At 42.1% G+C, this 108409-nt stretch overlaps 3 protein-coding genes across 4 annotated transcripts; all 3 read right to left on the bottom strand.

The window, feature by feature from the left end:
* Nucleotides 1-1246: 1246 nt before the first annotated feature.
* On the bottom strand, nucleotides 1247-49580 carry MAP2K7 (mitogen-activated protein kinase kinase 7). 2 transcript variants are annotated; one of them, XM_054976188.1, is made up of 12 exons: nucleotides 49442-49580; nucleotides 38148-38195; nucleotides 20804-20948; nucleotides 19239-19305; nucleotides 18748-18861; nucleotides 18154-18273; nucleotides 17934-18041; nucleotides 14941-15120; nucleotides 14398-14478; nucleotides 11518-11660; nucleotides 10399-10444; nucleotides 1247-10028 (listed from the first exon to the last, which is right to left on the bottom strand). In XM_054976188.1, exons 1-12 carry the CDS (start codon nucleotides 49563-49565, stop codon nucleotides 9891-9893), a joined length of 1314 nt encoding a protein of 437 aa, XP_054832163.1. In that variant the 5' UTR covers nucleotides 49566-49580; the 3' UTR covers nucleotides 1247-9890. The 2 variants fall into 2 exon arrangements, with proteins under 2 accessions (XP_054832163.1, XP_054832164.1); XM_054976189.1 differs by lacking the exon at nucleotides 38148-38195 and having other exon boundaries at nucleotides 49442-49572.
* A 2879-nt stretch (nucleotides 49581-52459) lies between these two features.
* Nucleotides 52460-53605, bottom strand: LOC129327584 (volume-regulated anion channel subunit LRRC8D-like). Its single transcript, XM_054976337.1, has one exon. The coding sequence runs from the start codon at nucleotides 53603-53605 to the stop codon at nucleotides 52460-52462; it is 1146 nt and encodes a 381-aa protein (XP_054832312.1).
* A 9797-nt stretch (nucleotides 53606-63402) lies between these two features.
* LRRC8E (leucine rich repeat containing 8 VRAC subunit E) lies at nucleotides 63403-76275 on the bottom strand. The gene is made up of 3 exons (XM_054978423.1): nucleotides 76045-76275; nucleotides 69439-69581; nucleotides 63403-67206 (listed from the first exon to the last, which is right to left on the bottom strand). Exons 2-3 carry the CDS (start codon nucleotides 69574-69576, stop codon nucleotides 64954-64956), a joined length of 2391 nt encoding a protein of 796 aa, XP_054834398.1. The 5' UTR covers nucleotides 69577-69581; nucleotides 76045-76275; the 3' UTR covers nucleotides 63403-64953.
* Between the last annotated feature and the right edge of the window lie 32134 nt (nucleotides 76276-108409).

The raw sequence follows: 108409 nt of genomic DNA, 5'->3' as shown, positions 1-108409 counted from the left end.
TGTGGGCAAGGAAAGGCCAGTCACACAATACACCAAGTACACTCCTGCCATGAAGCGGTAAATAGTAGCAGTTTGGTAAGGAAAGCTGAGCACATTTACGTGCCTGACCACAAAACCTGCTAGTTGCAAGACTGAAGTCTAAGAACATATTGCACACTTGCTAGGATTACAAACCCATTCACAGCAGATCAAACCATTACTCAGAGCATTTAAAATAAACCCTGCTCAAGGTTACCAATGCTCAGCAGCTGTCAGAATGGGGTGGGGGGGAGATAACTTTGTTCTCTAGAAATCTGATAACACTGTTGTCAGAACACCAACCACATTCCCAGCACTGTTTGATAATGGAAGAGTGGGCGAGGTGCATGTAGAAGGCAGGGGTCATTTGATCATCCCAACACACACTTTTATTACGTAGGATTAGACAAAGTAGATTACTGAAAGACCCGAGGGGGGTGCATTTGGCACTTACACGTGCGTTAGGTTCAATGCTGCTGGTATCACTTTTGAGCTGAATTTCAGAGAACATATACCACTTCCTCCTCTCCCCCTTTGTCCCCCCCTTATGGGCTCTAAACACAAACTGCCGTTATTCCATCAAATTAAAGCAGGAGTCAAAAACTGAAGGTCAGATTATAAGAAAGTCAGTAAAACAACCAAATGATCATCCATCTTTAAATACCGAGAGATATTTGAAATCCTTTGAAGCTGCTTCTTACGTAAGGATTTTGGTGTATATATCACACATGCTAAAGAACAAGGAAACAGGCCCCAGTTTCAAGAGCCACTGCATGTGACAATGTCTTCGTCTCTGTTTGTTGTAGTAAGCCTCTTTCAATATGTAAGAAGAGAATTCTTTACTATAATTCAGTCTAGAAGTGGTTGCGTATTATAATATATATATTATATATATATATATATATATATATATATATATATATATATATATATATATATATATATATATATATATATATATATATATATATATATAATATATTAACAGTATAATACTTTGGGGCTTCTAGTAAACCATAAAACAGGACACAGTTTTACCAGTCAGATAACCTGACGCAGCTCAGAAACCATCACCTGTAAGTCATGCCTGCACAATCTTTTGAGATATTACCATTATAATTCTGTTGCTGATTCCAAGTTCAAAGTGCTTCACTGCTTAGAATTGTTTTGAAGCCTCTTGGAAAGGATGAGGGTGTAGAAATGTGCATTAAATTTACAAAGACAGACATTTAGGGAAAGAGTTTTATTTTTAAGCTTCTATGAGGGTTTTACAAACAGAGTAAAAAAAAGCTTTTCAAAATTAATCAAGAATGTTGTTTTTTTATTACTATTTAGGTGTGTTTTAAAATCCAAAAGTTCCACTGAAATTGACCTCACTGATGGGAAGTAAACAGCTACTTCTAACAAGCTGTTCGGACTACTGGTGGTGGTGGGGCCCCAGAAAAGGGAAACCCTTGTTCTGGGGACTAGCCTACATCAAGAAATGAAATAGGGGTAAGGCCAATGAAGTTAAGGATAGTGAGACCCCAGAGGGAGGACTCAAGCAAACCATAAAAGGAAGGAAGGAAGGGAGCATGAACTGAACTATCCAATGTGGCTGGATTCCCCCTACAAGGCTGTTAACCCTGCACAGTCCAGACAGGAGTGTTTAGCACAGATCCTTGGAGAGAGTCAAGCAGGCGCTATTCTTCAATTATTGTTAAAAGCCCTAAGTACAATTAATCAAATGGAAGGGTCATCTGCTTGTTTTCATGTTTCTCGGCTTGTGGAAAAGGCAGGAGCCAATGTGTTGAACCACCAAACACACATACAGGAACTACTCCCAAGCCTAGGGCAATATATGCTATCCAAATTTGAAATCAATTATATGAAGACCACAAATGAGAACATTTCCCTTCTCAGACAAACCACATTATTCATTATACTGCTGGGTGTTCTTCAATGCTATTTTCTCTGAAAAAGGAAGCTTACATACAGTAACTCTCCTCACCCCACTCTAACATCTACCATGGCTTGCCATACAGATCCTTGAATTGCAGGGAGTTTCCATGTCTCTTCCAGGGACACCTGGTGTTGGTGGGGAAACTCTCCAACACAATCAGGGGGATCTATATAAATCTGCTGTACTAAATATTACAGAAGAGTACAGAGAACCATTACATAAATGCAGTTTACTACAGCAATGAAGTACCATGCAGATTGGCCCTGATGAGTATGAGATGAGTGTTGGTGGGGGGAGGGGGGAGATACTAAGTTTCCCACCATTGTATTCTTCCAAACAAACCACTGAAGTACTTTGGCACATGTATCAATCATATTTTTGTTTGGTTTTTAGCACCAACATAGAACTACAGCGGAGGGCACTAGAGCCACTAGTACAAAATGCACGTTTTTAAAAAAAAATTAAAATAAGCCAGCCTCAAGAAGCGTAAGTGACACAGTGCCTCTCCTCAGATGTGATCATAGGGTTAATCCTTTTCCAAGAATTTTACCGGATCTTGCAATCCTCCCAAAACTGCAGTGTTCTGGGAGTAAGAAAACAAATCAAAGTATCAGAATAGAGTAGCTGCTAGTGGGTCAGATGAAGATCTGGAAGACCCAGGTTCAAATCCCTGCTCTGCACTGGAACTTGCTGCATGACCCTGGACCAGTCACTCTCTCGCTCAGCCCAACTACTGCACAGGGATGTTGTGAGAATAAGATGGAGGCAGGGAGAACGAAATACGCCACCGCGTGCTCCCTGGAGGAGTGGTAGGATAAAAATGTACCAAATAATACGATTCATTCCCAGAAATAATGGGAACCATCACTCAAGGTGAAGATCACCTCTCCCTCTACATCTCAACACGTCTATATGTTGTACACCAGTGTCAGAAGATGCCTTCTGTGATTTGGGGTGAAAGGCGCCAAACATGATGGAAGCTATAGAAGACGCTTCTTGGGAATAAAGTTCCGTATCAAACTGCTGCCCCCCCCCCCCCCGTGCAGATTATTTTCCTCTCACTTACAAGGCTATACATTCTCACAAACCCCCATGATTCAGGGGTTTGAAAGAACTTAAAATAGTTCATCCACCTTAGAAAAAAAAATCTTAAATAGTTTGTGCCAAAAGACTACAGTGTTGGTGTTCAACTCGAAGTCTGAAACCAGAAGGCAAGCAAAAATATTCCACGTTACTTTAAATCAAGATTTTTCAAGTAAACGTTTTTCAACAGAATGTGGCCAGTGAGCAGATCCTGATGCTTCCAATTCCTAGCCTCGGTCCTTCTCCCGATACACATCTCAAATATGCATCTCATGAGTATTTCATCAGTCCTGTCAACTCTAGGGCACAGCGGAGTGTTTGGAAGAGTAAACCAAAACCTCGTACCCCGTACTAGTCATTTACTCTCTTCTGGACCCTTTGAACAGCATGAAAGTGTGACACTGAACTTGAGGCACCTGGCTCTGAAATCTCTCATGCACAACGGGAAAGTCACCCAAACTATAATTCAGTGCAGATCTCTTCGACAAGCATCCGGTGTTGCTATTTGTTTAGATAACAGTGAAAAAAAAAATCTGTCTGGCATCAAATATTTGCTATGCTCCACCCCTCCATTTTGATCCAACAGCCTAACCAAATACAACTGATGGAAAAACACATTCCCGTAATTAAGGGAAAGTTTAAAAAAATAAGTTACACACACACACACACACACACAAACACGCAAGCACAGTCTCCTCTGGGGGCAATAAATAAATATGCACAAGTATCGCTTTGATCTCACGGAAGTAACAAATGGAGAAGTTGGTTAAACAAGCAAATGTAAACCACTAGCCACCTGAAAGCCTTCTGCCTGCTTCTAGGAGTACAGCATTGTCCAGGGGATGTCAGCGGCACAAAGCCTTCAAAGTGTGTATATGATGTAGACATCAATTTGACAGGCCAGCAGCAATGGAAGATACAGCATTTGGGAAGATACTAATTGGCTATTAGTTCCATGCTGGCAGCAACTCGAGACAATTTTGCTGCTGCTGTTTAATTGGCTTTGCTTTTAAACCTCTCTAGGAAACTTTGAACAAACCATGCCCTTTTTAATTAAAAGGCGAAACAAAAGTTTGCTGGCTACCCCTCCCCCCCAAAAGGATACAAAAACAAATCAAGCAGCCCCTAAAGCTTAAGGTGTTCAGGCAACCCTGAATCGAGACAAGTGACCAAATTTACAAGTACTCCAAAGGTAAATTCCCTTTTCATACAAGATAAAAGTTACTTCTATTTACTTTAACATGCAAATTTATAATATATGATATATAGAGAATATAGTGAAATGCTAATGCCTAGAATATAACCATCTACCCAGCTAGTCTCTGCCTTACCTTTGGCATGTTTTTTTTTTACAGTTTTGTTTTAAAATCCCCACTTGAATGGCAGGCACCACCCGCTGCACACATGTGCCCCACCCACCCCCAAGTATCCCCACACACTTTAAGAGCAGATGTCAGGCAGGCGATTGTAAACATTTAGCCACCCAGATTAAAAATAACATTAAAACAAAGATTTGTTCTAAATCAATACATTAAAAAAATAATTATAAAAATGCAATAAAACTGCATTCTCCTCAATTTTTCCCTTGAAAAGACATCCCGTGTTTTTGAACATTTGAAAAAGCCTTTAAACCCTTATCAAACTGAACTTCAGCACCTTTTTAAAGCAATTTTTAATTTTTAATCTTGCTTTAAGAATGGTTTACAAGTGAGACAATCTCCTTGTTATTCTTAAGGTTATTCTTGCTTTCTCTTGAAGTTAAAGGAATGGAGAACTACACTCTTTGAGAAGGTAACATTTTTAGAATGGTTTGCATGCAGTATTTAGAAGCTTCAAATCCCAAAAGAAACCAAATAGCAGAAGCCAAATTATCTTCTTGCCAAACACATAAGGAGTATTTCTCTTGCATAATCTCTTCTAACAAATCCAAGAGCTTTCTTTTTAAAACTCCAGTATCAACCAAGTCACGAACCTCCAACTACAACAGACTTTTTTTGGTAAATTTAACCCACTTATTTTGAAACACTCTTGCCATTTTCTCCATCTTCCTTTCTTAAATCTATAACCAAACATATTGTCAATTCTGAGATAAAAATTTCTAGGCCAGAACTTTAACATTCACTTACACTTGCAAAAGTTTCATGCAAAAATTCTCTTTTCTGGGCACCAAACCACTGCATTACAGTCTATCTAACAGATACTTAATACTCAAATAGATGTTTTAGTCCCGCTATCATTGTATTAAAATAGTCTAATTCCTGTGAATTTCCTGTTCTCAGAAAAACAGCAGGATTTGAGTCCAGTGGCATCTTAGACCAACAAGATTTTGAGAGTATAAATTTCTGTGAGTCAAAGTTCCCTTCTTCAGATAGCTAATACCATGAAAATCTTGTCGATCTCTAAGGCGCCACTAGACTCAAATCCTGCTGTTCTACTGCAGACCAACATGGCTACCCAACTGAAATTGTTCTCAATAATATTCAGCTTGGAAAGACAGGATGATAAATTTGGGTGACTGGCAAAACATCTTGGTATCTGGCTCTGCTCTGCTCCATCTTGTTACCGTTCATAAAATATATAGCAGAAATCTCACAGGCCATGCTACCAAGTACTTGGGCTAATTAATTCAACAATACTAAAAAGGAGAAGCACATCGAAAGTCTGGAAACTTACAGCGCTAGAGGGTTAAAAGCGAAACAACGGGCAGTATAAGCTACCAGATGGAAGGTTTAATTATTCAGCACTGAAAATGAACGCTCAGTGTGGCTGTTTCTTTTAAGCAGCTTTTCAGTAATGGGGTTATTTCTTAAATCAAAAGCATTCAACAGGCACTACTGAGGCATTATTCAATTTTTTAAAAATCAGCTGACAACATTGTTTTAAAGTGAAGGCACACTTACTCACAGATGCTGGTGGTCCTCTACTTGCTGGAATCCTAGACCAGCACTCTTTGAGTGCAGAGGCAAAACTCATGCCAACACATTCTCATACATCAGAAGATACAATCCTAAAGCCCTAAACAGGAAGATTTCATATTTGCGAGGCCAATTAAATGATGAGTGAAATGTGCTTTCCTTTACATTCTAGATCAGGTTACCTAACAACATTCCTGTACAACCAGCTATTTGGTAACGACTTCCATGGTCTAGCCAACTCCTAGTAATCATCAGTGGGCTTTGCGAGTTTAACCAGTTCATTACAACAGCAGCTAATAACACTGTTTTGAGGGGGTTTCTGCTCTGAACATCAAGCCATTTCATTTCTGCTGGAAGGAAGACTCTTTCCTAGCTCTGCTATTAAGATCCCCTGGCAATTTTGGAGGAGTAGCAATGCCAGCTGTCATACCATGTAATACCAATTTCTTGCCATCTATGCTGAAATATTTTTAACAGTGAGGTAAACAAAAAACACAAGCAGCAAGCCAGAAGGGATGCACTTCCAGCAATTAGGAGCAAGCTATTCAACTGCTGCCCAGGAGACCACTTCAATTAATCACCTTTAACCCTTCCCCTCACCTTCAGTACTTTCCTTGTGCACTCTTCACTTTATCCTGACAACACTTTCTTCTCCACAAAGCCCATTTCCAATCCCTACTTGCAAAACTGTTTTTCAGTAAGAGTTTGGAACCCTAGCCTTCACTCTTCAACACCTCTCTGCTCTTTACTTTCCCCAACATTCTCTATCCAAGGTGTTTAACTTCCCAGCCAAAACAATCTCCAGAAGACAAACCCAGACCTCTCTTCCCCTAAGATGAACACATCAAACTAACTTGCAAAAATCAACATAACAATTCTTGTACCATTCAAAAACTAGCTGGTGAACAAGAGCCTGTCACTGAGAAAAACCGAACACCATTACAAGTGTAACGGAATATGTTCATACCCAAGTATCTTTCCATAAGAAGGATATCTAACAAGGTACATTTTTTGTGGAGGCCTCAAGATAAAGTTCTTAAATCTTTGTATTTCCTAGGCTGGCGTGAAACACAAAACAGCACTTCAACTTCAAACATCTAATGTAAAATATGCCCAGTATCATGGGCAGATACTGGAGTTTAAGATTACTAAACTCTGTTCCTATACTGAACATTCCATTTTGGGCTGTAAACTTGACAAAGGCCACTAAACATCACCTTAAAGATCTTAATGTTATGTAATGCCTTTGGAAGAATTCATAATTTTCTATGCTCTCTTAAAACACTGGAGAAGTTAGGAAAACATCATAGCTAGCAGAGAGGATGTGCATACAAAAACTTCCTTGTTGAGGTTTTCACAACATTATAGGAAGTTAAAATGGTGGTTAAACAGCTCGCAAAAGCCTTCCTTGGTACCATGATCAGTACTGCATTATACACTCTCTGCACAACTTCCCCTGGCTTCACTCATACTACCTCACTTCCAAGAAAACTATTAAAATTCCCTGCTTCAATATCTTTAATCAAAAACCTTCATCTCAGCATGCTGCACTTCTTTTCATCATCCTTTCCAACTTCTGGTACCCCTTCACCCAATGTGCACTACCATGTTTCCTTTCTGGCACAATCTAGTGGCCTGGCGGAACCTCAAGGAAGAAGAAATAGCTGTCCATCATCTGAAAAAATGCTGCCATGTCACTATGAGGGCAGTATAGCAACACATACATTCTACATTATGCTGCATCCAAAGACTCCTATCTGGATCAAGAACTTCCAACTTGTAGAAACAAAAGCCTTGTTCTCAGATCTTTGGAAAATTGCATCTTTTTATTAACAGCCGTTGAACAATGAAAAAATTATAGAAAATGCAAGCTAACCACTTCCCTTACATGGCACTTTCCTTTTCACATGGCAAATCGTTTCATCTTCCCATGCATGAAAGCCTCACTTCTGCCCCACGTAACTTTATGACCTACAGTAAACGTATGACTTTGGTAATTCAGGCTGGGGACAAATGCCTAAGCCTGAATTATGCTAAAACTGCTCTTACCCCGTTAGCTCTAATGCAGAACACTCAAGAGAGGTGTTAAAGAAACATCCTTGGATTTATCATTATCTTCAGCTATATTTCTTTTCAGGACATTCCAAGTACTGCATGACATCAGCCTCAAACGTTCATAAACTTTTATATTGGGGAGGGGAGTGTTTCTGTAAAGCTGATTTTTACATCTAGTGTCCTGATATGGCTTCCTCTGCATAATATTTGAAAGCTCAGTATCTGTGCCATGAATTACAACTTTAATTCCAATATCCAGAGGACTGGGACACACTACCCAAAACCTTTGCAAGCAGGAGAAAGCAGGAATTATGTCTCACGAGCAGGCTAATACACAGATCTTTTGTGTGAGCCTTTTGAGCGATCTGAAAAAGTTGCAACTCTGTTACTGGAAGAGTAATTCAAGAGGAAAACTATGGCTCATTCCCCCAAAGCCGGTCTGTCTCATTCCCAAAGCTGATGGTGCCCCTAAAGAATTCTATCAACGATCATTGCATCAGTGATCCAGACCCTCCAGCTCCCACAGAATGTCCCCATTTAAGAGGCACCTCAGCAATACCTGGATCTTGTCCCTCTTGCCTTCTGACCTGTGAAAAACACCAACAGAAAAATAGCCCTATTATGAAACAGAGAATGGTGCAGGAGGTATCTTATCCTTGTTCTTCTGAGCATTTTGGATTGTTCAGGATCTCACCTTTGAGAAGCTAAAAAGTTTGAGCAGAACAGTGCAGATTCTAGTCCACAGTCTCCTGACAGCAAATTCGTTGACTACTCAACTGAAAATATACAGCGGCTACAGTTAAGAATCTGGCACAGGAAGACCATGAGAGGTCCGATGGGGCAAATGTATTAGCATCTAATTTTTGTTTAAAAAAAGTCCCTAACACACGGCCGTAAGGGAACATTTGGGTTGAAACTTTTTTTTTAAAAAATGGCTCTCTTGATGCCAGGATTATCTTTAAGCTTTGCTTCTCCTTTTCTTAAATACTGGAAGAAAATGAACAAGCATTTATCCAAGCACCAAACACACGCTTTGGTAAATAAAATGTCATCGACATAACTTTGTTCACGCTCAAAACAAAGGAATAGGAACCCCTGAGATCAAAAAGAATTGAAGAGGAAAAAATCACTTAAACTGAGCTACTCTTGAGTGAGAATAACCCTCAAAACTCTCCCTTTCTGCCCCCCTCCCCACCCTGCCCAAGGAAAAAATGAAACCAATACAACAGCAATAGCTAAGCTCAGACTCTAAAGCAGCAGCTACTCCCAACCCTACTCCCCCTCAGCAAATACAATTCCAAAAACACAAACAAAAAAGGACATATAATAATGCAAGGATTGGCGAAGGGGTGCAGCAGGCAGCCCGCAACGTCAGAAGTCCAAACTTAATAAATAAGTGGTAAAAAAAATATTGTTTCTTTTTCCTTTTGTGTGTTTTGTGTCTGTTCACAGTGCATGAGCAAAGGTCACTGTTATGTGGCCGTGAGCCTCCAGTCATGGTGGACAGAGAAGCAGGGAGCACACACTCACTTGGTGGACTGGCAACTCCTCTTGGCAGGCGGTTCATCAAGATACAAAGGCCCTCTTGCCCAAAGCCTTGCATTCTTCGGCTGCCTGGTGGTGAGATGCAAACAGGGGAAGCAACACACCTGCATTCAAAACAGACTAGGCAATTCCCCCATCTCTTCTGGGCAATACTGAAGGAGAAGATGAAACCAACAAGGGTGACTGAGCAGGCAAAGTGAAGAGTTCATGCCGCTGAAGAGTTGCTCCGGTGCAGGTAGGTGCCTGTTATGGTGTGGCACTCTCTCCTGCCCCTCTCTGCGAGCTCTAACTGCCAAGGAGACCTTCTCTGGCATGACAGCCACACTGCATGGCTACCTGGTGAAGAATGGCAGGTGGTGCTGGCTGAGGATGCTGCTGGTGCGGGGGGACTCTGTCTTCGCCATGACATCTTTGAACCAGGATGCCACATCGACTTCCAGTGTCTCATAACGCTTGATGAAGTTGTGTTCCTGTAAATCAACAGGAAGAGAAAATAACCTAATTAGGAGTTGCAACTCCCCCCACATGTCAAGCAAGGCTGCAAGCAACTATTGCCACCTACACCCAAAAGAGAGAAGACTGAAGTGCTGGCCACTGGCAGGAAAGAGCTGTCAATAAGTGAAACATGAACAAGCCACCAGAATATCTCCTTTGGATTTAATAAACTAGGTGTCACTAAGGAAGAATACCACGTGATTAATTCCAGCCTGCCTGCCCACTGTTACAGGCTAGCTCTGGTTACTTCCTGGAGTGATCTCTTCAAATATCTGGCAGAACCCACTGCGTTCTTCCCTCTGAGCTTTTTAATGTTCACAATGAAGAGATGTATCTAATACTTACAAGTAGCTTGTTGTACTTTGGTCTCTTCCTATGATCTTTAGTAAGGCTATAAAGACAGAAAACCAAAGTCAATGTCTTCTAGGGAAAGGAGAAAGAAGAATTACGGGGTTATCAGCATGTCATGCCTCCATTACTTGAGACCTACAATAGAACTCAGATGGTCTATTCTACCTTTAGATCTGTGTCAGCTCATAGGACAAAGTTCACTGTCCTGTGATAACAAGAAGTCATGGGGTCTACCTCCTGCAATCCAAACCTTTGTTTCTCATAATAACTTGTGCCAACCTGACTGTGTATGTGTGGATGCTTAAAAGGAATTAGGTGGAACTGAGACATATAAGCCTGAAGCTCTCTAGCACAAAATGACTACTACTGCTACTGTAACTACCACTTTGCAATTCTTTACACACTAGCTGCTGATACAGCTGCCTCCTTGGTGATGAGAGTGAAAATGGGAGAAAATGAAAAGCCACAGCCAACTTCCACATCCAATGTTCATGACAGATTTTTTGCTAGTTCCAGGATAATGGACTCTCTCTGCTCTTCTCCAGCGAGCCGAAAAGCTAGCTAGGAGGTGAAGCGTAGTGGATAGAGAGAAAAGGCAAGGGAAAGGGGCCAGGAACATGTGGCAAGCCAAACGAACTGAGTATGTGTTAGAGTTAGCTGCCAAGGATGGGATCTGCATTCTGGAAAAATATTACCAGTAGCTAAAATAAACTAGAGTTTCGTGACACATTGCAGCCAAGAAAATTTTACTCCAGCATAAGCTTATGTCCACTTCTTCAGACTCCCATTTATTTCTGCTGCAACAGACGAATGTGTCTATCCCTCTAGAACTGTTACCAGTATAGGTTAAGCTCTGTCTGTTGCACTGGCATGTTATCGGCTTTACCAAGCATGACAGTTCCAGTTCCCTTATGCACACTCCTAACAGCATGAGAGGCAGAGTTGCCCAAAGTTAAACACCAGTCAACGTTTGAGGAAGCAACTGGTGTGCAAGTGCTCAGTAAAATGGCAGTGAATCACCAGGGCTCTAGGAATCATAGTGCTGGCTATCTGAATTGTTACCTGCTAGTTCTAATACCTGTACCAGTGTATTTCACTTGACAGTTCACTCACCAATCTTTAACAAAGGACTGAAAGTCTACAGAAAATCCCATGTTGTTTGGGAGAAGTGGAGGATCTTCTTGCAACACCTTGGTGAGGACCTCAAAGTCCGTTTTGCAGTTCTTGTAGGGGAACTGACCTGTAGCCAGCTCAACCTGCACAAGAGATACAACAGGGGAGATACGAAGAGCAAACCTTTTTAAAAAATGGGAACCATCTGTTAAGACTCATTAGTATCACCCCACTCAGCCTCCGCTCACTTCAAACAACTGGTTTGGATACAGACTAACATTTCCACAGGTGCAAGGACTTCTACCTGAGTTTGATTTTCCTGCTTCCCCCCTCTCCCACAAGAGCCCCAAATGCTCTCTGATACTTTGTTCTTTCCCCCTATCTTTATCAGAATAGCAATGGCGGGAATGCCAGGCTGCTGTGGGAGATGGCAAATCATGCTCTAGGGGTGGAAATTCTTGTGCCCCTGGAAATGCTAGTCTGGATCTAACCTACTGTCAGTTAAAAGTAAGATAATACAAGCCACTGAATCACATGCTTGCCTCAAGGTTTAAATCAGCGTATTTATTTAACGAAGTGCTATTCTAGCAGCTGTAGACTGGGTTCTGACAAACTGAGTCAACTGTATTTCTGCATTTTACAGTCATTTTCCTAAACCTTCAAAAGGAAATTTAAATCCAACATTAACACCTGCATCCAAATAGACCAGACCACTACATCTCTACCTGGCAACACAAAAACAGACAAAGAGCAAGGAGGTCTTTGCCTCAAAAATACAAATTGGGGACAGCTTCAATTTGCACACCTTACAGACAAAAAAGGTAGCATGGAGATACCATTTGACTTAGCCAAACTCAATAGCTGCAGTCCTCTTTGAATATGAGACTTCTGATATTATTTTCACAGAATCACAGAGTTGGGCCATACAGACCTTCTAGACCAACCCCCTGCCCAATGCAGGATGAGCCTAAAGCATCTCTGACAAATATTCATCCAGCCTCTTCTTGAAAACTGCCAGTGAAGGGGAGCTCACCACCTCCCTAGGCAGCTGATTCCACCTTTGAACTACTCCGACCATGAAAAAGTTTTTCCTAATATCCAGCTGGTACCTTTCTACATGTAATTTAAGCCTGTTGTTTCGAGTCCTATCCTCTGCTGCCAACTGGAACAGCTCCCTGCCCTCCTCCAAATGACAGCCTTTCAAATATTTAAAGAGAGCAATCATGTCCCCCCTCAATCTCCTTTTCTCCGAACTAAACATTCCCAAGGCCCTCAGCCTTTCCTCATAGGGCTCAGTCTCCAGACCCCTGATCATTCTCGTCGCTCTCTTCTGCACCCTCTCGATTTTGTCCACATCCTTTTTGAAGTGAGGCCTCCAGAACTGCACACAGTACTCCAGGTGCAGCCTGACCAAGGCAGTATAGAGAGGGACTATGACCTCCTGCAATTTCAATGCAATGGCCCTTTTGATACAACCCAAGACTGAGTTTTCCCTTTTTGCCACCACATCACACTGACTGCTCATATTTCGTTTACAGTCCACTCTTATTTCAAGATCTCTTTCACATACACTACTACCCAAAATTGTATCCCCCATCCTGTATTTGTGCTTCACATTTTTGTGGCCCAGATGTAATACTGTGCACTCATCTATGTTGAATTGTATCCTGTTCACAACCACCCACTTCTCCAGAGTATTCAGGTCTTGTTGAATTTTAACTCTATCTTCTTGGGTGTGTGCCACTCCTCCCAATTTGTATCATCAGCAAATTTAATGAGTAGCCCATTTACCCCTACATCCAGATCATTGATAAAAATATTGAAAAGTACTGGGCCCAAAACTGAGCCCTGTGGCACCCCACTGGACACCTCCCTCCAATCTGATGAAACGCCACTGACCACCACTCTTTGGGTGTGGTTCTCTAACCAGTTCCCTATCCACTGAACTGTCCTATAGTCCGCAGTCTTCCAGTTTATCCATTAGAATGTCATGGGGAACCTTATCAAAAGCTTTACTGAAATCCAGGTAAATCACATCGACAGAGTTCCCACAATCCAGTAAGCTCGTCACTCGATCAAAGAAAGAAACCAGGTTGATCTAAGAAGATCTGTTGGGGACAAAACCATGTTGACTTCCCCGGATCACTAAGCGGTCCTTCAGATGCTTACAGATTGATCCCTTTAAAATCTGCTCTAATATCTTCTCAGCAACAGAAGTCAGACTGACTGGCCTGTAGTTTCCTGGGTCATCCTCCCTTTCTTAAAGATTGGGATAACATTCGCTCTTCTCCAATCTTGTGGCACATCCACAGTTCTCCAGGAGGCCTTGAAGATGATGGACAGAGGCTCTGCAAGTTCTCTAGAAAGTTCTTAGAGCACTCTTGGGTGCACACCATCCGGCCTAGGGGATTTGTATTCATCCAGTGCAGCCAGGTGTCCCTCCACAATCTCTCTGTCAATGTCAACTAGCCCCCTAGGTGTCCTATCATCTCTACTACCATCTCTAGATGTGCTCAAGTTCAGGGAGAAAACAGAGGCAAAAAAGTAATTAAGCCTGTCTGCTTTTTCTCTGTTCTCCGTTAGAGTTTCTCCTTCCACTCCCAACAGCGGTCCAACTGCTTCGTTTACCTTGCGTTTGCTTCTCACATATCTGTAGAAGTTTTTCTTATTGTAGCGAGCCCCCCTGGCCTGACCCAGCTCATACTGAGCTTTGGCTTCTCTTATTTTCATGTCCCACTCTAAAAATAAACCTAAAATCATCACTTTTTCTGTTTGTTATATATATTAAAAGTTGTTTGAAATATGATCCAAAAAGGTTCCAAGAAGACACCACGGAGACAAACTATACTTCATTAAAGACAGAAAGGAGGCTTTGCTTACCAGAGAAATGCCAAGACTCCATACATCTGCACGGATATCATAATCTGGTTTTGAGGGATCAGGGGGATCTATTCTTTCAGGCTAGAAAACAAAAGGCTATTATAAATTCAGCCCAAAGAGCATCTGTCTGCTGCTTCTTACCTGAACCTACCAAGATTCACACGATTACAAAAACTGAACTGTTGTTGCATATGCAAAATGCAATAAGCTTTGCTGCTCAAACAGCAACTGTGTAACAGTTACTGCACAATTTCCCAGAATTCATGTCAGAATTAAGTGGCAGTCTTTTACAGGGAAACACAAGAGATGAAATTGTCTGGACCAGAGCACACACAAGGTGCAGTCTGATTGCTGAAGTTTAAACAAGCTGGTCCAGAGACCCGCCAATGTTAGAGCCCGCCTGGCAACTTTATATATAAACTGCACTGAGTGATTTGGGTAAAGAATGGTGTACTCTGACAACCAACATGAACAAAACCCTAATTCAACAAGACAACAGAGAGATTCTTGGTGATTTTCTGCTACCACCTGCTTGCCGCTTACCGCCATATAGGCTGCACAACCAGCACTCCGAGTTTTGGCTTTTGAGTCCACTAGTCTTCCACTGATACCGAAGTCACAGAGTTTGATTTGGCCCCTCTCATCTAACAAGATATTGGAAGGTTTCACGTCTCTGTGGATAACACCATGCTTTTCTTTCAGGTAGTAGAGTGCCTTGACAATCTGAAAGCAACACAGACAAATGCTGAAGGGAACAAAACCAAAGCCAATTGATTAGAAATTAAGTATAAGCATTAGTGTAGGACTGATTACCAAAACTGCATGCTGTATATTAGTATGCCTGGGGAAAAAATGCCATTCTGTTCCGCTTTCTGCATTCACAGTGTAGACTGTGACTGAGATCCTATCCAGGATAGGATCCTGCAGGATCCTATCCAGGATAATGGAGCTGTGCTGCATTAACAATGACCTTCCTACTCCCCAGGAACATCATGCTCACTGATTCCCTCCTCTCTCCAGTCCTACACTTTGACCCCGCCATGATGATCAGCATTTGTGTCTTAGAATCCAAGCCTTGGTCTCCGGGACTTTCATGATACCTGGAAAATGGACTGTTTCCCGTTATCTGAGGACAAATTTCATTGTCATTAGCATATGGCAACTGTTCTTTTGGGTCATAAAGATTACAAAACAGCTTTTAGGACTACACTTTAAACAAAGAAAAAAAATTAGCAAAACAATGCTCTTGCCATTTCTTCTTGTAACCCTAAGAAGAAATCTATCCACTCTAGATACGACACTGAATTATCCCGACTTTCACAATTTACAATGGTAACTGATAATTATTTTAAAATTACCCTGCTTCTCTGCAGCTTATAGTAAATTAAAATTAATAATGATTATTATATCAAATCAATCGTTTATCAGGTAAGCAGCAGAACTATGTAAACAAAACAAGCTACAAACCCACCAAAAAATAACAGAATTTACTAGTCCTCTGGAGGCTAAAAAGAATGGGGCCAAATGTGTCCCCAAAATTTTTGATCCTGCCATACATGATCACCCGTCAAGTCTTCAATTGTGAGATACAAAGCAGGGCTTCTCCTGATTACCTAAGTTGGGGCAGGCAATTCCTGAGGCTGCTCTCTTAATACTTTCCACTCTTGAATGTTAGAGATTTTAACTTTAACATTCAAACTATAGTGCACAGAAAACATTATTATACAGTTGAATCACTGAACAATTTAACAGCTAGAGAAATATTTGTATAAATATTACTTCAAATTACATTTCCTACCTTTTTAGATGGCCAGGGAGCATGATAATATTTTTTACAAGACATAAAGCAGAGAGGGAGAAGAACCTAAGGAACTAAGCTTTTGTATTGGCCGCCTTAAAGGGGGAACTTATCTTAGTAAAGTTTAATTTAGTTTGTTTTCTAGAAAGAATGTAAAGACTATGAGGCAAATCCAGGTTTCCACAAACAGAAAGGGTTTGTAGAAGTGGATCTTCCCTACCTTTCCCCAATATCCGCCCCCCCCCGTGAATCCTTGGTGCAGGGGGGGGGGTGTTGCTGCATAACTGCCCCTCTTGGTGGAGTCCCCCCACCACATGGCATTTCATTCAGGAGGGTCCTCTGACACTTTCAGTACCTTCTTTTTGGGTTCCACAAAGATGAGTGAAGGGTAAGATCTGCTTCCATTTACTATTTTTATTTGTTATGTCCTGTTCCAAGGCACTGTCTTGCTAGTACAACAGTCTTCAACATGGTACCCATAGGCACAGCAGTGACCATCAACTGGCCTCCCCAAAGCAAAGGACCATTCCTGGCTTTCTTCCGCCTTGCTGGAACAGAAGGTGCTTCAGAACAACTCAGGAGGCATCACTTTTGCACCTGCATGAGGCCATGCTAATATGTGGTCCCCCAGCCTTTCCTCAAAAATTACAAACATGCCCACAGGTTCAAAGAAATTGGGACCACTGCTCTAGTAAATGCATCTAACCTAGAGATAACCAAGCTTTTTTATAAACGTACAAATGAGTGCAATGATTAAGTAGCTTCCTCTAAAGCTGAAAATCTGTCCCTTGAATTCTAGAGAAAGGTTCCCCCCTAATGGCTCAAGTGGAATATAGTTTAATAGTTTAATATTAATACTTCTCATATTTAAGAATTTAAACTAGTATCTTTCATTCCATGATCTCTGTACTTGAAGCAGTGATGAATTACATTTTTTTCTCATCAGATCTCTCTGTCTAATGCAATCAAATTACCCCCCCAACCCCTTTGGATCACGGGGCCCTGTGGCACAGAGTGGTAAGCCGCAGTACTGGAGCCCAAGCTGTGCCCATGACCTGAGTTTGATCCTGGCGGAAGCCAGGTTCAGATAGCCAGCTCAAGGTTGACTCAGCCTTCCATCCTTCTGAGGTCAGTAAAATGAGTACCCAGTTTCCTGGGGGTAAAGTGTAGATGACTGGGGAAAGCAATGGCAAACCACCCCATCAAAAGTCTAACAAGAAAAAGTTGTGATGTGACGTCCCTCGATGGGTCAGTAATGACTTGTTGCTAGCACAGGGGACTACCTTTACCTTTACCTACTCTTTGGATCAACAAAGGGGATTCACAACTTAACATTTCCACTACCTGTGCTATTCAAAGGTTTTATTGTGCATACTCAAATCCACAGCCACTAAAATATGTGGACGAATGGAACAAAGCACAGAATTTCCATCCTATGGACACTGAAGCTTTTCTATGCTCTTCTGCCACTTTTGATCTTCAGAACAACAAGGGCTAGAAAATTGCTAAAGAAAAGACTACATCTTTAGGAATTCATTTCTGCCTGTGGGTGTGCAGAGTTCCTCTTGGCTGCCTCCACTGAGCCCTGGGTAGGGTTTTCTCCCTCAATCCCAGACATCTTCCGTTTCAAAAATGGAATTCGCTAAAAGGGACGCACTTTCTGGCCCTTACATCTTCACTGGGCAAAGTTGTTGGGAACTTTTTGTTCCCCTTGAAGTTTCTGTCTTCAAGCACTTACCGCTACAGTCATCTTTCCCAAGATCCTCTCAGGGATAGGTCCTTGAATGCGTTTTTTCAGCTTCTCAGCACATGTTCCCATTAGTTCCATGGCTATAAAAACATCTGTCTACAGTGGGGAAATAATAAAAGTGAACGTTTTAGACCACTCTAACAAGGCTGCTCAATTCCCCCTCACACGTAGGCAGACTGGAGGAGGTAGCAGTGCTGGCTTTACTTACATTTGTAATGAAAGTCCCAAAGCACTGAACAATGTAGGGACAGTCATGGCTCTTCAGCACTACATCCAAGTCCATCAGGATTCTCTTGTTCTCCTCTTTGTTACCAGAACGACGCATTTGCTAAGCAGAGGGAAATACAACAGGGCATATGTGAAGATCACGTGCAAACGTTACAAGACAAAGGGGGAAAAGACTTTGCTCCTTTGCCTCACAATTCTTGAAGCTGCAAATCAGAACTCTGCAGGTTCAAATCGCACTACTGCCATGAGCTCAGCAAGTGGCCTTTGGTAAGCCACTCCTCTCAGCCCCAGCTCCCCAGTTGGATTGCGAGGATAATAACAACACTGACTTTGCTAACCGCTCTGAGTGTGTCGCTAATCCGTCTAGAAGAGCTGTATATAAGTGGCTATTATGACTAATACACAGAATATCAGTATTTCCCACCTATAAAAGGTAAGAACATTACTGAAATACTTCATCTCATCCATTCCCTCTCTAAACAGCATAGGCAAAAGCCAAACCACCACCGGTGTATCCCTGCACCATCCCCCCTTTGCTGTCTTGTCCACTCATTTTGAAACTCCTGCATCTTACCTTCACTGCTATGATATGCCCAGTCTTCTTGAAACGCATTTTCCACACCTGTCCACATGTTCCACTGCCAATCTCGCCCAGGTTTTCTAGGTCATTGATTTCTGCTTGGTATCTCTGCGAAGAGATGAACATGTACTAGTCAGAGGGAAAGAGAAGTTACCAGTAAATTCCTTAGTGAAAAGACTGGTCATCTTTTAAGGTAATCAACAATTAATCAGACAAGTTGTTGCATCGCTCTTATTTTTGCCTGTTAACTTGCACCGTGAAGCTATGCTGGCATGCCAACCTTTCCGTCTGCGCCACAATCAAGCAAGAATGAAGGCTAGAGATGTTAACAGTGCTCTATCCAGCTTGAAACATAGATTGTGGCATCTCAGATCCATGAGCTATCATGTTGACCACCACCAAACACAACCTATCTTAAGCAAAGCAACACATCCATTGATTCAGTCATGCCATTGCTCTTAAGGTGCTAAACCAAGTCAACTTACCTGTCCTCCAATGGTCAAGTAACCCGTCTGCTTCATAATTTCCTGCAGTTTCTGATCGATCTCTATACTAAAGAGAAAGACAACGGGTAATATAATACAGAGCAGATGTCATCTACAACATGGGAATATCAACCCTACTTCTCTACTAGAGCCAACTCTTTATCCATTGAGGATTTCAAACTTCGATTCTAGACAATTCTCTACATTATATTTAACCAGATCTTCACACAGATTTTCTAGATGCTGTGGGAATTCAAAACTAGTAGCTTCAAATGACAAAAAATATGAACCCTAAATGTTTCCTATCTATAAATAAGAATATTGCAGGTTAAATGTTTCTGCTGCATTATGAATTTGAAATAAGCAACAGTTCTTCTACCATTTTTCATGGCTATTATTACCAACTAGCAACCAAGCCCATTGAGAAAACCACGGGCTCTAGCAAACTGCCTGTGGCCTTCCCTGGCATCCGGAGGTCTGGGCCACCATAGTGGGCCTTATTGGGCCTCCAGAGGGATGGGCCTTCCCACCAGGCCTTCCCGCTGCCAAGCTGGGCCTTCCCAGGCCTCCAGAGCGCTGAGCTGCCGTGGCAGGCCTTCCCAGGCCTCCAGAGGGTCGCACTGCCATTGTTTCCCATTGCCACACCAGGCCTTCCCTCTGCTGTACTGGGTCTTCCCAGGCCTCCGGAGGCTCCAAGGAGGCCGCTGTGGCAGTGGGAAGGCAAGCTGTATTGTTGACAACTCACTTTTTATTTCCACAGAGAGGCCTGCGAGTGCACCTGCACTGGGATAAAAAGTGAGTTGTCACCAATATGGCTTGCCTTTTATATAGTAGGATATTCCCACTACTGTATACTTATGAGAATGCTACAAATCCCTCATTTAGTAGGCAAAATTGGCATGGTATACAAACTGTAGAGATAATAGATCTGATGGCCTAATACTGATACTGCATTTCATATAGTTTCAGGTGGGTAGCTGTGTTGGTCTTCAGTAAAAAAAGAAAAAAATGAATCCAGTAGCACCTTAAAGACCAACATACCCTGGAAATCTTGTTGATCTTTAAGGTGCTACTGGATTCAAATCTTGCATTTAATATAAATATTAAACTTCAGTTAACTAGAATTTCAGAGACATTATCTATGAACTCAAAATGGTATAAACTATGAGCCCATTTCCAAAACTCTATCAACTGCATCCAAAGAATGTAGGTCTCTTAGAATCAGGTATTAGAGAAGGCCTGATGCCTGGTGTGAAGCAGCTGATAGTGTATAGCAACATTTTTAAGCAATCTGATCAAAATGCATAAAGATCATTTGGTCCCTGAGAAAGCTATTCCTCGAGCTTTGTAAACATGTGGATTGTTAAGATCTTTTTGTATTGTTCATGAACCAGATGCTAACTAAACTGTCATGCATGATGGAGCCATCAATTTAACAGCCACTAAACAGAAAAGCTACAGAGGACAGTTCCTTGCTATGCTACTCTGCATAATTACAGGTCTGCCCAAGGGGAATAATTCAGCAGAGGCACCAGACAGGAACAACTGAGACCAACTCTGCTTACCTCTCCATGCTTCTGTGCATGAGGAAGGGTGGCTGAGGCAGACCCAGCATGTTACGAGGGCGGGATGGATGAGTGTGATGCTGAGGTGAGTTCTCCAAAGAGGAGGAGCGGCTGCTGCCATCATTGGCTAAGGGAAGCTGCAACGCTGTGGGAGAAGAAAAGAAAAAGTCCAACAGAGGCAGTAATGCTTGGAGGCCTGGTTTCAAGTTTTTGCAGCCTAAGTCCCCCATGCTTTTGGGGATGTACGTAGGGTTACTGCATAACCTCCACTACCAATTTCAAAAAAAAGTCTGCTGTATTTCTGACAGACCATTAGGTTATAACTGCTGTTCTCTTATCTACTCTTGATTACCACCACTTCTTTGGGGACGATGAACCCATCTGCAAGGAAGCCATAGCTTGACTGCATCACCATGGAGATGGGCTTACCTTAACAGAGACCCGCCCCTCTGTTGGTGTGAGGGTAGATATGCCTAGTGGTAACAGAAAGGAATTTTAAAGCTCAATTGAAAAGAGACTCCCCATTATATCACTGGTTGCCAAATAATCTCTACTGAGAAGATGCAGCCAGTTTCTTTCAGTGCAATTTCAAAATGACTTGATCAAAGCTTTCAAGTTCTAAAAACCTCTACTGAAGCCTCAAAACGGTCACAACATGGATACTACCACCAGCTACCAAAAGAGAGGCAGTACTCCTTGTCACCATGTTGTGCTCTTAAACTTTCAGATTATATACACTAACCTCCTATATATACACACTAACTGTAGGGACACTCTGCGGAGAGTGGGGAGGCAATTAATGTTTGGAATGTAATGTCCCTTCAACATCTCCCTCTGAAGGGATTCTGGCCCATATAAACCATGCAGCCAACATCACAGCTAGACAGGATGCCAGTACTATGCATGCTGTATTAACCCGTTGGAATCACAGGCAGGGGAGAGGCTTCATTTGTGTGTTGATGCTGGATGGATGGCACCAGTAAGAGCTTATATTTGAGGTCCACATAGATCCTGTTTGGACAATCTGTTTACAGGCTTGAAATTAAAGAGAACAAAGGACCAGGAAGCAAAGTGGTTCAGTTTAAAATGAAGCCCATTTTAAACAGCTTCTGAAAAGTCTTCTTGCCAAGAGCAGGACCTAGGGATGAAGCTGTATTCCTTGGTTGGTTTCCTGACCAAGGGAGAATTAGGCAAAGTAACAGTTCTGTAAGCTAGAGCCAGTAACACTCTTCCGACTTTGTCTAAAGGTGTTCAGACCTGGATCCTAGCAGAAACATTCTAAGGACAACCGCTTATCTTAAAGCAGACATAAATGCAAAAAGGGAATACCTGAGAACTGGATTAGGAAGCCACATTATACTGGGAGCATTACAGGCATGCCTGTACAGGCGGTTACATTGCCCAGGTCTTAGTAATAATGGTTAGCAGCTGAATAGTTAGATCCAGCACAATATACACAATAATTTTAAATCACTTAGTTTGTCTTTTATCTTTCCTGCTACCCTGTGACAGGTTATCAAAGTTGTTCTACTGAAAAGAACAGAAGGAAGGGAAAAGTACTCGGAAGAGGCAATAAATTGACATGCCAGAGTGCACAAATCCTAAGCCAATATCTTATGCTTCCTCCATGTAGTCCAGAAACCATGGAATGATATGATTGAGCTGAATGCAAAGTAAGAGCTGAGCTGTAACTCAAAGACCTGTAGCTCCAGCTGTAATTCAGTCATTCCCAAAATTTACATACATCAGTGCCCCTTTAATCAGCTAGTCTAACGGCAGTACTTGCCTATGTGTAAAATGAAAACATCCTCTCCCCCCTCCCCATACTTTTCTCCATAAACCTCAACAATGCTGAGGCCCTGTAGTGACCATGGCTCACCTTTATGATGAGGTTTCTCAACAGAAGGCATTAACAAAATGAATTTTTTCTATTCTTTTAAAGCTGCAGATAACTATTTGAAAAATGCAACTACTGCATCACTCAGCTATCATAGGGGTGATGGCACCTCTCATACAACTCCAGGCATCAGCATTTTTTCTAGTCCTTGGAAGTGTGATGAATTCATGTAGCAACCTTGATTCCAAAACAAATGCTCCAATTCTCAGCAAACGTCCACAATCTCCATGCTTCCACCCCCCCCCCATTCTAATCTAACATGATTGGAAAAGTAGGATTAGTTGTGGCAACCATGCATAACAGTCTAAAATGCCATGCATCATGCAAGCTAAAATCTGGGCTAAAATGCAGAGCTACAAAAAGCATGAACTAGTATAGTGGGAATTTTTTACTTTCTTTGAACATATGGTCCCCCCATGCAGTATTACAAACTGCTTTTGAAACTGTGGTATATTTATTGTATATATGTTTGTATGTAATGGAACAGTCTGCTCCCCCCCCCTAATATCTGCATGATTTAGTTTGGTCCTATTGGATGGAGCTCTAGTTTCAGTTTTCCAGTTTTGTACGTTAGCTGAAGTTGTTGGTTGCTGGAATTGTCTCCTTGCAAATAAGCAGTTGATGTTTTGAGTCAGCTTGTCTCTGCTGAATGGACCTGAGGACGAGTGCCTGAGTGAGTACTCTAACCTGGAAACGACAGTCAAAGGGAGACAATACAGAAACTTCTCATTTTAAAAAAAAAGTTTGCCCTGTAGCACAGGAGAGGAAGTTAGGCGTTCCTGTTTGAAAAAAACAGTTTGGAAGGTGGGTTTTCAGATCTACCTTCAGCGTCCTCTGGATCCTGGCTGTCAGTTTGAAAGATTATAAAAGGACAAAAATCTACAGTGTTCCTTAACATTGCTTTTGCTGATATGGTTTGAACCTGAACTTCTGACGGGGGAAAGATTTTGTTGACTATATCACAACTCTAGTTTTCTCCAAATGTTCTGTTCTGTGCAGGCCCAAAACCCAGCATGATGCAGAAAGTAGTACTAAATCCAAAAGACACCCCACTTCTGTCATATAACATCTTCATAATTCTTTCAATTGCCCTCAAAAATTAATAAACTGTATTATCCCATTACAGTTGGGGACCAGATGTGAGTGACTGGCCTACCAAAGGACTTTGAACCAAGGACTTACAACTTGGAGATTAACTGTTTTATCATGTCTGTTTCTCTAGTGCAGTGTGGCCCAAAGTAATGAGGACTGTATCAAAGAAAGGGGAGAAGTAGGGGGAGTACCTGGGGAATCAGTGCAACTTTTATGTACTGATAATCCCATCACCTGGAGGTAGTCATCCTTTAGGACTAGGATTGGACAGTGAAAGAAAGTTTGAATTTTATTGGATAGTTTGGATAAGTGTTGGAGTGACAGTGAGAAATGATTCTCCTGGGGCACAAAAGACTCAGTGTGCCTGATGGCTGTGCCTGGGGTGGCTGATTTTATGCTAAGGGTGGCTGGCAGGGCTATTATTAGTCCTAATCAATGAATTCCTTTAGCATCTTAAGTGGGGAGGCAATTCAGAGGATTGCCTCCAAGCAGACCTTTCCCACCTAATGGACTGCTTTCCTATCCACATTTGGGAGTGCCTAAGGTTGCTGGAATTTTACATAAGCAAGCTTTGAGTCCAGCAGCACCTTAAAGACCAACAAAGAGTTTCCAAGGTATAAGTGCTCAAGAGTCAAGCTCCCTTTGTCAGATATGAGCAGGAATTTTATAGTATTTGGGATTCGACAGGAACCCTGGCTTTCAGGCGATGTATGATTTCCTGAGTTTGGGAGAGGCCAAAGTTAAGGGGTATATGCACAACTTTTAGGGGGTTCCCATTTGGGGTTCTACCCAGGAAGTTATGGCGCAGATGATACCCAGATCTACTTCCCATTAACTGCTGCGTCTATGGAGGTCCTGAACAGGTGCACGGAGATGGCAATGGGATGGATGAGGGCTGATAAACTAAAGCTCAGTTCGGACAGGCCTGAAGTGCTGCTGCTCAGCAACAAAGCTGCTGGAAGCCTGTCCTGGCGGGGGCTGCACTCCCCCTGAAGGAACAGGACAGGTAAAACTCTTTATGAAATACAAGGGCTCTATAAAGAGCAACCGTTTTACCATTTAATAATCTGTTCTGAACTCTCCCATGAATTTGTCAGAGTTTTCTCCTACCACGGGTTCCTCAGATTTGGACTATTAGACAGGCAAGCATTTTGTACTTCTATGGAAGGTTGGAGCGAAGGTAGATGTTAGGGTGCTGCTTCCTGTGTGGTTCAACTTGGCCAGCTATAGGAAGAAATCAAAGTTATCTAGGGTTCGTAGACTCTGCCTCTACTGGCTTAAGCAAAATATGTAAGGTATCCTAATTATGGAACTGCTCATATGTCACCAAGAAACACAAAAGAAAACGCACAAACCAGCTTGTATGTCTTGCCTCAGATCAACTGTAATGGGTCTCTCCTAGATCTCTCAGAACTGCACAGCATAGCAGAATTGGAGGAACACACGAGAATGACTTGCACGCCTCTTACAGGCTTTTTATAATACGCAAAACAGTTCCCAGAATCAAAAGCAGAGCTAAGTCTTTGAACAGTAAGAAAGGGTACATCGTGTGAGCATACACACATCTTACTTAGTTTCACAATCCTTAACACAGCTCTGAACTTTCAAAATGAAACCCTAAGTAAGCCATTATTCATTTACTTCATTTGTACACCCCAATGGTGTACAATGGTGATTTGAAGTGGCTTACAATGTTCTCCTCTCCTCCATTTTATCCTCAGAACAACCCAGTGAGGTTGGGCTGAGACTGTGTGACTAGCCCAAGATCAGCCAGCAAGCTTGTATGGCAGAGTGAGAATTCAACCTGGGTTTCCCAGATCCTAGTCTGACAACCACTGTACCACACTGGCTCGTTTTTCCAAAAGCAAAGCAGCTCAGATCACCTTCTTGGGTCGAAGCTTGTGCTTTCTTCATAAATCATTCCAGAATAGACATATACTGAGAACTAGTCACACTTGGTGGCACAGTAAAGCGACTTTGCGACTCAGGATTTCAAATGGACTGCCCCGCACTGCATGGCTCCTTGCATCAGAAGCCTCTGGAGTGCAAAGATTTCTGCATGATATCAGATAGACATGCCCACCGTGAATGCAGAGGATACACTAAGCATGCTATGTAAAACAGCAGAGGGGGTGCTAAGCCCTCCATCCAAGACATTAATACAGAAATGGTAACGTTTGCATATCTAGTGTTCATTCTCCCTATCAATTCCCTACTAGCTCTCCCTTCACATTCAAGTAGTGTAATAATGCACGTTCAAACTCATTTCTGCAGTATATTTTACCACTCTATAGCCCTCAATCCAAGAAACATGAATGCTATTCTTCTCATTGATCATGCAAACTACCAGCCTCCATCTGCAGAGAGCCACAACTAAAGAAAAAAACATGCTGCAACAAAGGCCAGTCACTCTACCATATGACTGAAAAGGTTAAACCGGAGGGAAAAACAACACAGTGGGAAAGGACATTAAAAAAAAAAGCAGAAGCAGAGCAAAGAAGATAGTTTCCAGTAACGGGCATAAGCAGGTACTGCACACATAATGGAAATACAGGAAGAAGAAACAGCTGTCAAAGCTGGTGACACTGGGGTATATACTAGAAATATTTTAGATGAGCTAGCTCTGCTAGTTATGTGGCACCACCCCATTACTTACTCCACTCAAAGTGTACTCTGAATGACCAAGGCCAGATCTTCTGACAGACAGACCTGCAGGCAGAGCAGACCTGCACACTCCGTCCCTTCACAGATCAGTTGAGATTACTGTGAAGGTAACAGTAAAGCTAAGAGAACTACCCAGTTCCAGCATTGGGCATGCCCACGCAAGGCTTCTCTTTAAAGCAGCACAGTTTAATTACACTTGAAACCAGGTTTAATACACAAATATATTAGATACTGTAAAAACAGGACAAACAGGAGGCATAACAATTACAATGTTATGAATTTAAGATATGGGTATACTCCTGGAAATCAGTCATCTCCAAACTCAAAAAACTGGAAGGGTTTATATAACTAACTACTTGTGAAAAAGGCAAAGTGTGCTATACATTTTGAAATGGTTTAGTGTACCCTTGCTTCTTCCCATATAAACTTCCAATAAAGCAACTTCCAGTTTAGTGACACTAAGCTTGTCCACATGAAAGAAACAAGAATTTCATATGATGTTATGATTTCAGAAAGGTATCAGGTAAGCATACACAAAATAAGAGGATTAAAACTAGTTAGCCAATGGCCCATTCCGCACGGCACACTTTAAGCCGGCGATGCTGAGCATTCATGCTGATCAGTCCTGAAACGGCTTGGGGTCGCATCATTCTGCACTGCATGACCTCGAGGCGATTCGGAGTCTGTGGATGAGTTGAGATGTGTCTGTTTGGAGTCGCAATTTGTGGGGCTAGAGCTGACATCACTATTTTTTAAAAAAAAAATCACGTCATTATATTGCAATGTTGGAACCCATCCACCCTCCCATCTCTATATTGCTGACTGGGCTGTCCCATGCCCACTGGCAACTGATTGCAGAGGTCTAGGGGATTTTCATGCTTGTTCCACTCTCGTTTTATTTTTTTGTTAAAGCCAAGCCAGGAAAGGGTTAAAATGCTGCTGTTGCTTCATTCCTTCCTGGCAATTTCCCTGCCGCTTTGTTTTGCAAATGGCGGTGCAAAATGCTTGTTTTTTCCCCCTCTTTAGCATTAGGAGAAGCCTGAAACATGCAGGGTGGGAGGAGAAAGCAGCCATTTAACCTTTTCCTGGCTTTTAAAGCCAGCAGGGAATAAGCAGCAACTCGGGGTGTGCACCTGAAAACAATTCGGGATAATCTAAATCCAGAAGGGTGTTTAAAAGCTTCGGTATGCTCTGTAAAGATTCGGGAATCTTTATGGAGCACACCAAAGCTCAAAGCAATCCTTTTGTTCAGCTTGCAAGCGGCAAGAAAAGGATTGCTTTAAACTTCCCACCTGCTGCTTGCTTCCCCCAATGGAAGGGGGAGGAGTTTGAAAGCACCCTTTTTCATTGGTGAAGCAAGGGGGTGTGGTGTTTGAAAGTGCCCCTTTTCATACTGCTTGCAAGTGGCATGAAAAGGGCGCTTTAAGTTTCAAATGTCATGCCGCTTGCTTCCCCTGATGGGAGCGCCCTGCAATGCAAACAGCTAGAAAAGTGCTGCGGGAGTGGCTGCTGCCGCTTTGCTTGAAGCTTTCCAAAGTGATACAAATAGCTTCGGAAAGCTTTGCTTTGGGATTCCCGAATCAGTTCAGCAATGCTGGGGCTGATTTGGGAACCTCGAATCTTTACATATCAGGTCTGAATCAGTTTAAAAACCCAAATCGGAAACCTGAAGTGCGCATCCCTAGAAGCAATGTTCGGACTCATTCCTGGTTTTGAAAAAAAAAGTAAGAGTGCGCATACCCAGGAGGAAGGAAGTGAATGGAGAAGCAGCCTTATGACCCTTACCTCACTTAGTGATAAAAATGGCGGAAAAGGAGTTCAGAGAGCTGAGAACGGTAGGAGTGATTACCGGCAGACAGATCAATCAGTTCCTGGGGAAAATTAAGAGGGGGGCACGAGAAGCAGAAAACAATGTTGCACTTACCTGCAACTACTGTTCATTAAGTTCTTCTGTGCAGGCACACATGGGACTGCGCACGCGCAGGCCTGCCAACCGGAGAAGTTTTTATCACTTCCATAAAGCTCCACTAGAGGTCCACTTCTCCCAGTCACATCTCAGCCGGTTTTCCCACCTAAACGGTCACATGACTATGTGGGAGGAGCAACCCCTTCCCTCAGTTCTCCAGAGTCGCTGCAGTCTTACACTGGACCTTGCCAGAGAGTTCATAGTGCGGCAGGAGGGAGAGATGTGTGCCTGCACAGAAGAACTCGATGAACAATAGTTACAGGTAAGTGCAACCTTGTTTTCCTCTTCGTTCTTCTGTGCAATCTCACATGGGAGATTACCAAGATACACACTCACAAGGAGGTCGGGTGAATCTCTCTAAATCACAATTTACTAACATTACACTTAATCATTATACATAATAAACGTCGCATTAAAAAGTTTACAAATGTACAGACAAATGGGAGATATGCCAATAAAGATTAAGAACTTGTAACAACTTAAAATTGCAGTGTTTACTCTCCCTTTCTCTTTCTTTTATTCTTTTTAAAAAATAAAAACAAAGACTACAATATTGCTCTAATTATCGCCATGCCTATGTGATGTGAACCTCTACAGCATCATGTCAAATAAAGGCGTCTGACTATGACCAGGTAGATATCTTGTAGATTCTTTTTTTAAAAAATGAGTGCAAAACTGCCACATGCTGTGTGAAATTGATGCCTAAAACGCAACGCCCACCGCAGGCACACAATGATGGTCAAGGAACTGCCCTACAAACGTGAAATAAAGGTATCTCTTGCAGAAAACAATGAGAAGGTAGCTGATCATCGGCTCCAATGAGCTTTGCATCAGGGTGAGAGCGTTTTTTTTCTAGTTTTGAGGAAGCCTTGGTTCCGAGGATGACACAGAACCAAGGTCTTGGATCCAAAGGGTCTCGATTCTGAGCAAAAACTTGGATCTGGAGGAAAGATCTCTGATCCAAAGTAAGTCTCAGATCCGAGGAAGGTCTTGGATCCAAAGGATCTCAACTCCAAGAAAGGTCTCAGATCCAAAAGAGGTTTCGGAGCATGGTACTTTTCACCCTTGGGTCCTACTTCACTGATCCAGCCCAAGATGGGCTTCATGGCAGGCGACTCACTGCCAGAGTATCAGAGCCCGGTGGACTCCTTTTAGCAGCAGACAACTGTCTGGGGGTCACAGCTCCTTGAAAGCCTCCTAGTAGCAGATGCCTGAGCTTCCTGAACACCCATCAGTGACAGACAACAGCCCGGGGGTCTAAGCTTCCTGGATGTCCATTAGCGGCAGACAATTTCGCTGCCTGCGGCTGTAGCTTGCTGGATTATTTATGTCTCAGATTAATAGATGCTCCACCGCGGCAGTTGACAAAGCTGCCAGCGGAAAAGAGCCTGTCAGAATTATTCCTTAATGTAGGCCATCTTAGTACTATAGCCAGCGTACCTCATGAAACAATACAGTCTGAAGTAATCTGAGTGGCAGTTATGATGTGCAAAAGTCAAACTAGCCAGTTAAAAATCTCAAAACACACAATATGTAAGCATGAGTGAAGATAATCCAAAATTAATTAATTTTCTCTTCAAACAAAACGTTCAATGTTAAAAATTAATAGAGCTCTTGAGCGAGGTTCTTCTCATCACGGCAGCTAAGAACTGAGGGAAAGGGTTGCTCCTCTCACATAGTCACATAACCGTTTAGCTGGGAAAACAGGCTGAGATGTGACTGGGAGAAGCAGTCCCCTAGTAGAGCTTTATGGAAGCGATAATAACTTCTTCAGTTGGCAGGCCTGGACTGCACAGAAGAACGAAGATGAACAGGAGTTTTTGATTCTGTACGGACATAACATACAGCAGCAGTGACTGGGCAGCAGCTTAAAAAACTGGGAATGTGTGCAAGGGGGAAAATAGGGAAAAGACAGACAAAAACTGTTTCTGTTCTCTATGACTCCCTTGATTCCCTTGCATGAGCAGAACTCTAGAGAACATGGGAAGTAAAATTGATTCTGAAATGCTGTAAAATGAGAAAACACCAATGAATGGGAAATTAATTCCATGTTGTTTCCAGAAAAACAGCTAAAAAAATAAGTCTTGCCAACATGTTATTAAATGAATGACGTCTATCTACACAACAACAGTGCATTGCAGGAACAAAGATTCAAGGAAATTCTAAAATTGATGGGAACCGGGTATCTGAAGCAGGACTGCCTAATGTTAAACGTCCTTAAAATCTGAGATTCAGGGCACATGTTCTGAATATGTCTGCATTAGGATTCAAAGCGCTCAAAATGGATAGATCCCTTAAAACTTTCTCCATGTTCTACAAAAATGGCAGTAAAAAGGCTGAAAATGGGGCAGGAAAATGACTTCTTACTTCTGGCAGAGGAGAGTTCTGGACACAAATTAGATTATATATCAACAACAATATATTAAAAGTTAATTTGGTACTGGATTCTAATCTCTGTTGTCTTATTTGAAAGGAACACTTCTAAGAAATAAAGTAATATTGCCATCCTGCATATTAGCATTAACTAAACCAGTTAATGTCCAATAATGACTAAGGTAGTGTCAGTATCAAAAGATTTTATTATTTCTTCATTTTTATCGCATGCTCCTTCAAGGAGTTCAGGGCAGCACACATACCCCTTCTCCTATTTATTCTGACATCAAAGAATGTAATTTAGCCCAGGTCCACATAGAAATATCTGATCCAAACTGGCCACTAAACATTACCGCTCACTGTCTATTAAGATTATAGTGGTGGATAGAAAGGTGCCATTCCTCTTTCAAAGGAGGAGCTCGTAATTTCCCATTTAAGCTGCTTCCCACCCTGGTTCAAAGGGCATATTGACCCTCAGGAATAGCTTTTGCACCGGGGGCTGCAAGAGACAGGGATAGATAAGACTGTGAGGTGTAGTGGATAGTGTATCAGAGTAGGATCTGGTGACCCAGCCCAAGATCCGCACTCTGCCATGGAAGCTTCCTGGATGACCTTGGGCCAGTCATGCAGTCTCAGCCTAACCAACTGACAGGATTGTTTTGAGGATAAAAATGGAAGAGAGAATGATGTAAGCTACTTTAAGTTCCCATGGGGGAGAAAGGTGGGATATAAGTAAATAAATAAGGAATTGTTCCATGAGTGAGCTCTACTCACAGTTCTTTGGAACCAACTATGGGCTTTATCTGTGAGTTCGTTGTCTTTTTGAGTAAAACTAAAATGACCATTTGAGACCAACGAAGAGCATTTCAGCAGCCAAGACAAATGAACAATTATTATATTCACTCACCGGTTGCTGAGAATTCAAATTGTGGCTTGAAACTGTGTGCATTTGCTGCTTTTTATGGAATGTGTTTTGGAGACATATGCTTTCCTCCTAAGCTTTCATGATATTTACAATATTGTTATAGTATCAGGAAAAGAAATGGAGCAGAAAATTGTTCATTTTTTTTTCTCTGTAAAAATGTCCATCTTAAAAGATGTGCAGTTTCATAAAATTAACAACAACGAAAGAATGCCATTGCCTTTACAATATTAGGCAAGCTTGGCAGTTTCAAAGTTGTAATTAATGTTTTTCAGGTGATTATCCCAAGGAATTGAGAGTTTTACAGCTTTTACAGGGAATACAATGACAAATACATATATAATCATACAAATAAAAATCAAGTTATGAATTGACCTGATGGACTTTGCAAATCAAAGCTAAAATTCTTACTGATATGTCTTCTCTTACATGATAGAAGGAATATTGTCTTCACCAATCTGTAATAGAACTACAGAACTACATTGGTGTCCCAATGACTTCCCTGAAGGAGTTAAGTTCTGTTGAAATAGGTGGCATGTTCATACCATATGAAACGTTAAAATTAGAGTGACAACAGTTTTCAGTGCCTGTGGCTTTTTTCCCCTAATGCAATAAAGGAATCACATACCATTCTTACATTTTTGCAAGGGTTATTCCAGTAAGCTTTGAATTTGTTGGAATTTAACATTTAAACTACACCTGATTTGGCATTTTTTGCCTAATAAAATATATCAGTTCAAGTGGTTGTTACTGGGACATAAAATTAACATGAGGTGCTCCATAAATTTCTTTATTAAACACAAGTCAAAATAAAAATGCTAAATCAGTTCATTAAATGGTTTTCCAGAAAATTTTCCAATTCTAATTTTTCCAAAAAAACCCCACATCACTGACATTAAAGTGAAATGTGCAAGAAAATTTAGGTTTGAAGAAGAGTGGACGCCAAAGAACACTTATAAACCAGAAAGCAGCTAAGGCTACATTTCATGTTTTCTTTTTGTATTTCTTTTTGACCACTTATTTTAAACAAGAATTGGGTAGGAGACAACAAACAACAAAACTGAAAGAAGCATAGAGCATCCTGTCTCATTACACCGTTTTTAATCTAAAATGTTTTAACCTATAATGACTGAAACGGACATAATATGATAATTCCTAAAACCTCTGGGCATCTGGAAGATTAGTATTTGGTCTGCCTCTCCCATTAGCAGTTATAGCCTTTTCTCCACAGCCACAGCCCAGTTTCTCATGGCATCACCCCACAGAACAGAGTGATGGAGCATGCAATTTCTGCTATAAGGCTAGCAGAGTCTTTATATAATTCAGGAATCTCAAATTATAGCTAAAAATTCAATACTATTAAAGGGATTATATAAATCAAGACAACGGCAACCTGTTTCATAACCTGCTTTACCTTCATTACAATTTGAAAATTTTATTCCCCATGCTGTGTCACTGGGATGGGCCAGGGCGTATCAAATGAAAATGTGCCATACTCTTACCTAACTTGATGTTTAAAGCCCCAATAACCTTGATCAGTAGTCACTGAGAGCTCTGATGCATGTGCTCTTCTGAACACAGGAATACCAGCAGTTCACACAACATTTAATGGGAATATACAAATTGTGTAAAATTTCAGGAGATCTGCCCATTAAATTAAAGAAATGGCAGCATGGTACATATTTTAAAGCAAAAAATGAAATGGGATTTGCCTTGCGCCAACTCTTTCTATAAACGAATGTTTCATTAATTAGATGCAAGAAATGGGAAATCAGTTTTAAAGCCATTCTTGAACCAAATTAAGGGGCATTAGTCCACTATAACAATATTATAAATAATGGCACTCTCCTCCCCCTCTAAAGCTTATTACCTGGGTGGGTAGATATTTCAACAAATAACTTCCATAGCTTCCTAATACTATTTACTCCAGACTTTTCCCAGAAAAAAAAGGGCTTGCGGCTGTTGTGGTCTTGTGATCCAGAGGTCAAGCTAAGCAGGTGAAGACTAAGGTGACATCTGAATTAAAAAGCTAACTGAAGCAAACACATGGTACTAACGAACATCTGCAGAGGGGTAGGAGTACTGGCCTACAGAAACAGTAACATGAGAAATGGGGGCCTCTGTGAGTGCTCTGGTACTTTTCCTGCCATGAAGCACAGAGATAGTTTTGTTTCAACCCTAGCAACTGCATTCCAACTCCTTAAAAATACTTGTGAAATTTTTAACCCAAAACATACTATTGTCTGTTCCAAATGATACTGCAGACACAGTTTCCCCTAAAGGATGGCAGAATTGCAATGCTTTGTGAGGCAGCTCAAATCTATCGTGTTGCTTGCATCCCACCTAAAGACACTTAGATAACAAGAACTAGTAAAGTATTTTCTTATTCTGTATCTGTTTTGCTTTCCAAATAGGAAGCTGTTGGACAAAGGCAGTTTCTCTCACAACGGGCTACCAAAAAAGTGCCTTGGACCCATATGACAAACTCTGAGCAGCCCCCAAATTTCAATGTCCCTTGATTAGGTGGCTAGTCCTGCAGAGCTTGTTATACCACAATTTTGTGGACTGAGCTAACTTTCCTATACCCCTACTTCCAGTCACGTTATCTTTTTAGAATATATGTCTGGAGTACAGTAGGTAAGGATTTATGATGGACAGCTCTAATAGGGTGGTACACCATGTAACAGTATGCAGTTAGAGAAAAATATACTGTTGGAATATTATGTTGTTTTTTAGAAGCTCATGAATTCCCATGTTCCAAGTAGGGGTGTGCGGTTCGTATATCCAATTCGGGAAAAACTCCCGAATCGAACCCAATCCGTAAAGATTCGGGATTTCCGGAAACTTTACGGCATGCTGGCCCCAATTTGGAAATCCCGAATCAAAGCTTTCCAAAGCATTCAGAATGCCTTGGAAAGCTACGGGGCTTAGTTTAAAAGTTGCAAGCAGCGGCGGGGCCCTTTAAACACCAACAAAAACAACCACTTACCTTGGCCCCACAGTCGGCTGTGGCTCCAGCCCTCCCTGCCACCTGCAGGGCCGTGGAGCGGTGGAGGAGGCACTGTGGCAGGAGGCGGTGTGGCGGAGGAGGACCCAGCTGGCCCCAGGCTGCCGCCGAGTTCTGTAGCGACAACACGCCGCTGCGGCTACCGTTGAGCAATGCTGCAGCGGTGGCCACCGCCAAGCAGCAGCAATGCCGCCACCGCTGAGCAATGCTGCTGTGGCTGTTGCTGCTGAAACCAAGTGATGTTGCTGAGGCGGCTGCCGCTGAGGCCGAGTGGCGCCGCTGCATCAGCCACTGCCGAGGCCAAGCAACGCTGCCGCGGCAGAGTGACAAAGACGTCGAGCGCCGTGGCTGCCGCCGAGCGACGACACTCAGCTGATCCCCCTCCCCCTCCAGCACAAGGTAAGTGGGGGGGGGTTGGGGGTGGGGGACTTGCTTCAGTATGCTCCGAATATTTACAGAGCATACAGAAGCGAGTAAAATATCATAATTCCGAAGCGGCTTGCCGCTTTGGAATTATGGTATTCCTGAATTTCCCCCGAAGTGACCTGGCCCGAAGTGACCTGGCCCTGCACACTCCTAGTTCCAAGTCTGTCATGACATTAGTAAGGATCAGACCAAGATACCCCTAGATTCCCTTTCCAGTTCTGGGAATTTTTAAAACTACTGATTAAAAAGTGAGTTTTGTAATACAAAGTAGTCTGATAAAACAGGAGAAACTGCAATGTTTTTATTCTCAAAAGGACTTATTTTCCATTCTGTGAAATATCTGAATTGCTCTGGAATTCATGCTGCAAGCCATCATGTCTCCTTGAATACATTCATCTTAAGAGGCACAGAAGTGCATTACTTAAAAGAATCACTCTCCTGCATCTCCTCTTGCATGACTTTTACCCACATGGAAAATGGGCAGTAACCCATTGTAATCTTAAAGAGACTCAATGGTCTTACCAAGGGAAAGCTAGAGAATAACCAGATTTCAATGAAAGGGAAGGTTTTAGACCAGGACTAACCATAGTGTCCTCCATGGAAGATTTTAAATTGATTTTTAGGAGGCAAAGAATGCCAGCATGCTTTTTTTTCTTTTTGAGACTAGAATAGTGTATTTTACATATGCAACTGCCAATTTCAGTATCATCCAAGGCTTTTCCACCCAACTTAACAGGATGTAGTATTATTATTCAGCTTTAAACCTCACAATAAAGAAACACTTTTGAACGTTTCTCTCTAACCACACAACTATAAATATTTTTTAAAGTGAACACTAAAATCTCCCCATTCATTCACTCAAAACCAAGAGAAATTAACTACAATTAAAATAAGCCATAAAGAGCATAAGAATTAAAACATATGACTTTTACCCATGTGGAAAAAGGGCAGTGGAACAGAGAAAGGACTTTATGACATACACCCTCAAATTAACAGAATAATCTCACCCACGAGATGCTCTGGTACCTTCATGAGGCTTGGTCAGCCTTTAGTTTTCTGTCTTTCAGATAGATGCAATAAGTCTGGAAAGTCAGAAGCAACTATATATTCAAATCTAACAGCCATACAATCAATCTGCTAGCTGCTTAAAGAAAAAAGTGCTAGTGTAATAACTGTTTTTACAATAGAGGGGTAAGAAAATTCTGCTGGATGACATCTGCAAAGAACTAGTGACATAGAACTAGTAAGCTTTGGTAAAATGGCTAGTGAAAGGCCTGGAAATTACTGGAAGATAATCTGGAAATTACTGGAAGATAAACTAATTAAACCAATTCCAATGACTACACAAAATGGCAAGCTGTTCTCTCTGCATTTCCTAGTCTTGAAGATAAGGGTTTAAGAAACCCAAACATGGCTGCTATGTTATAACTCACGGTTACAGTAATCCAGGGCAGAAGTTTAAGAAGCTCATTTACAACAGCCAAAGAGAACATTCAATAAGCCAGGGTAGCACCTAAAATCGACAGTGCGACCCCTTTCCTAACATACTGTGGTATATGATCTTTAAGTGCTGGTTTGCACATTACCTGCTTAATTCAGGAGTCTCCGTGAGAGACACGAATAGTGCAACATAGTTAAGAACACAGAATCAATCTAACAGTAAACAGATCAGGGAGAGTTCCCTATACCAGGGAGAGAAAATTCTAGCACCACACAAGAGACACTACTAGGAGAACAGGAACCAGTTTTCAATTCTGCTACAGGAACCCACAATTCAAGGGTGAGTATGACACAATATCTGCACTGTGGGTCTCTTAGTAATTGTTTATTAAAAGTTCAATTATAAAATAAAGTTAAAACATCATCTTAACTTGTAAACTATAAAACCGTTATACAGCAATTAAGTTGTATTACATGCATGTGCAAAATCTAATAAAACATCTTTTAAAATCTTTAATTACAGAGCTGCAGATACCTTCCAGGATTTCCAAACAATTGTATTATCTGTTGAGGATTTCCTTAATGTGAGAAATGGATAAATGTAGTCATTTGCACCACAACCAGCTTATGACTACTTAGAAATGTATACAATAAAAGTCCTGAGTGACGTATGTCCAGAATATGATCTGAAAGTGTCTCATTTAGTTCCATCTCTGAAACTAAAAAGGTTTTGAACCAGGTAATACCTAGGCAGGAGTCTGCCAAAAAATCTTATGGATACTGAACTGAGTTCTTTTGAAAAAGACAAGTATACAAAAGTACCAAATACATACCTATTTGTTGCTTGCTGAGATTCTATCAGGTGCTAAAGACTTCATTAATTTTAGGACTGTCTATGTCAACTCTCCCTATCAGAAACCCTACAGTAATTTGAGTTCTGACTAATTCAAAGGAGAATAACAAAAATTTCTGTAAGTTACCATTAACTAAGATGATGTTCTTGTCCTCCTGCCCTAAAAAAAAGACATTCAACAGCCCCAACTGTTTACTGCTGGGATCTATTCCAGAGGCAATTAATCTTCACCTGTGAGATATTAATTTTGCTACATGCAGTTTGATATTTCTAAATTGCCTTTCCACTCAAAAGCATCTAAAATAACATACAATATAAATTTCTTCCACATTCTACAAGAGATGTATGCATAGAGTGGGAGGAGGGTGCAGCTATTCAACGTGCTACAGAAGCTTGATCATTTCAGGGTTACCAGTCTTCATAAAATGCTTTGACATTATCAGGAAAGAAAGGTGCTAAGCAACTACTGCAGCTGTGGACAATCAGAATATGTTCTCATGCAAGGCCTTACATTCTGCATTGCCTAGCCAGCCTTGGTGAGTTAGACTAGATCAGTAATAAAGGAGAATATCAAAGTGGGAAAAGAAGCAAGGTCAGACACACACTTGGAGGAGAGCAGACAAGTGGCAGTTCTATGCAGTTGAAGAAAGCATTAAGTAAATGATGCAAGAAATCCAAGCTGCGATGATAAAAAGTTCTGGTACCTGCACGTTGGGATGGAGCGGGAGCAGGGCTTAGAGTGATCACAATAACTGGATTGGGAAAAGGAAGAAAAAAAACACGATAAATCACAACAGAAGCAATCAAGTCATCAAAATGAAAATAAATCATATTCAAATCAATTCCAGGGTAAGGAGTGGAAGTGGCGAGAAACCAACAAAGGGGACAGACAAGGTGAAAATGAGATGCATCAAACAGTGAAGGATCAGTTTCACAATTATGTCCTTACAGCTTCCAATATGAAGCTGCGTCCTTCTTCTCCATGCAAATTCTATGGACCCTGTTCCATTACGCTCTGTAGATCTCCACTCTGTTGTACAGCAACATTCCTACTGATGTCCTCTCATCTTTTCATAAGGCAGTGCCAATTCACTAGCATTTCACCAACACCCTAGTTCACTACTTCACAATCAAGGGGCATGATCATAGTCATGGCCAACTCATTTTTAGGAGTCAACATCAAAACTGCAAGAATTGCAAAGTAAAACTTGCAAAGATTGCAAAGTAACAAATACATATTTCAAATTTTAAACTCAACTTTATACATACCAATACTACACACTGAGTAAACATTTCAGCTCAGTGTTCAGGAAATCCATTAGTGATATTTCCTATCCTGATTTTGCTTTACAGTCTCCCAACATGAAGTTCATAGTCAAAACAAGCCATTAAGATAATCTTGTCTAACAGGAAGGCCACAGAATTTATGCTCCATTCCAAAACTCTATCCTAGATTGAATATGCCTAACCAGAATCTCCCTGGAAGACTGCTCAGACTAGAGATACCCACTCAGCAGTTCAGGAGCTATATGCAACTCTAACATGCCACCTGTGGCTCTTCTGAGCATCATGCCCTAACACAGTGCTTTCCTTGGTTTCAGCAAAGTGAGCATGAAACAGCCACTGCCTCAGAAACTGGAGACTGGTAAATGGTGATGCTCGGAGGTGTGAGTCTTGTGCCAGGGATGGAATTGAAGGAGCTGTCCTCTTCAGCTGTCCTTTGCAGCCTTTGCATTCTCATCCCAGCACCCAGGCAGCTTCCAGGAGGAAAGCATGCTGGCCAGACAAAAAAGTCAAACCACCACCATGGTAGCCACACAAGAAATGCGCAAGCTGGCCACAGTGTGGGGGGGTACCCCCCCTTCCTCCATAGCCAGCTGGTACTCCTTTGGGTGCTTTGGTAATCTCATTCTTTAGCCTGAGCTGCTGTGTGTTATGCTGGGGAGAGAGAAAAAAGGCAGAGGGATGTGAAGGTGGACAGGCGTCTCGTGAAGAGAGGCTTTGCAATGCTACTGGCTGGGTCAAAGTAGGCTTCTGCAGTAGGAATCTTGAGCACCCTTTACTTGCCTTGCAGTAACACTAGTTTAGTCTATACTTACTAACACGGTACAGAGAGGCCCCTATTACTTTGCTTCCACACTGTGCGTAAAAGAATCATATATACTCACTTGACCACATACACAGGGAATGTATGGAGCCTGCACATTCTGACCATTTTTAATTTACATGCCTAGTCCAAGCTTTTATAGCTGTCTTCCAAACTCAGCATATGGAGCAAATCCTATACAAAACCAGCAAGATTACTGAGCCCCCAAAACATTGCACTCTGTAATACAGCAAAAACAGCACTTGGTATGCAATTCAGAACTGCATAAGTTAAAAGTCAACAATGGAGGGGCACGATGTCTCAAGTTATCTTCTGTGCAATGCCTTAGCTCAGGAAACAGCCATTTTCTGGAAGATAACTGCTTTCTTTTGGCAAGATCAAGTATATTGGTAATGTTCAAATTTCTCTTCCCTGCTTCTTTTAGTAATTCATTCCTACTGACTACCACTTCAGTTTTGTGACTTAAAAGCTACAATGCATGAGGAGCAGAGAGGAAAACACCCCTTTAAACTTGCTGTATCTTAATTTGATTAGCATGGCCAACAGTAAATCCAGCAACAATAATTTTCTAAGCTCTCTTTCTCAAGCTACCATTTTAACACATCTTTCACATCTCTTGTTATTCCTCTTCCCTTAGCTATCTGGAAAGGATGAAATACTCTCTATTTTTTAAAGTTATTTCTGGTTATTTTCTGCCATCAAACCGGAACTTCTGTCATAACAGATTTGAAAGTAGTTTTAACTGATTTTGGTGCAGGAAGCTACCATGAAACTGCCCCTAGGATCAGAACCTAGTACTACAATAGTTAAGAATCTTAAAACAATGAGGCAATAAACAAAACACATGTAGTAAAGCATGGCAATAATTCTTGGCATGCTTCCAAAAAGCTAGGAGACCCAGAATAGAATAATGCTGCTTCCAGAAGAGATCTATCAATTAATTACTAGTTTCTTTAACATATTTGCCTAGTACACGAGCATCCATTTAAGGTGAAGGGTAAAGATGTACAATACACATTCTTTTCCACCAGGTCCTGAATGTCTCTGACCAGATACACATCAAAAACAAAAGCCTCCTGCAGGCCATGGGAACGCTAAAAAGTCAACAGAAGGGCAAGAGAACTTACTCTATTTCCTACTGTGCAAATGGCCTCTATGAAAGGAAGAAAATCCTGACTGGGGAATTGACTAATACTGACCAGTCTTAGTATGGAATTCTTTGAATCTTCGCTTCTTACAGTCTCAATCCCATGTGGTACTCTGATAATCTTTGTTGAGCTGCATCTATCATCAATTCACAGAACCTGCTTAGAGTAACCTGCCCTGCTCATGTAACCTGCCTACTTTATACAGCATCAAAAAAGAGGCACTAGGTGCTGTAAGTAGGAAGGTGGTGAGAGACAATGTTGTGGATACAGGAAAATAAAAATCCTTCCTTTTGCCCTTGAAATTAAACAGATTCAAGGGACTTATAAAACTAGTATCTTCTGTTTGGCAATCTAGTTTTTTAAATATGCGTGGTCTTTTGATGCGCTGCCATTACCTATTCTGTATCTTTATTTTGTAGGACCGCTACTTCTACATTGACAGAATGCATGAACTGAAACAGAATGTGAGTTCTTTGCCTTGATTTACTGTGTAATGTTGGCCAACTGACAAAGCAGGTGGAGATTTTAACTATCCAACTGATATAATTTTATAAGCAATCTGAACAGCAGACTAAAGCAACTGCAAATCAGCCCTGTTCATGCGACCAGACATGTGGACATGGTTAAGGAGAATGAGAACATCTCCCTTACATTGTTTCTTGCAGATGGACCCTGACAGAAAGGACTTCTGCCCCAATGAACAGGGGAATATCTACTTTGGTAGAAAACAATTCCATAAACTAACTGAGCTCACCAATAGTAAAATTTCCTGTTTACTTACCAAACAACTCTTAGAAATGTAAAATTTCCAGAAATTTTAAAGCTATGAAAGAGAGACTCCCTGTTGTACCTCTCACTTGGTGCAACAGCTTGCCTGAGAGGGACAGAAAGCGCCCATCCTTTGATCATATTACAGGACATGCAAAACAGAATTACTCAGAAGGGCATCTCTGCAACCTGAACAAGACTGTAGCTATTTATAATTATACAGATGTTTTTGTTGCATCACTTTCCAAATGTGCAATTCTGGTTTATCATATTATACGGTTTTCCAGTACATTCTCTAATTTAGTGACCCAGCTTTTATTGCATTGTCTGTATGTTATTTGTTACACTGCTATATAGTGTTCTTGTTGCATTGTTTTCACTATCTAGTTCTAAGCCAAACAAGAAAAGAAGACTATAAAGTAAATAAATAAATAAAATTGGGGGGAAAGTTGAGATGCAATAATTACTTTCTTCTTAAACCTGAAACTTATTTTATTGCTTTAACAATATAAAATGCATCATTTATAACTTGAGATATAAAAATGAAGTATTTAGCAAACCTGTGACATTTAAAATACTAACAGAATTAGTTTGCTTACAAGCAAAATTGTGAATATACCCAATATTACAAAAAGTTAAAAGCTGGTGCACCCTAAACTACCTTAGCACATGTATCTTAGTATGAAAAAAGTTAAAAATAGAAAGTACAAACAATGTAGTAAACAAAAGGAAGCGTATTACTTGGACTGCTCGTGCAGTCACAGCAGGACTAGAAGAATATTTGGACTGCAGTTTAAACCTTTGAAGACTGGAAACACTGAACTATGTAGACATGGTAACAAATGTATCATAATTAATTAGTCACATCTAAACAATGAACACATCCTTCAAAATGCTGTATGGGCCTTGTTACTGTAGATGCAGAAATTATTTAATGTTGATTGTTTTACATGAAAATATTCATATTACACATTCTGAGTAAAAACTGATCTTAAAAGCATTTCACTCTTTCTAGAAGAGAACAAATTTCATGTGAGTTTTTTTCAGTGCGCCTCCAAATGTCCAATTTGTCCATTAGAAATCTGAATCCTTGGGGGAGGGGAGGGTTTTAAAATTATTATTCAGGCCTTCATATCCTCTTAATCAGCGTGCCAAACTGCCACATCTTGACAACAGTCTGTAACCTCCCCTCCACCCCACAAAATGAAGGTGTTTATTCTCCTTATACATGGATTCACTCCGGGGTGCCACTGGCCAGCTGCTTTACTGGAACCAAATTTCAGAACATCTAAAATCAAAGTAATCTCATACTGTTATTCTGAGGATGTCTAATTTTGACCGGAAAGTACAATACACATGAAAACTGTCGTGTGTGATAAAAATCAAAGATGAATGAATATGTCTAAATTTTACTTACCATTCATTTTTAAAAGACATTTAGTAACTTCTACTGTTATGATAACATTGATATTAATATTAATTGTTCTGCTTTGTTAGCAGATCTGTATAAGCTGTTAATTTTAATAAAACAATTTCCAAAACACAACATTTTATCATGTAAATTTGCTTCTGCAAGATATGCTCCTAGTACTGAGCGACAATTGCAGAAAGATACCAGAAAAATAGAGACAGTAACATATTTCATATGCTAATTTTACAGCATCCACTTAGGTCAAGCAAATGTCTACTCTGTGACTGGATTTCTTTTCTTCTTCCAGAAACTATCATTTACCATGCAATGGTAACTTCTCACCATTATTTTATCTGTTTTTTAAATTTTCATTGTAAGCTGCCTTGTGTAAACTGCCTTGAGTACCTTTGGAGGAAAGGCAGCTAATAAATATTTTAAATAAACTAAATACATAGAAACTAAGTATGAAGACATGGACTCCTTAAGTAATAGTATCAACTTTCTGATGCTGGAAAGGAACAGAACCTCTCAACACAAACATGATGTGAAAGCTTCAAGTTTGGGATGCAATGAGGTGTTCTTTTTATCAAACGCTGTATAGTCAAGACCAATCCACCATTCAGGGTCATGACTATCAAAGTCCTTCATGGCTTAGGTTCCTCACATCTGTGAAATTACCTTTCTCCCTGTGTTCTGCCTTGGCAACTTTGCTCATCTGAACAGAGCCTTCTACAGATACCACCCTGCTGTTGGGCTAAATCAACAACTGGCCATGCACACTCTTTCTCTGTGGTAGCCTCCACCTTGTGGAATGGCCTGCCTGAGGTCAGGAAAGCTCCCACTCTCCTGGCTTTCCACAAACGATGTAGGAGTGAATTATGCAGGAGGGTTTTTTACCCAGATTATAAGGCTGTGTCATAAGTAATAGTTCAGAGATACCCCTAGGTAAGGGACAGAGACTACCGACTAGGCCTACTGGGGACTGTCTGATGATGTAGATACTTTTCTACTAGGTAGTTCAACATTGCTAAAGATGTCATGTTAATTACACTTAAATTCAGAATGGTTTCATCTGTGTGTTCTGCTTTCTGCTAGTTTTTCATTTTTGCGGCTACCATACCCTATTGTATCTGTTTTCATTGAATGTCCTGTTGATCATGTCGTATTTTGCTCTGTGAATGTCCTAGCTATTTATTATATTGTATTCACTTGCAGTATTGTAATCCACCTTGGATCTCAGTGAGAAAAGTTGACTATATATAAACAATAACAACAACAGTAATATTCTGGCATCACACAAGGCTGGGATGTGCACAAATCTGGCTTGCTGCCACACTCATGCACCTCACTCCTCCACCCTTCCTTCGCATATGGAGAATCCTAGAGAGACACTAACACCAGCTACCCTAATATACAAATACACTCATGTGGGATAGCCAGAGGTGGTTTTCAGCTCACAAAGCCAGATTCTAAACCATTTGCAGAAATGCTCCTGTTCAACACATGATGCACCTGTTCTGATATGCCTGGGTTAGCAAGGTTGGTGCAGAAAGGTGCCGGAAAGTAGAAGAGAAGGCAGGAGACACAGAGCTGAGACATATTTCCAGAGGTGACAGGAGCCATACCATGGTGAGCTGATTTGTATTTCATTATACATATTTTAGCATTTGTTCAGCCATAACACAGTAATACACATTTTTGTCTAAAAAAACCTTTGTATCAAAAGGAATACACAAATTTGGGCATTAAGAGAAGAAATATGATTCTGTTGCTTCCTGTCGCCTTTATGTAAAACCCTTAGCAGAAATCATAAATAACTTTGGAATTAGGTGTCAGAAATATACTGATGACACCCAGCTCTCTCTCTCTGTCCAAATCTCCTGGCAATGCAGTAGAGGTCTTGAACTACTGCCTGATCACTGTTGTTAAATGGATAAAACAAAACAAATTAAAATTCTGATAAAATGGAAGTAATGCTAGTTGGGAAAGCTGAAGCCTTGAAGGACATTGTGTTTTCCACCACTGACAGCTGACCCTTGCTAACTTGCTTAAGAGGCAAGGAGTTATACTGGCCCCAGCACTACCGTTGGAGAAACAAGTGGATACAGTTGCAAATATGCTTTCTTCCAACTTTATCACGTCTGGAAGACGGCCCCCAACCTTGATTCCACCAATCTAGCTACCTGGATCCATGTTATGGTAACAGAGATTAGACTATTGTAATTCACTCTACATGGGTTCCGCCACTGAAGTCAACCTGAAGCCTCTAGCTGGTACGGAATGCCACAACTTGGTTGCCCACCACCTGCTGTGTTCAATTTAAAGCGATGCCTATCATGTATAAAGCCCTGCATGGCATTAGACCCTCATCCCTGCAGGACTCCTTCTCCTCCTTTGTTCAGCCTTTTCCCCCTATTTTTTTTTATTTTGAAATTTTCACAACAAAACAAGCAATACAACAGCTTATCTGACTAGCATAATTACAAACAGTGAGTAAATCTGATTAACAACACAAGCATTATGAAGTTTGCACGTATTATGCAAAAAGTAGGAAACCATTTTTTCAAGTTTTCAACAATTATATCAACCAAATGATCAAACAAGTTCAATACGACTTCTTCCTTTACTCAATATATTCATCCTCTAAGCATCTGAAGGACCCCAAGCTCAAGAGGATTCCCCCCACACCCATGTTCTGCCATGACAGCAGCATTCATGTAATCAGGGCCTTTTGCAGGTGCCACCCTACAAACAGACAAGATCAACAACCACTCGTACACCTGCTTTCATTGTTGTGGCTCCCACCTTGCAGAATAGTATGCCTGAGATAGTCTGGGAGGCTCCTGCACCCCTGTCATTCTGCAAACTATGCAAAATGGGCTTGTTCAGGAGAGCTTTTCTATAAAGGGCATATAACATAATAGTTCAGGAAAAACCCTTTACAAAGAGAAAGGGACTGTGGATTATACCACGGTGTACAAGATATATTGTTTCTTTGCTGCATATATTACCCCACTGTTGTTTTATTATTTTCTACTGCTGTGATAGCATTTTTCTTAATTATATCCACACTCTGCACTATGTCTAATATGCTATGCTGATTTGGATTTTGGTAATCTGTATTTATGTTATATATGGTCCACCTTTCTCACCGAGATTCAAAGTGGATTACACAGTGCGAGTCAGTACAGACAATATCAAAGACATTACAATAAATATATACTGGTATATTCATGCAAATTTGCAAAGATTTAAAAACCAACAGAAATCCAATGAAAAGCTGAAGAAATACTGAAACAGAGCATAAGCAATCCTATAATTGACATATTAAACATAGGAACTACCCACTACAGTCATACTTACAACAATAGTAGTGAAGCTATGGTCCCTCAATATTTACAGCAATAGCAGTAGAGTCTATGGTCCTTCTTAATCACTTTACTAATGGGCTCCCTATTCCTTTACTGATGGATCTCTTTGAAACTACTTCATTACAGTACAGCCCTCCTATCTTAGTAAATAGCCCTCTTGAATAATTCAGTTTTGCATCATTTGTGGAAGGCCAGGAGAGTGGGAGCTTTCCTAATCTCCTCAGGTAGACCAGATGTGCACAGAGAATGCATGTGTATGGGCAGCTGTGGATTTTGCCCATGTGCAAGGTGGCAACTGTAGAAGGCCCAGTTCAGATGAGCGAAGCTGCCATGGTGGAATACAGGGTAGTCATATAGACATGACGGACCAAGGACTTGAAGAGCTTTATAGATGATAGCCAATACCTTGAATTGGGCTTGATAACTCATAGGTAGCCAATGGAGTGACTGTAGAATGGAAGTAACATTCATGGGCCTCCTAGCTCCATGCAATGTCCCCTCATATTGACTATATCAACCTATACTGTGCTTATCAGGTATCTTTTCATACGGACAGTTTTCAATTTACACTGCGTAATCCACTCAGAGTCTCAGATAAGGTGGACTATAAATACAGTAAATAAATAAATCATAAAACTAAGTTCTTGAAGGCAATTACATACATCATTTCCTTCTGTCAATGAGCAATAAGCACACAGGATTCCAAATTAGAAAAAGGTTCTAAAGATAAACAATATAAAGTATTCCCTTAATCCAAACAGTTCAGGACACTGGCTGTTTCAAGAGCATATTCCCTTCTAACTTTGTACCTGTGGTAGTCCAAGACCACCACAGAACAATTCAATAAAAAACATAAAACATCACTGGTAGCATGCTCCTAGTTTTTACTTTGATTCTTTCATGGCAGAATCTACACTACAATTTCTAAATCTGGCTTCCATACCCATAATTCAAAACAAGGTTACCAAAAACACAATCCAACCCAAGGTGCATCCTCAATATACTACATTAACCTATATAAAACCCACTACTTTGAGGAGGTAATAAAAAAACTTAAATCTCTGCCTCCCACCTTTGGCCTGTGCTTATTTGAAACCCAATTCAGAATTGAAAGATATTTGCTTTGTTCTCCACAAGTTATCAACCCAGACATTAGCTTTACAGCATGAAAACTGCTTCTGCATAGTCTGGTCCCATGTCACATGGTAATGTGCGTACAGAAGAGCCGGGAGGGCAGAAGTTGATGCAGCTTTTGCCATTCTATTGGCATAAGAAGCAATCATATCATCCCATTTGTCTATACGGTTCTTACTGTCACGTTACTGAAGGAGTGCAGGTTCAAGCCACATTGAAATGCCACCCACACCTCAGATGTCATGTCTCAATTGTTACTTTAAAAATAGTAAGGAATGGATGAGCTGTATGCCTTCTTGCTTTCTTTCAGCTGATTTTAAAAAGGAAACTTCTCCCTCTTTGGCAATGTCATAGATCCATCTGGATACAACCCAGCAACATAGAAGCACTAAGCAAACAGGGTCTGCTCATTCATGTCAAAAAACAAATACAAATAAATAGTTTTCCTTAACACCAAAGTAAATAGGGCAGCTCTTGTCCATGGGGTCCAGCATGCATATCAGAACTTTGGGTTGTGAATATATGCCAATTACCATAATCTGAGACTTAGCATAACCACAGAATTACTACCAGTACACTACGCTACAATACAACCAGCATGAAAGATTATCGGTTTGTCAAAAAGGTATGTTAATTTTAGATTCGGTTTTTATTTAATTGCCAGTCTAGCAATTTCATATTAGATCCACTGTTTATAGTTTCTCTTCTGAAAGCAATCAGGAAAATCACTTATACCACAAACTCTTTCAAACTCTGTACTGGAGCACAGGGCTGAGAAGTAACTTGAAAAATGCATGCACCACCCTATCCCTAGTGGATCAGAGACTTTTGTGTATCACTGATCCTCCATCTCTTTGCTAACGGGCAGTGACATCATCCCAAGAAAGGACAGAAGAACAACCAGGATTACCTTACATGGCCTGTGCTATAGCTAACAGGTGCAAGGAAATCCCAGAAAGCAATAAGCAAAAGGAAGAACAGAATGTCAGGAGGCAGTGTTAGCTAGATTATCCTGTAGATGGAAGGCGTATGTATGTCTGCCCATTGGCTGGACAACAGGTCAAGGAAATAATTTCTCTTTGGAGAGCCAGCAATTTTAATAGCGGAACAAAAAATGGTATTCTAAGTGAAAAGTTCGGAAAACACTACCTAATATGCACTCAATGGAACTTCCTTGTATTTAGGTTAGAAACTAGCTCATTGCTCCCAGAGATATTGAGAACCTCCTTATCTATAAAATATACTATGAGCTTTCTACAACAAAACACACTGACTCTGATCTGAAGGTGCATTTCAAGAAATTTCCATGGATTTAATCAAGAATATTCACGATTTGCCCAAAATGGCACACCTTCCACTTCCACAATGACAAGAGCTATAACTTGACTGATATGGTGCTAGAACAGATCAAAATCCACCATCTCTTCAGTACAGGTGCTTGATGGCCCATATTTATTCCATGCCCAAACAAATAGCAATTTTGAGCCAGATAATCCCTTCATCTCACAAACCTGAAGAATTTTAAAATGAGAAGCAGGGTCCAAGAATGCCATCACTTTGTAACTCCAACACACAGCTTTTAGGATAATTCATACACACTAACGCCCAAGTTTTCAAGATTCCCATTACCTTCTGTCTGCGTCCCCTAGTGAACCCCATTCCCTCAACACGCAATCTTCAAAGCGCCTCGTAAAAACCTCAATCATCCTATAACACTAGTACCGATTTCCGGCTCATCCCGTCCCTTCTCTGTCTCCTACAGACTCCCCCTTGCTCCAACCTCTTATTCTTCACTGGCCTTTACCTCTTGTGGGCTCTCCTCGCACCAGTGCACAGTCTCCAGTCTTCCCTTCTCCGGAGCCCTTCCTAAACAAGCAATCCCACTCTCCACCGCAGCCCCCACCTTTCTAGAAATGCTTGACTCCCCACCCTCTCAGCCCCTTCCACGTATCTCCCCTCCCCCAACCCCGCGGGTCCCAGGGCGCTTTCCCAGACAGGCCACTGTCATCCAAGCGGAGGGGCACTTCCCCCTTGAATCCCCCTTCAAATCCCCCCTTACTAGGCCGCGCCCGGGCAGGACTGATCTCCAAGTTGAGGTCGATGCGTCGCCGGGCCTCCCTGTTCTCCTGTTTCAGCTTGGCCTCCAATCGGGATAGTTTCTGCTCCAGCGAGGACGCCGCCATCTTCCCCCCGGAGCCGCTGACGCCGCCGCGCAGCCAGAATACACAAACACCAGAATGCGCAGGCGCCACATGAACCGACCAGGCCACCGTAGCTCGCCCTACCCCCTCCCTTCACCCAATGCTTGTTTTGCCTCACAGCTTTTCCTCTCGCGCATGCGCAGGGTTGTGCAACGTTGCCGACCTCAGCAGCTACGCTGCATCTATCCACTCCCACCAGTACAGCCTGGAGATCTATCACAACGCATGCGTGCATCTACTAATATTTGATAGATAGCGTGATGGGTAATGGAACAGAAAAGTTCTCTAACGGACGGATCCTTCAAGAACAAATAAGATCTCGTGTCATGAGGCCCGGCGAAAACGAATCCGTATCCCTGAACACCTTTTTTCTTGTATTTTAGCTGCGGGGCTCGCTTTTCTTACACAGCGAGTGTTTGCCTGTCCCTTGACTTTTCCCGTTTGTCGCTACCTTGCGCGGTGGAATTTTCAGAGAGCCTGATCGAAGGGGCGGATGGGGAGTGAAAGTGCTTTTTCTCAGACCTTATTGTCTGAACGTCCCACCTCCGAAAAACGAAAACCCTCAAAACTACTTTTCAACCCTTTTCATATATAAAAGTGGCCAGGCTCTTCTTTGACATACACCCTTTACCTCACTTAAGTATGCATTTCACTCTGATTATTGCCCTCCTTACACATTATTGATATGAAAAATAGAAATAATTGACATACTAGAATTATAATGCATTCTATATTCTAAAAATGTTGAAGAAACTATTCCTGGATGGCATACATCTTTTCAAATGGATAAAAATCCATTTGTACATGACACTTTCAAATGCAGTGCTCGGGAAGAACACCAATTTATGTACAAAATAAGAAAGTGGTGTTTTAGACCAGTATATATTAATGTTGAAAAATATGGATACAATTTTCACTGTACAGTGAAGATTTGCTTTCATCTGTCAACAAACTAAAACATGTATCTTCCTTTGTACCCAAATATGTGTTAGATGGTGTTCTTTGGTGAAGTTATGCATGTCTGTATATCTGCAGACTGCATCTAATTACCAGCATTACAATCAGCAGGTGAGGCTATTTTAACATTGCACATGCTATTTTATTTCTGCATGAACTATACAGAAACATTTTTCAAACAGTTCATTTGGTTTTTGAAAATGGATCACTTTGATGTATTTCTAGTACCTAAAAGGGTATTGCCCAGTACAGTTACCCAAGACCCAAGGATGAAAATGCAAATTTCTGATGATTTTTAACTGAAAATTGAAAAGATTATGTGGAGAAAAATTTATAACCTTTATATCTTTATTTGTGAATGCTCTTTATATTTACACGGATGATGTGGTAAGAATAGTGTGCACAACTTGATTTCTTTGTTAATATCTCAGTTAAATCGTCATAATCCCAAACCACCCAGCTGAAGTTTGAATTAGGGCTCTATGGCTGAGTTAGTTTCTGTGGTATATACTAAATGGCACTTTTTTATAGCTCATGTGATCTGAATATAAGACTTTCATCGTAAAGATGGATGTGTCAGTTATTCTGTGCCATAGCAAGGGACACTAAGTTTTTATCACACAGATGAGATCAGAAAAGATGTTCTTCATATGGAATGCTGTGTTCTCAACATCTACTCATCTTCAATAGAGTGCATAGATTTGGCTTTTTTATATAAAAGCAGGGGGAGGACCCCTTGGTTTTCCTTTGTCTCTTAACTATGTCACCCAGGGTCAACTGAACTCCTTCAAAGGTCAGAAGCACAATGTCCTTAAAGATCTCTGTTTTTCCAACCAGCATCACTTCCATCTTGTCTGGGTTGAATTTCAATTTGTTTGCTTTTAACTAATTGACCGCTGCTGTCAAGCAGCAACTCAGTACCTCTACTGCATCACCATGGGATTTGGATAACAAGATAGAGAGCAGGGTACCATCCGCATATTAATAGCATCCAATTCCATAGCTATGAATGAGTTCTCCTAAAGGGTTTACATAGAGGTTGAATAACATGGGGGGATAAGATTGTATTTTGTGGTACCTTACAAGATAATTCCCACACTGAGGATAGCTGGTCTTCAGTAGCAACCGTTCGAGACTATCCTATGAGGAATGATTTAAACCAGTTAAAGTCACATCCCTCGATACCTGTTTCAGCCTCCAAATGCCTCAACAGGATGGCATGGTCTACTGTGTCAGAGACTGCAGATAGATCTGGGAGGAGCAACAATGAAGCGTGGCCTTTATCTACATTCAGGTGGAGGTCCACAACTAGAGCCTCCATCCCACAGACAGGCCTGTGGTGGTGGAAAGTGCCCTCAAATCATAGCTGACTTATGGTGACTCCAGGGTGTTTCAAGGCAAGAAACTAACAGAGGTAGTTTGCCATTGCCTGCCTCTGGAACCCTGGTCTTTGTTGGAGATCTCCCATCCAATTACTAACCTAGGCGGACCCTGCTTAGCTCTCAAGTCAGTAACCAGACTGAACATGGTTCAAAGCACAAGAGTTGTTCAAGAAGGCCTGGAGTTGGTCAGCTACTGTTCTCTCAACCACTTAGCTCAGAAAGGGCAGATTAGAGACATCACTTTGATCCGAAACTGCAGATGAAGAGGGTATTCTCTAAAAGCAACAAGAATTTGTCTAAACTTCTTAAGAATACTAAAAGTTGGCTAAACTTCTGTAGGATCTCTATGACTTCCATCTTCCAGGAGAGATTTAGCTAGTCTTAGTATTGTTAGCATAGCATGTTAATAGACCAATGAGGATTGATGGGGGTGTTGCTCAGTTAGTGTTCTCATACATCTGGCAACTTCCATTCTGGGATCTTTTCAAGCTTCGGAACCTTTGCTTTCTGCGACTCTTATCTACTCTAAAGTTGCTGCTATGCATGCTGCAGCAGCTCATGATCAAGGCTAAGATTCAGCAGTCCACTCTCACTCATAGCAGAAAGGAAAATGGTAAACCGCCACGAATACAGTTGGTTACACTGATCAGCCATGTGCAGCAAGAAAGCAAAGTCATTGTACACATCTGGAATGTTACAAATGCCCCTCTTCTCTTGCACTTGCTTAAAGGAATACTTCTGCAGTGGCTGCCACGTTAGCCACAAAAGTGGGTAAGCCCCAACCACCCCATAGAGGACTACTAATATTAGGTAGGTAGCCATCAACTTTTGCAGGATGAAAGCGAAGCTGTGGGTACAAAGGAAAGTAGAGTAGCCAGTGAAGTTTTCTGTGTCCAGACAGCAAATATGCTTGAAAGAGATGGCCCCTACAAAGATGGAGGTATAGCCTAGTACAGTTAGGATCTTTGCAACTTTGAAAATGGTCTGCCCTGTGTAAACCATGTAAATCAAGTTGGTACCTTCAGTGTGTGTCCTAAATCTGCAGATCTTTTCAAAGAGTGCTCGGGCCTGCTCCCTGTCCTTCCAGTCTAGAATAGGAGAGGATGAAGGAGAAATGAATTGTTCTTGACACACTCCAATGTTGAAAGGTTTGGACAGGCCAAGGAAATGCTGGCAGGCCATTTCCGAGAGAGCCTTAGTAGTCCAAGGTGACTCAAAGCATTTCCTGAGGATGGATAAGAAGTGTTCAATCTTCGATGAAGTCTTAGGATACCTGAACCAGAAGTTGCTGCTTGCCATCAAGAGCAGAGAGTTGACAAGTGCCAGATAAGGAAAGTACTTGGAGAACCAGGGCAAAGCTTTCTGATAGCAGATATGGCTGATATACAGATACTGCTGGTAGTCAAGTTTGATTGAGCGGCCACTGTTTGCAGCAGAAAATGCATCACTGGTGGCATGAGCTGCAATTCCAGGGGTGGTCATAGCTGCTACGGTTTCATTGAGCCTGTTATTCAGCGGCAAGCAGGTCATCTGATCAACAGATATTAGCAGAGTGCCTGAGAGCAGAGAAACCATCAGCATCAGCAGTACGAAGAAGTCCATCAGGACATCCCACCAAGGCTTTAGAGTCTGGAAACGGACATGGCTGTCATTGAGAAATGTCACTTCTGTCAGAGTAAACATAGCTAGGAAAAAATAGAGAATAGGAATTTAGTAAAGGTTTTGGCCATTGCACTGAATTATAGTAAATCTAATGGAATAATTGGTGGTTCCACCTTTGAGTTTGGATCTTGTTCAGAGATGGATAGAGGTTTGCAGCAAATTAAAAAAAAAAACAGAATTCTGAAACATTCAGAACCATAGGAATAGGCTGGACTGTCACTGGAAGAGGAATTTTTCCACCTCCTAGGCTACAAGTGAATGCATGCTCCATCCATTTCAGGGAAGCAATTGAGGGAAAGTGATGAAGAGGAACAGGATGTCAGGTGCTCAGGATCACCTGTCATGCCCCTGCAGCTGAAGCTGATGCGATTGTAGTGATTCTGTCTGTGATTCTGTCACTGGGGTGGGAAACTGAGAATGGGAAGTGGTTGTTGATTCCTGCTGTAATCTCTCCCCAGTCTGGGAACCTGCCTGGCCTTGAGAAGTCTATGAATCCCACAGCCTGATTTCCTGCTGGCAGAGTTGAGGACTGTTAGAAGGAGGAGTGGGGGAATTAGGAGTAGCCATGGGGAACCTTTATCTGCTTTAGGCTTGTCTGTAGCTGCCAGTCCTAGCAGGGATGGCGTAAGAGCATGAAACTGGCATCTTATCAATAAAGAACTGTAGCTCCTGAAGTGAAGTCTTTTGAGAGTTGCCTGGCATCCTTACACAAGAGAGATTTGTTTTCTTAATCATAATCAAAGGCTCATTCACGACGTCTGACTGTTGGTTGTCCAAATGAAAACCTTCCCCACCCTGTTTTGAAAGAACAAGTATCATTTCTAGCTTTTGTCATCACAGAACTGTCTAGGCATTCAACCCCCTGGCCACCGTTCCAAGGGCTGCTCACAGCCACTCAGACCCCTAACATCCCTCCTGGGCAGCTTGAACTACCTGTTTCACTTGAGATATACCAGTCTCTGGGTTCTTTCTTTGGGTGGATTTGCACACAGCTGGTCAGTGACTCAAGACACAGGCTTTTTTATATATATATACCATATATATACCATATATATACCATATATATATATACCATATATATATATACCATATATATACCAGAGAGAGAGAGAGAGAGAGAGAGAGAGAGAGAGAGAGAGTTGTTTATTAGCTTAGAAGAGTGTATGCAGGATTGCAGGAATCACTCTACTAAGGCACAAGCAAAAAGGCAATAAAATAACAAACAACTTGTCTATTCTTTACTAAACTTATCTGACTAAAAACATAAGCTTGCTAACTTGCATTTCTCTGAAGAGGCTTGAGGCTCATACTCACAAACAAAGTCCATAAACCATGCCAGGCAGGTCTGGTCATTTCAGGCCTGGCATGGAGCAAAGTCTCTCACATGCTGATGGAATAAGGTAGCATTAGGCTTGCCATTCCCCCGCTGGGGGAGGGGGATCCCTGCTCCCACCTCCTCCCCCCATCCCCATTTACCTGGCCAGTGGGGGGACGCACCCCTAGGGTGCCCCCTAGTGGCGCAGGGGAACCCTGGGCAGCGCGGTGTCCCCCCGCACCCTGCTGCAGTGCACTCCTGCACCCTGCAATTGGGCCCACAGAGGGGGCCGATTCAGCCCTTTGGGGAGTGTGTGCGCACTCCCAGGCTGCCCTTTGACCCTCGTGATGATGTCACTTCCGGGAAGTGACATCATCACGCACACCAGGAGCACACACGTACTACACGTGTGCACGATGGAGAGCTCTGGAGCCGGTGCAAGGTGTCAGCATTCCAGTCTCCCGCCCGGGGGCTTAAGGGACCTGGCAACCCTAGGTAGCATAGAACGATCCAACAAAGTCTCAGTGAGAGTGTGTAGCGTGATGATGTGTGCAGCAAGGAGCCATCTTTTTTATGGGTGTTAGCCAATTAGAGGCACACTTGCTATCAGCGTTGCTTGCCTGAGAACAGAGAAGGAAGACATGCAGAGCCAAGACTCGCTTGTATCTCAAGGACACCTTGCATGGGCAACAGCTCACAGTTGCACTTAATTAACTGAGCTGCACATTCCACTCCCAGGGTGACAAGGCAAAACTGGGCCTGTGAGATCTCAGAAGCCTGAACCAATGTACTGAGTTGGGCTCAATATGGCTCTGCTAGACAAGAACTAGGAGACAGAAATTTTTTATGTACTGGGCTGCATGGTCCTATTTATTTGGATTAGTTTATCATGAAATCCAATGAAAATTGTACATGGTATATGTTAGCCTGTATCAGTTATGGCTCATTAAGTCTGCTTATAATTTTCTGTAACAACTCGAATCAGACATTTCTCTTTTTCACTATCCTAAAGCACAATTAGTGACCTTGTGAAATTCAGCCAGCATAAATCAGCTCTGATAACCATTTAAGTTATTTTCATGAACTGCTATTTGTCTGCCTTTGTAAATCCCAAGAAACGAACACTGACTGTGTAATTGGGAACTTGCTTTTAACTTTTATTCTAGTACAATTTTCACTTTTTTCTTTATTTATTTTAGTATCATTTGTATGCAAAGTGTAATGTTGTGGGGATAATAACAACATACTTTGTAATAAAATACTTTATAAACTGCTCTGAGTGGGTGTTAAGTTGCCCTGAAGGACAGTATATAAATTGAATGTTGTTATTGGTATTATTATTAGTAATTATTAATGATAACAGCATACAACATACACCATTATTATTAGTAGTAGTATTAGTATTATTTAGTATGAAGAGAAACAGACATTAAGCAAGATGGAAGAGCTTAGAAATGTGCTTTTCTGCAAACTGCCTCTAATGGAAGCTCTCAGCAGCACCCCGTGACATACAAACTAGAACTGGGTTCAGTAAGGGTGCCTTTCCTGGATACGTCTTGTTAAGAGATGTGGAGAAACACCGTTTTGTTTGTGGATTTAACTTTCTATGGGCTGCAATGTGGAGGGGCCATTTCCAGAGTAGAATTTGATTTAGAGAGAGAGTCGGTTGGTGGAAGGGAAAGAGGGAGGAAGTTGACAGCTGAGGGAGAGATGACTCTGAGGGGAGATGTAGGTCTAATGTAACCCTAGGTAACAAAGTATCGTGCCTGCCCTACACAATATCGTTACCACAAGATGTATCTTCCACCCAGCCTTTTATATATATATATACACACTTGATATCCAGTGTGGGAGACAGTCTTGCTGTAGTGAGCTCCCACAGAGAGGTGGAAGAATGACTATTACTTTAAATGCCCACAAGAACAGGGAAGAAATTGGTAAATTAAGCACTTTGTTCCTTCATGCTGAGAATTGTAAGAGGGGTCAAATCCCAGCCTTTTAAAAGGCAACCTAAAGCTTTCACCCCTGTCATCCTTTTGCCACTGCCAGCATTGCAGGGCACAAGTCTAACTCTCAGCCATATGAGATATGTTTCTTCCTTGTTTGCCAGTGGCTAGTCTAAAGGTTGGATCTGTCATTACAGTCATCACATTGCCCCCCCCCCCAAAATGTTGAAGAAACATTTTCTACAGCTAAGTGCTGCCACTGCTTGCCCAGGTTAACTGATGAATCTGCCTCATTGAGTAGCAATGGGTAACTGCTCTGGTGATAAAACTGATCTCTTGCTAGTTGCGGCACAACTGCTTAGCTGTTACAGAATGTTTTCTCTGCTTCCCACTATCCTTAAATATCCTTTAGAAGGAAGAGTTGTGCATGTACACAACTTTGTTGGGATGAGGTTATACGGCCTGGTCTTAGTTTGTGTGCCAGGCCAGCTTCCCTCCCCAGCCTGTCCTACTTTCTTTTCCAACCTGACAACTCTCATCCCTCACCTGCAGGCATGTGATATTCTCCTTCACGTATTCTCTTTGTTCTGCTGTTGTCAGTCTCTGAGGATCCTTTTCTCTCAGGCCGTTTCTCCTTTGGTTGTGCTTTGAGTATGCACAGAACTCTTACTATAGTTCTCAAAGCAAGTGGCTTTATCCCATCTCCATGGCAACCGCATGCTGGAGAAAAGGGTTGGAGTGAAAAACAAGGCTAGTTGCCCAGGACGCTAGGCTCATTTCCTTTCAGAGTTATCATTGCCAGTTATAATTTGCTCCATGTTTTTATTGCCTCTTCTGTGATTCAATATGAAGATAGAAAAGAAAGGGATTAACAAAAACCTATAAACAAATGCTATTATTAAAACATTTATTTTTTAAACTCTGAAGGGCTCAGGCAGCATATTTAGTTCCCTCCCCCTGCCCCATTTTATGTTTTACATTTTTTAAAATATCTCTTTATTTTGCAGTTAAATTCTCAAACTGGTTGCAACAATAATAAAAACATCATAAAAAATAATTGTAAAATCACAACCAGCAGCATAAAGAAATAAACAACAGAAAAATCCAGTTTAAATTTTGCTATCTGATGTTAGATGGCAAATGCCCAGAAAAAAAAAGTCTTTACTGGTCCCTGGAAGAAGGCAAGAAAAGGGGAATTCCCCTCAAAAATTCAGCGGAATGAGCACCACAGTGCGGGGCTATCACTGATAAGGCCCCACTCCTGGTGCTAATCTTGCATCTACTTGAGGTGGAATCTTGAACAAGGCTTCATTTGTTTTTTTGTTTTAAAACAGGAGGGTTTATATAGGGGCAAAAAACAACTCTCTCATAGAGTTGAGAGAGTTTTGACACTGAGAGATCCCTGTCTTTTGGTGCTACACCTCTGAAGATGCCAGTCACAGCTGCTGGCGAAACGTCAGGAACTACAATGCCAAGACCACGGCAATACAGCCCGAAAAACCCACAACCACCATCATTCTCCGGCCGTGAAAGCCTTCAACAATATAACTTTCTCATACCTTGGGCCATTCTATTTAAAACTTTAAAGGTTAAAACCAGCACCTTGAATTGTAACTGGAAATCTTTAGATGTTCCTTCATGATTATACCCATCAAGAAATTGGTAGCAGCATTTTGACCAGCTGAAGTTTCCAGACAATTTTCAAAGACAGCCTCATGCAGAGTACATTACGCTAATCAAGCCTAGAAGATACAAAGGCATGAATGATAGTGGTGGTGTCAGTAGTGTTTGACCACCCTCAATTGATAAAAGATGCTCCTAGTCACACAATTGCTATCTGGGGTTGCAGAAGCAAAGCAGGTTCAAAAAAGAACCTTCATATAGTGAACTCCTATATTTTAGGAAAGTTGTTAGTCTGAATGGACCAGGTGGGCCAGATCTCATCAGATCTCAGAAGCTAGGTAGGGTCACCCCATGTCAGTATATGGATGGGAGACCACCAAGAAAGTCCAGGGTTGCTACACAGAGGCAGGTAATGGCAAACAACCCCCTTTCCACCACTGCCACATTTCAGGAAGAGCCTAATACCATATAAAAGGTATTTTGGTGTAGTGGTTAAGAATGTGGGACTCTTATCTGGAGAACTGGTTCCCCTCTCCTCCACTTGAAGCCAGTTGGGTGACCTTGGGTCAGTTACAGCTTCTAGGAGCTCTCTCAGCCCCATCCACCTCACAGGGTATTTGTTGTTGTGGGGATAATAATAACATACTTTGTAAACTGCTCTGAGTGGGTGTTAAGTCATTCTGAATGGCAGCATATAAATTGAATGTTGTTATTATTAATGTTATTAAAACAGAATTTCTCCTACTAACTGGTTCTTCTGCAGTGCAATCATAAGCATGTATACTTATTCCCAGTGCTATGTGTGCTTAATATTGCCGTCTAATTTCATTGATTTCCATGGATTTAGAGTGGAGTAACCTTGCATAGGATTATGTTAGTCTCTTACTGATATCTGTTTTGGCTGGACAGAGTTGTAATTTATTGACCATCATCCAAATCATTGCTGACCCTTCATAGATATGAAAAGCATTGGAGCCAGAATGGTATCAGAATGGATGGGTTCCATGGAAAAGAGCAATAGTCTCCCAGCTACAACCTCTGGGATCTTTCCCACAGAAAGAATTAGAACTACTTCAAAATAGTGCCTCTGTGGTGGTCACTTGGACAGACCAGTGAGGAGGCATTACTTTAAACAGCCACATGGAAATTGGAACATCTTTGTCTGAATTACAGCAATGCATTAACTACTATATCACAGTGTTGCTTGGTAACTGAATGCTTCCTTTTCAGCTTTGCAATGCACAGTGCTCAATATCTAAGGAGATATTGAGGTTTGTTTACTTATTCCAGGTTCAAAGTGAAACCCTGTATTTCCCAGCTGATAAACAATGTATTAAATAGGTTTTTTATTTAAAGATAATCTAATCAGGTACAGGGCTGTGATTCAGTGGTATAAAACATCTGCTTGGTGTGCATAAGATCCCAGGTTCAATCACCAGAAAGGATCAGATAGCTGGTGATGTGAAAGAAGACTTCTGCTTCACATCCTAGAGAGCCACTGCCAGTCTGAGTAGACAATACTCAGGGCTCATTTTGAGGGGGAACATGCCGGAACACCGTTCCAGCAGTTCTCCAAAGAGGTCACTTGTCTGGTGGCCCTGTCCATCTGAATGTTGGCCATTCTGGGCCCTTTTCGGCCTGGATTGGGACTGAAACGGCCCAGATCACGACCAAAACAGCCTGGATTAGGTCAGTACCCGGCACTGACCCAATCCGGGCCCAAAATGGCCACTTCCAGCCATTTTGGGACCTTTTGGGCCACGATTGGGGCCAAAACGGCTGGGATTGGGTAGGGGAGGGTTTCCCTGCCCAGCACCGACCCAGTCCGGGCTGTCTTGGCCCCGATCTGGGCCCAAAAGGACCACTTTCTGCCATTTTAGGCCCTTTTCGGCTGGGATTGGGACAGAAACAGGATCGGGGCCAATCCTGGCCATTTGGGGCCCCTTTCAGCCATTTTGGGTCCAATTTGGGCCCAGGATGGCCAGGAATGGGCCCAAAACAGCCAGGATTAGTCCCAAAATGGCCACGATCGGGCCTCTGACGGGTGGTGGATCACTCTCCCACTCAGCAGCGGCCCGATCCTGACCATTTTGGGCCCCTTTTTGGCCATTTTCAGCCCCTTTTTGCCATTTGGGCCCAATTTTGGCCCTGAATGGCCAGGATTGGGTCCAAAACAGCCAGGAACGGTTTTGTCAGGGGGTGTGACATATGCAAATCAGTAATGCAAATAACACACTTCCAGTGATGTCAAGGGGCGTGGCATATGCTAATGAGTTATGCTAATGTGTTCCTGCAGCTCTTTTTCTATGAAATGATCCTGATGGATCAATGATCTGATTCAGTATAAGGGCATTTTCATGTGTTCATATAAGTTAGCTAAAACAGTGAAAAATGCTTGTTTGTAGATCTGATTAAACAAAACATACCCTATAGAAATCAATCCTGTACCAGTATACATGTCATTCTGATTCTACCTATGATTTTAAGAAAGAAATTTAATTTTCAAAGCTTCTTACCCAGAGCTTTTCCAAAAAAAGGTGGGTGGGCAGATTTTGCTCAGTTCCAAATCTGAAAGATTCAGGGGTTATATAACCAGTTTTATAGGTGTTGTTGCATAGGCCAACACGTGACTTTGCTAAACCTGATTCATGCTGTCTAAACGCATGTTCTAGAATAGTTCTGAACATCACAGAGAATAATTTTTACAAACTATGTTATTCATGTTATCCTTCAAATCTAAAAACTGTAAGTTAGCTAGAACAGTGAAAAATGCACAAACATCCTATACAGTAAAATTAAAATAGGTGACATCTTGAGCCTAATCCTGCAAATACTCCATAAGGACACCATGATCACTAAGGATACCTTTAAGCCATTTACAGGTCTAGGAGTACTAACAGAAGCACACACCCCTGCCTCTCTTCTGATAGAGGGAGGCTGTGTGCTCCTATCCTGCTCATTTCTAATGTGCAGTTTTCTAAATTTCTTCAGATAAGTCTCCAGTGAAGTTTGAACAGCTGTGCTTTGTAGGACACTTGAAAACCTTTGCCTAGTGCAATGTCCATACCCTGCCTCAAACAAATGATTTGAGTTTTGTTTTTATTACTAAATTTTTCTTTAAGTTTCTCATATAGAGCCAACCACTAGGTGGCAATAGGATGCAATATATTACGTATCCAAATGGGACAGCCTCTTGTTGGGGTCGCCATAAGTCAATTGCGACTTGATGGCAGACACACACACAAAATAGTACAGTTCTGTTACATATTTCACCTGCCTTTTCTCCAAGGAAGTTACATAGATCAGTGTTTCCCAGTCTATGGGTTGCCAAAGGGGGTTGCAGACCAGCCATCCCTAATGGCAGCTCCTGCCTTGTTGGCCCTTCTTTCTCTTTTCTTCCTTTCCAGCTTCTCGCATTCTTGCCTCACCCTCCTTTGCAACAATAACAAGGGGAGAGCTGTCTGACAAATAGTAACTTTTATGGTATTAGGTGGAAGTGGTGAGGGAAAGGTTGTAGGAGCAGTTCAGCACATGGAAAAGTGAGGAGGAAAGGTGTGTGTGAGTTCAGGCTGTCTTGATGCTACTCCTTCAGCAGCCCAACCTCTTACTCAGCCCTCTACAGTGCTTCACTACCCTCTACCTACTGTGGGAGATGTGCTGTGCTTAGCCGCTTCCCACTCATCTCTGCAAACATCTGCCATTTCCTTCATTTCTTCAGCCCTGCCCCACCCTGCACCTTCTTAATCACTTGGGGCAGCCCTGGATGGGTCAACAGTATGAAGTAAATTTGGACTTGTGGGTCACCATGTCAAAAAGGTTGGGAACCACTAACATAGGTAACTTTCCCCTCCACACTTTATCCTGAGAGATAGTGACTAGCCCTAGGTTTACAAGTTTAATGGCAGAATGAGAGCACATATGGTTTGCCTGCAGAAGTTCTCAGTTTCAGTATCTAGCATTTCCAGTTAAAGGAGTTCAGGTCGCCAGTGTCAGGAAAGATCTCAGCTTCAGAACCTGGAAATCCACTATCAGTCAGATTAGAAAGCACTGAGTTAGATGTACCAATAGTTTGGCTCAGGCAGCATGTGTGTGAGCTTCTGTGCTTGATCACATAAAACACTTGACACACCTTCAGATATTAATATCACTGGTGATGTACTAACTGTATTAAACATGCACTCAGAAGTGTTCATGTATATTAGGCCAGAGTTGCACCAATCTCATTGCAGAGAAACCTCCTACGGGGGTGGGGGGTGGGCAGTGGCGTTGGAAACAATCCAAAAGTTGCTGTTTTGGTTTGTTTTCCCCTGTGATTCATGGCCAGCTTGCTTCCCTGTCCATAACTACATGTTCCCAATTGGCTGCTCCAAACACCTGGGCATGAGAGAACAAGGCATACCAAGTGCTAAAGCAGCATTTGTTCGCTGCCTGTGTTAATGTGAGGCACATCTTGCTTCTTTCAGAGTTAAGGCATTGTTGTAGACCTTCAGATAGTGCTGGCAAAAGAAATGTGGATGTGTTAGGACATCACTTCAGTTACTGGTCCACTTGCAACAGTTCAACTTAATTCCTTGCATGTTTACTTCAAAGTAAGTCCTATGGAGTTAATTGGGAGCAAGTGTGTGTAAGACTGCAGCCTTCATTGCTCAGTTGGCTTAGTTAGTTTGTCATTCTGAAACAATAATTGCTACCTTCAACCAATCTCTTCCCCTCTCTTTGTCTCTCCCCCCTCTTGGATTGGTCTCTTCTAGACTAAACAAGAGATGCTGAAACCATTGTTTAACCCTCCCTTTATACGTGACCTGGAAGTAGACAAGCTGAACTCAAGCAGTTGGGTGAGGGTTTGATAGTGGGATTTCTAGGGACAAAGAGACTACATCAATAAACACTGCAGGGAGATACTAGATAGTTTGGATTACTTTAACAGCTTTCATTTTGGATGATCATGAGATGTCCCATTTTTTCCACAGGCTAGTATACTGGCAGACAATTACTACATCTGTAGTCTAGTAACCAACTGTGAGCTAGAAGTTTGCACTACAGTGGTGGAATGCAGTTTCGTTTCACTTTGCAGATGTTCATTTTTTCCTTTATTCTTTCTATGTTGTCTTTCCTACCTTCAGTAAATTCTTTAAAAGCCTTCTACAACTGGATATGAAATGCTGTTGCCAGTAGGTGGGCTACCAAGAACTAGCATTGGGGTACTTTGTTTCCGAGGGAGCAGTGACCCTCTACTCTTGGTGCTAACACTCCCAGAAGAGGTCAGGAAATGCACTGCTGGGGTTCTCTAGGAAGAGATGGCCGCGTTAGTGTAGGCCTGAGGGGAAACTACTTGCGTCTCAGAGACTGGAGTCATACTGCTGGTACCTGGAAAGGACAAAATAGAAGTTTGCCTGTGCTGATTGGGGAAACATGTTCACATTCCCTTTACACTCAAACCCATCATGTACTAGGCACCTCTAACATTTTTTTTAAAAAACCCTTTCTCTATGGAAATGACACCTAGTGTTATTTTCCATGACTCTGTGCTAGAAAATGAATGGAGGTGAATGTCTCATGGCTCAAGTGAAAACGGGGTCAACAGTGTAGCACTCTTCTTCAAACATGGAGCATAATGAGATTATATGCGATTGAGAGAATTGAGGAAGTCAATGCTGAGGAGGCATATGGCAAGAGAGACTGGATTCGAGGTGCTCAGGTACTGCTCACCCCAGTTGGTGGGAATGAACAGGAAAGGCCATAGAATTTAGCCTATACAGTGAAGCAGGTCTGCCTGAGTCACCTTGATATTAATAGGCCACAAGCAGAAATCGGGAATGACCCAAATATGTCATGCCAGCGGTGCTTAGAGGCCACCAGCACAGGAAGATTTCGTGTCTCAGCTCTCCAGTGCTGAAGAACCCCTCAACATTTAGAAACGAAACCCGGCAGGGGATGCAGCTAGGCTATCTCCCACTTCAGGGCTTTCCTGACTCCCCCACTTCTGTACATAGGTTAATGAACCTACAAAAATTATTTCTTAATCATCTCAAAAAGGTAGCATCTGGACACCATAGCATCAGTGGTCGGACAGATAGGTGAATCAATATGAACAGGTTCACACAGCCTCCGACTATTTTACAAATACATACACATTTATAATTTAAAAAATCTAATGAAGATTTGGTCTGGCACAGCCATTTCTTTCTCATTAGTAATTCCTGCTACTGAAAAAATTTTTTTTAAGAAGAGTCTATATATGTCTTTTGTTAAGTCTCCAGTGAATGCTGGTATTTCCTTACAAAGGTGGAAGTTTTCAATTCCTCTCTCTTGCCCGCCTAAGAATGAGATCTGCTTGCCTTGCTTTACCAGTTCTGCCCCACAAACAGAATGGGAGAAGAGAGAAATAATGAAGTAAGATATCCAAACATTAAGGACAGCTCAGCAAGATTCCTATTCGCTCCACGTCTGCATAGTGAATCCTTGAGATAATCCCACTCTTCCCATCATTCCTCTTCCAACTTCTCCCTAACTTCTAAAGGCAGCGACTCATAGATTGTGCTTTCCACCTCCAGACCAGCACGCTTGAGGGAGCGGCATGTGCCAATTTCCTGGGGCAGGAAGTCCAGTTGGTTCCCTTTCAGCTCTAGTGTGGTGAGCAAAGTCAGATTGCCCACACGTTGAGAGAGGCGATGCAGTTTGTTGTATCCAGCTTTCAGAGTCTTGAGTTTCTTGCAGAAGAAGAGTTCTTCAGGCAGTGCTTCCAAGGAATTGTGAGAAATGGCAAAATACTGAAGGTTGTATAGGGCTCCCATTCCAATGGGGATGACCCGGATGTTATTGTTGGAAAGATCCAAATAACGCAGTTTACTGCACTGGAACAGTTGGTGAGGGAGGATCTCGATGTTGTTATGGCTGAGGTCAAGGCGTTCTAAAGTCTTGAGCTTGCGGATATGATCGGGGATGGTGGTGATGTGATTGCACCAAAGTTTGAGACAGGTTAGCTTGCGGCAATGCTGGAAACTGAGGATCTCCTCAATGGAATGTAGCTGATTGTCTTTGAGGTCCAACTCCTGCAGATTCACCAGGCTGAAGACGGCATGAGGGATGCGTTCCAAACTGCAGTTTATGAGCTTTACTTCTTGGACAGAGAAAAGCTTCTTGAGATTATTGAGGGTCACCAATTTAGTCCCATCATTGTGGATTATGAGCTTCTGCAGATGACTGGCAACATCAGTTACACTGGGAGGCAATTTTGAGATATTGCTATACAGCTCCAGAGTCTTCAGGTTTTTTAGTTCACGCAGGCTTTCTAAAGTCCCTGCCCGTCCTATCTCCAGGCTGAAAACCCCTGAGATGTGCAACTCTTCCAGACTTCTCAAATTGTAGGTCCACAGTGGTATATCTTTTATTTCATCAAACTTTACATTCATCACCTTCAGCTGTTCACGGAGGAATAAAAGACCAGTAAAAGGCAGTTTAACAGGGCAGTTGATCAGTGAAAGCTCCTGGAGATTGACCAGTTGAGTCACTGAAGTTGGGAATGTAACATCTTTGAGGAGCTCCAGTTTCAGGGATTCCACCTCGGTCAGTTCAAAGATGGTGTCAGGCAATCCGGGAAGCATAAAGAGGTGGAGTTCCAACCGGCCATGAGGGTTCTTCTGCAACTTCTGACGCAGTTTCTCTACTGTCCATTCATGATTAAGGTTGAGCTGTGTGAGCTTGCACTCACTGACCTCTGAGAGGAAAACAGCAAACCTCTTGGAGTAGAGAGAATCATACTGGTCAATAAGGTGGAGCATGAAAGCAAAGTCATTCTTAACATCAGGAATGTCACTGATGCCCGTCTCTTCACGTGCATACTTGAAGGAGTACTCTTTAAGCGGACGGTGGAAGAGCCAGTAAAGAGTGTAGAGGCAGGTCATGCCATATACGCCAAGGAAGCAGATGTAGCAGATGGCTAGCTTAGAGAACAGATGTGCTTTGGTGTGATTACAGCAGAAATGGTCATAGCCGGTCATGTCTTCCATCTTGACAGTGCATGGCACTATGAAGCTAATATTGTGAACTAGTGCAGCATTATAGGCAGTGATGATTAAGAACTTGCAGACTTTGAGAATGGTTTGGCGAATGTACATGGTATAAAGGATGTCTCCTTTTTCCACATGGAGCCGGAACTTCTTCACTTTTTCAAAGAGAGCCTTGGCCTGCTCCCCTTCTTTTTTATCCAGGAGGCTAATGGGGGTGGACTCTGCAACCTTCTTATCTGCAATGGACCCTCCAGTGGTGTTAAGCTCAAGAGACTCACTGGGAGCACTACTTTTCCTTCTCCGATCCCTCTTCGCTGGACTGGCATTGTCCTGGTTTTCCACAGAGACTTCTGAGATGGCCCTAGTAGTCCAGGGTGAGTCAAAGCACTTGCTCAGGATGGAGATGAAATGTTCAATCTTGGAACTGGTACCAGGAAATTTGAACCAAAAAGAAGCACACACCATGAAGATGAGGGTGTGGATAACGACGAGGTAGGGGAAATACTTGGCATACCAATGGAGGGCTGTCTCATAGCACATCTGATTGATGAAGCTGTACTGTTGGATGTCTAAATTGTTTCGTAATCCACTCATTTCTTGGTATGTGGGGGACTCAGTTGTCTCGGAGGCATTTATTATTTTCTTGGTGAAGTCTTCACAAGTGACATCAGCAAAGGACGTACCACTGGGGACATGGTTGGGAAGACAGATGATCTTATCTTGTGTCACCTGCCATGCCATGTTGGAGAAAAGAGAGAACATGATACATCACAGAATGCAGGAGAGTAAAATAGTTTACATAAGCTTGGGCTCTGGATCAACTCAAACTAAACAAGTGCAGCAGAATGAGGCGGGAATGAAGCAGAAGCCAAGCTTGCCCTAGACCAAATGGTACCTCTGGCAGGGAATATCTTTGGATCCCCCTTCATTTAATCAGAGTCTAAATACCATGTTTTAATTGTACTTGAAGCCCGTTTCATGACTTTGATACACAATTTGCATTCATGATTTATCCCTATCATATAAGAGAACAGATTTGCACCCCAGTACAAATAAATCTTAATTAATTCATGCCAGATATAGATATAGATCTATGGAGTCCTGGAATGAGTTGCAGGGGGTATCTCATTTTCCCTAATGCACTATTTTTTCTTTTCCTTCCCTGAAAACCCTTGTAGCCTCTTCCCTTTTCCTGCTTTCTTCTCTCCTTCCCACCCACCAGCCAACCTATCTTATTCCGCTCCCCAGTCCTCAGCTTTCCTTTCTTCCCTCCCCCAGTAGCCTGTACCTGAGAAAACTATGGCCTAGTTGTATGGAGCTGGTTGCCAGGTCAGGCCCAGATGCACAGTGGAGAACCCACAACAATTTGCTGATGTCCCCCTGTATCCCACTCCCCATTCTATTTCTTTCCACCTGGCAAACCCCATATCCCCCGTTTTCTCTGCTTCCTTCTCTCCATTCCACCCACCTACCAACCTACGTATTACCTGCTCCCCATTTTCAATTATATTTATTATTACCTCATTCATACATTGTCTTTCTCCACAATGGGGACCCAAATCAGTTTACATAATTCTCTCCTCAATTTCATCCTCATAGCAACCCTCTGAGGTAGCACGGGGTTTGAGTACAGTGGCACCTTAGAGACCAACAAGATTTGTAGAATGTAAGCTTTCAGGCACCCTTCATATTTCACTATAGATGCCAATTTCTTTTCAAGTTTCATTATATCTTTACATCCTGACATCTTCCTTTACTACACCCCTCCAATCTAATCAAGCTGCATTGTACCTTTACATCATGATGCCCTCCCTAGTAACCCCCCACTCACCTTTGACTGGGAGATCCCTGGCTCAGGGATCTCCATTCCTACTCGTGTCTGAGAAAGGGGGTATCTGAAGAATTGAGCTCTGACTCTTGAAAGCTTAGACTCTGGAAAATTTTGTTGGTCTCTAAAGTGCCACTGCTGTTTACTGCAGACCAACGCAGCTACCCACCTAAAACCATCCTTTGAGGTAAGTTGGGCTGAGAGTGTGTAACTGGTTCAGAGTCGTCCAGTGATCTTCCCCAGCAGAGTGGTGATCTGAAGCTGGGTCTTTCATATCCTAGTCTGAAACTCTAACCACTACAGCACACTTATTTTTGTGGGGTGGTTACTAGTGAACAGTAACCACCCCACAAGGAAACTCTTGAAAGGAACTATCTCCCAAGTCTAGGATAATGGGGATGGAGTTCTGGCGACAACAGCTGCTCTCCTGAAGTGTTGTTCTAACTCATAATCTCTTATTTCCAGATGGGAGTAATTTCTGTTTGCTAAGTGGCCTGCCTGACTTTCTCTGGTAATTATGTCATTGTAAGGGATCCCCTCTCCCCGACTTTGTCTCAGAACAACCCCCCCCCCAGTTGCTCATCCCTGCAGTAGGCCATCAGTTGTGTATGTATTTATTACATAGTTCTATTAATGTACATGGTGCTTTTTCAGAGTGCAAGAAGACAAGTCTCTGCCCCAAGGATCTTACAACCCAAAATTTGAGATAAGGGGACAACAAAAAAAGGGAAGAGGGTAGGAGTTCCCTTCATGGAAAGAATATGCATTAATTTGACTTGGATGTATACAGACTTAGTTTAAGTAAAGCTTCATGGAAAAGGTGGCTTTTGAGGAGGGATTTGAAGGGAGAGATGGCATCATGCAGGTATTCGGGAAGGAATGCACTTCCAGGTATAAGGAACAACAAGGGAGAAAGGGCAGCATTGTTTTATGGAGCAGGTACCTTTGAATAGCTAAAAGTAGGCGAGTTGAAGGATTAAAGTTATGGTCATGATTTTTTCCACACTTGCCCAGAGTCTCCAACCTTTTGAACCCCCTTTGCTACCAATAAAAGCCAGTGCAATATATCCCGAGGATGCCAATGGCACTGCAGTCCTGTTGAAGTTTTATATAGTGCCCCCCACCCTACTCACCTGCAGAGTGCAGCCAAAAACACCTATCATCAGCATGGCGACAGTGATATACTCAGCCAAGACATCCCACCACGGCTTGAGAACTTTGAAGGCAGGCTGCTGGTCTGTGAATTGCTTGAATTCAGCTACTGGGATCATGCTGCCTGCCAAAAAATAGCAAGGAATTAGAATAGCGCGAGTCTCTCTGACCAGTCTCTCTTCCTCGGGAAAGCCTGTTTTAATCAGTGTGGCTCACGGTAGGTTCTGTAGCCTATAATTTGTGCATCGTATACTCCAGGCTGCTCACCTTTAAATAATTCTACTACAGACAAATAAGGGCCAAGGGCTAAGTGTGCTCCCTCATCTGGTACTGAAATGCAAACGCTTCTGAAGTAGAGAAGCACACAGTACTTGGCCAGCAGAAATGAGACACAGGAATTCTCAAGGCTGTCTCTTTTCAAACTAGATGAGATGGTGGGAAATCTGTGAATGGCTGTCCCATGTGACTGTACTGGTAAAGAGCAACTGGAAAGCCCTCTGTCCAGACTGGTACTGTGGTGCACGGGAAGGGAAGTTAAGTTTTCAAATGATCCACCAGAACTGCTGTTTGCAACACTGGGGGAAATATACACATTGTGGCCCAATCCAGATTTCCCTCCCCTTCCATATGTCTGCTTTATACTAGTAACAATGCTATTCACAGATCTTTAACGTGTGTGGCCTACAAAAAAGCTGCAGCCATTTTCACTCATATTACCTAATATGGGGGGGGGGGTCCTAATTATTAAATTGGAAGATTTTTTAAAAGTTAAATGGGAAAATAAAGATGTGACTAGTGCTTTTCAGTGGTCTCTGGCAACCCTATGAATCTCTCACCCAACCGTATATAGATACTGCTCATAGATTTGACTGAGGTTGCTAGATTAGAACTGTGTCAGTACTACTTGCTAACAAAATTTTGGACTGGCATCATGAAGGGCCTGGGATAAACAAGATATCAGGTTCTCATCCTGAGGGTGGTAAGTTTCTAGTACCATTCTCAAAATGACATGGAAGGTCATTCCATTAGCCAGTAGAGTCAGGGATGTAGCCAGGGCAAGGGCCAGAGGGCACACTATCCCATCCAGATCACTAGTTTGCCCCACGTGGAAATATGGCTGTTACTGTGGAAGGATGGCTGTTGTTATGAACCTCAGGAATGGCAGCTCCTAAATGGGAAGAGGGGGCTCTTTGCTGGAGCTGGATCCAAGGACAATGAAGCTGGCCCTGGCGACTTCCTCTTCTCCCTCTGGCCTCAGAAACAACATAGCCAGGGTGAGGCCAGTAGGTTGCCACCATCACCACCCTGCTGCTGAGCATGGAAGGCCAGCTACTTTCCTGAATGTAGAGTCTGACAGTGTCACATCTCTGTAGTTAATGGAAGGTGAAAGTGATACCAACAGAGCTTTCAGTGAACTTGTGACTGTATTAGATTCTCAAATAGATCTAGATGCACACCAGTAACTTCTTCGTCCTCACTCACCCAAACAGAGAACTCATGGTGACGGTGGATCTGACATCCAACACCAGCAGAAAAATCTAATCTGTTGATGTACTGAAATAGATATATTGATCTTGCTTGGTATAGCTTATACAGAGTTCCCTCATCCTGCTCTTTTGACTTAGAATGGGGTGTCAGAAAGCCCGAGGTAAGAATTACATGAGTTATCTGAGCCTGGAATGAAGTCTTCTGCAGGGTTCCCAGCAGAACCAGACCTGTATAATCTCACAGCAGTATTCCTGCCCAGGGCCTAGTCTCGGCCAACATGGAACAGAACAGTCTTTGAGATTCTGGTTGCCATAGTAGCTGGGCTCTCACACCATTAGTCTGCTCACACATATCAGAGGAATGGCTTAGAAGGTGCCAAAGGTAACCAAGGAGGTGAGAGTTCAGTCTACCCACCTCCCTCGACATTCAATATTAGTTTACCCCAGCAATCCAAAATGAAAATATTTCTGAGCAGTATTATCATTGAATATCCTTTCTTTCCTCTGCCTCTACATTCAATTGGAAAAACAGAACAAAGAAAAAGAAAAAATGAATATAATACAACCATATATTAATTCAACTGTAACACTGAGAAAAAAACATACGGTTTTATATCATCTTCAAAGCTGACATTCCAAGCCCATTATTCAATATAGTTATTAACATGACTATATCAAAAGATTAATACCCTGCTATAATACGTTAACTTGGACATAAATACGTTAATATATAATATAATACATTAATTTGGACATAATATTAAGATCCTGCTACAATATGTTAATTTGGCCATTAGTATGACTGGTTCACCCCCGGGTCATTCTACTTAAGAGAGAGATGGGGGCATGTTAAAAGGACTTCAGTGCCTGATTTTCAAACACCAGAGGGCAGCATTACAGCAGACTGGACAACCATGGAATCTGGTCATTAAATTTTCGCTTTAGGGCTACTTTGTAAATTTCAGTGCACCTGCATTACCTGCAGATGTGCTGGGAAACCCCAACCGATCACAATTTCTCAGCATACGTACAAGCTCACATGTATGTGAGATCATCTCATGTGATTATGCAGATCTGTTATTTATGACACAAAATTATGCATGAGATTGTGTTTAGAAGGCCTGGTAAGAAAATCTTCTTTCACAAACAATTAGAACAGTTGATGTCAGCCTGACATCAACAGTTAACTAACAGCCTGAGAACTGGGCACACACCCTTGTCCTCATGCTGCCACCCACCCTTTTCTTCAGTGACACCTGCAGAAAAGCACAAGTGTGGTGGCGACTGCATGCCCCCCCATGGCCCTAAAAGCCCCCCTTTCCACCATACCATACTGCAACAAACTGGGTCAGCAGGAAAAGAGCAATAAAACCCTTTAAAGGGTTAAAAGAAGGGGTGTACAGTTGAGAGCTGCCCTGCACCATTCTGAAGGTCCACTGCCTTTCTGTATAGGCAATGGAGGGTGTGTCCACATGGACACTTGCCCCAGAGCAGCTTCAAACATCCCCTTTAAATTAGAAAAAAACAGGCTTAGTTTTTCTCCATTCTTAAAGGGGAAGGCCCTGGGGACAGAATGAGTCACACTGAGAATGAGCACAATGCCATGTGACCATTCCCCTTTAATCTGGGGGCTTGGCAGCCAGGGTTGAACGGGGACTGGATTTTTTGATTTACTGTAAGAGTTAACTATCTTAGCAAAACATGGAATTCCTCACTCATCACAGATGTTAACCAGCTTAGAATAACTAGTTAATGGTATCTGTATTGTTCTTGATTAGCTTTGAACTTTACATAATTATAGTTCATTCTGTACTTCCTGTATTTTGTGGCTTCTTGACAGTGCTGTTTTTTAAATGCCTCCTACATAAAAAGCTCAGTCTAGTGAGGAGCCACTTATTGCATTTGAGGAAGTGGATTGTGAACCTCCTTGGGCCAATCAACCTCTCTCATCTTAACCTACCTCACAGGGTTGTTATGAGGATAAGACAGAGGCGGGGAGAACAATGTGGGAAGCTGCTTTGGGGATAAAAGCAGGGTATATACAGATAAACAAATATACAATGTTATACTGGAATAAAATGTTAGTCTTAAAAGTGCCACAAGGCACCGGTTTCATTTTTTTGTTGCAACAGGCTTAAATATGGCTAACCTTCTGAAGCTATTGAGAAGTATTCGGCCTGGTTCCTGCAGACAGAAAGGTCTCTGCCAGCTTTTGAAGATACAGGTTGTAAAAAAAGAGCACACCACGGATTGCTTCCTGTTGTTGGTCCACAGCAAACCAAGTTCTCCAGCTTCCTGCTGCTAACTCTAGCTAGGCCTTCTCTCAGAAGCAAACAAATCCCCGCCCTTCAGCCGCCAAGCTCAGATCTTTTGGTGGAACAGGCGGCAGAGTGAGCAGCAAAGCTCCTCCCACAGATCAAGTACCGGATCCCTCCACCCCCTGGGGCTGAGCCGGGAGGCTTCAAAAGGCCAGAGGTGTGCATCCATTCAAGTATGATGTAAAGCAGTGAAAATGAAGGAGGGGGGAACTCCTCCTCTGTGCCTGGCCACCCCATAGGAAGCTTTCTACAACTGAGTATTTGTGCTATGGATCCTTGGTGTTGATCTCTGGAACCACACACCCACAAATGGGCAATCATTTCCTAAGACGGGACTCAGGAATTCTTTACTGAGGTTGGGGCATGGGCGAGCTCCTGTTGCCTGTCTCCTGTTGAGGGAGAGATCGTAACCCCTCCCCCATTGTCCTCCGACCCGCCTAATGTTGTATACCATCTCCCACCCCATGGGATGTATTGGATTGAGTTTGGCAGTAAGGGCTGCTGTGTAGAGCTGCTGCCTTCTTGTACTGAATTTTGAGTTTTAATGTGGTTTTATTACTTGATGTTACCCACTCTGAGCCCGCTTGCGGGGAGAGCAGATTATAAATTTAAAAAATAAAATAATAAACATACTACAACTTGGATACTTTGCAACTCGATGCAAGCAGAGCAACGAGGAAATGGTGGTGCCTTATGAGTAGGGGAAATTCTGAGCCATGCTCACTATATAGGTTTTTATCCCCCCCCCCCGCCCATCTTGGTTCCCTTGTGGAGTATGGCAATACATTCCACATTTCTCCGGGGATCGACGCTCCCTTTGAACTTCAAATTAATCAACTTGTGGGTATATTGCTCCGACGCACCCAAGGTGTGTTACCAATTCCTGGCTACACTCGTCACATTTTTAAAGGCACGAGTTGTTGCCAAGCTCTGCCCGTTGAGAATGCTCAAGCCTCCCCCACGGGCAGGCAGAAAACGCTCCCATGCGCAAAGGCTCCTATGCAAAGACGGCGGGAAGCTGGCGCCACCGACCGCCTTTCTCGTCCTCCCCCTTCTTTTTCTGCTTATCTCGCTACTGGACCGCCAATGTCTCCTGCTCCGCCCCTTCCCATCTCCTAGGGAAATTTAGCAGCTCTGCTGAGAGCAAAGCAGTTAAGCGCATTGTCTTTGCCGGCGTCCTTTTTCTCTCTCTGCGGGAGGCTGCCGAATTCTGGGCCTTTTCCTCCATCTCCCACCGCAGTTCCACTGTAATAATTTTAATCTTACTCTTTTATGATGTTATACATCTATTCCCCCTTTCCCTCCAGATAACTATCTATATAGCCAGAGAAATAGATATCGGTCATTAGCTCCGAATGTAGATCAAGGTGACAAAGAGATCTCCGGTCTAGGAACCATTGAGGAATAATCACAATATTTTGGAAAAATAGTAGTTTGGAAGGCAACCTGCTTGACAGAATCATTGTTCGAACTCACGTGCTCAGCACCCCCCCCCCCATTTTCTTGCAACTGCCAGCCCCTTCGCCTGCCACAGCTCAAGGCCTCTGTAACTCATCTGCTTTCCCTGGCTCTCCCACAGCTCTCCAGCTTGAAACTGCTATAGAGTTGTTCAATTGTTGCTGGAGAGTCAGGATCTCTGTATACCTGGGTGTAGAATCCGTGTACACGCGAGGCATTACATTCCACACGTGGAGTTGAAGGTGCAATTTAAATCTTACATGTGTCTAGGTACTGGTTCCCATTTTTAAAGTGAATGCAGCATGCTTTGTCTTGTTCTTATAAACAGATGTGGGCAGGTAACTGCAGAATATATACCGTTCTCTGTAACGTGTTTACAGGTTAGCTTATCGGACTAGAACCTGGGAGACTCGGGTTCAAATCCGCAGAAGCTCACTTGGGCAAGTAACTTCGAGTTAGTTTCTGTCTCTGCCTAACCTACCTAACACGACTGATAAAATGGGGAAGGTAGAATCAGACGCGAGGCTCTGAGGTCTCTCAAGGAAAGGCAGAATAAAAATTTACCAAATCAATAAATAGCCATTCTCCCCCGCACCCAGTCCCCATTGGCAGGTGCCACCATCCGACGAGAGTGTTTTCGCCGTGAAGCAAGAGTAAGAAGGGCCGCCGGGAGCCTGCGCACACTGAGGGCCCTTCACCAACGAGTAATCTCCCAACCCAATCTCACTTAGATTTAAGGGCTTCCAGAGCCCGAGGGAACAGAACTAAGGCAAGTTGGCGTAACTAGGCGAAAAGACCTGACGGACGAGTTCCCCCTCTCCAGCCTGCTCCTTTCATCCACTTGCCCTTCCCGTTCTTCCCTCAGAGAAGAATCGTGCCCCCTAACCCCAAACTGGCGCTAAAATCCCAAGAAGACCGCCACCTTCTCCCGTTTACTTAAGGGGAGAACGCTGGGGCAACGATTCTCGGCCTGATTCCCGAGGGCTGGCTGAGAACGCAGCCCCCTCAGCCCCACGCACTCGTCCGACCGCTCGTTTCTCCCAGGCCCTAATTCCACCCCCACCCCCGTCGAGCATTGGCTGTGGGAGCGGCGGGCCCAACCACCCAGGCTCAGAACAAGTCAATCCGCGGGAATGGCTCGGGCCGCCAATCCGGAGCTCTCCTCTGCCTCCTTCTCCATGCAAACTTCCTGGGGAGTAAAACGCGGCTCCTTTGGCTTGGAGCCAGGCCCTCCCTTCTCGGAAGAACGAAGATCTGCTCCAGAACCGACGCCCCTTGGAGGAGGCAGACCTTCTCCCCACCGCGGCTGCCGCCCGATGCTTGCCTGTGGCTCCTGGACTCCCGCAGCCGCCGGTCTCGGTCGGGCTGCAGCACCTGCTCCCGCTCTCCTTCTCCGGCCCCCTCGGCTGGGCGATGGCCCTCGCTGGCTCCCCCGGCGTCGCCCCGTGCAAGTCGCCGCGCCTTCCTCCAGTGGAGTGCCTCTCTCTCCCGGCGCTGCTGCCTTCCTCCCCATTGCCCTGAGGTGGCTTTGGGAAGGGAGGGAGGCAAACGCAGGGCGCTGTCGCCGACTAGAAGCCGAGAGGAATCCGCCCCGACGGCCCACGCAAGGCGGAACGGCCGGAGACTGGGGAACCACCCACTGGAGAGCTTCCACCTCCACCCCAGCTTCCGCGGCTGATTTCCACACGGGAGCTGGGCGGGCACGTATGAAGCAGATGAATAATGTGTGTGTGGTGGCTGTAAAGGGTTTTGATGACCTGGCCAGCTGAGGTCAGAAAGATGAAGCCACTAACATGTACCGGCCTTGCCCTGTGAACGGGCTGAAACCTGGTAGTCAGAGAGCTGAGCTGAATTGGGTCTTGGGATCAGGGGTCAGAGAGCTGAGTGCTTTTTGTCTACAGTTCAAAGGAATGAATCCAAGGAGATGGTGAACTGAACACCTGTCTGCCTTTTCATGCCAACACCTCAGTGAGGCAGCTGTTTATCTAAAACCACTTTAAGAGCAGATGCGGGCAACATGTTGCTCTAAATGTCTTATTGCTGCATCTGTCTACCACGTTTTTATCCCTCCCTTCCTCCAAGGAACTTGGGGCAACATACATACTTCCCCCTCCCATCCTTGCAACACCCCTGTGAAGTAGTTTAGCCTGATAATGACTGGCCCCGATCTAGTGGGACTCATGGCTAAATGGGAATATAAACCCAAAAAATCCCAGTCCTGATCCAACACTTTACACCACACTGAGTGTTCTGAATGTGTGACTGAAAGTTGAGTGTGTAAATTGTTTTCAAGGTGAATGCAGGTTATAGGAATGCTCTGTATAATGTTTAACCAGTGGTGGCTCATTCATGTATACACCACTTGATCAAGTGATGAATTTGCAGCCTGATTCTATTCAAGTTTACTTGAAAGTACAACCTACTAGCTTCTGTAGGGTTGCAGATAACAGTATATTCAGGACTGCAGCCAAAATTTTAATTCCTCTCTATAGCATAGTTTTCCAGTTACCTTGTGGGTAACATGAAAACTGAAATAAGCATTTATATAGATTTTGTTACTTTTGCAAAATCACAATCGTTTGAGTGGAAAGATGGTATGCTGGAACCTTCCTATGACATTTCTATTGTGTAGCGGGAAAAGTAGACATGTGAAACCCTGATTCAAACCCCTAAGCTCCCTGAGGGCCAGTCATTCTCAGCCCAGTTAACTTTACAAGGTAGTTATGAGAATAAAATGAAGAATGGAAAACAATGTGCGCCACCCTCAGCTCCATGGAGGAATGGAGAAATAAAAATGGGGGTATGGTAGAGTAGATATAGTGCTTTATTTCCAGAAATAAACCTTTGGGTGGAAAGATAGTTTTAAAAATATGTGAAATAAATCAAGAGGTGTTCAGGGTCAGGCCACACCTTATCTGAAAGCCCTTAACCTTATGTAGAGGTGGATGGACTGAGATTACTCTGAGATGATGAGCATGCTTAGAGGTACTCTCATTCTAATTGCTCCAAATGTTCCAGGGCTGACGCCTCCACTGAAAACAAGTTATTGAACTCCTTCAAGGCTTCAGATAAACTGGAAAGCACATTTAATGAGCTGGAATAGTGAAGGGAGAGGCCTCTAAATAGTTCCTCTGACATTCCTTCGATTAGTTAGCGTACGTTTGGTCCATTGGTGGACTGTTCATTCTGATAATCACGTGCATGCATGCCGACAAGTTGCACCAACTTTTGGCGACCTCAGCAAGGGGCTTTCAAGGCAAGTGAGAAGCAGAGGTGGTTTGCCAGTGCCTTCCTCTGCAGAGTCTTCCTTGGTGGTTGCCCATCCGAGTACAAACACTATTTAGTTTCTGAGATCTGATGAGATCAGGCTGTACCATGCCCCTTCCCTCCCATTCCCATAATTAGATTTATACATATTTAACTGAGGAAAAATATGAAACCTGCAGGGTGTGGAGGTGCTTTTTCAAGTTGCTCCCATGTCAAATCCCATTATTGTATAGTGTCTGTATCCATGCATGGTGAATTCACATGAGTCCTACTTCTATCGTAAGGTCATGATTTGGGGGAATCACAAGTTTTGCTGGTTTTGGATCTAATCCAATTGCTAGTTCAAATCAAAGTGTGGTGGAACAAGTGTTGTGTGAATCCAATTTCCGTTTCACACCTGTGACTGTGGGGTCAGACTTACACAGCTCTGGAACATATCCTGAGCTTCGGTGATCATTGTTTCACCATTTTGTCAGGATTACGAGCATTTAAAACCAGCCCTTGAAATCTGTCAGTAGCTCTCAGCCCCAGGTTGAAGATGTCTTTACACACCTGTGATGATCTCAGTCTCCTATTTTTACCTCTCCTTTTGCCAAAGACAAAGGCCTTTTCATTCACTTCCAGTCAGGGTTCTTCTGCTCTGGAGTGAGATTCAAGCTTTCTGTTCTAGTATAACTTGCCATTAGCCATCTAATGCATCTGTGATTAATTCTGGGCACAATTAGAGATCGCTTGGTGCTGAAACGCAGCTGCCTGTAGGGCTGGGCTCCACTGCTGCCAAGTAGTTCCAAGCACAGAGTGAAAGCAGATGAAAATAATCCCATAGCCAGCCATTACGTAAATTGTTTGTGGCAAGCTTATAGACAAACCCTGTGCTAAATTCTGAGTTTGGTGACTGGAGGAAAATGACCTCTAAAAGGCACTTATTATGCTCTCAAGAAAGCTGATCGTTAGGTACTGTGAATGGGCTCAAAGCCTTTCATTGTCTGAAGGAAATTCAACCAACCCTGAGCTACCTCTAAACAGGTTGTATGTGTGTTTTGCAGTTCTAGTTGGAATAGGCAGGGTTTTTTTTTTCTTGACAGCACTACGTGTGAGGGCTGGGGAACTGGGCTTTGTGATACTGCCAACTTTCCTCCCACTAAACAGTACTGCTGTGTGAAGGCCTGCCTGGGTCCTGGTGCCTGGAAGTGACTGATGAATGACAGCCAACCTCCCAACATAGCTCCTGAACTCTGAGAGACGTGGTAGCTACAGCCTTGTTTCTTTGTCTGATTTCGGTATCCCCCTTGTTTCTTTTTTTTTTTGAAAAAAATTTTATTGGGTTAGAATCCGTTATTTTTTCATTTACATTCAATTTTCCCCAAATTTTTCATTTCTAACCCCCTCCCTTTCCCCCCCTTTTGTTGACTTCCAACAGTTTTCCAACCCTTTGTCCCTTTTCCCTTACTTCTATTAAATTCCTCTATCTAAAACAAATATATATTCTCCATTATGCTAAGCAGTACATCCTTAACTATTTTCTTATTATATACCCAAACTGTAAGTCTTTGTTCCATCTTAGATAAACAATTTATCCCATTTTCCAATTTTAAATATTTCTATATATCATAAACCATAAAAACCTTACACATTTAAATCAAACAATTTGACTTATTCTCTATATATTACTCATTCTGTCTTTTTATAATAATTCTATATAACTCTCATCACATAGTCAATCAATTTAACTCATCTATACCTTCAGACATTCAGTTTGGTGCATTATACAGATCTTATCAAAGAAAGAAAATATTGTTGGTTACTCAATCCTTATATTTAATCCTTATAGTTAATTATTTTCTATCAATATTCTATTTGTTAACCTATATATATCTATATATATGTCAATCTGTTAATCTAACTGCTTATAAATTCACATTTATCTCTTCTCCCCCCGGTAAAGTCACCCCCCTCTACATTTTATTATACTTCAGTAGTTCTCAAACTGCCACAGTTTTCCTCCCACCTCCCATTTCTTCTCCAGATATTGTTTCAGCTTCTCCCAATCTGTGTTAAACTGCCCTGAGTCCAGATTTCTCAATTTTCTTGTCATCTTGTCCATTTCAGCCATGTACAGCAATTTGTAGATCCAATCTTCGATAGTTGGCACTTCTTGTACTTTCCATTTTTGCGCATACAAAAGTCTAGCTGCTGCCGTCATGTAAAATATCAGCGTCCTGTGATGGGCTGGAATTCCCTCCATTCCCAAGTTCAGTAGCAGGAGTTCTGGGTTCTTATTAATTTGAAATTGTAAAATTTCACTCATTTCTCTTATTATTACCCCCCAGTACTGCCTGGCTACCTCACACGACCACCACATATGATAGAGGGAGCCCTCATGCTTCCTACATTTCCAGCATTTATTAGAAGTGTTCAAATTCCCTAGCGCAATCTTCTTTGGTGTCATGTACCAACGATAGATCATTTTGTAGATGTTCTCTTTGATATTTGTACATGTCGTTGTCTTCATTGTAGTCTTCCACAAGTATTCCCATGCCTCCATTGTTATTTCTTTATTAAAATTTATAGCCCATTTCACCATTTGTGTTTTAACTGTCTCATCCTCAGTATACCATTTCAACAATACTTGGTATACCTTGGATATTCTTTTCTTATCCTCTTTAAGAAGGGTCTGCTCTAGTTCCGAGTTCACTATTCGTATACCTCCTTTTACAGAGTCCGAGTTATACAAATCTCTGATCTGTCTGTACTGGAACCAATCGTAATTAGGTGATAGTTCCTCTTGCGTCTTTATTCTAAGTTTAGATGCTTCTACTTTAGTTATTTCTTTATATGTTAAACATTGTCGTTCATTATCAACAGCTCTCGGGTCTATCACCTCATATGGAACCACCCACCAAGGAGTTCCTTCTTGTAGATAAATTCTGTACTTCTTCCAGATTGTATATAGACTTCTCCGTACAAAATGGTGCAGGAACATCGAGTTGACCTTTACTTTGTCATGCCATAGGTATGCGTGCCATCCAAATATTTTTTTGTATCCCTCTAGGGCTAATAGTTTCTTGTTCTTTAATGTCATCCACTCTTTCTACCAAACTAGGCAGATTGCATCATGGTAAAGTTTCAGGTTGGGCAGTTGCATTCCGCCTCTTTCCTTTGCATCTTGTAAAACTTTCATTTTCACTCGAGGCTTCTTGCCTGCCCATACAAAGTCTGATATTTTCCTCTGCCATTTTTCAAATTGTTTAGAGTCTCTGATGATTGGTATTGTCTGTAGCAAAAACATCACTCTTGGTAACACATTCATTTTAACTGCTGCAATCCTACCCAACCATGACAGATTAAGCCTATTCCATTTAATCAAGTCTCTCTCAATCTGAATCCATAGTTTTTCATAATTGTTCTTGAATAAATCTATATTCTTTGCAGTCAGTTCAATTCCCAAATATTTCACCTTACTTGTTACTTCACAGTCCGTTGTTTCCATTAACAGTTGTTGTTTCTGCTTAGTCATATTTTTGCATAGTATCTTTGACTTCTTTTTGTTGATATAGAAACCTGCCAAGTCTCCAAACTCCTTGATCTTATCTATCACTTTTGGCATGTTCTCCAATGGGTCCTCTACGATTAACATTATATCATCCGCAAATGCTCTGACCTTGTATGAATAGTCCTTTATTTTTATTCCTCGAATTTCCTCATCTTGTCGTATTTGTATCATCAGGATCTCCAATACTAAAATGAACAACAGTGGAGACAACGGGCAACCTTGTCTTGTTCCTTTACTTATAATCAGTTTCTTAGTCAATTCATCGTTCACCACAATTGCTGCAGTCTGGTCTTTGTAGATTTCCTTAATTGCTCTGATGAATCTTTCTCCTAATTGTAGCTTTTCCATAGTGGCAAACATAAAGTCCCAGTTTAAATTGTCAAATGCCTTTTCAGCGTCAACAAAGAAGAAACCAACCTCTTTATCACAACGCTTATCATAATATTCAATAGCATCAATCACTGTCCTTAAATTGTCTCTTATTTGTCTGTCTGGCAAAAAGCCTGCTTGCTCCTCCTCTATAACTTCCGAAAGCCACCCCTTCATTCTCTCCGCCAGTATCTTCGCAAAAATTTTATAGTCATTGTTGAGTAACGATATAGGTCTGTAATTTTTCACATTAGTCAAATCTTGGCCCTCTTTTGGGATCAATGATATGTTCGCTTCAGACCAAGTGTCTGGAATCCTTTGATCCCTTAGAACTCCATTGATCACCTCCTTTAGGAATGGTGCCAGCTCATTGGCCATAGTCTTATAAAATTTAGCTGTAAGTCCATCTGGCCCTGGCGCCTTTCCTAGATTTGCAGATTGTATTGCCTTACTTATTTCCTCATCCGTTACTTCACTATTCAATTTACTTCTCCAAGCGTCCGAGATTTCTGGTAGCGTCATTTTCTCCAGATATGACGCTATTGAGTCTTTATTTACTTCTTTCTTGTTGTACAGTTTAGCGTAGAATTTATAAAAGGCTCTACTAATGGTAGTCTGTTCCAAATACGTTTTGTCATCTTCACAAATTTTGTTTATTGTTTTCTTTTCCCTTCTCTTCTTCAGTTGCCATGCCAGGTACTTCCCAGGTTTATTTGCACCCTCAAACGCTTTCTGGTTCAGCCTTTTGAGATTCCACTCCAATTCTTTATTACTCATTGCTGTTAGCTGTTCTTGCAATATTTTAATTTCCTGGTATAATTTCTTTTTCCCTGGTCTCTTTTTTAACTGTATTTCCTTAGCTTTTATTTTCTCCTCAATCTCTTGTCTCTTCTCCTCTTTCTTCTTTCTTGCTCTACCATTTAAGTCCATTAGTATGCCCCTTATAACCGCCTTGTAAGCATCCCAAACTTTATCAGTTGGTACTTCTTTATTCACGTTGTATTGTATGAAAAACTTTGTCTCTCTTCTCAATATTTCCATATTCTCTTTTTCCTGTAGCAAGTCCTCATTTATTCTCCATGCTTTCCTTTTTCTCCTTTTCCCTAATTTCCACATAATTGGGTTATGATCTGAGCCTACCATCGGCATTATTTCTACATCTTTAGTCCATAACGCCAAATCTTTTGAGGCCCAGATCATGTCAATTCTTGATAATGTGGAGTGCCTTGCAGAATAAAAAGTAAACTGTCTGCTTTTAGGATGTTCTCTCCTCCATACATCTTCAAGAGTCTCTTGTTGAGTCAGCTCAAAAAAGAGCTTTGGTAATAGTCCTCTTTTCTTTTGTGCCATTGTAGTCTTTTTATCCAGTTCCAAGTCTGTCACTCCATTGAAGTCTCCAGCAAGAATTATCTGATCATATGAAAGATCGTCTAAATGCTTCCTCAAATCCTCAAAGAAGCTCTCTTTTGCACCATTAGGTGCGTAAATTCCGACTACCAACACTCTCTTTAGGTTCCAAGTACATTCCACTGCTACAAATCTGGCTTTCACATCTTTCATTATGAATTTTGGTTGTAGCTCCTCTTTTACATACAACACCACTCCTCTTTTTTTCTTACTTGAGGCCGCTACAAAGTCCTTGCCCAATTTCCCCAGTTTTAAATATTTTACATCCTGTTTTCGAATATGAGTCTCTTGCAAACAAACAATCTCACATTTTTGTTTTAGTAGCCAGTGAAAAATATTTTTTCTCTTATTTGGTGAATTTAGTCCATTTACATTCCAAGATAATACTTTACACTCCATATTCATAATCTTGTTGGTAAGTCTTTTTCATTGTCCCTTATAAATCGCTCCATCTCCCGCTCAGATCTGATACGCTTTTTGGCACCTCCAAATTCAAAGGACAAACCCTCTGGGAGCTCCCATCTGTACCTGATTTTCATGTCCTTCAACATCTGGATTAGCGCTTTATATTTTTTCCGATCTAGTAACACTGATCTGGGTAGTTCCTTCATTATAATGATTGTCTTGCCATCGATCTCCAATGGATCTTGAAACTGTTTAGTCACAATCTTCTCTTTCATATTTCTTGTTGTAAATTGTACAATCACATCTCTTGGTACTTTCCTCTGGGTTGCAATTCTCGAGTTCACACGATATGCCACATCCAGGATAGCCACAACATCCTCCTCCTCCTTCCCCAGGTATTCAGCTAACACCTCCGTCATCTGCTCTTGCGCTGTCTTTCCTTCCACTTCCGGCAGGCCGCGAAATCTCAGCTGCTTCTCCATATGTCTACTTTCCGCAACCGCCATCCTTCCCCTCATCAGCCTCATCTCTGTTTGTTGCGTATCTGCTAAGTTCTCCATCGCTCCTTCTACTGTTTTAACTCTCTGCTGCGTCCCTTGTAATTCACTTTGTATTGTTTCCATACCTTTCTTCACTTCTGACAGCTCCGATTTTACTTCTGACAGCTCCGATTTTACTGTCTGTTTAACCTCTTTGATCAGCTCCAATTTCATGTCTTTAAATTCTTTAATCACCTCCAAAAGTTTTTTATCCAGGTTTTCTATTGCCGATTGCCACTCTTTCTTCGACATCGTGGGGCTTGCTTTGGCTCGCTCCCACGAGTCCGCTCTCTTCCTTAGCTCCGTGGCGTTAAATTTAGTACCTTTTTTATTTCAAATGTCCCGGTCTTCTTGCATAAATTGATTTTAAAGGGTCCAAAATGTCGGGCGTCTTTTCTCTATGGTCTCTCTATGATTTTGTAATCCAATATGGCCTACTTCCTTTTCCGCTGAGGCCGCGACCCTTCCCCTCTCAAAGATGGCGATTCCCTTCTTCCTGCCCTCCAGCAAGGGCCGCTTCTCTCCAGCCGCTCTATTGTTGTTACGCACTTCCTGTCTCCCGTCTTCCCACAGCAGATCTCGCGATGGTGTCTTTTTCTCACAGCTCCAAAGCCACAGGTATTCAAAACAATAGTCCGATTTCTTTAATAACTTCTTTAAACTTAGTCTCTTTTCAAATACAACTCCTGCCGAAGCTTCCCCTCCTTTTCACTAGTCTGTTGCAGTTTAAAAGTCTACTTTTTTTCCTCTCTGTTTTTATCAATCTGTCCCGTATCGGAAGATAGTGATCTTTACCTTCCCTTCACTTTCCTCGGGTTGTAATCGCTGTTTCGATTTCAAGTTCTCCTTTCCACTTCTTCCCCCAATCGAAGCTTGGGTATGTAGGTCTTATGCCAGCCGAATTGGCCCCAAAACTGCCGCAGAGATTGTAGCCGACCCGTCGCAAGGTGGGACCTCAAGGATCGGGAGGGGACCCGTTACACAGAGCCCCCCCTCGTCCGAGATCTAACTCACCCTAGGGTCTTGAGCGTTCTTTGCCTGCTCTCCGCCTGAGAGCAGTCGGCCGCGGGCTATTTTCACCCCGCCGGCCGCTTAAAACGGCAGTCCGGTCAGCTCCGCAAATGGAGCTGCGTTAGACCTCCATGAATCCCAAACCGGAAGTCGGTATCCCCCTTGTTTCTTGTTTTATGCTAGGGGGGGAAAAATCTAGCTGTTGTCCCTATTCCGAGCATACTCATTTTGAAATTGTTACAGACCGGGCATATATCAACTGGCCTAGGTTTTGGTTAGGTAGTGCCCCCCACCCATTTATTCAGAAGTAAATCTTAAGGTGTTCAACAATCACAAATGAAGCACACAAATTTGGATCCTTAGCAGAATCCTTAATAGGAAAGGCATCTAACAAACTATTAAAGAAACATTGCATTGGGGCTTCCCAACATATTCCAGGGTCAAATCAGTGTGTTTTATCGCTCCAAGCTCCTTTAGTTTGTTTTGTGCTTGTAAGGAACACAGTGCAACCTGACTGTGGTATGGACAAGAAAAACCATCATAGAGATAATAATTAGTAGAGTCAATAGCAACAAAATATGACGCTGTGGTGCCAAGAACAATGTGATAGCTCACATTAGGCAGGTATAAATTAAGCCAGTAGGGGCCCCCTGCCAGGTATACATTTCCTGACACTCATTTTAATGAGAATAACAAGTATCTATCAAGATCTATCATCATCATCATCATCAATGTTATTATTTTCTTAAAGGACTAAAGAGAATACAAAGTGATCTTCTGGGGGTATGCAAAGATTTTGCTGCTAACCATAATTACCCTATACACACCTTACTGCAAATATCAGGGAGTTGAAACAGCAAACAAATAAATCCAGGGAGAAAGACAAGAAATATAAAAGCTGTAAACGGCACAACACCCGCTACCCCCGCCCAAGAAATGTAGAAGCATGCACGCACATACACACAAAGCAAAAATAAGGAAACTCGTGGTTTTCATAAATGAAACTGACCATTAACAAAGACTATAATGTGGTGTGCCAAATGAAGATTTAGTTCTTTTGTCATTTCAAAAACATATTTAAGTTCTTTAATATTAAAGCTAGCCGTGTTAAGAAATAAATTTGGCATACAAATCAAATGATTGTTATTTATATTGATTTCAGTGGGAAACACATTTCTGGGTGTAACACTTTTTCAGTTGGTATGAAAGTTTCAGGAACGTACCCATCACCCAAAGGATCCTCTGTTTCAAATTTCAGACAAATAGGATAAAATGTTCCTCTTTTGTAAGCAATTAACCAGCCCAGTTCTAACTTTTGCAGTGCTGGGATGTCACTCACGCTAATGTGACAGTTGCATAGCTAGTTGGTATCTTATGTTCTGTCAGCACAGAAAAGACATTTTAAAAACCAACCCTGAGGAACTGAGCAAATAGAAGCAACACTGGAGTTCATAGTGACACTAACAACAACCAGAATCACACAACAGCATGTTGACACCCCCCCCCCCAATTTTATCCATATATAGATGAAGCCAACCAACACATACCAGCTCTGGCATGCCTGTGTGGCATCACTGTGTCCTGCCTATGCCACAGAACAAAAGGGCAAAAACCTACTGTGGTAAATTTAAAGATGAAGTACCAATACCTTAACCATTTACAAAATCTTTATAGAAGTGGCTAGTGACACACAACACAACTCACAACACAGTCCTCAGTTCTCCAGTCAATTCAAATAAATGGAAAATATTCAATGAGTCTCTGAATGGATTCCAAATGCAGGTAAGCGAAGAAGTCGGCTCCCTGGTGGTGAATCCTGCAGTGGAGATACTGGCCATGCTGTGAAGCGGTCCCAGCTATCAACAACTCAACAGGTTGCAAGCTGGACGACTCCTGTTTCTGTGTTGCTTTTTCAAGAGTTGACAACCAGCAAACAATCAGAATTTTACAATTCCCAAGACAAAACTTTCTTACAGATCTCTCTTCTCTGCTCCCATCTCAACACCGAAACAGGAGTCCAGCTTGCGAAAGGTATTCATGTGGGAAACAGGAACTAGGGGGTTGTATTCTCACTGGGGTGGGAATAAAGTAAAGCCCATCTTATGGCATGTACCAGTCCCAGCAGCAGAAAACCAGCAGGAGACCGAACCAACTTTTCCTACAGCGCAAAGCATGCAGGCAACTAGGCATACAGGGAAAAACCCCATTGTGGAACATTTTGAATCCTTCATTTGCCTGAATGTCAAAACCTGCCATATATACCAGAGCAGGGAAGCCTGTAGAATGACACAAATTGCAGTTAGTCTGAACGTACCTGAGGCTGTGGGTTGAAACTCTTATCTATGGCTAGCTATCAGAGGAATGCAAAGTATATCTGATACTTTGTACCATGAGACCCAATCACTGGAAATGGGCCATTAATACTCTTTGACTGCACCTGACTCTTATTTTGCTTAGCACTTCCCATCCAGTAAAACAGCTATATAACTATTAAAACATTTATTGAACAGCACTGGAATAAATTGCAAGTTGGATAAATGGGACTGGCAACTCCTTTGATCTATTGTGCTTCTTTGCCTTGGAAAGATGCACTCTCAGGTCGTTTATGGTAGCACCTATGACCTCCATACTATGGTAATTACTTAGAGTCTTTCTACACAAGACATCTGACACGTGTTCTTCAAGTGTTGGTTACCGCAAGTTTACCTGGGAAGTGTAGTATTACAAATAACGGCTGTTCGGGGTGGGGGGTGGGTATGTAACAGGAAGTAGGAAATCCAGGGTGGCTTTTTGCAAGAAAGAGAGAGAGAGCTATGTGAGGGATACTCTCGCAAAAAAACACTTGGCTCAGGGGTTTCCTCCGGGAGCTTGGGGGCAGGGGGGAAGCGTAACAAGAGGCAGAGAGAGTATCCCTCTCATCGCTCTCTCTCTCTTGCAAATACCCACCCTGGATTTCCTGCCTCCTGTTACGTCTCCCCGAGGAAAACCCAAACCAAGCAGATTTTTGCAAGAGAGAGTATCCCTTGCATCGCTCTTCTCCCAGGCAGAGGAGGGCACTGTGAAAATCATTCCTGAGCGGCTATTCTTTGTAATACTACACTTCCCAGGTAAACTCACGGTACCCAACTCTTGAAGAACATGCGCCAGGCATCTCGTGTAGAGAGACTCTTAGTGACCAACACTTCAGCCATCATCTTAGCATCATTCCAGGCTAGACAAAAAGCTTGAGCAAAAAGAATCTGGAAATAGTTCAGGACTTCAGGAGCTTTGTCACCCTGTTAATGCCCCACAGCACATGGATTCATTTGCTTTTCTATCTGCCTATTTCTTGCCCATACATGTAGATTCACATGTTGAAGCTTCTAAAAACCATGTTGACCAAAGTCTTGTAAGATCACAGTCAGGATATGGGGTTGTCTAGTAACTTGATACAATGGGCATTTTTTTAAAAAAAAGAATTTTTAAAGGAGTAGCAAAGGGGAAGGCAAGAAAGTAGAAGCAGGTGATTTGTGAGAAGGGAGGGTGGCAGTTGCTGCAGTGGGAGAAGAGACGGGGGTAGCAATAATGATAGGGGACAAGGCAGCAGTAAGAGTAGCAGAGCAAGCAAGCAGACCAGTGCGGGAGGCATGAGATTTCCACTTCCCGGGGAGTTCATTGTGGGTCTTCCACTTGTCCATAGCTATTCACATAGATACACTTTATTTACATACAGGGAGTGAAACTGTCTTCCTAACTCGATCAACCCTGGTTTAACTTTCAATGTGCCCTTTGAACTGTGCTTATCTCCTCTGTCTCTTGGGTATAGTTACCTGGAATAAACAGATTGTGCCGAGCACACTTACTGCACCTAAATATTATCAGTCTCTTTTTAGTGTGTAGACTGCAGCCTAACAATCAGTGCTGTAACTAGTAATTCCATGCAGAAGAGAAACTCTGTGTTCTTTACCCACACTCACTTCAGGAACTAGCATCCGGGCAAGCTGAGAACAGTAGCAGTGAAATTCCAGCTTCTCAGTGCTCAGCTAGACCAGTCCTGCTCAGAAGCTGCCGTGCATAAAATCTGCATGATGGGTCTGGGTACAGAAAGACCAGATGATTCTGCAAACCTAGGGGAAGCCTTGGGTTTGCAGAAAAATCTCTACTTAAAAAAAAAAGAGTTGTATGTGTGTGTGAAAATGGAGAAGAGATATGCCACGTCTTCCCTTTTCCCAAATACTGCTGAATATACAATGTGCTGAATATACAATGGGCTGTAGTGTGTTAGACTGCAGGCAGAAGCCCACGGAGGGACTGTAATGGTGCTATCTTCCTGAACTGCTACTCTGAGCAAGCTGACATCTGGCCTTTCACCTGTCATTGGAAAATCCTCCCTGTATTACCTGATCTTGCCACTTTGCACCTTTGTCCAGGTTGTGCTCTGACTAAGTCCCCCAATTTCCGCATCCTGTTTTGATCACTGCAGATAAATTTTACAGGGATCCTGATTCGGCCAATGACTGAGGACTCCTAGCCTGACACAAAAAGTCAAGAACAATTAATAGTTATGTATTTTAAAAAATGTCTATGTTGCCTGAGGTGGCAAAAATAAAATAATAAAAAACAACACACAAAAGTACGAATAATATCATTAAAACAAATTCAGGTGTTTAAAAAAAGGCATATTGTTTGTGTTTCAGATTGCTCCAAATTTCCACCCACCTTCCCAATTCAAGATTTACTATGCTGTACCCTTCTAAACCCAATGGATGTAACTCTGTTTAGGATGACACTGCTGTTTGGAGCCTCAAATACTGGCGTTGTCTCAGCTGCTTTTTTATCCTCCTTGTATGAGGTTTCCCATAATGAGTAGAAGGGTATATCACGTGTGAGTTCAAATAGAGTAGTAGGAAGGACATGGAATTTAATAAATCATATCACATCAGTCTTTTATTTTAAATTCCCTTTTTAGTATTGTATGTAGTCCGTGAGCCAAAATGGCAGAAAAGTGGACATACGTGTTCCAAATAAACTAATGAAGTACATTTTGTTAAAGCTACCATTACAATAAGCTTGAAATTTACTTTATAGTTGAAAGGTAATGGTCTTATTCCCAGGCCTTAGTTCTTTGGGTCGCCAGCAGTGCTGCTTTCAGAGTTGTTCTGAGGGAAAATTTGGATAACCCCATGTATGTATCTCTGAGCTCTTTTTTAAAAAAAATCTTATTTAAGAAAGAATATGTGAAAATAGAAAGTGCATAATAAAAGATTATACGAATACTAGATTGGAAATTGAGCTGAGACTTATACAATCTTATATAAATAGTACATATAAAATTGTTTTAAGACTTGTACAAGCACTACACTTAAACTTACATTAAACTAATAAAGGAATACATTCAAAATTTGATATACCTAAACATAGTTGCATACTAGTTCTTCCCGCCTTCCGTCTCCTTGGTTAGTTTCACCTCTACAAACTACAATATCAGCTTTGTCTTTATATTAAGTTGCCTTAATTAAAGTTAATTTCTACTTAAGTAGTCAAAGAAATCCTTCAATTTCCCCCCCAAATTCAGCTATCGGTCCGATATGTAGCTAGGTAGTGAGTTTAGCCATTGATGAATATTCATAAATCTTATCTCTCCACTCTAACACATCAGGACAGATACTTGTTTTCCATTTTGCTGCAAATAATACTCTTGCTGCTGTCACCATGTAACAGAAAAGATTTCCTTGTTCTTTTCTAACATTAGTTGCTAAGATATTTAAGAGCATGTTTTTCGGATTTAATTCAAATCTAAGTCTGAGAATCTTCTACATCTCTTCATGTATCTTTGTCCAATATTTTTGCATTTTCTTACAGGTCCACCATACATGATAAAATGTTGCATCCATGTTTTGACGTTTTCAACAGTGTCTGCTGTAACCCTTACTAATTCTCACAATGTCTTTGGGGATAGTGTACCATCTAAAGAACATTTTATACCAATTCTCTCTCAATAACTAACAATCTGTGAATTTTATGTCCTTAGTCCATGAATTTTCTCATACATTCATCGGGATAGTTTCTCTGAAGTTTTCCATCCATTTTATCATACAAGTTTTAACTTGCATCTCTGAGCTCTTTGAAGGAGAAGAGGAATGCCAATGTAATAAATACATAACAAAAGCAATAAGGCATCGCAGCTTTATATTTTCTAATTCAGCCGTGTCAAATATATTGTCCCCAAAATGCTCTGAAATGAGTACTTAATGGTGTCAGCAAGAATTATGTACAACGGATAACAAAAATTGCTGAGATCCAGAGGAGTTAGCCATGTTAGTCTGTAGTAGCAAAATAGTAAAGAGTCCAGTAGCACCTTTAAGACTAACCAACTTTACTGTAGCATAAGCTTTCAAGAACCACAATTCTCTCTGACGAAGAGAATTGTGGTTCTTGAAAGCTTATGCTACAGTAAAGTTGGTTAGTCTTAAAGGTGCTACTAAAAATTGCTGAGTAACCTTTGAAAGAGGAATGGCATGAGAAATTATGGTAAAATCATGCCTTAAAATTGCTGGCTTATTGGGATACCAGATCAGAAAAGTTTGTTCTGATCTAATCTATCTAGAAGAACAGTATATAAGCACAATTGTTGTTATTAAAAATAAATTGGTTGTGTTTTATTAATTCTGTCAGCTGCCTTTCAGTTAATGTTTATCCAGTCTCTAGATATGTTATAACTTTACAGAACATCAGAGCTGCTGATTTACTAGATGATCGACATGTTATCATCCCTGGAGTGCCATTCTAGGTATAGAATGTTTATGTTATACTACATATTTGTTTGCTTCTCTGGATTCTAGAATTAAGTGATGTCACAATTTCCTATGAAAATTAGTAATAAAACCACTGATTTAAAGCCACTGCTCAAAGCTTCTTATAGTTGCTATGGAGAAACATATTGTACAGAAAACAAACTCTTTAAGAGTGCAATTCTAAATAGAGTTACCCCTTTCTAAGCCCATTAAAGTCAATGGGCTTAGAAGGGTGAAACTGTTTAGGATTGCCCAGGGCACCATTTAGCTCACATCATTATAAGGTGTCCACTCCCCCTGCTGGTGACAATGTGAATGTCGGATTCACAAAATGTTCAAGTACTCAAGTTTCTCAAATGAAAAGTGTCAAGTATGTTGCCTAGCTGGAAGTCATACCCGGTGACTCAGATTAACGTTCATTATGTTTATATAGTCATGAGGGAAAACCTCTTTAAGAAGAGGCTCAAAGGTACCCATTTGCTATAATGTTCCAGAGTGGAACACTGAAAATCTGTTCCAGGACAAATTCAACCATTAATTCTTTTGTATACATCTGTTGATTCAAATGAGTGTAAAATTGGAACTTTCCCATTGCTCAGCACTGGTGATTAATTTTATTTTTTTTTAAAGGTGCCGGTACTCATATATAAGGTTGTGCCAATTTCCACTAATTCCCCCCTCAAGACTTGAGAAAGCCGTGAACAAACACACTGGTATTCAAAACCAGTGAGTGATTTTGAAACTGAATAAAAAAAGAAAGCAGTTGTATGACAGAAAAACTGCAGGGTGGTTAACTGAAAACTAAGGAGGTGGGTCATTTCAAGAACCAATTCTAATGTGCAATCACTTAATACAGCCATTTCAAGAATTCCAAGTGACAGATAACTTGTTTGAAAGCATCTCTAAAATCATCATAATCTCCTAACTTGTGGAGAAAGCTTACACATCAGGAAAATGACTTAAGGGTGATTTGTCATGATATTGCTGACATGTTGAGGCTTCTTGAAAATGCCTCTGTGTGGTGGCTGCTGCACATGGTGAGCAGTTCATATGCATGAGCTCCCAGGGTGGATCAGTTCCCGTTCTGTATTTTCATACCACCCCAAACTGATGTGGGTCAATCCCCAAACTGGGTTACAATCATTGGCTTGCCATTTGGAGTTGCTGCAACACAGAAGTCCTTTCAGGGAAGGTTCAAACCTTAGACCAGAGGAAAAGATCCAAGAAAAACAGCTCCAAAACAATAATGAAAAACGGAACTTTGTTACATTAGGTGTTTCTTAAAAGAGAGTTGATAAAGGTAGAATCACAAACAATACCAAAGAGAAAGAAAAAATGGGAGACATCTAAAGAAGCCAGCATAAAAAATTAAGTACCCTGGTCTTGGAGGAACAGTGTTAGGAAAGCTAAAGTTCAAAATAAGCAGAGAAGGGGAAGGGATGTGAAAAATAACAAAAAGGACCTTTTGGGGGCACGTGTGAAGCAAAAGGATTGGTAGGAAGGCCCACTGCTCAGTAAAGATGGTGAATTGTTGTCAGGTGACAATGAGAAAGCAGAATGGCTCAACTCATATTTTGCCTCTTCTTTTCCCAAAAGGGGAACTGTGTTCAGCTTAGCAAAAATAGCATCAAAGGTGAGAGACAGGAGGCAGTTCCCAACTGATACGAAGATGGTGAGGGAACACCCAGGTGTCTTCAGTGAGTTCGTATCTTCTGGACTGGATGAATTGCATCCTAGAACTCTAAAGAAACTTGCTGAACTTCTGCCTGACATCTCTGAGAAACAATGGAGGGACCTGTGAGGTGTCAGAGCTGCCAACAGCCTGGAGAAAAAAATGTTCTGTCCCTTGAACAGAGGCTTAATAGGATGTTGTTTATCTCTAAGCCATAAAAAGCTTCAACCACCCATTTCCACAGATTGGAGGGATCCCTTATGAGATCTCCAGATGGCACAAAACTAGGAGGGATAAATAGCACCGTAGAGAACAGAAATAATAATTCAGAAGTGCATTGATAGTCTGGAAAGCTGGGCTGACGCTAACAAAATAAAATTTGCCCGAGATGAAGACAAAGCCACGTTTGGGCTAAAAAAGAATCAAGTGCATACACACAGTGTAGGTGTTATCTCACTTGAGAGTAGTATGTGTAAAATGGTTCTTGGAGTCACAAACTGAACATGAATCATCAGTGTGATTCAATCACACACACACACACCAAAGTCTGCCTTAATAGAACCAAGACACAAGAGGTAATAGTTCTGCTCTGCACTAGTAAGAACTCATCAGTACCTAGTTCTGGGTACCAGATACAGACAAATCAGTGTAGTCTCAGAGGAATGCAGAGAAGATTGTTGGGAAACTGGAAAACAAATAATATAAGGAGAAGTTGAAGGTTCTGGGTATGTTCATCCTGGAGGAGAAGACTGAGGATAGCCATATTCACAGTCTTCTCTCCCACCTCTGCTGTTGTCGAGGTTAGAGATAAAGATTTAGAAATAAAGATTGGAAAGACGTATTTCACTGAACCTTGCCTCCGCACTGTTGGAAGAGGAGGATTCAGCGCTGTCCCTTTCCTCAGGTTTCAGAGGGGGACAAACCAAAGAGTTCAAAAGATAGAGAGGTCAGGGCACTCTGTTTACTGCACTGACAGTCCTTTGATATGTAGATTGCTATTATCAGGATTTCTTCCTCCTGACTTCCTCCTTCTCACTTCTTCTCTTCCTAGCATTGTTCCAGGCAACATCTGTCTCCCTCTCCTCCCTCCATCTTGGCAGCATGGATGCAGGCCTTGCCCTAGCATCCATGCCCATCTGTAGACTAGATAGGTAGTTAGGATCTGTCTCTTCTCCTTTCCTATCAGAGTATGGAGTTCCTATAATAAAGAACTCTCATTACTTTTCTAAATATAAAGCAAGTGTATGATTTATTATTTTCTCTCCTGCACACATACCAGCCAGCAGAACGCGCTCACAACCACCTATAATCACACTTCCTATGCCAAATTATAGACTCTTCTAATGGCCCAAACATGGAATCCTTTAATTAGGTTTCTGGGGCCTACATAAAAATTTATTTATCACCCACTAATTAAGTCTACCCTGGAACTCCTGTGTAGTGCTCCAGATCTTTCTGAAAACACTTGAACTTTAGCAGAATTCTTTCTGTTTCACCAGCAATCTCTTACCACCTAGTTATTTTGATGCCCATTCCTCCATCGTCTGCATTTTGGTTACTAAACTGAAGCATCCACAAGGTGGGGTCCTGAGTGCAGGCAGAGGAAACAAATTATGTCCTCAGACTTCACCTTGCTCTATACTTGGACGTTCTAGACTAGGCTGACACCTACAATCAAGTACACGTAGGCCCATCTCTTTTTGACCCATACCCTTTCCTAGACAAGATTTCTGGATTTAATTCCCAATTTTTACAGGATCTTAGTCACAGGATGAGAACATGATCACCAAGTCTGGGACGATAGCAATAGCTAGTGGTTAAAGCTCAAGGGAGCTGGGATATAGGATTTCTGGGAGGAAAGGGTGCTGGGGGCCAAACAGTGTTAATGGTGTTGTCATGAGTGCTGTGCTGTTATTAATAGGTGGTGTGTTTATCAGGACTGCTTTTGCAGGTAGAGATCGGGTGACAGGGCTGTGCTGACTTGCCGCTTGATGCCAAGGAGCTGGTAATTAGATCCTTGGGCCAAGCTCCCAACATGCCCCATTTATCCTGTTCATAGGAAACCCCCAGACACAAGCACTGTTTGGATTTTGTTTATAAGGGATACAGGAATCCAAGGCTTTAAAACAGGGCAAGGAACAGTACTTACAAGCTCAGCAAAGGATGCCTCTAAATGTCGTCTTGCAAGGAGGCTTGCTGTCCATTCTATAGGCTTCCTCTTGTTACTGACCCACTTTTCTGCCATCCTTTGTCCTTGGGCTTTTTACTGTTTTTGGAGAAAAGGGGAAATTACATGCTCACTAGTTTTTGCAGACATGCAGGGCAGGATCCAGACTAAATTTTCTATTAGCAGGAGGGGAGGATACTTTCCACTAATTCCACCTTCTTGCTGCAAACCCCCAATTTCCACCAGGAGCAGCATACTGGGCTGCAGTAGGAAGGGAAGGCAGGAACACTTGCCCTGCATGAGTGGGAAATTTAGTCTGGATGCAACCCATAGAGAGGGGAGGTGGGAGGAAAAGAAATGACCATGCTTTCTGCAAGCTGCTTGCAAGTGCATCGCATTGCCTCGGACCCTGCCTGGGCTCCATCCTTACCTGTGGCAGCCTCCTGCTATCCCAGCCCAGCGCTCTCCGCTCCCCTTCAACCCCAGCCCAAAGCAGCCCCCCTCCCATCTTGTGTGAGCCTTGATCTTCTCCCAGGCATTGCAGAAGCACATCAGTCTTGACTCCTGCTCTTCTGCCCTGAACAGGAACCTTCTGCTGACACGCGGCCCCTTCCATTCCCCAGGAGTGATGTTGTTTGCACACACTGCTTAGAGGAGGTGCCAATGGCAAGCAGGGGTGGTGGAAAAGGAGTTTCTTGCACACAGGCTCCTTTGTCCAACAGGGGATTTTGCCACGGAGGAAGCTGCCTGAGGGTTCTGCAAGCATCCCAGGAATCCCACAGCACACACAAGCTGATAGGTGTGTGTGTGTGTGTGTGTGTGTGTGTGTCAGAGAGAGAGAGAGAGAGAGAGAAAATCTGAGTTCATTTTTTATTGGTTTTTTTTTTCCAGTAAGGCATCCAGAAAGGCTCAGCCCTTTCTCCATCTTATGTGTAACTCAAGCATAGAAGTGAATGTAGATGCTGCAGGATAACACTCACTCTACAGGGCATTCTTTTTTTTTTTTTTGAAGGACTGCAAGCCGTTGACCAGTGAGACCCCACTTGCACTTACATGGAGAGAGAGCAGAAGATCCCTGACCCTGTCTGATCCCAGCCACAAACAGATTTTTCTTGGAGCCCTGCGTCAATTTCTCCAGATTCCCAGACTCTCCCAGAAATATTTTGGGACTCGCTGACTCTGCAGAGGATGAACACCCAGTATTTGTTTGTTCAACACACTGGAGCAACAGCCAGTGCTCAGTCTGAATTGGAATACACTAAAAGTATCAATTGATCTTAGAGAAATACAAAGAACTGCACAGAAGCCGTTTATTTTCTGATGCTCTGTGTGAGTCCAAGAGCCTTTAATTTAAGGGAGTGGAATACACAGTTTCAACATATCTGGTCCTTATGTATCACATGCTGTGGGAGGTTTTGCTCTGTAAGATGTGTATAATTGTTGTGCATATCCAAAAGGGTTTTAGTAACTCCTTTAAATATATTGTAACATGATCTTTAGCCTTCTGCCCTTAAGCTAGAAGAGTGTATTGGTGAGAATACACTATATTTTTCTTCTTTTTTAAAAAACTGTTTGTTTGTTTAAAACTTTTAGAGATTCACCTTTGGGACCCAAAGTGGGGATATATGTTATCTTCTTGAAATAATATGTACTTTTCTGAACAGGGTTTTTCCATCTGTTCTGGCTCCATACTGCTTTGATGTACCCCTTGAGTTCTGCACACACGGTCAAAATACCTCGGTTCAGTCTTCACATTTCTTCCCATAGTCTTTCGAGTTCTGCACAGCGAAAGTCTGCTTCTGGTGCAGAATTGATTCTCTTCTGGGTTTTCTGGGTTTTTTCTTCCTGTGTATGTGAAAACAGCTGTAAGCCCTGTCCCTGCCTTTCACCCTCCCCTTTATCCCCCTGCATCCTGATTAGTTGAATTGCCATGTGTACCCACACTCTCCCCCTCCCCACCCCATTTCCCCCACCACTCTTGGCCCTCATCCTTTAAAAGAAAAGAAAATGTCATAATTGTTTGTTATGTGTTGTGCCTCCACACTAACCCCAGCAGTATGAAGTAAATTGTCTTCTCACCAACACAAGCTATTTAGGATGACATTTTGTACAGAGGTTTTTGCATTTCCCGTATTTTTAGTCCAGTATTTCCCCCAATGTTTAAAAAATGTTTTAAAAATAACATTGCAACATAGTTTAAAAGTTTTTTTTAAACTTCCACTTAACATTTTGAAGTTTCCCTCCCAAATGCCCTAGCCAATTAACACAGAGAAATTTTGATGAATTTGGAGCTCATATAACACTGTCCAATCATTGATGAACAAGTACAGGGTGAGGTAGAGGTAAACCACAACCCCCTCAGTCCAAACATTACAATGTTGTAACACATGCACAAACAAACAAGCAAACAAACAAAAACCCACACTGACAAAACCACTGATGTCGTTTTCCTTCAGAAAGCCCACAACAGAAAAAGGGCATTTTTCTAACTGCAAAAAAAAGGACCACTTCAGTTTCTCTCTCTCGGGTTCAGAATTACAGAAGCCCAGGGCAGATCTGATCCTCATGGACCAAATAACCAGAAAACCCACTGCAAGTGAACATGTGGAAAAACCCCTTTGTTTCTGGCTTGTTCAGAAGTTATGGACAAGTAGTCTTAAATCACTGGTGTTCCTACAATGTGCATAAATTAATCAGACAAGTGAATGTTAAGATTGGAAAGCACCTAAGAATAAGAACAGGATGCATAGGCCTTATGCCAGTTCTGTGTGCTGCTGTGCTTTTGTTATCAGATATCCACACGGAAGTCAACAGACAGTAAGGTGAGAGCAGCTAACCCGAGTGAAGTGCCAGTGTAAAAGCTGATCAGCCTATTTCAGTTCTTGTGTGCTAAAAGTCACCCAAGCCTGGGCCTTTGTAGGATAAAAGGTATTCGCTCATCTGGATCACCCTAGATTCATGATAAATAAATGCTGCTCAAAAGCTCTCTTACTTGAGTGGATCAGCACATATTTTGGGAACCCATTTACAGCCTAGATAAAAAAATTGCAAGCATCCAGGGAAAAAAAATCCAAACGCAGCAGTAAATAATATTGGTCTTTTCAGGCAGAGAACTCTAATAGTGGAGAAAGATGAGACTCTGCCAACTAATAATAGGGCACTGCCTATTGGAGAAACAATATGAGCTCCACACACTAGGTAAATCTACCAAATTTGACTTCTGTTGATTCTATATCTAGCACACTACTTAAAATTAATCTCTAGCTTTATTCATAGATGGACTACTCTGTTTTCTTTAATGACACTCTCCCTCTTACATAGGACCTGTATATTCTGATTAGTGCTAGAGTGATCTCTAACTAGGAGGGAAACTACATGAGATCCCAGGCGCATGTCAGGTCATGCATTGTTCCCTGGGTAATGTAGTCTTACAAAGAACAGCAGCTCTATGTGATTCTCTACTGGGGGAAGAGTGGTGGTGGGGATTCTCGCTTTGTCTCTTGCAAAAAGCCTCTGCTCAGGTTTTCCTCCTGGAGCTCGGAGGCACAAAGGGGTGGTGGTGGATGCAACAGGAGGCAGGAAATCCAGGGCAGCTTTTTACAAGAGAAAGAAAATCTGCAATGTGATTGTCCACCGGGTAGAAGAGAGGTGGGAGGGATCCTCTCTCTCCCTCTCTTTGCAAAAAGCTGCCCTGGATGTCTTGCCTCCTGTTATGTCCACCGCCACCATCCCCCACTCCTGAGCTCCCAGAGGAAAACCCAGTCAGAAGCTTTTTGCAAGAGACAGAGATAGAATCCCCCCACTGCTCTTCTCCTGGCGGAAAATTGCATAGGGCAGCCAGGGGTGGTGCCAGAGTTTCCGGCGCCAATGGCCGGGCACATACGCATGCGTGCACACACACCACACTGCATGATGACGTCATGTGTGACATCACACAGCGTGCACTGTGAGCCAGCCCCATTGCTGTGGCGGGCAGCTGGGACAGCACATGGGTGGCCTCCCAGCTCTCCTGCTCGGTTGCCCTGCGCCACCCCAGACGCCTGCCATGCCTGGACCATGGCTGCTGTGCCCGGCTGGGGGCATGTGCTGGCGGCGGCGGCAGCACGAGGCAGGAGGGCTGGGAAGCTGCAGCAGCTGTGGCTTCTCATCCCTCCCGCTCAGCCCCCAGCGCCTCCTCCGGCGCCCCCATCCAGCTCCCCAGCGCTCGCAGCAACCGCCTACCTAGCCTCAATGGGTGCGCCGGCCCTGAGAGCAGCTGTTCTCTGTGAGACTACACTACCAAGGGAACTTTGCAGGAACTTTGTGTCTCATGTAGTTTGGCTCTAGCACTTTTATTTTCTAAGGGAGAGCAGCTTCTTTGTCCTATCAGGCTTTGCGGCAACCTGAGATCTTTTAGCAGCAAGCAATGTTGAAACTAATTAACAGTGCAGTTACACTCTTTTAAATTCATTGAAGAAAATGGGTTTTGAAGGGTGTAACTGAGCTTAGGATTGTACTGTAAGTATCCACATCACTTTCTCCAAGATAATTACAGACTTCAGACTTGCACTTTTCATCATGCCCACTGCCAGTTTTTTCTCCTCCTTCTCTTTCTTTGTTTGTTTGTTTAACTTCCAGCCTGAAAAAGCATTCTAATTAACTCATTGTTCTGTGACTTTTTAGTTGTTCCTAATAAAGATATTGTGCTTCTGCTGGTTTTGGATGTTTACAAAATAATTCCTTTGTGTGGAAAAATCTGTGACAAATGCCCCCCATATTTATCTTTCTTTGTCAGCATGCTCTTCTTTTAGGGTGTTCTAGGTCAGCAGTCTTCAATTTTGTCCCCACTGACCTTCAAGCATATGATGACATGACATCAGAGCCATGTGACAGGAAGAAGGGGAGTCACAGCTATGACTTTAAGCTACAGCCCAAAGAGATGGGAACAAGAAACAAAAGCCAGTCACCAGGAGGTGTACTAAGGAAGAAGCTGTGGTTGGAGCCATGGAACAATCTGTTCCATCACTGAGTGTCCTCGCCTTGTGGTTTTGCTGCTCTTCTCAGTTTGTGATGCGAAGAGAGGCAGGAAATGTGGCACCCTTGTTCTCTAAGAAGCAGGTCCTTCCACAAGGCAGCTAAAATGTGCAGTTCTATAAGGGCTCGTGAGGTTCCTGAGTCTGACTCTTGGATTGAAGGCCACTGTTTTAGATGATGGCAGCCTGTGACAGAAACTGTGATAAAGAGAATAGGAAAATTACTAGGCCAATCCCATTATATTCCTTCATCTCATCCCTGCCAATATATACTACAATAGTTTAACCTGTTGTGGCCTCAGAATTATGTCAGATTTTCTCCTTTCCTTGGTGTTGATTCCTCAGGGTTTTCACTGCTATGAAAAAACCCAAGAAGGCCTTATCTTTCTAAGGCTCTTTCCAGATTAATTTCCTCCTCCTGATAAAAAAACATGCAGTTGTTATCCATTGCAGTCAGGGAATCCAGACATCCTTCCTTAAGAAAACATTTTTTTTGTTGTGATACATTCTCTCAGCATTCAGACCACAATAGTAGAAAATATTATCCTCTTTCTCCCCTCTTCCTCCTCCACCACATGCACACGCACATGTGCGCGCACACATGCCTACACAAACACACGCACGTACACGCACAGACACAGCATCCCTTACAGCCATGAGCTTTGTGGCATATGGCAACACGTGTCATGGGCACCCTGCCATAAATGAGCAATGACACAGTTCCTTCTCCATGCCACATTGTGCTTTATTTTTAAATTTTATAACTTTACATCTTCAGAGACTAAATGCTCCCCTTGTACGAGGAGTATCCAAGTAGATTTTTTTACAAACCCATAGAGCAGGGACTACTCCTTCCCTAGAACAATACTTTGCTATTTTGCGTACGGTAGGGGGATCCATAGCAGATGGAAGGTCAAAAGGTATTATTGAGTGAGAGATAACAAAATTATTCTATGGAAATATTTTAAAGATCTATATTTATGACACAAAAGAAGTATAATAATCTGTGCCTGTGAAGTCTAATTCTGAAAACAATGCGTAGTTGTTTCCTTAAAAGGCCACGGAAATCAATGGGCTTAGAAGGATGCAGCTCTGTTTAGGGCTGCACTGTTAGTAATGTCTACATGACTTATCACCGTTCTGCTTTCCCCCGAACATTCATAGACATACGGATCATGTGACTGCAAGTTCTGTCTAACACTCTTCCTTATCCAGCAACAGTCTTTTCAGCATAAGGAAAACCCTGGGGACGTAGGGTGGGTTTTTGCTATGCTCCCTGCCATGGAAAAAATTTAAAAGCTACCAAAATGGTGTTTGTCAGACTTACCCACATGTGTAGAAACATACACACAAGCCTTAACAATTAATGCTTAATAATTCATACATTTTTTCCTTCCCAGTAGGCATTTTGGAATGCATTATTTCCTTATAAAAATTCAAATGATATCTGTTTCCTTGTTGTATGAACACAGCAGGATATTAGAGAATGGGTAGGATTTGAGGATTTAAATCCATATAAAATAAAAAATAGGTTTTTTATTATTAGGACATCAGAAATCACTTGGTATTCAAAGAACTGACTGTGGCTAAAAAGCAAAATTCCTTTGTTCCAGGATGGTAGAAAGGACAAAACATGAAATTACTGAAAAGGTTATAGGAATTAAATCCATTTCCCAAAATTGGGTTCCAAAGCTCAGGATGCCTGAGTATCCCCCTAGGTAAAGGTAAAGGTAGTCCCCTGTGCAAGCACCAAGTCATTACTGACCCATGGGGGGGATGTCGCATCACAACATTTTCTTGGCAGACTTTTTGTTATGGGGTGGTTTGCCATTGCCTTCCCCAGTCATCTACACTTTACCCCCAGGAAACTGGGTACTCATTTTACCGACCTCAGAAGGATGGAAGGCTGAGTCAACCTTGAGCCGGCTACCTGAACCCGGTTTCCACCAGGATCAGGTCCTTGTGAACAGAGCTTGGGCTGCAGTACTGCAGCTTACCACTTGGCGCCACAGGGCTCCTCCTATCCCCCTAAGATCCTAGCATTTATTTATTTATCTGGAAATTATATCTTATGTTATCAATAAAATATTTCCTAGGTGAACTTGTGCAGTTCTTGATTTCTACCAACAATTTTAACCTATTTTCCAATGGCCTTTGGTTGTAGCAATGAAGCTTGAACTGAATACGTGATTCACAACATTTATTCAAACAAATATAGTAAAAATTGAAAATAGCATAAAATTACAAATACCAATAAATTCATAAATCAGAAATAAAAATAGCAGTAAAAGCAGACAAAAAGATAAAGAAACCAATGTTCCAAATATAAAACCAGCAATTGTAACTAAAACCCAGCAAAGATAAACCATAATCCAGCTCGCAACCAATGATAAAATATTCAAGGGAATTGCCAGGAATAAATAACTAAAGTCTTAAGAAAATAAAAACATCTTTGCTTGGCGCCTTAAAGAAAACAGATTTGATGCCAGGCAAATTTATGTGGGAAGGTTCACTACGGAGACTCTGAACCTCAACAGAAAAAGACTGATCCCTGGTGCTCACCCAGCTTACTTCAGAAAGCGGAGGCGCACAGCATAGGATAATTGAAGTTGACCTCAGTTGCAGGTTTATATGGAAGCAGGGGTCTCTTCAGATACTCAAGTCCCAGATCGCATAGATCTTTATTGCTTTCAGTTGTACCCAGAACTGAAGTAGCCCCCCAGTTATGAGCTTTTTAAAACTTGTGTGATATATAAGCCGTATAACTCATACCTGCAAGCAAGCCTGCGACTACACTTTTTAACCAAATGAAGTTTCTGAGCAAAATAGAGTTTCCAACCTCCAGGTGGGGCACGGAAATGTCCTGGAATTACAACTGATTTCCAGACTACAGAGAGCAGTTTCCGTGGAAGAAATAGTTGCATTGAAGGGTGGACTTTATAGCATTATACCCCACTGAGGTCCCCCTCCCCAAATTTCCAGGAATTTCTCAACCTGGATTTGACAAACCTTCCTCAAAAGCAAAGTTAATTGCACTAATCCAACCTGGATGTGATCGGCACATGGATAACAGTGGCCAGAGCATGCTTTGTAAGCCACAGTTGATTAAAAAGGCTGCATGCCCCTGAGGAGATTATAGACCTATGCTCTCCCTTGAAGGCACAGATTCAATAGTGTCTCCAGCCTGTAAACTGGCAGTAAGCAACTCCATGAAGAACAGCTTGAATCTGAAAATGTCAATGGGCCATATTGTTAATCAAGAGCACCTCAGTGATTGAAATAAAATTCAGTGTATTGCCCTCCTCTAGCCTGCTTTTGAACACCATTTCAGAACACTCACTGACTCACCTAACTCAGCTGAAAAGGAGAAATAGAGTCGAGCTTATCTTGCTCCACGTCCCCAAACAACTTCTCCAGGTGCTTTTATATTAAACATCATGGTGACAGTAGGGAGGCTTGCTGAACTCAGTGGTGTAAATGCTAGGGGGTCAAGCAACTGTCCCCAAGCACTGGAGTGGAAAAGTCTGATAGGAATGAAAAACCCCTAGAATGTCTTCAATAGCCATCTCAGCCAACTGGTCTAAAAATTTATGAGGGTTGAAACCACTAAGAGGATAGGAGATTGAATAGGGCAGTTTCAGTTCCCAAACGTAATTGGGAACTAGATTGAAAATGGCTTCAGAAAACCTGACTCAGCCAAGAAATCCCAGAGTCGCCCAGTCACCATTCACTTGAGCTCCTTGCCTGAGAAAGAGATACCAGCCCATACTTGTTTCATTTCAGAGAGAAGTTTGTCCACATGCTCAATATGTAATCACAGAAATTCATTCAAACGCTTGTAGTTAATCTGTTCCTGGATGACACCCTGAGTGGTATTGCAGACAAGGCCTAAGCTGTTGCAGATATGAGTGATTTTGCCTGTGAAACACTTAAATAAGTCACAGTGAATTCCTCTATAATACTGGTAAATGTCATCAAGGCATAAATGCAAAAGCTCTTCACTACCCAGTACTGCTCAGCTGGATAGCGTTGTGCAGACTCAATGATGGTAACAACAACAACAACAACAACAACAACAACAACAACAACAACATTCGATTTATATGCCACCCTTCAGGACAACTTAATGCCCACTCAGAGCGGTTTACAAAGTGTTATTATTACCCCACAACAATCACCCTGTGAGGTGGATGGGGCTGAGAGAGCTCCAGAGAACTGTGACTCGCCCAAGGTCACCCAGCTGGCTTCATGGAGGAGTGGGGAATCAAACCTGGCTCTCCAGATTAGAGTCCCGCACTCTTAACCACTACACCAAACTGGGTCTCAAGAGAAGCATGCATACTTTGCTGCCACCACCACCACTGAGTTGGCATGGAAGTGTGCTCTAGCCTGTGTCCAGTCACATTCCTGACGAGTTCATCTCCATTTGTGCACTTTTTTACTGCCTACATTTCATTATCCCAAAGTCCTGAGTAAATCAAGTGTCAGAACAGGCTCAATAGGATAGTAAAGAATGTCTGCCTAGGAGCAATAGTGTAACTACATAGTTCATTTCCAGATTCCAGAGACTGACTAGGACTTCAACAGGGCCACTAGCCAGAAATTCCTCAAGGGCCGCCAGCTGGATCCATCTGCAGCTAAGGTTGGATCATCTTAATTGCTTCCTCCTCTAATCCCTGCAGAAGTGTTGAGACCCTGAGCCTAAACCTCACTAAGTAATAGTTTGACTATAACAACAGAATTACAGAGATTTCTTCCTCTCACAAATCCATACTGCACTTAGTCTAGCAAAGCTAATCATATGCATGACTAAGACATAATGAGAAAGCTGCATGATTGTCATGGTGGCCACAAAGTCCACACCAGCCAATGGGGCCCCTCGGGAGGGACCAAGAATTTCAAGGATCTCAACACTTGCTCTCACTGAGACCTTTAATAAGTTCTTACAATGGAGAAAAAGGTTAAAATGTACCTGTCGCAGACCCTTATAGGTGTTGATTGAACAAACAAACAAAAAGCAGGCCTGGGATTTGCTTAAGTTTTCTGTTTGCAAAAATGTACTTTCTTAGTAAATGTTCTTATTGTTCCATCTTTGGAAGAGATAGTTTTGAAAAAGTCAGATAGATGCCTGGCAGGGCTCATTTCAAGGGGGAACATGCAGGAATGCAGTTCCTGCAGTTCCCCAAAGAGAACACATGTCAGGTGGCCCCACCCACCTGACTCTTGGCCATTTTGGGCCCATTTCAGCCTGGATTGGGGCTGAAACAGCCCAGATTGGGCCTCTGATGGGTGGTGGATCACTCTCCTGCTCAACAGCAGCCTGATCCTGACCATTTTGGGCCCCTTTTCGGCCATTTTCAGTCTCTTTTTGCCATTTTGGGCCCAATTTCGACCCTGAATGGCCAGGATTGGGTCCAAAACAGCCAGGATAGGTGATGCCAGGGGGTGTGGCATATGCAAATCAGTTACGTTAATGACACATTTCCAGTGATGACAAGGGGCATGACATATGCTAATGAGTTATGCTAACGAGTTGTGCTAATGAGTTCCTCCAGCTCTTTTTCTACAAAATGACCCCTGATGCCCGGAATCAAATCTCTGAGCAAGTTGATGTAAAAGTAAACAGTTTTGATACATATATTCCGATGGGAAATTTCCTTCAGGCTTAGAGAATGGCTCATTTTATACCATCAGTAGCGATAAATTGGAAGGTTTTGACATGGGCATGTGAGTTTCATGTAATTCAACATGTATAAGATGGCTATGCCCTATGCAGTCTCTCAGACTTGCGTGGTGTGAGACTATCTAATCTTTCTGAAAATGCTTTGGAGGGATTTTAAAAATTGCATTTTATTTTTAGATTTTAAGATAAATAGGATAAGGGATGATGACATGTATGCTTATCTGTTTCTGATATCTTTGACATATGGAAATATATTTTGAGTCTTTGTGGTCTTTGTATATTTGATCATTTCAAGACTATTTAGAATTATTTTAAATAAAACTTTAAAAGATAACATTGAGAGACTATTGGTTGGGACACATGGTTTTCACTTGATGCCCAGAATAAAATAAACTTCTGACATCTCTTTAGTTAGAGGGCTATTCTTCTGGACAAGATTGGCTGTTGGAAAGAACAACCATTTCAGTACAGCCATGTTGTCTAGTGGTTAAAGCATTGCTTTGAAATAGACAAAGAGACTCTTAGTTTCCAAGTGTTTATTTTTAAAGGAATACTCCCACATGGATGGGTTAAAATGCTATAATACTTCTACCAGCCATCAGTAGCAAGAGACAATCCTAGTGAAAATTCAAACAGGAAGATATGTTTGATGTAATGCATGTGAATAGGGAAATTTTAAAAGTATTTTTTAGCATTTCAGATGGCACAGGAATCCACAAAACAGTTCCTTCAAGATCCGGTCAGGGAGTAAGTGTGACGAGCATGATTTCAACCAAACAAAGCGAACATGCACACATGTAGTATCCAATATCTTGCTGTCACCGAAACAGAGTTTTAGGGCTTTTTATAAAATAGTATCTGGCTAGACCTTAGAAACGGTAGAGATTATAGGCCTGGTTCATGATAGAACCCAATCCTTTTAAGCTTCAGCACCTTCCATTTGTAAAAAGAATGAGACAAGTGGTTGTGGGGAGGTTGTAGGTGGTTGTAGGGAGCTGTCCAAACTAAGTAGTGCTGGATATTTAATTATTTGATTCTGTCCTATCTCTTCATGCTCTATGATTCTTTAGAAGATACAAGCAATGTTTGGTTTGTGAATACTCTGAAATGTGATTTTTGACATGTCTCAAAAGAAAATTAGCTACCTGCATGGCTAAGTCCAGGTTTTCAGGTTGTTCTGTTTGTTTGTTTATACATTGATTTCCATCCTTTCCCAGTGGATGAAGGTTGCTCACAATATATAATCAAAATACCAAACAACAATAAAACTCCAAATTCCCCCCCCAAATCCCCCAATTCTGAACTCATTCAGAAGTTACATATTGTATCATGTTTCAGTACTTATTCAATATCCATTCACATCATTTTGGATTCTCACAATACACTCTTTCATTTGAGACCTCTAGTACTTTTGTGACTATAGAGGTTTGTCCTCTTTTTTTCTTCCTAAAATGCCTGCAACCCGCAGCTTGATGCCACAAGTTCACTAGCCCAGTTAGCTGGGCTTCCATTCTCATTAATCTCTTTCTTGGACCCCGCATGGCAAGTGACCACCAGCCAGCACCAGCATGAATCTTGCTGCTATTTAAAGGCTATTTTTTCCCTTGATAGGCATTACATTCCCTCGGCCTTACAAGTGTTTAAAGTAAAAGTCATGGATCAGCTATTATTCAAAGTCCCAATGTGGATTCAAGCTTTTAAGAAGGAAGTGCTGACTCTCGAAAGCTCACACCCTGAAAATCTTGTTGGTCTCGAAGGTGCCACTGGACTCAAATCTTGTTGTTCTACTGCAGACCAACATGGCTACCTAACTGGAAAAAAACCTTTTATT

Source organism: Eublepharis macularius, chromosome 4 (assembly GCF_028583425.1).
Source record: "Eublepharis macularius isolate TG4126 chromosome 4, MPM_Emac_v1.0, whole genome shotgun sequence".
NCBI lineage: Eukaryota > Metazoa > Chordata > Lepidosauria > Squamata > Eublepharidae > Eublepharis > Eublepharis macularius.
Note: the sequence above shows the minus strand (reverse complement) of the source record. Positions and strands in the feature narration are given on the sequence as shown.

What these genes read in the sequence shown, in the direction of transcription:
- MAP2K7 (XM_054976188.1), bottom strand. Translation starts at nt 49,565, where the DNA reads ATGGCGGCGTCCTCGCTGGAGCAGAAACTATCCCGATTGGAGGCCAAG. An exon ending in TCCTGCCCGGGCGCGGCCTA is followed by an intron (nt 38,196 to 49,441) that starts GTAAGGGGGGAT and finishes TTCCCAATCCAG; the next exon opens with TTATTGTGATCACTCTAAGC. An exon ending in TGGGAAAGATGACTGTAGCG is followed by an intron (nt 15,121 to 17,933) that starts GTAAGTGCTTGA and finishes TGTTGCTTTCAG; the next exon opens with ATTGTCAAGGCACTCTACTA.
- LOC129327584 (XM_054976337.1), bottom strand. Translation starts at nt 53,605, where the DNA reads ATGTTTACTCTGACAGAAGTGACATTTCTCAATGACAGCCATGTCCGT.
- LRRC8E (XM_054978423.1), bottom strand. Translation starts at nt 69,576, where the DNA reads ATGATCCCAGTAGCTGAATTCAAGCAATTCACAGACCAGCAGCCTGCC. An exon ending in TTTTTGGCTGCACTCTGCAG is followed by an intron (nt 67,207 to 69,438) that starts GTGAGTAGGGTG and finishes ATGGCATGGCAG; the next exon opens with GTGACACAAGATAAGATCAT.